Source organism: Megalobrama amblycephala, linkage group LG18, assembly GCF_018812025.1.
Source record: "Megalobrama amblycephala isolate DHTTF-2021 linkage group LG18, ASM1881202v1, whole genome shotgun sequence".
Classification (NCBI taxonomy): Eukaryota; Metazoa; Chordata; class Actinopteri; order Cypriniformes; family Xenocyprididae; genus Megalobrama; species Megalobrama amblycephala.
Genome location: NC_063061.1, coordinates 33,251,405 through 33,395,031, shown reverse-complemented (window position 1 = coordinate 33,395,031; position 143,627 = coordinate 33,251,405). Strand labels below are relative to the sequence as shown.

General features: G+C 37.3%; 12 protein-coding genes and 1 long non-coding RNA gene across 16 annotated transcripts in view; 6 read left to right on the top strand and 7 right to left on the bottom strand.

The window, feature by feature from the left end:
• Positions 1 to 11,551: 11,551 nt before the first annotated feature.
• LOC125252878 (urokinase plasminogen activator surface receptor-like) lies at positions 11,552 to 12,999 on the bottom strand. The gene is made up of 5 exons (XM_048166525.1): positions 12,929 to 12,999; positions 12,726 to 12,845; positions 12,329 to 12,460; positions 12,035 to 12,136; positions 11,552 to 11,905 (listed from the first exon to the last, which is right to left on the bottom strand). The coding sequence occupies exons 1-5, from the start codon at positions 12,975 to 12,977 to the stop codon at positions 11,706 to 11,708; spliced, it is 603 nt and encodes a 200-aa protein (XP_048022482.1). The 5' UTR covers positions 12,978 to 12,999; the 3' UTR covers positions 11,552 to 11,705.
• A 9,485-nt stretch (positions 13,000 to 22,484) lies between these two features.
• LOC125253068 (urokinase plasminogen activator surface receptor-like) lies at positions 22,485 to 24,016 on the bottom strand. The gene is made up of 5 exons (XM_048166819.1): positions 23,897 to 24,016; positions 23,694 to 23,804; positions 23,255 to 23,386; positions 22,992 to 23,102; positions 22,485 to 22,859 (listed from the first exon to the last, which is right to left on the bottom strand). The coding sequence occupies exons 1-5, from the start codon at positions 23,943 to 23,945 to the stop codon at positions 22,675 to 22,677; spliced, it is 588 nt and encodes a 195-aa protein (XP_048022776.1). The 5' UTR covers positions 23,946 to 24,016; the 3' UTR covers positions 22,485 to 22,674.
• A 27,077-nt stretch (positions 24,017 to 51,093) lies between these two features.
• On the bottom strand, positions 51,094 to 52,724 carry LOC125253400 (urokinase plasminogen activator surface receptor-like). The gene is made up of 5 exons (XM_048167351.1): positions 52,389 to 52,724; positions 52,190 to 52,309; positions 51,808 to 51,939; positions 51,499 to 51,606; positions 51,094 to 51,398 (listed from the first exon to the last, which is right to left on the bottom strand). Exons 1-5 carry the CDS (start codon positions 52,435 to 52,437, stop codon positions 51,199 to 51,201), a joined length of 609 nt encoding a protein of 202 aa, XP_048023308.1. The 5' UTR covers positions 52,438 to 52,724; the 3' UTR covers positions 51,094 to 51,198.
• A 16,612-nt stretch (positions 52,725 to 69,336) lies between these two features.
• LOC125253401 (urokinase plasminogen activator surface receptor-like) lies at positions 69,337 to 71,646 on the bottom strand. The gene is made up of 5 exons (XM_048167352.1): positions 71,511 to 71,646; positions 71,301 to 71,420; positions 70,913 to 71,044; positions 70,610 to 70,711; positions 69,337 to 69,652 (listed from the first exon to the last, which is right to left on the bottom strand). The coding sequence occupies exons 1-5, from the start codon at positions 71,557 to 71,559 to the stop codon at positions 69,462 to 69,464; spliced, it is 594 nt and encodes a 197-aa protein (XP_048023309.1). The 5' UTR covers positions 71,560 to 71,646; the 3' UTR covers positions 69,337 to 69,461.
• A 6,968-nt stretch (positions 71,647 to 78,614) lies between these two features.
• LOC125253314 (urokinase plasminogen activator surface receptor-like) lies at positions 78,615 to 80,493 on the top strand. Its single transcript, XM_048167238.1, has 5 exons — positions 78,615 to 78,756; positions 78,839 to 78,958; positions 79,265 to 79,396; positions 79,596 to 79,703; positions 79,839 to 80,493. The coding sequence occupies exons 1-5, from the start codon at positions 78,708 to 78,710 to the stop codon at positions 80,027 to 80,029; spliced, it is 600 nt and encodes a 199-aa protein (XP_048023195.1). The 5' UTR covers positions 78,615 to 78,707; the 3' UTR covers positions 80,030 to 80,493.
• A 6,973-nt stretch (positions 80,494 to 87,466) lies between these two features.
• LOC125252307 lies at positions 87,467 to 89,904 on the bottom strand. Its single transcript, XM_048165493.1, has 6 exons — positions 89,863 to 89,904; positions 89,622 to 89,758; positions 89,294 to 89,491; positions 88,973 to 89,199; positions 88,450 to 88,662; positions 87,467 to 88,341 (listed from the first exon to the last, which is right to left on the bottom strand). The coding sequence occupies exons 1-6, from the start codon at positions 89,902 to 89,904 to the stop codon at positions 88,013 to 88,015; spliced, it is 1,146 nt and encodes a 381-aa protein (XP_048021450.1). The 3' UTR covers positions 87,467 to 88,012.
• On the bottom strand, positions 89,206 to 92,461 carry LOC125252888. Of its 2 annotated transcripts, XM_048166537.1 has the most exons (7): positions 92,251 to 92,461; positions 91,115 to 91,585; positions 90,874 to 91,018; positions 90,450 to 90,757; positions 89,863 to 90,301; positions 89,622 to 89,758; positions 89,283 to 89,491 (listed from the first exon to the last, which is right to left on the bottom strand). In XM_048166537.1, exons 1-5 carry the CDS (start codon positions 92,268 to 92,270, stop codon positions 90,058 to 90,060), a joined length of 1,188 nt encoding a protein of 395 aa, XP_048022494.1. In that variant the 5' UTR covers positions 92,271 to 92,461; the 3' UTR covers positions 89,283 to 89,491; positions 89,622 to 89,758; positions 89,863 to 90,057. The 2 variants fall into 2 exon arrangements, with proteins under 2 accessions (XP_048022493.1, XP_048022494.1); XM_048166536.1 differs by having other exon boundaries at positions 89,206 to 89,491; positions 89,622 to 90,301.
• A 1,944-nt stretch (positions 92,462 to 94,405) lies between these two features.
• On the top strand, positions 94,406 to 98,553 carry LOC125252306. Its single transcript, XM_048165492.1, has 9 exons — positions 94,406 to 94,419; positions 95,097 to 95,412; positions 95,568 to 95,696; positions 96,242 to 96,346; positions 96,901 to 97,037; positions 97,221 to 97,280; positions 97,398 to 97,633; positions 97,741 to 97,956; positions 98,058 to 98,553. Exons 1-9 carry the CDS (start codon positions 94,406 to 94,408, stop codon positions 98,465 to 98,467), a joined length of 1,623 nt encoding a protein of 540 aa, XP_048021449.1. The 3' UTR covers positions 98,468 to 98,553.
• A 577-nt stretch (positions 98,554 to 99,130) lies between these two features.
• LOC125253609 lies at positions 99,131 to 101,057 on the top strand. Of its 2 annotated transcripts, none has more exons than XR_007181483.1 (4): positions 99,131 to 99,236; positions 99,944 to 100,082; positions 100,181 to 100,325; positions 100,766 to 101,057. It is a non-coding gene; the product is annotated as an uncharacterized LOC125253609 (long non-coding RNA). The 2 variants fall into 2 exon arrangements; XR_007181482.1 differs by lacking the exon at positions 99,131 to 99,236 and adding an exon at positions 99,321 to 99,638.
• Positions 101,058 to 106,811: 5,754 nt separating this feature from the next.
• LOC125253351 lies at positions 106,812 to 110,980 on the top strand. Of its 2 annotated transcripts, XM_048167289.1 has the most exons (6): positions 106,812 to 107,192; positions 107,291 to 107,391; positions 107,670 to 107,796; positions 108,643 to 108,779; positions 109,467 to 109,650; positions 110,530 to 110,980. In XM_048167289.1, the coding sequence occupies exons 1-6, from the start codon at positions 107,085 to 107,087 to the stop codon at positions 110,842 to 110,844; spliced, it is 972 nt and encodes a 323-aa protein (XP_048023246.1). In that variant the 5' UTR covers positions 106,812 to 107,084; the 3' UTR covers positions 110,845 to 110,980. The 2 variants fall into 2 exon arrangements, with proteins under 2 accessions (XP_048023246.1, XP_048023247.1); XM_048167290.1 differs by lacking the exons at positions 106,812 to 107,192; positions 107,291 to 107,391; positions 107,670 to 107,796; positions 108,643 to 108,779 and adding an exon at positions 108,786 to 109,190.
• Positions 110,981 to 111,126: 146 nt separating this feature from the next.
• LOC125252305 lies at positions 111,127 to 113,341 on the bottom strand. Its single transcript, XM_048165491.1, has 3 exons — positions 113,125 to 113,341; positions 112,705 to 112,995; positions 111,127 to 112,219 (listed from the first exon to the last, which is right to left on the bottom strand). Exons 1-3 carry the CDS (start codon positions 113,339 to 113,341, stop codon positions 111,189 to 111,191), a joined length of 1,539 nt encoding a protein of 512 aa, XP_048021448.1. The 3' UTR covers positions 111,127 to 111,188.
• Positions 113,342 to 133,885: 20,544 nt separating this feature from the next.
• LOC125253029 (urokinase plasminogen activator surface receptor-like) lies at positions 133,886 to 136,320 on the top strand. The gene is made up of 5 exons (XM_048166759.1): positions 133,886 to 134,590; positions 134,673 to 134,792; positions 135,099 to 135,230; positions 135,428 to 135,535; positions 135,672 to 136,320. The coding sequence occupies exons 1-5, from the start codon at positions 134,542 to 134,544 to the stop codon at positions 135,860 to 135,862; spliced, it is 600 nt and encodes a 199-aa protein (XP_048022716.1). The 5' UTR covers positions 133,886 to 134,541; the 3' UTR covers positions 135,863 to 136,320.
• A 5,353-nt stretch (positions 136,321 to 141,673) lies between these two features.
• The window catches only part of LOC125252304 (sterile alpha motif domain-containing protein 3-like), a 4,713-nt gene continuing 2,759 nt past the window's right edge, over positions 141,674 to 143,627 (top strand). The window contains exon 1 of the mRNA XM_048165490.1: positions 141,674 to 143,562. The gene's annotated coding sequence lies outside the window, so the exon portion shown is untranslated. The remainder of the gene's footprint in view (positions 143,563 to 143,627) is intronic.

Below are 143,627 nucleotides of genomic sequence, written 5' to 3'. Positions count from 1 at the left end.
TGATTAGATGGAGTGTTTAAGGGAAGCTTCCTCCTGCTCTTCTCTCCTCTGCTCTTCTACTTCCTGTTTCAGTGAGTCCAGATTCAAGACTTCAGATTCTACAGTGAAGATCAGCGAATATGAGACACATTCTGATGCATTACTATAGTTTACTGAATAAAGCTTTTGATGCTCTGCTCTTCTTTGTATCATGATTTGAGGAACTCAAAAATATGCATTTTAATAAACAAATATGAAACAAATATACTGCATCATCATTAGAAGCAGATTGTCTATATAGCCAAATAATTCTTCATACTAGAATCAAAACACAAACATTTCTTTCATACACAGAAAAACAGATACTTTAAGATGAGTAAGAGTATGTGAGATGTGTTTTCATTTGGAAACACGTGTATCTACAAATCATGAGAATGTGTTTTTGGGTTAACCAATCAAAGCTTTATAATATTTAGAAACAATATGATTATAATCCACAACTGCTCACATTTATATTTAAGACATCAAGCCTTTAAAAAGATATTTGCCTAGAGAGAATTACAAGATTAATCTATTTATTTTATTACTCAGTGACACTCACACACACATCTTACATAGACCACACATAACGGAAATATGTCTCCTGAGAAGTCACGCATGCTTGTGAGGTGTGACAAACATTGTTTAGACACTGTCTGAGAGAGCGACATCATCTCTAATGCCTCCTTGAGCCCAATCGAATCAAAATGACGAAATAATGATCTGAGTGAGATGTTTTTAGCTCAGTAAAATTAGTTGCAAGTTTGTGCCCGAGATCACCATAACAGTACTTGAGGATCTGATGATATTAATAAAAAAAATTCAGATATACTTTCTATTTTCAGGTCAAAATGAAGGTCACCACTCAAAACCATTCAATCTTGCAGAAAAACCAAACTCTGCCCTCAGTCATGACACACAAGCCCTCAAAAACACAAACTTCAACATAGTCGTACACACTAGTGAGTTCAGTTAAAAAAAAAACACTGATACAGAAAACTCATTTTGGCAATCAGGAATCATTTTATAGCTCAGTGTCTATTACAGTATACAACATCCCAGCCAGCAGAGCCATGTGGGGCCCAAATGGGTTTGACCTGGGCTATCTAACTGGGACCCAGCCAGTTTTGCACCCAGTTTCCATGTAGGCCCCACATGGATTTGCCCAGATGAAATGAACACTGCTTAGTGTGCACACTACAGGCTGTTTAATGTAACACTTAATCAGTGTTGGAGGTAATGAGATAATTAAGTGATTGAATAATGATTTTGTATTAGTGAAGAACACCTGCTGTTAACAAGCAGAATCACTGAAGGAAAGAGAAACACAAGAACTACTTCCAGCCACAGCCTTGGATGAAATCAACTGAAGATAAAATACATTACATCTCTCAAGATCTGATTAAACAACTCCACAAACAACATTAGCTTCACTTATTACTAACCAGACTGACTTTATTTCTGTCAGACATCTACAGAAGTTCGTATTAAGAATTAAGAAGAGGCTTAGATGTTGATTACTTATTTGAAAGTAATAGTTTGATTTGATGTTACCATTGTGGCGATCAGTGTGTGCTTTAGTCAGGCTCTTGACTTTTTAACATTACTTTTTCTCTTGACATTTGCGTCTGTTTGTTATGGTGAGAACAGCAAGAGAAAATATAATCAGATGTTGTAAGCTGATTGATGATAAGAATATAATCATCATATATTGGCTTAACTCATTGATATTATACGGGTAGTATGTTATTAAACTAGTATTAGTAGTATGTTGTTATGCAATGCATTCTGGGAGCCATGGATAAGTTTCGTATGATGCACTCAGAATGCATTGCACCATTGAAGCATGTCACCATTGTTGAGATTCATATGCTGATTCTTGATGTCCGTGTGTGAGTAAAACTCACAGGAGCCCAAAATATGTAAATGGTGTGTTATAAATCGTTTGATGTTCTGATTAAATTCTATTATTCTCTTGCTGTAGAATCATAACAATAAAACAGAATTAATAACATACTACCCGTATAATATCAATGAGTTAAGCCAATATATGATGATTATATTCTTATCACCAATCAGCTTACAGCATCTGATTATATTTTCTCTTGCTGTTCTCGCCATAACAAACAGACACAGCTGTCAAGAGAAAAACTAATGTTAAAAAGTCAAGAGCCTGACTAAAGCACACACTGATCGCCACAATGGTAACATCAAATCAAACTATTACTTTCAAATAAGTAATCAACATCTAAGCCTCTTCTTAATTCTTAATACGAACTTCTGTAGATGTCTGACAGAAATAAAGTCAGTCTGGTTAGTAATAAGTGAAGCTAATGTTGTTTGTGGAGTTGTTTAATCAGATCTTGAGAGATGTAATGTATTTTATCTTCAGTTGATTTCATCCAAGGCTGTGGCTGGAAGTAGTTCTTGTGTTTCTCTTTCCTTCAGTGATTCTGCTTGTTAACAGCAGGTGTTCTTCACTAATACAAAATCATTATTCAATCACTTAATTATCTCATTACCTCCAACACTGATTAAGTGTTACATTAAACAGCCTGTAGTGTGCACACTAAGCAGTGTTCATTTCATCTGGGCAAATCCATGTGGGGCCTACATGGAAACTGGGTGCAAAACTGGCTGGGTCCCAGTTAGATAGCCCAGGTCAAACCCATTTGGGCCCCACATGGCTCTGCTGGCTGGGATGAACAGAGATGTGCAAAATACAGTGAAATTCATCAATAAGCTTTAAGAAAAGTTTATATTACACTAGTGTAAAGAGATCTACAGTAGATGAAAAGCACTAGAAAATAAAAGTTAAATACCAAAGAACTGAACATGAACTTGGAATTGTAATATAATGTAGTTCACAAATGTGTACAAATGGAACCTTATTGTAAAGTGTCAAAGATTAAATGAATGAAAGATGCAAAAACAGGCTCCTTATGTGATATTGTATTTATTTTTGAGACAATGTAAAAAAAAAAAAAAAAATCTAATCTTTATGAGACTTTGCAACTTGGTTTTAATAAAATAATTAATATATGCAAAAACATTTGCATGATTGTTGTACGGAAAATGTTGTTCCATGTGAAACTGTGAAACTGTGTAAACAGCGGATGGAAATGGAACATAAAGTTACAGTATATTTTACTAAAAGAAGAAAAAGCCCAAAACCAAAGTGGGGACTTTTTTTATTCCAGAAGAACACTCAAGTCACTGTAGTCTACATCCTCACATACACAAATCAATCTACAAATACATGAAGAACTACAAATTCAGCATTAAATGTACAAATATATATACTTCTTTGTAACAATATGACCATAAATTGTTCACATTTACAATATTTAGCAAACACAGAAGAGAAAAGAAGCATCACGTTAGTTTTTCCTATTAAGTGACACCCACACAACCACAGACACTCATGCCACACATTTCACATGAACTACACAAACCCACACCACATTCACATTTGCACTGACGCATGCATGCACACGATCTTTGAAAGCTGACACTCAAACAGCAGAACCACACACCAAATCTGCAAAACCACACACTAATTCTCGGCCTTTGACTCATTTTTCAATTTCATAAAACACTTTTTTCAAAACAAAACACAATTCTCTATGTAACACACAAAAAATCTAACAGGAATTATCTTGATTTCCTTTTTCAAACACAACCAATCAAACCGCCACACTAATTCATCAGTGCCTCACACTAACTCCTCACATGCGCAAACACTTATTGCTTTACTTACAGTATTTCACAATTGCTAAAACACTAAACCCCATTCTCTGAACCCAATGCTCAGTGGCCTAAACCCATTTGTCGAATCAGTCACTTTGTAGGCAAAACCTTAAACAAGGTTAGGTAGTTAAGACACTGTTTGCAAATCTCATCCACTCTTTTTGCAAAACTCTAAACACATTCTTACTCACTAAAACACATTTTGCACTGTGTTGCAAAATGGAAAATACATGTGGCAAAAGTTAAACACAACTACAACACAGTTGTCATCCTTTAAACACAATGACTCAAAATTATTCACACTTATTTCTAATGATGTGATCAAATCAACTGTATAAAATATAGGTCAGTTCAGAGTGCACAGGTGACACAGGTGCTGAATGATGATACCAACAATAGATGGAAACAAACTGAAAAGTAGAGGAGGAAGAGTATGTGTAAGAGGATGATGAGGAGAAAGAGCAAGGGGTGTGGAGACAAGGCTGTCAAGGCTGGATCCGGCACAGGTTTTTCCCTTTGCCTGGCAAGAGACGACATTGCCTGTGATGTGGAAAATGTCCTCAACAATATTCAATAATATTCAACAATATTATTGATCTGACAGTACTAACATTATAGGATGAGAACTGAACTAAGCTAGCCTAGATGATGACATCACTGTTTTCTGCAGAACTGCTTTATAGAGGAAAATAATTACAGTAATTTACATAATAATTGATGGTCTTTACAATGTAAGTGAATCAACACTGAACTGACTTCAGCTGAACAATGAAACTATTTTCTTTTCGAGCTGTACAGCCAAAATGAACCCTCTTTGCATTACTGATCATCATGTACCTGTTATCACTGTAAAGCTGCTTTGACTATACTATACTATACTAGACTATACTAGACTATACTAGACTAGTTTAGACTAGTATCTGTGTAGTATAAATTGCAATTGAAATAAAGGTGACTTGACTTGATTTAGGCCGGAGCCAACATGAAGACGTGATGCTGAAGCAGAATGAATCTCTCACTGACTCTGACTTTGTTTTTTTTGTGTGTGTGTGTGTGTGTGTGTGTGTGTGTGTACTGTATCATGCTTTTCATTTAGAGTTTTCTTTAACCTTTTAGTCATTTGCATTTAGACTGCTGTATGTTTGCAGTATGTAAGTACTGTATATACAGACATTCAATACTATATAATATTGAATATAATACTGTACTTGCAGTACATACAGTATACTTTAAATTCACATTACTTGTGATTTCTATACATTTTATGTAATGGCAAAATGTGTTTACTGTGTTACAATATACTTTTTTTTCTGTAACCTCATGTTCTGGATGTTGTGTTTTCCATTTTTTAATGTAGTGTCTAATGAATGATCTGTATGTGTTTATATTTTGCTTAATGTGTGTATGATCTGAAAGCTTTGTTTGATTTTGCCATAAGAGTCAGAAGTTTTGTGAAATTAGTTTGAAGATTGGATTTGTGTTTAATGTTTTGAGAAAATGAGTGATGGTTTCAAGAAATGTGTTTTAGCAATTTTGAAATACTGTAATACCAACCAATCACCCAGCTAACAGAATTTTGTTATAAGAACGTTCTCTAAATATTCAGTGTTGGTTCTGGGAATGTTAAAAACGTCCAGTTATCTTGACGTTCCAGGAACATTTTTATAAGGTATAATGTTCCTCAAACGTTCTTTCAACTTAATTTTGATGTAAAATTCAACATTGTAGGAACATTGATCTGTAACATTCCAAGAACATGAAAATGTCCAGTTTCCTTAATGGAATGTTATTTAAAGGTTAGTATGATGTTCCTGAAACGTCCTTTCAATCATTCAAACACCTGCTGTGAACAAACACTGAAAGAAAGAGAAATAAAATCACAGACTAACTTTCTTCAGCCACAGCCTTAGATGAACTGAAGATAAAAGACATTCATTCTCTGAAGATCTGATTAAACAACTCCACAAACAGCATTACCAGCTTCACTTATTACTAACCAGACTGACTTTATTTCTGTCACACGTCTACAGAAGTTCTTATTGAGAATTAACAGATTTAGATGTTTCGTTTGAGGTCACCATCATGGAGGTTGGTGGTTGTTTTAGTTGAGCTCTTGACCCCTGAGTAATGCAAAGTAGGGATGGGCAATACTGCTTAAATTGTTTTTGATATAATACTGATACTTTCAAGGCCAATATCACCGATATTGATACCAATACGATATCTTTTAAATTATTGAATTACTATGAGTAAAATGGGTAATGATATCCTCTTAACATTATATTTGAAAGGTATTTTAACATTCAATATGCCTTAATTGCAATTTATTAGATTATATCTTTGTTTACACATGGTTAAAATGTTTACTTGTAGTGGTAACCATGAAAATCTACAAATACTGTAGGCCTAGCTAAGCTAGGGTCACTGTATAATGGCATTCATTTACATAAGGGACTGCCAGTGACTGGCTGTTGCACCCATTAAATGCAAACTTTGTTTTCTGAGAGTGTAGTTATAGAACAGCATATCAATATGAATGTTTAACGTTCAATTTAAATAAATGTAATTGCAAAAAATATGTAGGCTACTATTTTATTTTGTTTGTTGTGAAATAACTCAAACATAGCCTATTATGTTGTTCTGTCTTAGGTTAAGCATTGTTCTGGGCTGCGTTTCCCAAAAGCATCAATGTTTTTTTTTTACGATACTGAACGCATGCAGTCCGGGTTTGAATGTAGTGAACTTCAACATGTCTGTTCTAACAACAGACAAATGACTGCATTAAAGTAGTTTAAATAACTGCATTTTTTCTTTTTCTGTGATTGCTAGTTTAATAAATTGAAATATTGCATCAAACTCAACCAATGTGAAAAATATTATTGTTAGTTGACTTTGTGTTTAAAACATCATTTTGTGTCATTCATACTCTCACATACATCAACATTCGGCATATGAAACGCAACAATGGTGACATGCTTCATGCCAGCATACAAAACACATTCATGTTTCCCAGCATGCATTGCGACATGAATAATTTATGCAGCTATTTTTTTTTAATTCTCACCATTGTTGAGGTTTGTATGATGAGTGCTGATGTCTAAGTGTGCCATTTTTAACTTAAAGCAGTTCATTGTTAAATGTTATTTCTGTCACATTTAAGTGTGTTGTTTCTCTTTACATGACAGTTGATTAAACCACTTTAATGCAGTCATTTCTCTGTTATTAAAACAGATATGTTGAGCTGATTTATTACAGTTGTTCACAGATGTTAGGACACATTTCTCAATACTTAGGTCACTTTTGCAAAACTCTTCACACAGTGAGCACAACAGAAGTCTATGTGGACTAAACTGAGGATCAATTATCATTGCTTTGGTACAAAATGCATTCAATGACTACATCTCTCAAATTTCATGAATTATTTTCTCACTCAGACACAACTGCCAAAACTCTTTGTACGTACATGCCAATTTGCACATGCTTACATACTGTTTTCAAAACTGTTAAACTTATGTTCAAAACAATAACATAATACAAAACTGAATAAGACAGTAATTTGCTACATTCCTACAGTAATATTTTAATGAAATATATTTTAAATCTTAAAATTAAATGCTATAAAAACAATTGAATTGTATCTGTATCAGTGGATGGTGTGTATACAAATTCTTGTATTTTGGAATTACTCAGTGCAAAAAAAATAAAAATAAATAAACAACATAAAATATTGACAAATTCTGCATCATGTCTGATTCATTCCAGTAACATATATTGCAGTGAATTATAAACAGAGATGTGTCCTTGTTTTACACAAGAAAACACTGTATAATGCTACATGTTGTCAGTGTTTTTTAGGTCATTGTTTTGTGGGTGACAAAGTGTGTTTGTCGGCTGTCAACCTTTGCTAGTGTTCTGGAAGAATGAGTTGATTTGAGACCTGAATAAAGTGTTTTGGTAGTTATAATGCATTTTGAATGTGAAATGAAGTGCTTTGCCAGGCTGAAATTTGGTTGTGTGAAGAGTTTTGGAAAAGTGACCTAAGTATTGAGAAATGTGTCCTAGCGTCTGTAAAAAAACTGTAATACAAAGATGTTTTCTAAAAACACATACAATTGCTGATAAAGAAACAACTCTACAATACTCAGGGTCAAGAGCTCAACTAAAGCAACCACCAATCTCCATGATGGTGACCTCAAACAAAACATCTAATCTTCTGTTATTTCTCAGTAAGAACTTCAGTAAGAAAGTGAAGCTGGTAATGCTGTTTGTGGAGATGTTTAATCAGATCTTCAGAGATTTAATGTCTTTTTATCTTCAGTTCATCTAAGGCTACGTCCACACGAAGCCGGAGCTTACCCTAAACCGATTTTTTTTCCTCGTCTCAAAAAATATCTGCGTCCACACGAAACCACTGAAACGACTCAAAACGATGTAGTATACATGCCAGACCATTATGTGGCACTGTAATTCTACCGCAGAAATGCACTTAAAGCAGCGAAGAAGACTTGGAGCATGCGCATAAACCTTGCGCGCTGAATACAAACTTTAGCAAAGTTTAGAAATAACGCTTTATTTTGGTTCAGTAGCTTCTGCAGCACGAACGCAAGCATGTAGAGTCTGCTATTGCTGTTGTTGGTGCTGTATTGTGGTGTTAGCGCGTCTGACTAGGGTCGACACGTGGGATGATGACATCATCGTTTCAGAAAATTTACTGATTGTCCCGTCCACATGACAATGCCAAGGCAGTGTTTTCAAATTTTTCCACTCTGGAACCAGGTTTCACCTTTCGAAAACGCCGGATCCGTGTGGACGAAACGACGAAATTTGTGCGCCTATCCGCCTATAAGGCTGCGGCTAAAAAATTTGTGCGGTTTCACCTCTCTGTTTCAAAAATAAACTCCCGCAGTTTTCTAAAAGCGGCCGTTACGCGAGGCGAGTGCGGCTACAACAGGTTAATTTACTCATGCAAATAAACTTAAACAAGATGTCCCAGATTATTGCTCTCTCTATATCAGTATATATCTTCTACTAGTTCCAGCATGTGTGCAGTTGAGTTCTGTTGACAACTATGCATCGCTCAACATACGTCACTTACTCTGTAGCTCTGATTGGTTGTAGGTCTATCCAATTGAGGTCTTTCCTGGATCGGTTGAAATACGCCCCCATAATCAAAGCCCAATGGAGCAGTATCAGACTCATATTCTGACTAGAATTGAGTTATGACCACGTCAGGCTAGTGTATACATGGGTTTCATGTGACGTCACTGTATTCTATCGCCGCCATATTTGGGACCGGTCACAGCTGCGCGCCCTGTTTAAGTCTATGGTGACAGCAGCTACAACTACCAGAGGAAGGCCAACGAAACGCTTTCAGAAGGTTCACAACAAGTTTATAATATACTTGGATATGTGGTGCTGTTAGCCGTTTCAACAGTCGTCAGAACTACAAATTTATTTGATCCCAAAGTAGTTAGATCGGCAGAATTATTGGCTTCATTCAGAAGGGACCACACCACTGGCAGCCAAACAGCAATGCACAACATTAATAACTGCTGGGACTGTCATTTACGTAACATTATAACGAGGACACTATTGTAATAATGTTGTGAATTCTCTGTGTTGTTGTTTCAGCGTGTTGTTGTGGTAAGAGCGCGTCGACTGAGTTAAACATTGATTACATAACTTGTTCAAACTTCACTTGTGCATTCGCGTCATTTTGTACAGATAAAACTTATTAATTTTATTAAGTATAAATATCTGATTATTCTCATAAAGGATGTGTTTCGTTGAGGTAAATAACCCACAGAGCTGATGATCATCTATAGCTTCAGTGCGAGCGCTCAAAAAGACAAAACATTAATATGATTGGGACTGTCTTCTTCTTATACATGATATTATAATCGTATATACTTGTAAAATAACGTTGTGAATTATTTGGGCTTATTTGCTGTGTTTCGGAGTTTCAATGAGGTTACTTCAAGTTCATCTGTGCGTGATTTTGTGCAAATACTAGTTGTAATATTATTTTTATTTTGTATTAATATCTGGATTATTTTATATAGGATGTGTTCCGTTGATTAATTAAAAAGTTGAAAGTTAATTAACTTTCAGTTTATGGGTTTTTTATTCTCTTCAGCTTCAGCGTGCGCAGCTCAAACAGCAATGATTAAGTCATTAAAATGTTTAACGTTACTACACAGTATTATTAAAACTTTAATATTTCTTTTAGAAACGAATGCATTATTTTTAATAACTAGCTCTTATATTCTAGTATTATTTTCATCAACACATAGTTTGATTAATAATAAGGATCATGAACAATAACAGATTTTTTTGTTGTATACAATAACATCAATAACAGATTCATTTTGATAACAGTATTATTTGAGCTGCGCGCGCTGAATGAACACCCGTAAACTGAAGCGCTTTGCTAGAAGGTTAATTAACTCAACAGGACACATCCTATGGTAATTCATATATATTTATACAAGCTATACATAAAATTACAACTTATATTTGCACAAAATCATGCACGCATGTACTTGAACTAAGTAATGTAGTCAGCTGGTGTCGTGAATTTGTTCATCCTGTAACACGCCGAAACACAGCAACTAGAATTCATAATATTTTCAAATAAATCAAATAAATTTGAAGTTCTGACGACTGTTGAAACGGCTAACAGCACCACATATCCAAGATCTATTATAAACTTGTTGTGAACCTTCTGAGAGCGTTTTGTTGGCCTTCCTCTGGTAGTTGTAGCTGCTGTCACCATAGACTTAAACAGGGCGCGCAGCTGTGACCGGTCCCAAATATGGCGGCGGGCATAGCGGAAGTGACGTCTTTGAAACCCATGTATATATGCCGTCAAGAGTGTAACGAGAAGCTCAAGCCCACGTTAAGCCAATCAGAATCCCAAAAATAGCAACAAATCACTTTCTCTTGAAGTGATTCGACGTTGTTGCAAAATTGCTGACCTCCGAGCACTCATTCGTCTCTGCTCCTCGACATAATGGAGCAGCTGTATTTGCAAATGCAAACACACGAGAAGAGTTTGCACCAACATAAATGCGACTGCTACTCTGAACGCTTCCATGATCACATGTAAACATAGGTGTGAGCTCTGGCGCATACTGTGACATTGGCTCCCTAAACACCCGTTTGTCTCAGTTTACATGCAAACGTGCAAACGAAGATTTTCAAAATCTCCACTCTGGCCGGAGTTTTTAGAAAGACTCGTTTTCAGAGGCGAATTCTCCGTTTGCGTGTAAACGAAGAGCGCAAACGAGGGGAAATGTTTTTCAAAATAACCATGTACGTGTAAACGGGGCCTCTTTCTTTCAGTGTTTTTTTCACAGCAGGTGTTTAAATGATTGAAAGAACGTTTCAGGAACATCAAACTAACCTTTAAATAACATTCTACTAACATTAAGGAAACTGGACATTTTCATGTTCTTTGAATGTTACAGAATAACGTTCCTAAAATGTTGAATTTTAGATCAAAATTAAGTTGAAAGAATGTTTGAGGAACATTATACCTTATAAAAACGTTCCTGGAACGTCAAGAAAACTGGACATTTTTTTACATTCCCAGAACCAACACTGAATATTTAGAGAACGTTCTTATAACAAAATTCTGTTAGGTGGGTTACAGCACCTTTGCTTTTACAGGGATATATATCATTTATTTATATACAGTGTATATATATAAATTTTATTATTGCAGTATGGTTTTTAGACTTTTTTACAGCATGACAAGCTTTATTAAATATGACCCCAGGAACAAGGTGATGTAGTATTTTATTTCATAAAATGCTACATCAGAAGTTTACAGGGAAAAAAATCACATCAGAACACCAAAAATACAGTACAGAGAAAACACAAGCTCTATATTCAGTACAGTGTGTCTGAGTGTAGGATGTGAAGAGCTGCTGGATTCAGTGCAGCAGGAAGTAGGAGAGCAGAGAACAGCAGAGGAACAGGAAGCTCTGGGAGACACTCTGAGCACCGTTACACAGGTTCCCCTCACAACATGAGACGCTTTCAACATTATGAACATTATGAACTGATGCTGTGGCATCACAATAGGATTTAGATGCACAGCCTTTTACAGAAACTGACTGTCCTCCATAAGCCACTGATGGAAAGAAAGAAAACAAAGGTTGATTCAGTCTAAGCTGGACATTGGGATATGTGATCTGTGTGAAATGTTTAAACCTAAGAGAGTTTTAATGACTTTAATCTTCTTCCTTTTCCAGATTCTCACCTGTTGCTTTAACACAGTGGTCTTCAATCCCTGAACAGCTCAAAATGTTTGAGCAGCTCTTCCCATCACAAGAGAAACATTTCTTTCCATTTGGGACAGGCTCTACAGAGGGAAAACAAGTATACTTTTATTTTATTTTATAATACAACACATCTTTAGTGGCTACATTCAATCAGTTCATAACATACAGGATGCACCTTCGTTTTATTTCCTGATTGAATGTCATTTGGAAGTAAAATGAGTGTTGACTTTAAAGAAGATAGTTATTTGCACATGATCATTGAAGGACAATACCTGGAGCATCTTGGGTGTTACACTGGTCTGTGTTACAGCAGGAAGTAGTCACCTCTGTAATGCCGGTATTCATGGACACACTTTGACAGGCAGGAGCACAATCTTTAATCTCCACTTTAGTTTTAGTGTCACCTAAAAACATGAACGATACAGGAATGACTAATTAAACTGCACATTATTTGGATGGAAAATGTATTTATAAATATGAATTTATAAAATTTTCTCATTTCAACCATTTTTTTTAAATATAAAATCAATTAAATATCAGAAATATAGAATATTTTGTGTTTAAAATTGTAAATTTTGCCAGAAAAACAAGTTGTTCTGTTGCAGCACCAGTAAATAGCAGCATCTCCAGTCAGTAAAAAACAGTCAATTTCAATCATATTGGACTTACCAACTTGTGTCACACCTGTTGAAGTCACACAATGAGAAGATCCAATGGGACATGTTTTTAACTTCTGATCTGCACAAGAACCCGTCAGACTCATACACTCATAACAGGTGAAAGAGTGTCCTTTAGTAATAAAACAGAGAGAGATGCATCAGTGATCTGTTATTATTCTCAGTAACATTCACAAACATTATTTGTCTTTGTACCTGCAGTGAAAAGAATGAATAGAAGAAAAACTGAGATTTGCAGATCCATCTTTGATCAGGAGGAGAATGAAATAGTGCACGTTTCAGAGCTCATTTTATAGATTCTCAAAAGGGGAGGGTCTTTATGAGAAAGTTTAACAGTAGACATTTCTTGAAACAGAAACTTCAGCTTTCATAATTTACTTGCTAATGATAAATAATGACTATAAAGAATTAATACTGTACGTCATCTTAAACCAACCTTCTAAAAGTGACAGTTTACCCAAAAAATAATTTATTCACCCTCATGTCATTCAAAACCAGTATGAATTTCTTTCTTCTGTGGAACACAAAAGTAGATTTTCTGAAAAGTGAGTGTTTTTGTGTACAGGCTTGGATATATTTCTGAGGGCCAAATGTGTTTAAAAAGCTTATAAATCAACCAAAACATGTTTTTATTTAAGTCTAGTGCTCTGAACATGTTTCTAGAATGGGTAGGTTTAGGGGCATAGGCCTGGGTTAGGCAATAGAAAATATCATTAACATGATCTAAAACAATTAAAATATATTCTTGTGTTCTGCATAAGAAAGAAAATCTCACATACTTCAGTTTACACATAGATTTAGGTTATCTACGTTCAGCTGTATGCAAAGTTATTGTGTTACACCTACACAGTGTGGGATTGGGAAATGATACAAATTGTTTAAACAGAACCATAATATTTGTGTGAAAGCATGTGGTAAGATTGAGATTAAAAAATAAATTACAAGGCAGCTAGAGGGATCTTTATCACACTTAGTGATATGCAAACATGTGCAACATGCAAATATGCTATAGTGAAAAATCAATTAAAATGTTCACACTGTTAAAACTGCAGAAAGAAAATGGTTTGAGACCCCAGGTGAAAAAAAAGTACAGTAAAATACACTTTTTTTTAGTACACTTCCATAATGTACTTAAAGTGCTCTACTTTCGTGAACTTATTTTGTACTTAATGTACTAAAAGCTGTACTTTAGTACTTCTTCATATAATCTTAAGAACATCTAAGTGTACTCAACTGTGCTAAGTATATTAAAAAGTGTATGAAAGATAGGTTCAAGTATACAACAAGTGGTAACTAAATACATTTTTTAAATACAGAGATAGTATGTTAAAAGCACATTTTAGTTCAATTTCATGGTGTCTCAAAACAGCACAGTTGAGTACACTTAGATGAAAAAACACTAATGCATATGAATCGCGTGGTCTCTTCCAAGTGTTCTAAAGTGACACGATTGCTCTAGTCTATAATTTAACAGTTTAAATGTAGTCTTTTATTAGCATCCAAGGCACAGCATATCTGGTAAACAGCTTCTCTCAGGTGAGAGGCTGCAGCTCATTATCATAAGAACCAATCAGAGCTGTTCAACGACCTTGGAACCAATCAGGTTTCGTCACGTGTGTTACACGTGTTGATTAAATTTAAACACAAGTAAATATATAGCTAATTTTAAGCATCATTGGAAAATTGATTTATGGTGCATTTCAAATAATATGATGTTGAAATCCTTGTGGGAATTCCAGTAGTACTCTATTACAATTAACATATGTAATGGACAACAGCCTTTTTTTAAGTAGCATAACCGTTTACAGGTACAAATAAGTAAAACTGAACAACATATTAAACAACATTTTAAATATGCTTATGGCAATGCTTAATAATAGTTGATAAATGTTTATAATACATTAAGTTTGTACATTATAAATGATAAAATCTTTTTCAAAATATCTTTATTTTGAAAATATTAAAATTCTAAATATATAAATATTTAAAATAGGCTATATTGCAGTAGGCCTACACATGGTTATTAAACCCACTTAAAGCTGAATCCTTTTGCTATTTTCTTAAAGTACATATAAAAAATAATTTAAGTAAGAGTAACATAACTATGTTTTCTGTAAATACACTAACTTCAATAAAAATATACTTGTGTTTAGCATATTATTTAAAAATGTATCGAAGCATATATTTATTACCAATGTTAGTAAACTGTTTAGAAATGTATTAAAAATATGCTTGTTTTCAGAATATATGTTAAAACTGTAACTAAGCATATTTATTACCAAAGTACTTCTAATATACTGTTTAGAAATATATTAAAATGCAATTCAAAATATTTTTAATGCACTTTTAAATAAGTATGTTGGGAATACAAATGTAATATTAACAACTTGCATTTCAAGTATATTTTTTAATACATTTAATAATAGGCCTACGTCTTTTTCACCTGTTTACTTGTAATTAATTCATTTGTACTGTATTTTTCATGAAAATCCATTATATATAAATATATATACAGTATATATAAAAATAAAAAAATAAAAAGCATTCATAGCACATAAGTATTGCACTTATAAAACACTGTATATTTGGTTTACTTTATCTGACTACACTTAAAATCATTTGAAGTGTTAGTTCTAATTGGTGCATTTATATTAAGTGTACTTAAGTACCACAGTTAGGAAAATGCACTTATAGCTAGAACATTAGTAATATATTTGTAATTGTCATTTAAACTTAGAATTACTATGTAAAAGTCTACTAAGATTGAAATAAAGCACACTTTTAACAAATACATAATAAAACTCTCATGTATATTTTTGAGGTAGTATACTTTATTTCAATGCAGTAAAAATATATTTAAGTTGTATTAGTATTTAGTATCCTTTTCCAAGTGCAGTGAAGTACAACTAAAGTACAAATATACTTTAAAATAGTGTATTTATAGTGTATAACTTTGACACTTTTATTTAGCACCAAAATAAAGAATGTACTACAAATGTACTTGCTTGTATTTAAGTATTTTTTTAATGCACTCAAGTATACTTTTTTTTCACCTGGGACATACAGTATGTTGAGTAAATCAAATTAGTAGTTTTGTACAATAACAAAAAAAAAACAACAACAACAACAACAAAAATATGGGTCTCGAGAGCATTACTAATCTTTTGATATATCAAGATATTATTCTAAACAATATTTCAGTACAGACCTATTGATAATAACCACCTAAAGCAAACAGTGATTTTTTAATCATAAGCTCTTCATTATTTTATAAGATCTCCTGTATATGTATATCAGTGTAAATATCCTGTGTTTTCAGTGGTGTAAGAGCAGGAAATGTTTCTTTTCGTTTTTCTTTAATAAAATTTAGCTTTTTGTATGTGATAATCAACAACATAAATCTGTATTCAAAATTTTAGATCAAATGTTCTCAAGCATCATTTTGTCATTGCACATGATTTTGCATCACGACAAACAGATGCAAGGGAAGTGTTGTGGTGGTTGCTTTTTTATGCTTCATTTTTTTGCAAGGGAAAAAACCCCTTTGACCGCCGAATGTTTTCAGCCCTGTTGTGACATGAATGTTATTCAGTAGAACCAACTGAAAAAGTTTCCAAACTCAAGAGAACATTCAGTATTTAAAGGGGTGGTTCACTGGATTTTTTCTGTGAGTTAACATCGCTCAAAGTCGACACTCAGAGGCTGTTCTAAATCACACCCTATACCCTCATTCACTATTCCCTACATTAGTTCACTAATATAGTCCACTTGACAGAGTGAATGAAAAGAAGTGAGTGAATTCAGACACTGATGAACACCTGATCAGAACACCTGAGCAGAATTACTGAAGGACAGAGAAACAAGACCAGAAAAAAGAAGAGACGAGCAGAAACACAAGAACTGTCAAACCAGTTCACAAACCAGTTTGACATTATTTCTTTCATACATGTACAGAAGTTCTTGTTGAGAATTAACAGATATGGATGTTGACGTTTTATTGAAAATAAAAATGTATTGAAGTTTGCAGTCACCATCGTGGTGACCAGTGTCTGTTTTAGTTGGGCTCTCGACTCTTTAACATTAGTTTTCTCTGGACTGCTGTAACTGAGTGCTTATAAAACACATTTGTTATGGCAGGAAAAAGCCAACATGAAGTTGATCAGGTTTTTTGGTTGTGTGATGATGCTGTAATCGTCTTGGACTTGTTTAATTCACTGATTCTGTGTTTAGTCATTATTTAATAGGTATTTTATCTTTGATTATACTATGTCTGTGATTCAACAGCATAAGAACAGCAATATTTCAGGTATTTAGGAGAATATATAAGTCTTATAATGCATAAAATATTTTGAGCTCCTTCATAAAACTCCCAGCATGCACTGCAGAATGAATAAATTATGCAGCTTTATTGATACCATTGTTGAGATTGATGTGCTGATTTTTGATATCTGTGTGTGTCTAAATAATGCTGCAGCTGTTTTTTGTTCATGGTGTTTACAAATAAACTTGCTGTAGTTTCACAGTGGTGATAATGAAAAACATTAGTCTATTAATAATGTAACAATGGACAAAACACCGACACATAACTATCAACCCTCAAAAACTTTTTTCTCCACATTTGCGTCTGACATAACAAACGTGACTTGATTAAGCAATCAGAGACAAAAAAAACTGATGTATTAAAAAGTCGTGGGTAAAGAGCTCAATTAAAGCTCATTGATCTCCTCAATGGTAACATCAAACCAACAGTTTGTAGTTTCTGCTCCTATTTATTCTGTTCTTGTTCATCTTTTCAGTGGTTCTGCTTGTTAACAGCAGGTGTTCATCATTAATGCTCAATCATCACTTAAATATTAACTTAATTATCTCACTGCAACACAGCGTCAATGTTACTTTTACTCTGTAGTGTGGACACTAGAGGATGTTCCTGTGGAGTTGAAAGGGTTAAAGGTGTAAGATAAAAAGACACAAAATGTATTTTAACAGTAACAAACTGTAAGTTAAAAAGCAGTTATATACTGGCAACACTGTTGCCAGCAGTTTACTATAAAATCTAGTTTTGCGGGTCACCATTGTGCTGAAGAGTAGAGCCTGCAAGTTCAGGAGAAGATCCAGAGATTCTGGTGATATGCTGCATGTTGTTTTATTTAACAGATGGTGACTGTGTAGTTGTTGGTGCAATAAAAATCTTTTTTATTTAAAATGTTTTATTGAATTCTAAAGAAATAAGTTCATTGTAGTAATATGCACATATTATTAGCATATAATAAAAAATTAGTTTGTAAACTTAAATGGCACTCTGACAATTTGAGGCAGTTGGTTTCTGAAAATGAAATGAGGTAACACAAGTTTTAATTTATTGCATGGTATCTTTGCAGTAACATAATGTAGATTACAGTAAATAACTGTACAATCAACAGTGTTGCGTGTTCCCGTGGGTGGGGTTTATGTTAATTGCGTGGTTTATGTTCATACTTTTCAGTTGGCCAAGATTTCTAAAAATCCTTTCTTTGTATTGGTGTTAAGTAAATTCTAATTTTCTAAGATACTGAATTTGGGATTTTCTAGTTCAGTTATAATCATCATTCAGTTATAAACTGAAAACGGGAACTAAAAGGGAACTGTTACAGGTGTGACGGTTATGGCTTTATCTGAAAATGGTTTCCTCACTGCCTAATCAGGCAGTTAATCTGCAGGCAGTGTTTGTGCACAAAGGCACCTCACAAAACTGATTTCGAACAGACCTCTGAGGAAGCGTAACGGTTTAATGATCTACAGCAAAATAGAAGCATAACCTGATATTGCTGAGTTAGTATGTTCCTGGGTCAACATATTTGTTGATCCTGGAACAACATTCAAATCAACCAGATTTGAGGGACAAGTTTACAGATTATGTCAAGTTTAGGCTTAAAATCATGAATTGGTGCTGATGTTTGGGATAAACTTATGGGTAAGGGTTAGGTTTAGGGGTACGAATAGGGTCAAGACTAAATTTTCAGACTGGAATTTTGTTCCAGGATCAACAAAATATGTTGACCCAGGAATGCATCTAACTCAGCAAATTCAGGACGTGCAAAATAGAGAGAGCTTTGATGAAAACAAAGTGAATATATAATTACTACAATAGTAATATCTAGCTAGAAATGACATCAAAAGTGGAAAACATTGGTCAAAAATGTACGTTATACACAAACCGACCACCAACTGCAACTTTATTTTTACGCTCAGCTGTCACAGAATGAAAAGTACAGGATTTTCAGATATCAAAGGTAGCGAAGGATACATGTGTGCTTCCTTCAAAATTAGATCAGATGAAGGTATCTCAAGAAAGAGGGAGTGAAGCTAACATTGGATTCAGACGTGCCTTGATGCCTTCCTACCTTGTAATGCATCCTTTAAAGGCAGCATTTTTAAGTTTTCAGAAGTAGCCCCTGACAACTAATGACTGAACGGAACTATAGCAAACAGTGACAATGAAAACAAAGACTAGAAAAAAAATAGACAAGACAAAACAGAACATGATCATGACAGTATGTATTTATGGATTGGTTGTATTGCTTACAAATATATTATATAGCCTAGTAGTTGTGCTTTTTATGCATGCATTTGTAAGAGCTCTTCAAATAGTGTTTGTGGATCAGAGTTGTGTATATCAAGTTTTTTTCTGAATTGAACTTTTTGAACTACACTCTAAAAAATGCTGGGTTAAAAACAACCCAAGTTGGGTTGAAAATGGACAAACCCAGCGGTTGGGTTAAATGTTTGCCCAATCTGCTGGGTAGTTTTATTTAAACCAACTATTGTTTAAAAATTGCTATATGGCTAGCTTAAAATGAACCCAAAATAGTTGGGAAATTAAAAACCAGATGCAATTAGAGGCAACAATAATAGACAAAAGGTGAATGTTTATTAATAAGCTTTAATATTTTATTAATATAAATTTAATAGTTTAATAGTTTATTACAGTTTTTCTTGATTGTTTACACACATTTTCTGAAAGCATGCCTCATACTCTCAGAACTCTACACACAAATCAAAAAACACACACACAATGGGCAAAACCCCTCAATTCTCCTGCAAAATGAAACTTTACATTCAAAACAATGTTCTTTCTTCTCAAAATGGTATTTTGTTTTCAAATGACACACACAAACCATCATATGAATAGACATTTATAAGAACCAGTTGAACACTGATGTGCTCTATGTAAAACACTATGATGAATGGAAAACACTTCTCACATTATGAAATAAATGTTTTTCTCCAAAACACGTTGGCCACAATTATTGCCACCCTTTTATTCAAAACTTTTTGCACCCTCATTTTCCCAAGATAACAGCTCTGAGTCTTCTCCTATAATGCCTGATGAGTTTGGAGAACACCTGACAAGAGATCAGAGACCATTCCTTCATGCTGAATCTCTCCAGATCCTTCAGATTCCAGCTCCATGTTGGTGCTTCTTCTCTTCAGTTCACTTCCACTCATTTTCTTTAGGGTTCAGGTCAGAGGACTGAGATGGCCATGGCAGAAGCTTCATTTTGTGCTCAGTGACACATTTCTGTGTTGGTTTTGATGTTTGTTTTGTATCATTGTCCCGACGGATGATCCAACCACAGCCCATTATAAGATTTCTAGCAGAAGCGGTCAGGTTTTGATTTTTTATCTGTTGGTATTTGATAGAATCCATGATACGATATATCTGAACAATGTTGTCCAGGACCTCCAGCACAAAAATAGGCCCACAACATTAAAGATCCAGCAGTATATTTAAACGTGGGCATGGGGTACTTTTTATCCATGTGTGCACCAAACCCATCTGGTGGGTTTGCTGCCAAAAAGCTCTTTTTTTAGTTTCATCTGACCACAGAAGCCGGTCCTATTTGAAGTTCCAGTCTTGACTGACAACTGAATATGCTGGAGATTGTTTCTGGATGAGAGCAGGGGATTTTTCTTGAAACCCTCCTGAACAACTTGTGGGGATGTAGGTGCTGTTTGATCATTTTTTTAGGCTTTCTGAGACTCAAGACTCAACTAATCTCTGCAATTCTCCAGCTGTGATCCTTGGCCACTCAAAGTTTCCTCCTCACTTCACATTAGGACGATTTAGACACACGTCCTCTTCCAGGCAGATTGTAACATCTTTAGTTGATTGGAACTTCTTAATTATTGCCCTGATGGTGGAAATGTTTTTTTTTTTTTACAGTTTTTCTTGATTGTTTACACACATTTTTTTAAAGCATGCCTCATACTCTCAGAACTCTACACACAAATCAAACAACTCACACACAATGGGCAAAACCCCTCAATTCTCCTGCAAATGAAACTTTACAGTCAAAACAATGTTCTTTCTTCTCAAAATGGTATTTTGTTTTCAAATGACACACACAAACCATCATATGAATAGACATTTATAAGAACCAGTTGAACACTGATGTGCTCTATGTAAAACACTATGATGATTGGAAAACACTTCTCCATTCATCATAATGACTTTGGTCTTTATTTGGTTCAGAGTTACACTTACTACAGACAGTACATACATAAGTGTGTTGTAAAATATTTGTAGTATATATATATACATACATATATATATATATATATATATATATATATACAGTATACATACATACATATATATATATATATATATATACATACAGTATACATACATATACATACATATATATATATATATACAGTATACATACATATACATATATATATATATATATACAGTATACATATATATATATATATATATATATATGTATATGTATATGTATGTATGTATGTATATATAGTCAGAACACAGAAATACACAAAAACAATGTACAGTGCACATCCCAACCAACGCAAAGTTGCAAATACAGTACAAAACAACAGAAGAATTTACTGTATACAGTTACAGTAAAAAAAAAAAAAAACTATGCTGCTCTGCCTCTGTTTCCATTGTTGGCATCCATTGCTCCAAAACAGAAGAGCTCACCTGTTGCCCTTTTATGCTAAAGCTCTGTTTGCTAATTGTAAAAATGTGTGACAGGTGTTTGTCCATGTGATGAGTCAGTGTGCATATTTGAATGGCAGTGTGTTCCTTGTGAAAACAAGAGATTTTTCTGCCTGAAAATTGTGCCAAATGCAGAGAATTGTGTGTAGTGTTTTGAAAAAAGTGTGTTTTAGAACTGCAATGTGAGTGTAAAGCAGGAATTGTGCTTGTAGTTTAGCAGAATTGGTTCAGGGGGTTGGTGCATGAGTTACATGTTGTGGTCATTGTGTCTCAAGTACCAATATTTGTGTGTAAACAATTGAGAAAAACTGTAAATTGTATTCCTATCGAATTATTATGTACCAATAGGAAAATGACTGTAGTCTCTACACTCAAAGTGAACAATGTGCCACCTTCACCTCCATCTTTACATCTGTCAGAATAATTTTAATTTATGTTTTACCTTTGCAGTTTAAATAACCCATACATCTCACATGTCAAGGCAATCGCACCTGCTTTCTCTGCTGCCTAATTTTTTCTTTGCCTTCCTCTGGTGGAAAACATTAGTTTCACAGCCTTCGTCTCTAATTTTCTAGCCATTATAAATGCTTAAGAATTATACAGACACAAGCAGCAACAAAAATCAGACATTATAGTAGCCTACTTAAGTACTAATATTACATCTGTTCATTTCTCAAAATGTATGATTAAAGTGGGATTTTCCCAATAGTTTTACCAGCTCTGTAATCAGTGAAATCTCAGACTCAGTTTTTTTATAGAGGATTTATATCTGTGATAATTTCAGGTAAGGATAATACAAAGAAATACAAGCTCTATATTCAGTACAGCGTGTCTCATTGTAGAATCAGAAGAGCTGCTGGATTCGGTGCAGCAGGAAGTAGGAGAGCAGAGAACAGGAAGCTCTGGGTGACACTGTTAAACATCAAGCTCTGTCTCTCTAAGCACCGTTAAAGGTGTAGCTCTGGGTGACGCTCTGGATGTAGCTCTGAGTGAAGCTCTTATCACTGTTACACAGGTTCCCCTCACAACATGAAACGCCCTGAGCGTTAGCAGATGCTGCGGCATCACAGATGGATTTAGAGACACAGCCTTTTACAATCATTGACTGGCCTCCAAAAGTTCCTGATGAAAGGAAATAAAGCAAAGGTTTTGTCAGTCTGAGTTAGTTGAACTGTAAAGTTTAAAAATAAGACCCATTAATGATGGAGAGGCACAAATTATGACTTTAATCTTCTTCCTATTGCAGATTCTCACCTCTGTCTGTAATGCAGCGATCTTCAGTCCCTGAACATCTCATGATGTTTGAGCAGCTCTTCTCATCACAATAGTAACATGTCTTTCCATTGGGGATAGTAGCTCTGGGATCTACAGCAGGAAAGAAGTGTTCTTTTATTTTATTTCCTCTACAAATATAACTTTAACAATTCTTGATGAAAAAATCAAGTCCCACGCTACATTTTATTTCCTGATTAAATGGAAGTGTGTTCACTTTAAAGAAGATAAGTAAAGTACAATACCTGGAGCATCTTTGACATTACAAAAGTAAGAGCCACAGCAGGAAGTAGACGTCTTTACCACACCAAGGTTCATGGACCCGCTTTGACAAGCAACAGCACAACCTTTAACCTTCACTGTGGAACTAAAGAACCCTGAAAAAACATGAATGATACAGAAAAGAGCAGATCAGCTGCACAATATTTAGATTGAAAAGGTACTTACAAGTTGAAAGTAGAAAGAAGCAGTGAGAGTTATAAAAAAGTGTTTATTGCAAAAATTTTGCATTTTTTTACTGTTACAATTTGAGAGAAAACAAATTAATTTCAGATATCTATATAGAATATTCTGTGATTGCATTCGTACATTTTGCCAGGTAAATAAGTTGGTCTAGTAAGTTAAATTTCCATTATAGCAGCATCTCCATCTGTTCAAAATAACAATCCATCATATTGGACTTACCAGCTTGTGTCACCACAGTTGAACTCTCACACCTAGTAGCATTAATGGGACATTTCACGAGACTTTCTTTACAGTTCTCCGTCAGGCACTCGTAACAGTAGAGAGAGTGTCCTTTAGTAATAATAAAAAAGAGTCAGAGAGAAAGAGAGACAATCAATGATCTGTATGTTTACCAAGTAAAAATTATACAAAGCAATTTGTACCTGCAGTGAAAAGAATGAAGAGGAGAAAAACTGAGATTTGCAAGTCCATCTTTAATCAGGAGGAGAATGAAATAATGTGTCTGTTTCAGAGCTCATTTTATCAAAAGGGGAGGGTCTTCATGAGAAAATGACAGTAGATACTTTATAAAATAGGAATTTAAGCTTGCATTATTTTATCTGTCAGTTAATGACAAAGTGAAGTTTAATAAATATATAATTATTTCTATTTGTAAACATAGGTCTTCTTAAGCCAATCTGTTAATTATTAATCAGAAAGGATAGAAAATTAAGATTATTTTGGGTGAACTAGTCCTTTAAACACAAACTGTCAAAGTTCTTAACCAGTAATATCAAATTCATTTATGTTTTAGATCTGAACACATAACATTTTGGGTAATGAACATCATTGCTTTTCTGATCAACCAACTATAGACCAGCATCAAACTATAGTGCTAACCTCCAAAAAAAACAGGAAATTGATATAGGTCAAGGTTTCTTTATTTCAATAAGGTATAGAGGGCTTAACAAAAGAGATTTAACTGTATATTAATACTGTACTAACATTTGAACCAGACTTCAGTTTAAGATACATCTCATATATATGTAACTAACCTGAAATCAGACTGAAATGAGAGGTGAATAAGAACCCTAACCCTTGCTGTAGGCCTAAATTTGATATTAACTGTAGACCTATCATTTAAATCTGATTTTTTTTTTTTTATTATTATTATTATTATGATTGGAATGATGTTCCAGGGTGATGCAGGAACATGTTCTACTTGGTGAAATCAGGTTCACTGGGTGGTGAAGATGGGAAGTTACAGAGAAATGAGGTCAAGATTGGTTTCCATTCTCTTTTCACTTCAATATCCTGTGTTGTGGCAACTAGCTTAAAACACCTGTTTAAGGATGTGTTGTGGTGGATTTTGTCTGTATGTTTAAACCAGTGGTGTGTGTTTTTTTCTGAAATGAGGAGGAAAGTTTTTTAAATGGTTTATTTTTTTTATTAACACATGCTCAAATGCTCATGAAGAAGAGTGCTTGTGCGTTTGTTTGGCTAGGATTAATGTAAACAGCCCACTGCAAATACTCATGCAATTTGCTTCAAACTTTTTTAACTTTATGAATGATTATTTTATTGTTGGTTTAAGTGGTGTGTGTGAGGAATTGGAAGCACACAGAGTACGGCTGTTTCTAAAGCAAGCAGCGCCATCTGCTGTTAAAAACTAAGCTCAGAATCGAATCCAGAGAGAATCGTGATGTATTCGGAATTTTTCTCAGAATCATTTCTCGATTTATTGTCCTGTTAAACAATATAGTTTATTTGTGAACTGATGTTCAGCTGTTCTTTTTAATAGTCAACTTATTTTCATCAGTCATCAAGCTCGGTAAACAATGGTCACAGACACAAAGTACCTTTAAAAGTAGCGTAGGCAATTTTAATAAACACTTTTTGTTATACTGGTTGAAACTCACATCCTGATAGCTATCAATAACAGAAGTAGTCTAAATGTTAAAACATGTATACTGTATACCTACTATACAAACGAACAGCAGACACCTTTTACAGTTCCTCCTGAACTAAAACAATGAGCTTATGCTGCGTTCACACCCTGTCAAGATGGCAACCCGTGACGTTCAGAGCTTTTCAAGTCCTCAGACTCGGATTTATGTGTTTCTATGTCAAAACTATCAATGGCGAAATGATTCAGCAGCAGTCAGGTGGTACAAGCAAGAACTCTGTAAGTTATTTACGTTCATTATTATTATTATTATTATTATTATTATAAAGTTATGTGCTTTGAGATAAGTTAAATCCATCTCTCAAGACGCTTTGCAGACTCTGCTCTGGCTGTGTCCATTCATGTGTTTTGAAGGAGGTGTGGCTTTGGAGCGTGCTCTGAAGGGAGGGTGGGATCTTCTTTCAATGCTAGCTTGCTATTGCTAGCCTCTCCGAAATTGCCTATATCCTACCTTTAATTTCACCAAGCTGATTCCTCACTAAAAAAACCCCACAGTCATCATGTTTTTTTAGGCCATTTCAAGTTTGATTTTGACATTTCATAAAGCACGCTGATATCTAAGTTTCTGAGTTAATTCAATAATTCAATACGATTCGTGAATGCCCATGAAAATAAGAGGCAGGATTTAATCACACAAACCAATAATTTCTAATCAAATCTAATCATATACAGTCATAGTGCAATGGAGGCATTAACCACCAAAGCAAGCAGTGAATTTTCTGTTTATTTAATCATAAACTCTTAAAGGGTTAGTTCAACCAAAAATTAAAATTCTGTCATCATTTACTCACCCTCTTCTCACTCTTTGTCGTTCCAAATCTGTATGACTTTCGTTCATCTTCGGAACACAAATGAAAAAAATGTAAATAAAATCTGAGCATCTTATGTCTCTCCATTGACAACAATTCAACTACCAATTTGACGCTTGTAACGAATCATCACTCTGACAGGGATCCATTTGCATGCTTTATTACAATAATCGTAGTGGTACAGGCAGGGTCAGACAGGAGCAAACTGGTATATAAGGGATAGGCAGAATCGTGGTCAGACAGGCAGAAAGTCAGGGCTGGCAGATATCACTCACAGAATCAGGAACACAGGCACAGGTCAAAGGTAGGCAGCAACGGGTCGTAAGTAGATAAACAGGCAGAACAGCAACAAGTAATCAGACAGGAATAAACGCTCGGAATTGTTCATCTCGGCAAAACAAGACTTCGCGTCTGATGGGTGAGAATGGCAGTCTTTTATAATCCAGATAACGCGGTTCAGCTGCAGGTGCAATCAGTCCAAGGTACGGGCTTGTGGGAAATGTAGTGTGGGTGAGTGTGTGTGTGTGTCAGTATTCTGGTGAGGGTTCCCTCCGATGGCCAGAGGAGGGAATCACGGAGTTCGTCTCCGTGACAGAGCCCCCCCCCTGTGAGCGCCTCCTGGCGCGAGGATGCTGGCGACGCCGCGGTCTTCCTCGAGGACGAGGGGCTGGCTTATCCGGATGGTTAGTGTGGAACTCGGCCACCAGGTTGGGGTCTAGGATATCATCCGAATCGACCCAGGAGCGTTCTTCCGGACCAAACCCCTCCCAGTCAACCAGGTACTGGAGTATACGACCGCGGCGTCTGGAATCCATTAATTCACGGACCTGATAGATCCCTTCGCCATCGACCAAGACGGGTGGGGGGCCCTGGTCACTGGACCTCTCCTCCCCCTCCTCGCGGGGGCCATCGGCAGGTTTGAGCAGTGAGACATGGAAAGTGGGAGAAATACGATAGTGGTTAGGTAATGCTAAACGGAATGAGACTGGTGTTATCTGCTGTGTGATTTGAAATGGACCAACGTACCTTGGACTTAAGTTCTTGCAGGGGAGTCGTAGGCGCATGTCTCTGGTGGATAGCCATATCCACTGACCAGGGTGATAGGTGGGTCCGAGGCGTCGGCGGCGGTCAGCTTGTTCCTTCTGACGGCGAACAGCGTGTTGCGGGTGTGTGTGCGCCCTGTCCCAGATGGCTTCGCTACTGTTGAGCCAGTCATTGACAGCTGGTACGTTAGTGGGCTCACCAGACCAGGGAAACAGGGGTGGTTGAAAGCCCAAGACACATTGGAAAGGGGTTAGTCCGGTTGCAGGTTTGCGAAGAGAGTTCTGGGCGTAGTCAGCCCATAGGAGGTACCGGGACCAGTCGTCTTGATTGTTGCTGCAGTATGACCTGAGGAAGCGAGTGAGTTCCTGGTTCAGGCGTTCGGTCTGCCCGTTGGACTGTGGATGGTACCCGGATGAGAGACTGACATTGATGTTCAATGCTTGGCAGAAGGCGGTCCACAGGCGTGAGGTAAATTGTGAACCCCGATCAGACACAATGTCTTCAGGTAAACCGTAGATCCGAAACACCCACTGGCATAGGTGTTCGGCGGTCTGCATGGCGGTGGGAAGCTTGGGTAAAGGAATCAGTCGACAAGCCTTGGAGAAGCGATCCACTACTGTGAGTATGGTTGTATTGCCGTTAGAAACGGGAAGATCGGTTATAAAGTCGACTGCGATGTGGGACCATGGACGTTGGGGCACTGGTAGAGGATGCAGCAGACCGGCAGGAAGCTGATGAGAAGGCTTTTGACTGTTACAGACCGCAGGCTTTAACAAACTGTATAGTATCCTTCGAGAGGGAAGGCCACCAGAATCGATTTTGTATGACCTGGATAGTGGCTGCAATGCCTGGGTGACCGACTGCCGGGGATTTGTGAACCATCTCCAGTATCCGAGTGCGCAGTGCCAGCGGTACAAAGGTCCTCTCCGGAGGACATTCTTGAGGGACCTCGATCTCCGAGTTGGCCTGTTCCAGTTCGGTCATAATGTCCCACTGTACGGGTGCAATGATAAGAGAAGATGGTATTATAGTTTCTGGGTCTTTGTGCTCCTGCTCACCTTCAAACTGGCGTGATAGGGCATCCGCTTTGGTGTTTCTTGAACCGGGTCGATAGGTCACGGTAAAGTTGAAGCGTGAGAAGAAGAGGGACCATCGGGCCTGGCGGGGGTTCAGTCTCTTAGCGGTACGGAGGTATTCGAGGTTCTTATGGTCCGTTAGTATGATAAATGGATGCACGGCTCCCTCCAGCCAGTGACGCCACTCCTCAACAGCCGCTTTCATGGCCAGCAATTCCCGATCCCCGACGTCGTAATTTCGTTCGGCAGCATTCAGTTTTCTGGAATAAAAAGCACAGGGAAACATTTTAGGAGGGTTACCTTGAGATAGGATGAGATACCCTGAGATAGGATGGCGCCGAGACCAGTGTTGGAAGCGTCCACCTCGACAATAAATGGTAGAGATGGGTCGGGATGATGCAGTATGGGTGCAGAGGTGAAACGTTCCTTGAGTTGTTGAAAAGCATTAAGAGCCGCGGGAGTCCATCTGAGTTGGCACTGACCTTTTCTGACCATGCTGGTGAGTGGGTTGGCTATAGAACTGAAGTTGCGGATGAAGCGCCTGTAGAAATTGGAGAAACCCAGGAATCGTTGCATCTCTTTGACGGTCTGGGGCTGTGGCCACTTTAGGATGGTGTTAACCTTTCTCTCGTCCATGGCGACACCCTCGGGGCTAATGACATACCCCAGGAAAGAGACGGAGGACTTGTGGAACTCGCATTTCTCGGCCTTGGCATAGAGTTGGTACTGGATCAGGCGCTTGAGAACTTGTCTGACCTGTTGAACATGCTCCTCCATAGTGTCGGAGTATATCAGAATGTCATCTATGTAGACAATAACAAAGCGGTTAAGCATGTCTCTGAACACATCGTTTATGAATGACTGGAAGACGGACGGACTGTTGACAAGCCCGAAGGGCATAACGAGATACTCATAGTGTCCAGTGGCCGTTGAGAAGGCGGTTTTCCATTCGTCTCCTTCCCAGATGCGAATCAGGTTATAGGCACTCCGTAGATCGAGCTTGGTGAAGAGTTTGGCCGTTCGGAGCTGTTCCAAAGCTGCAGGAACCAAGGGCAAAGGGTAGCGAAACTTGACAGTTATATCATTGAGACCACGATAATCTATACAGGGGCGCAGACCTCCGTCTTTTTTACTCACGAAGAAGAAGCCCGCCGAAGCAGGTGATGTGGATGGGCGGATGAAGCCTTTCGCCAGTTCCTCCTCGATGTAACTTCTTCATAGATTCTGACTCAGGTTGGGAGAGCGGGAAGATGCGGCCCCTGGGTGGTGTCGTTCCCTGGGAGAAGATCGATGGCACAGTCATATGTGCGATGCGGTGGTAACTGCGCGGCACGTACCTTGCTGAATGCCAGTGATAGATCTTGTATATTCAGAGGGGATTCTGGAATTCGGGTACAGGTGAAGGAAGTCATCGGCTTGGATCGTTCTGAGAGGAAGGGAAGGTGACAGAAGACAGACATTTGACGAAACAGTTCTCATTCCATTGTAATATCTGACCCTTCTCGCCAAGCAGACGACGGGATTGTGTGTGCGTAGCCATGGTAATCCGAGTATAACTGACGAGGTTGAGGTGGGTAACACGTGAAATTGTATGAGCTCAGTGTGCAATATGCCTGTTTCGCATGGTTACTGGTTGGGTGATGGTGTTGACTCGTCCGGAGCCCAGGGGTCGCCCATCTATGGCTTCCACTGCGAGGGAAGAATAACATTCGATTAGAGGAATGCTGTATTGCTGTGCGAAAGATTGGGAGATGAAGTTCCCTGCAGCCCCTGAATCCAATAAATGCCATTGTATTCCATCCAAGTGTTCATGAATCAGGTGGGTTATGGGTACAGAAACAGTCATATCTGAGTTATAATAGGGATTGGATTCACTCACCAGGACGTTGACTTTCTGGCCGAGTTCGTACGGGACAGGATGTTGCGAACATGACCGGGACTGCCACAGTACAGGACATAAGACGATTAACCAGGTCGGACGATTTCTTCTCCTCCTCGGAGATGTGGTAGGCGTTGATTCTGCATGGGTTCTGGGGTTTCTGACTCCGTCGGCTGAATGGGGCGAACACTTCGTTTCTGGCCCAGACTTGCGAGTTCGAATAAGGTTGTCCACCATGGAATGGACGAGTTCAATATACTGGTCCAGGCTCTTCCCTTCATCCCGACAAGCCAAGCTCCGACTGTAATTCATGAGACAATCCACGTCTAAAACATACTTTAAGAGTGTCACTCACCCAATTGGTCTGGGCGGCGAGTGTGCGGAAATGCCAGAGCATACTCAGCCGCCGTCCTTCTGCCCTGCACCAGTTCCATGAGTCGGTCACCCGCACCCTTCCCATCGCTTGGGTGATCGAAGACAGTTTTAAATTGTTGCATGAAGTAATCAAATGTCGGAAAGGTGGATCCATTATCCCCCCATACAGCTGTTATCCACTCTAAAGCCCTTCCCGTAAACAGAGAACAAACAAAGGCAATCTTACTGGTCTCCGTGGGGTACGAGGCTGGTTGTTGGTTAATAAAGAGGGAGCACTGGAGGATAAAGCCCTTGCATTTGGCGGGATCACCATCAAACTTCTCTGGGAGCGATAGACGAGGGTTGCTAGGCGGCAGCGTTCCTGCCTGCGTGGTTAATGGCGGCCGCGGCAGGAGGGGAAGGTTGCCGCTGGTGCGGATACCTGCATTCCTTGTAAAGCCTTTGACCAGTTCCTCCTGTGATGGAAGTGAGGCGATTAAGCTGGTGCTGATGGGCGGCGAGCTGGCTGGCCTGAGCAGACATCGTTGCACATAGGTGGGAAAAAGCAGCTGGATCTTGTTCTGGCGAAGTCTTCTGTAACGAATCATCACTCTGACAGGGATCCATTTGCATGCTTTATTACAATAATCGTAGTGGTACAGGCAGGGTCAGACAGGAGCAAACTGGTATATAAGGGATAGGCAGAATCGTGGTCAGACAGGCAGAAAGTCAGGGCTGGCAGATATCACTCACAGAATCAGGAACACAGGCACAGGTCAAAGGTAGGCAGCAATGGGTCGTAAATGGATAAACAGGCAGGACAGCAACAAGTAATCAGACAGGAAATAACGCTCGGAATTGTTCACCTCGGCAAAACAAGACTTCGCGTCTGATGGGTGAGAATGGCAGTCTTTTATAATCCAGATAACGCGGTTCAGCTGCAGGTGCAATCAGTCCAAGGTACGGGCTTGTGGGAAATGTAGTGTGGGTGAGTGTGTGTGTGTGTCAGTATTCTGGTGAGGGTTCCCTCCGATGGCCAGAGGAGGGAATCACGGAGTTCGTCTCCGTGACAACGCTTCAGAAAGTTCATAAAGAGATTGTAAAATGAATCCATGTGAACTGAGCATTTTAGTCCAAAGACACACTGTCATTTTATATGATGAACAGACTTTTATTCGCATATAAATATTCAACTCGCACATGGTAAGCAGAATTTTCATTTTTGGTTGAACTAACCCTTTAAATGTTTTATAAGATCTTCTGCAATTCTCATGTAAATCTCCCTCTTCTGCCTGACATTAGTGTTTTTAAGAAAATGTTTTTTATATGTAATAATCAGCAACATAAATATGCATAGAAAAAAAAAAAAAGTATTACATGTTAGATCAAATGACCTTAACATCATTTGTCATTTCATGTGATTTTGCATAGTGAAAAACATATGTAAAGGAAGTGTTGCAGTGTTTTTTTTTTTTTTTTTTTTGGCTACTTGTTTTGCAAGAGAAAAAAAACCCTGAATTTTTTCAGCACTGTTGTGACCTGAATGTTAGTCAGTAGAACCAACTGAAAAACTCATCATCTAAACTGTTTATTGAATTCACTTTAGAAGAGAAAGTTCCCAAACTCAAGAGAACATTCAGTATTTAAACTGGCATTCTCAACTTTTGTTAAAGTAGGTTTGTGGGCACATGTGAGTGTGTGCATTGTGGGTCTGTGTAACACTTTGCAATTCTTTAGAAATCAACAAGTGGAAAAACAAACATGATCTTCCTTGTAAGTCTCTATCACAGTCTGCATGGTTGTAGCGTGATAGTCTGCTTGACTCAGAATGACGATAAACAACTTTAATAAACGCTGAGAGATATATTACAAACACATAACTTTAACCCCCTGTGGTAAAAATCAATGTTGTTTATGTCTATGTGGTGTTTTTGAAGACAAACTATGTGCAAATTCATCAGTCAACACCATTGGGTATCAAAAACGTGGTTTGAAATTTCTTACATCACAAACTTGTAACCAATCATGTCAACCTCTGAAGCAGAAGAAGCCATGTTATCCTGGTATATTTGTCTGTTTTTCTGAAAAATCAGGTACATTTAGCAATATAGAAGGTGAATTATGTATTTTATGATGTTATGATTATGCCTTTCTCCACTGACGTTTTAAGTTGTTCAAACCATTTGGATGCTGATCATTAGAAGGCAGCTGACTCTGAAATGGCGAACGTGAACATGGTTTGTGTAACATTATAGCAACACATTATCAGCTGTTTGATAACAGTCGAGCAAAAGGCTAATCATATTAATTACCGTTATGTGTCCGACGTTGTAGAGAGCGATAGATAAAACGCATTACCATTCTGATACGTCGACTTGTAGATGAGCCTGTATAATTCACTCTTCCTCGTCTTCTTCTGAATCAGTTTCTGGTTCAAACAGATATGGCTGATTTATACCAATATTTCCACTTGCTTTTATGTAGCGTTTACTACAGTAAGGTTGACCGAGTGGATCTCTGAGCTGGTGTGATTGAGTGGAGGCATAGGCTAATTTGCATATGTGCCCACGTATACTAAATAAAGCAAGAGTGTAGAGTCACATTCAAGCTATTTTAGAAATTATTTTCATAGGAAATTTTTTTAGTAATTTTGGTGATCAAAAATGAGTTTTAAAGGACAAAATGGGGGACTTTAACATGAGACAATGAACAGAATGGAGCTGAAGGCTTATATACACAGAAGAAGGTAATCAACTGAAAAGGAAACAGGTGTGATGCTAATTAATGACTATGGCTACATCCAAAAACGTAGGCTGCTGACTTGGGCTGTGTCCGAAAACTGGAAAATGCTGCCTTCAGAGGAAACATTTCAAGGTAGGAAGGCATCAAGGCACATCCAAATCCAATGTTAGCTTCACTTCCTGTTTCCTGAGATACCTTCCTCTGATTGATTTTTGAAGGCAGCATAGATGCATCCTTCACTGCCTTCACTGCCAGTTGAGCTAGAAAAATAAAGATGGCATCTGAAAGTTGTGCTTACTGGTCAGTTTGTGTGTAAATGTGCATTTGAGCAACATTTTCCACTTTTGATGTCATTTTCTTGTGCAAAATTACTACTGTACCCATTTAAATTTTTGTTTGGTTCTCACCAAAGCTTGCACTATATTGCGGTAGACTGCGATAGTCCCAGTTTTCCAAAAAGAACTTCAAATTTTGATTGGTCTGACCACAGAACAGTTTTCCACTTTGTCACAGTCCATTTTAAATGAGCCTTGGCCCAGAGAAAACGCCTGCACTTCTGGATCATGTTTAGGTATGGCTTCTTTTTTGACCTATAGAGTTTTAGCCGGCAACGGCGAATGGCACGGTGGATTGTGTTCACCGACAATGTTTTCTGGTGTTATTCCTGAGCCCATGTTGTGATTTCCATTACAGTAGCATTCCTGTATGTGATGCAGTGCCAGCTAAGGGCCCGAAGATCACGGGCATCCAGTATGGTTTTCCGGCCTTGACCCTTACGCACAGAGATTGTTCCAGATTCTCTGAATCTTTGGATGATATTATGCACTGTAGAAGATGATAACTTCAAACAGTTTTTTAACTACAGTTTTTCTCTGAGAAACTCCTTTCTGATATTGCTCCACTATTTTTCGCCACAGCATTGGGGGAATTAGTGATCCTCTGCCCATCTTGACTTCTGAGAGACACTGCCACTCTGAGAGGCTCTTTTTATACCCAATCATGTTGCCAGTTGACCTAATAAGTTGCAAATTAGTCCTCCGGCTGTTCCTTATATGTACATTTAACTTTTCCGGCTTCTTATTGCTACCTGTCCCAAATTTTTTGGAATGTGTAGCTCTCATGAAATCCAAAATGAGCCAGTATTTGGCATGACATTTCAAAATGTCTCACTTTCAACATTTGATATGTTATCTATATTCTATTGTGAATTAAATATAAGTTTATGAGATTTGTAAATTATTGCATTCCTTTTTTATTCACAATTTGTACAGTGTCCCAACTTTTTTGGAATCGGGTTTGTACAATAGTAACATCTAGCTAGAAATGATATCAAAAGTGGAAAACGTTGGTTATACACATACATTTACACACAAACTGACCAGCAGCTGCAACTTTCAGATACATCTTTATTTTTAGCTCATAGGATTGTGGGATATCAAAGGCAGCAATGGATTCTGCTTTTAAAAAATCAGATGAAGTTATCTCAGGAGACAGAACCCACATGGAAAGAACCTATATGTGGATATATGCGCATATATGAAACCTATATGCAGCGTATATGCACGTATATGCTGCATATATGCACATATATGATAATATATATGCTGCATATATGCGCATATATGCTGCATATATGCGTATATATACTGCATATATGCTGCATATATGCGTATATATGCCACATATAGGCAAAATTGAGGTGCATATATGTGCATATACAGGAAATATAGGTCTCCTGTATTGCTTCTTCATATCCACATATAAGCCCTATACATACAAGATATGTCTTCTATATAGCTAATGGCAGGATCTGGTCATTTTGTAGCTCATATCTCATTTTTGACTGTCATACATGATGCCTAGCTCATATTTTCTATTATCAAGGCAAAAACTAAGAATTAACGAAAAAAATTATGCAAGAACTTATGTATGTGCGAATGTAGCAGTTATGTATTTAGACAATTATTTTGTGATTCCACTTGCCATGACCATATTTGGGGTTTCCTGCCGCCATGCTGACTTGGGGTGTTGACGCACTTTGCTGCTTCCCAGTCTGCATGAGACATCACAGCGGTAGGTCGCACAAAGTTTTTGCGGTGATTCAATTAAGGCCATGTTTCATGTAACAGCTGAATTCACATGATATATTTGTATGATTGTAATCCAAAACCCCTCTGTGATGTACATTCAGATGTTTCGTTGATTATTTTTCTTTACTTAAGTTACTTTTAATATCTCTCTTTCTCAGCGTTGTGCGTTGCTGCTGCATGCTGTTTGTATGCTGCACAAGTCCTCATATATTGCCATTTGTGTTATACAGAATAAAGTGAGGACCTGATGGCAAGATTTTTCGCAGTCTGTCTTTGATTACGACACAACGCAGAAAACACACCGCTACACGAACACGTGAAATTGGTCCCACATGGAAAAAACCTATATAAACATATATGTTTCAATATAGGTTTGATATAGGTTTTTAATATATGTGACATATATAAAATTGGCCGTTTTCCTATATTATGTGTACATATATGTACATATATGTGTATATATATATGTGTACATATATGTGTACATATATGTGTGCATATATGTGTACATATATGTGTGCATATATGTGTACATATATGTGTGCATATATGTGTACATATATGTGTGCATATATGTACATATATGTACATATAATATAGGAAAACGGCCAATTTTATATATGTCACATATATGTAAAACCTATATCAAAACCTATATTGAAACATATATGTTTATATAGGTTTTTTCCATGTGGGAAAGTGAAGCTAACAATGGATTCGGACATGTCTTTGAATGCATCCTCCAAAGGCAGCATTTTTAAGTTTGCAGAAGCAGCCCCTGACAACTAATGACTGAGCTGGACTAAAGCAAACAGTGACAATGAAAACAAAGACTTAAAAAAGAACTAGACAAGACAAAACAGAACATGATCGTGACAGTGTGTATTTATGGATTGGTTGTATTGTTTAAGTTTACAGAAAGCATACAGTTGTGTATTTAATGCATGCACTTAGGAGCTCTTCATAGTGTTTTGCAGATCAGAGTTGTGTAGAGTTGAGAGGATGCATATTATTCTTGTGAAAAGAGGAGGCGAAGTCCCTTATGTGGTTTGGGTATTTTTTTTTCTTTAGAACATTAATTTTCCATTTGCAAATAGGTCACAGTTTCTGGGTCAGTGACATGGAACAAAATGCACTTTATAACATATTAAAACCAAGTCACATCAAAGTCTCATATGTGTTTTTTTTGACTCCACGTACCCCTCCAGTGGAGTCCTTATCTGTTCCACGCTGGACCCACACTCCTCCGCTGGGTCCAGAAGGCGGAGGAGGAGAAAAAAGCAGTACCGGTGGGTGGGGAGCTCCTGGGCGGGGTTTTGGGGTCGCCAGGGCCCACCAGGGCTCCAGACCCGCCATGGTAACCCAAGGCTCCTGATCCGCCATGGCAGCCCGAAGCTCCAGACCCGCCATGGCAGCCCACGGCCCCTGACCCACCATAGCACCACCATAGCAGACATGTTTTTACCTTTTGATCACAAGGACCTGTCATATCCGTACACTCATAACATCTCAGAGAGTGTCCTTTAGTAATGAAACAGAGACAGTGAGTGAGAACATCTAATGATCTGTATTAGTAATCAAAAACATCATAAACATTATTTGTCTTTGTACCTGCAGTGAAAAGAATGAAGAGAAGAAAAACTGAGATTTGCAGATCCATCTTTGATCAGGAGGTGAATGAAATACTGCACCTCTTTCATTGCTCATTTTATAGATTCTCAAAAGGGGAGGATCTTCATGAGAAAATGTAAGAAAATGAAACAGAAACTTAAGCTGATTTAATTTACTTGTCAGTTAATGATACATTATGGTTTAATATGGAAACTACAATATATACTAGGTTTACTTAAACCAACCTTCATATAGTGATAATTGACCCAAAAATGAAGATTATGTCATCATCATGTCATTCAAAACCTGATTGTCTTTCTTCTGCAGAAAAGTAGATGTTTTGATAAATGTGTGTGCATGTCCATAAAATGAAAGCCAGTGAGGTTCAATGTTGTTTGGACCCAAACATACTTTAAAATATATTCTTGTGTTTTGCAGAAGAAAAAAAAAAAAAATCACACATACTTCATATGGTGGTGAGTATGAATATAATATACTTAAATATACTTTATTGTTGATCTAATCTACAATAATTGTATTCTATTCTAATCTTTTTAATCTAATCAAAAATAATAGCAAAGATAACATCAAAATAAATAAACACATTAAGGAACTGAAAAGTGGGCTAACATAAACAAAGCATAGAAATTTTGAAGAGTATTATTATTATTTGCAAGGATCATATGCTGCAAAAATATTTTTTCTCTTCCTTAAATGTTATATTAGATCATTTGTGTGAAAGGATGTTGTCCTTTAAAATTGAGATTAAAAATAAAATACAAGGCAGCTAGAGAGACCTTTATCACACTTGTGCAATAGTGATATTCAAACATAGTAGTGACAAAACGATGAATTTTTTATTGAGTCCTACTGTTAGAACTGCTCTGAGGCAGTATGTTGATGAAATTAAATTCGTAGCTAAAAATATGGGTGTGGAGCACACTTAAATATTTAATATATCAACATATTACGAGAAATACTTAAGCCTCGTTTACACTGCACGCGTGTGCGTTGCATTACGGCTTCGGCAAGGTTTTGTTCCATCCTCTGCGCGGTGTCAACTCACACCAGAAGCATTTCAGAAGCGAAGCGGCTGGATTCCCAAAACCACAAGATTTGCCTGTCCAACGTTGTTTTCGTTGCTTTTTCATGTTTTTAATGGCTAAATTGTTATATTTTGTCCGGTTTAATTGTGTTTATTGCTTTGCCATACTTTATTTTACTGTAGCCTGCAGATGAAGTTAATACACTTAAAATTCCAGTTATGGACAACAAAAACAAAGAAATTTCAAGTTTTTCAACTTCGAATCTCTTGTTGTCAGTTTCTGACATCCTAGTGACGTGAAATATGAACGGGATTTTACACAGGGTGATTAATTTGACTTTATTTTGTATTTGAGCTGCGCGTCTTGGACGCGGCGTCCGTCAAAAATAGGCGAGGCGCCTATCTTTAGCGAAGCGGCGCGGCGAGCCGCTTCTGGGACGCTTCTCAAACGCACCGCGGCGCAGCTGGTGTAAACACGAGCATTGACTAGAGTGGCCGCGTATCAGCTCTGCCCGGTAGCCGCATCGCAGCCGTAACGCGCCGCACACGCGTGCAGTGTAAACGAGGCTTAACGCGCCGCACACGCGTGCAGTGTAAACGAGGCTTAAGGGTCATTCTACAGAAACGTCCACTTTTCTGTCCCTAGACTTTACAGAAATATTACACTTGAAAAACACTTTAGGATTAATTTTTTAAATATATTTTAATATGAAACAATATGTTATTTGAACAATTAAACCTTCTTGAGCCATCAGTGTGGCAATATTTGTTTTTTAATTAATTATAAATATTCCAAACACCACAAAAGTGCTCCTCCCCACAGTCATGTACAGAGGGAAAGTGCTTTATTTTGAGTTTAGAAACAGGTTTTTCTACCATTTCAATTACAATAATGTATGCATAACTATCAAATAATGTAAATGACATAAAAAAACAAATGCCAAATAAATATTATAAAATATTTAATAAATGTAGTGGTCCCCTGGTGTTGTCACTGGTGTTACCTTTAACAAAAATCTCTTATTTTGAAAGAAAAAAATCACACTGATGACATCACTTGACTTCACACCTTCTTCCTATTTCCTGAAGATCGATAAAGAAAGGCCAATAGAAGGTCCACTATCTCTTTTCAGTTATCAGAAATTTTAATTAGAAAATCATAATTTCATATGAAGCTTTTAGTTGAAGTCACTGGTGTGACCTACTTTATTGTTAAGGAATTTAAAAAAAAAAAACAAAAAAACTAGAATACAAATGAATTAAACTACTTAATTTAGTGAATATATCATGATTGACAACATGTGGATTGATACCTTGCAGCAGCCATTTTGTAAAATGGATTTTTCATGAAAAATGTCACTGGTGTTACTGTCACTGGTGTTACCCGTGATGTAAAAACTTGGGAAAATGAGATCCAGGCAGTAGATAAAGTTGATGAAAAATTATTTATTCATTACAACTAAATTTAGCCTCACACGCAAACTTCAATCGATAAAGGAAATATAAAACCAAAAGGTAAAATAACATTCTAAAATCTGAGTATTGTATCCAATAGGTGAAAATTAAATAACAAAAAGAAAGAACAATAATTAAGACATTTGCAGATGAGAGAGAGAAGCAGAAGCTAAAGAGAGAGCAAGGGAAGACAAAGACAAAAGCTAAATTGCTAAAACGACTCAGTCCATATTATATCATAAGCATACAGGGAAATTCCCAACCCACTCAAACTGATGTTTTTGTTAAAATAAAAGGTTAATTTCACCCATTACGTCGTCCACTAGTCCAGTGCCAAAAATAGTTGTTTTAACCCTTAGGGAATTTTGTAAATCTTACACTGTTAATGTCAGCAGACATATTTTGATCAGATTCAAATGAGCACTAATATTGAAAAACATCACATCTGCAGTACTTGGCAGGCGTCCAATGTCTAACCACAAAAGTGTCAGCGTGACCTGTCACATTGTAACACTTTAAATTATTCTTTTATATTTAAGAGTATGTGTACTCGTTATATTCAATTAATTGAATATAACGAGTACACAAACTCTTAAATATAAAAGAATAATGACCATAAGGATACAATATCAAGTAAATACTTGAAAACATAAGAATTAATATATATAAAATAGAAGTACATGAATATATGAAAGCAAAAGTAAAATTGATAAATCATAAGCCATAAATGATTAAAATAAATATTAATAAAATGCATGAATATGAATATTAAACATTTCGGATCCATCACCCGTTTATAGATGAACTTTATTTAAAGCTATTCATTCAGTTATTTTGCATAAAATAACACTAAGATTACATGATTCTAACTTTTCTATCTCATTGTTAATCCTCCTTTGGGCAGATATGGCTAAATTCAGTGCAGCGACTTTACAGACAGCGTATTTTACAGACATTTTTAAAATGTTGTTTATGATCTTTTACTGACTGCTTTAACTAAGTGTCAATGATAAGTCTTTGATTGTATACCAAATGTAAACATTTAGTCCAATCTACTTCATTCTTGTTGAAAAATTAAGGATCTTTGGTCCATATACATCACTGGTGATTCAGTTTGTCACTGGTGTTACTGTTTTTTGTCTGTCACATTAAATAAAATGTGTCATATGTGACATGATAATAATTTTACATCCATTGAATTCTGCTACACTCAAGAATTAAGATTTAAAGGATTGCATCATTACTAGTTTATAACTGTTTTTCCAATATTTTCATTGTTATAGCAAATACATGGTTGCGCAAATTGAATTATCATCATTCAATCACACTTTTAACTAACCTGATTAAAATAAAAAACACATAATCTCCTTATTTTTTACATTATCATTATTATTCTGTAACTCTGACTGCATGTACTTAAAAAATTGAGAAATAATATTTCATAAAAATGTTTAAAAATGCCAGAGAAATAAGGTAACACCAGTGACAAAAAATGGGGACATGCAGTCTTTAAATAAATGTACAAAAAATATAAAAAATCATTAAGCTGCCATTTATGTGTATTCATAAAGTCCAAGTGTAATATAATAATGTGGTCTAAGTTTAAATGTTAGAAAAAGAAATACATTTTAAGACATTTTGTCATACCAAAAGTGGACGTTTCTGTAGAATGACCCGTAAACGAGGCTTAAAGATAGGCGCCTCGCCTATTTTTGACGGACGCCGCGTCCAAGACGCGCAGCTCAAATACAAAATAAAGTCAAAATAATCACCCTGTGTAAACTCCCGCTCATATTTCACATCAGTAGGAGGCCAGAAACTGACAACAAGAGATTTGGAGTTGAAAAACTTGAAATTTCTTTGTTTTTGTTGTCCATAACTGGACTTTTAAGTGTATTAACTTCATCTGTATGGCTACAGCAAAATAAAGTATGGCAAAGCAATAAACACAATTAAACCAGACAAAATATTACAATTTAGCCATTAAAAACATGAAAAAAGCAGCGAAATCAACGTTGGACAGGCAAATCTAGTGGTTTTGGGAATCCAGCCGCTTCGGTGTGAGTTGACACCGCGCAGAGGATGGAACAAACCTTGCCGAAGCCGTAATGCAACGCACACGCGTGCAGTGTAAACGAGGCTTAAGGAACAGCTGGAGGACCAATTTGCAACTTATTAGATCAATTGGCAACATGATTGGGTATAAAAAGAGCCTCTCAGAGTGGCAGTGTCTCTCAGAAGTCAAGATGGGCAGAGGATCACCAATTCCCCCAATGCTGTGGCGAAAAATAGCGGAAAAATATCAGAAAGGAGTTTCTCAGAGAAAAATTGCAAAGAGTTTGAAGTTATCATCATCTACAGTGCATAATATCATCCAAAGATTCAGAGATGTCAAATGTAATCCACAAATGTATGAAGAGCTCCTACAAATGCAGCATTATATGCACAAATATATATGCTTCTTTGTAACAATATGACCATAAATTGTTCACATTTACAATATTTAGCAAACGCAGAAGAGAAAAAAGCATCATGTAAGTTTTTCTACTCAGTGACACTCACACAACCACAGACACTCATGACACACATTTCACATCACACACATTCACATTTCCACTGATACACAAACCCCTTATTCTCTACTGTTATTCTGGTAAATTGTAAGAACAGAACAAAATTGTTCTCTGAAATACAGACCAACTAACATGGACACATAGACACATATTATTTACTTAAGTGAAGTTCTTTTACATTTTTAAGGATGTGTGAGATGATGCATAAATGCCATGGGAGCTCATCTTAAATGAGAAAGTATTTTAGTCCAACGTTCCATTTGCAGTTTCTGGAAAATGTGAATATTTTAAAATTAACATATTATTAAAGCCAAGTTACAGAAAATTAACATCAAGTTTAGATTTTTTTTTTTTTTTTTTTTTTTTTTACATTGCTTTAAAAATAACCATTTCCTGTCCTATGAGACAGGAAAATGAAACAGGGAGGACTTTTTGGTGTTTATCCTGGGCACACCAGCTGGTGATCGTGTCATAAGGATATAGATTATGGTTGTAATATATTTTTTTTTACCAGGATTAATTCTGTAAGAGATAAATTTGCTGTTAGAGTTGAGTATCTTCGGTGAGGTAAAGTTGATTTTATGTTGGACATTCGTCAGACATTCGATCTTTTCTTCAGATTTAATTGATATATAATCGCATATAAAGACGTGAATGATGCTGTATCTCATTCAGATCACATTATAAATCCTAGTATCAAAAGTTAATTATAATATTAATAGGTGATGTTATTGTTTTAAGAATCAGAAGTGAAAAAGTCCTCACTATGATCCCCACTTGGGCGCTTCAAGTTAGGGAGTGTCTCAAAAGTGCAAAATGTACAACAAAGTTGGTAAAATATGTGCATTATTCCATTAAACATTAAAACACGATCCTGTTTCATGAGTAGTTGATGCAAGTAAATAGATTAAGTATAGATTAACACAATTTTTAACTTTTATATTATTTATATATCTGTTATAAATATGTAAGTAAAGCGAATGTCATAATGAAATAAATATATTTACCTTTGTGGTTGTTTTATCTAAAGAGCTGAAATCACATACAATGTATGTATATAAATACATGCAGCATATGATAAACAACTTAGATATGAAAAAAAAAATGTTTGTACATTTGTTGTACAATTGTTGTGACATTCTATATAACTTCCTGGTCATGTGACCCGATGATGTCACACCAGTTGTGATATGTTCACACACACCTGTCGCACATCATACACGCGTTGGATTCTGGAAATGTCAATTTGTCAATTTATTATGAATTTTTGAAATACACAAATCTATATAACTTCCTGGTCATGTGACCTGATGATGTCACACCAGTTGCAATATGTTCACACACACCAGTCGCACATCATACATGAGTTGGATTTTGGAAATGTCATTTTGTCAATTTTTTATGAATTTTTGAAATACACAAATCTATATAACTTCCTGGTCATGTGACCCGATGATGTCACACCAGTTGCGATATGTTCACACACACCTGTCGCACATCATACACATGTTGGATTCTGGAAATGTCAATTTGTCAATTTTTTATGAATTTTTGAAATACACAGATCTATATAACTTCCTGGTCATGTGACCTGATGATGTCACACCAGTTGCAATATGTTCACACACACCTGTCGCACATCATACACATGTTGGATTCTGGAAATGTCAATTTGTCAATTTTTTATGAATTTTTGAAATACACAGATCTATATAACTTCCTGGTCATGTGACCTGATGATGTCACACCAGTTGCAATATGTTCACACACACCTGTCGCACATCATACATGAGTTGGATTTTGGAAATGTCATTTTGTCAATTTTTTTATGAATTTTTGAAATACGCAAATCTATATAACTTCCTGGTCATGTGACCTGATGATGTCACACCAGTTGCAATATGTTCACACATACCTGTCGCACATCATACACGCGTTGGATTTTGGAAATGTCATTTTGTCAATTTTTTATGAATTTTTGAAATACGCAAATCTATATAACTTCCTGGTCATGTGACCCGATGATGTCACTCCAGTTGCGATATGTTCACACACACCTGTCGCACATCATACACATGTTGGATTCTGGAAATGTCAATTTGTCAATTTTTTATGAATTTTTGAAATACACAGATCTATATAACTTCCTGGTCATGTGACCTGATGATGTCACACCAGTTGCAATATGTTCACACACACCTGTCGCACATCATACATGAGTTGGATTTTGGAAATGTCATTTTGTCAATTTTTTATGAATTTTTGAAATACGCAAATCTATATAACTTCCTGGTCATGTGACCTGATGATGTCACACCAGTTGCAATATGTTCACACATACCTGTCGCACATCATACACGCGTTGGATTTTGGAAATGTCATTTTGTCAATTTTTTATGAATTTTTGAAATACGCAAATCTATATAACTTCCTGGTCATGTGACCCGATGATGTCACTCCAGTTGCGATATGTTCACACACACCTGTCGCACATTATACAATCATTGGATTCTGGAAATGTCAATTTGTCAATTTTTTATGAATTTTTGAAATACACAAATCTATATAACTTCCTGGTCATGTGACCTGAAAATTTGTCAAAACCACCCTAATATAGCCACACACATTTCTCACCAAATGTACATGCTCTTTTATTATTATTTTTACATTTGCATTTGTTAGTTTCACAAAAACATTTTATTTTTATTATCTGTATTAGGAATAATATGTGGCTAATATTAGATATAAATTGCGTTACCCTGTTTGAATATTGTTTACTGATTTTTAAAAGGCATTCAACACAACTGAAGGTGACTACATTTAAGAAACTTAATTTTGTTTACATTTGATGACTATTATCAAATGTATTGACAACTTTATATAATAGCATCAACAGTTAGCTCATGACACATCCCTTTATTTAAGAAAACATACAGAAGTTAAACAATCAACAGTTTGAATTCTTTTTCATCTGTTTCTGGTCATTATTTAAATATTAACAAATGTGAACTAATGGTGTTAGGATCTTGTAATGTCACCATTATGTAGTATTACAGTGAAATAAGTAGTTACATATCTATACATAAAACCAAATGTTATATTTCAAAAAGGCATCAGAGTTTTTACTAAAATGCAATTTTGATGTTAATAACATACCAATTACACTTGTAAACTTACATAAATAGGTTTTATTGTCATGTACAATAATAATTCCTTTGAATGGAAATGCATATTACTGTAATGCACAGTTTGGAATAATAAATAAATCAATGTTAGAAAAAAAAACGATTTTAATGACAATTGGTTTGGGAATTTTGGTTGAGGAATTGATTAAAGATGATAGTATCTTTAGTTTTATAGAATTTAACAATATTTAGACAAGATTTAATTGTATGCAATTCCCGGGGATCTTTTGAGGGTTATTGGATTACAGACATTTGATGTGCTACTTTATTTCAGGCTGAATAGGTTATAGATCTAATAATTGCTTATGCTCCATTGTCCAAACAAACTATATTATTGCTGTTCAAGAAAACAGTTAGATTGGAGTACATTATAGATGACAAATAAATATTCTATTACAAACAAAGTAGAGGAGTTTTCATATAAGATAATTAACATTGAGTAGGCCTCTACTCGAGTGTTATTAAAATATTTTACAATTGATATAGATAACTGTCTATTTATATGTTATTTAATAATTATTATGGCTTTTTTACTCTAGGCCTATAACCATACTCAAGTGGATCGAACAATATATATATATATATATATATATATATATAATATTTTTAAACCATTTAAAATTGACATTAACATATATTTGGAAACAATTTCTAAAAGTAAAACTTCAAAAGCAATGCAAACCATGCAACTGTTTAGGATAAACTTTTCTTTTAATGTTCAGTATGTTTTGGGGGGAAAATAATCCATTGCCACTATTGTTTTGATGTTTTCTAACAAAGAGAAGAAAAAGGTCTACAACTAAACAAATAACATAAATAAATATATAAATAAAATGACATTTCTAATCATATTCTGGTTTGGGTATTACAAATATTTAAATGTAGGCTTATATACATCAACCACGACAGCATCAAATCACTTGCAAATGTGAATGACTGTTAATTCAAAGTCTTTTGACATAAAAATACCATATCTCAGCAAAAACAACATACATTTTATGGTAAAATATGCCAAATTGTAAACTGTACAAATTAATGTAAGATAATCCAAACAATATTTTTCCAATTTAAACAAAGAGAAATATTTGCAATTGTGAATTTGGAAAAGCATTTCCATAAAAGTGAAATGTAATTGCAGAACCAAAATTTGCAACAAGCAGTGCTGAAAGAATAAGGACTTGTTATTACAAAATATATCTTGTTAATATAAATACAATCTTTAGAAGCAGAGAAGTTGCTTATAGATTGTTTAAAAATGTATTTGCAAAGCAACAGAAAACTGGTGAAAACATAAAACAGATGAAATTGGGAATTCCTGTGTGATAGCACTTTAGAGATCACATTTATGGAACATACCGTGTAATCTCAGTGAGCTTTTACTGTTTGCATAAAGTGTCTTAATGATATTAGAAAATAAATTAACAAAGAAGACAGTAAAACCTCAAGCTATGTTCCACTGTATCAAATGCCTTGTCAAAGCCTAAAAAGAAAATGAAAGTCATTGGTGAGAAATATGCATAAATACAGTAGTCAGCCTTTGAAGTGGATAAAAAAAAAAGTTAGGACAACTTTGATGAAATGTTTTGATCCACTTCAAATGTTGGCTACTGTATATTACAGGGGTTGTAACATCATCAGGTCACATAACAGAAATTGAAATAATGATGAATATATGAAAAAAAAAAATACAGTCATACATTGTAAGCAAGCAAACTGTGTAAGCTAAGTGTGTGTAGTAAAAAAAAGTGTGAACAAAGCCTATTTAAAGTTATGTGAAGTCATTGGGTCAGGAATGTAGATATACAGTACCGAAATATGTGTAATATATGTGTACGGTATATACACTACAACTATATATATATATATATATATATATTGTTGATGCCATATTAGTAAATATATAACAGGTGGTGTGACATCAACGGGTCACATGACCAGGAAGTTATATAGATTTGTGTAATTTATAAAAAATTGACAAAATGACATTTCCACAATCCAACTCATGTATGATGTGCGACAGGTGTGTGTGAACATATCGCAACTGGAGTGACATCATCGGGTCACATGACCAGGAAGTTATATAGATTTGTGTATTTCCAAAATTCATAAAAAATTGACAAAATGACATTTCCACAATCCAACGCGTGTATGATGTGCGACTGGTGTGTGTGAACATATCGCAACTGGTGTGACATCATCGGGTCACATGACCAGGAAGTTATATGGATTGTGTATTTCAAAAATTCATAAAAAATTGACAAAATGACATTTCCAAAATCCAACTCATGTATGATGTGCGACTGGTGTGTGTGAACATATTGCAACTGGTGTGACATCATCGGGTCACATGACCAGGAAGTTATATAGATTTGTGTATTTCAAAAATTCATAAAAAATTGACAAAATGACATTTCCAAAATCCAACTCATGTATGATGTGCGACTGGTGTGTGTGAACATATTGCAACTGGTGTGACATCATCAGGTCACATGACCAGGAAGTTATATAGATTTGTGTATTTCCAAAATTCACAAAATGACAATTCCAAAATCCAAGTAGTTTATGATGTGTTGCAAGTGTTAGTGAATATATTACACTTGCCTTGACAACACCTGTTTCTATCAGGTAAAATAAAATAGTGGAGTACAATGTAATAACAATGTACCAGTTCATAGCAAATAACCCATTCACAGCTTAAAATGATGTGTTCCACTAAAATAAGGTTTCCCACTTAATTCCGTTCTTTACATTTTATTAATATGCTTTACATGGTGTCGCATCTTGGAATGTGTGTGTGTACTTTTGAGACAGTCCCTTAATTTGCTTGGCGAATGTCTAACGAATGTCCAACATAAAACCAACTTTACCGCACCCGTACATTTCCCCTAGCACCTCATGAAATCACAAGAAAGTTGAAAGAAACAATTCCTGAGGTAAAAGGGCCTTTTTGATGAATAATCCACCTTTGTATTGGTCTTACAGACTAAAGAGTCCTTATTGACTGAGCAGAAAATCCCCAAAGATTCCCAGTCAGGACTCTTAAGAGTGGGTTGCAGACACCATCCACCATGCTGTAGCACCAAACCAACCTCACTTCTTCTACCTCTACGTTGCTGATATACTACAGCAATCAGGGCCACACTGCCCCTAGTGTCAGGTAGTGGATTTACATTTACCAGGGCACCTAATGTGACAGACTGTTACAACAGTTTCATTTTATTTTATAAAAATGGCCACTTGTTTGGCTAGATAAGACCCTTATTCCTCGTCTGGTATCGTTTAAAGCTCTTTGAAGCTGCACTGAAACTGTAATTTTGACCGTTTGGAGGCCATTGAAGTCAAGGAGAATAATCCTGGAATGTTTTCATCAAAAACCTTAATTTCTTTTCGACTGAAGTACAAAGGACATGGACATCTTAGATGACATGGGGATGAGTATTATCAGGAAATTTTCATTCAGAAGTGAACTAATCCTTTAAGGTTTTTTTGTTTGTTTTTTTGAACAAATAAATTGTAGGCAAAAAGTGTGTTGTAACGCAAGCGTTACTGAACATGTACTGAGTAAAATATCCTGAAAATTGATTAGTAATGCCTTACACTACTGCGTTACAGCAAAAAATAATACATTTCTGTAATGCATTACTTTTGTAACGTGTTACTCCCAACACTGCTAATGTTACACAAACCATGTTCCCGTTTGCCATCAGACAATCTGTATCCTTATAAACGCTTTGAACAACTCAGAACGTCAGTGGAAAAAGGCTTTTAGTTCATCATAACATCATAATATGCATCATACACCCTGAGACACCCATCATCAGTGGTACGCATGCAGTAAAAATAAACAATGTGCTATCAGAAAACATGGAGGGAAGTGCTTTTGAAAAACAACATTTATGAGGACTGGTTCACAGGGACACATTTACTTACTGGAAATGTGTGTTCATTTAAAGGTGCCCTAGAATCAAAAATTGAATTTACCTTGGCATAGTTGAATAACAAGAGTTCAGTACATGGAAAAGACATACATTGAGTTTCAAAAACCATTGCTTCCTCCTTCTTATGTAAATCTCATTTGTTTAAAAGACTCCCGGAAAACAAGCGAACACACGCGTTACGTAACAGTCGCGATCATTAATATGTACGACCCCAGTATTTGCATATACCAGCTCATGTTCAAGGCATTAGACAAGGGCAGCGTCTGGATCTGTGCACAGCTGAATCATCAGACTAGGAAACAAGCAAGGACAACAGCGAAAAATGGCAGATAGAGCAATAATAACTGACATGATCCATGATATCATGATATTTTTAGTGATATTTGTAAATTGTCTTTCTAAATGTTTTGTTAGCATTTTGCTAATGTACTGTTAAATGTGGTTAAAGTTACCATCGTTTCTTACTGTATTCACGGAGACAAGAGCCGTCGCTATTTTCATTTTTAAACACTTGCAGTCATTCTTTATAAATCTCTCCAACAGTGTGTAATGTTAGCTTTAGCCACGGAGCACTATCAAACTCATTCAGAATCAAATGTAAACATCCAAATAAATACTTTACTCACATGATCCGATGTATGCAAGCAGCATGCGTGACGAACACTTTGTAAAGATCCATTTCGAGGGTTATAGTAGCTGTGTGAACTTTGTTTTATGCGATATATATAGAGTCGAGAGCTTGTGTGCGGAGAGCGCGAGCAATTAAAGGGGCAGCAGGCTGAATCGGCTCATTTATAATGATGCCCCAAAATAGGCAGTTAAAAAAATTTATTAAAAAAAATCTATGGGGTATTTTGAGCTGAAACTTCACAGACACATTCAGGAGACACCTTAGACTTATATTACATCTTGTAAAAAAAAACGTTCTAGGGCACCTTTAAAAGCAATGTGTGGACTTTTTACACAATTTCTCCTATTTCCATTTAGCAAAAATATTTTTTTTATTAACGACTAAACCCACCCCACCCCTAAACCTAACCTTAGTGATACACTTCATGAGCAAAAGCGTTCTTTGGGATTGAACTAACGATCGCAAGATCACGATTGCATATTGCAATGATCTGCCAATTGAGCTATGCCCAACCGAAATATGACACAGATAAAAGGGAATAATGCATTAAAATGAAAGTGTCCTGTTGTCGATAATGGCACAACTTTAGCAAACGCTCCTATGGGTCGTATTTCATTAATTAAAATAAAGTGTCCTTTTGTAGTGGCGCCACTTTAGTAAACACTCCTATGGGTTGTATTTCATGGAATTGACAAATGACCTAAATGGTCATATTGGTTGAAGAACGTGTTGATTTTGGCTCCTTCTGTACTATTTTTATTATTGTTATTGTTGTTCTAAAAACTGAGATCTACCAGATTATCATTCATCAAGTGATTGTGCCATTTCTTTTCATCATTCTGCTTTTGGACTATCGTCTTCCTCAGTGAAAGCTACTAATTTTGAAATACCTTACATAAAAGGATGTACATCTATTGATCTTTTTAAATTGAAGCTTAAATCTTTTTTAAAATCTATCCAACTCTGTAAACATTGACATGGTTGCAGTTTAATTAACTCCTTAATAATTTGTTTTATGTATTTATTTTTGCCTCTGATACAGCATAATGTGTGTGTGTTTTTTGGAACTGTTTGTGATATTCTACCGGGGTATTTTGGATAAAAATTAGCCTTGGGCTAAATCCGGTACAATCCATGAAATGGAAACATGTTTACATTTTTTTTTATAATTTTTATTTTATGTAGAATGTTTATGTTTAAAATTATACATGGTCCTTTTTCAAATAAATAAAAATGTATTGAGAGATTTTTTTTATTAACTGAAAAGTAAGAATAGTTAAAAGAAAATACAAGGTTTATATTCTGTACAGTCAGTGTGTCTGAGTGTAGGATGAAGAGCTGCTGGATTCAGTGCAGCAGGAAGTAGGAGAGCAGAGAACAGCAGAGGAACAGGAAGCTCTGGGAGACACTCTGAGCACCGTTACACAGGCTCCCCTCACAACATGAGACACTCCCGAGGTTAAAATTATTAAATGCTGAAACAGCAGCATCACAGATGGATTTAGAAACGCAGCCTTTTAGAAGCACTGACAGGTCACCATAAATCGCTGATGAAAAGAAAGAAAACAAATCAAATGTTTAAAATTGTTGATGCATGGAGATACAAAAATTAACATCAATTTTCATCCTTTTCCATGTTTTTTTTACCTGTTGCTTTAACACAGCGGTCTTCAGTCCCTGAACAGCTCACTGTTGAGCAGCTCTGATCATCACAGGAGAAACATTTCTTTCCATTAGGGAAAATGCTGGGATGATCTACAGGAGGAAAAGTATTATTTTATTTTCTCTATTTTCTGTAAAATGTCTGATGAAACAACACCCCTTTATATGCTCCATTCAATCCATGACAGAAAGCCGCACCCTGTTTTATTTCCTGATTAAATTTCATTTGGAAGTAAAATGAGTGTTGATTTTAAAGAAGATAGTCAGTTGCACATGATCACTGAAGAACAATACCTGGAGTATCTTGGACGTTACACAGGTCCGTGTCACAGCAGGAATAAGTTGACTTTGAACTGCCTAAGTTCAGGGACCCATTTTGACAGGCAGGATAACAATCTTTAACCTTCACTTCACGACTAATGTTACCTAAAAACATGAATAATACAGGAAAGACCAATTAAACTGGAAAATTGTCAAAATGTAGCTTTTTTTCACTTCAAACTTTTTTTAAAATACAGAACATAATAATCTATAAGAGAAAACAAATTAAATATCAGAAATCTATGCAGAAGATGTTGTGATTGAAATTGTAAATTCTGCCAGAAAAACAAGTAAATTATAGCATCTCCATCAGTCAAATATAACAGTAAATTTCAATCCATCATATTGGACTTACCGATTGGTGTAATCATTGTTAAACTCATGCACTGAGAAGATCCACTGGGACATGTTTTTACTGTTTGTCCCGCACAAGAACCGTTCCGACCCATGCACTTATAACAGCTGAGAGAGTGTGCTTTAGTAATAAAGAGAGAGATGCATCAGTGATCTGTTATAATTCTCATTTACATTACAATCATTATTTGTCTTTGTACCTGCAGTGAAAACAATGAAGAGAAGAAAAACTGAGATTTGCAGATCCATCTTTGATCAGGAGGTGAATGAAACAACATCTGTTTCAGTGCTCATTTTTATATCTTATCAAAAGGGGAGGATCTTCACGAGAAAATGTGTGTGTGAGTATGTGCGCCATAAAATGGGTCTAGGGTGCACTCTTTTGCTGTCAAGATATTGTGAGCAATACTTTAGTACAGACATATTGAAAATAACCACCTAAGCATTAATTCATTATTAACCAACCCCAGGTGACAACATGCTGGAGAACTGGAGAGAAAGTGGCAGCACCAGCAGATTGTTTTGGTGAAGACCAGACGAGAGCACAATGACTCAGATAAATGATGCGAGTGTTTCCCAAACCTGTTCCTGGAGGCCGACTGTTGGTATGCTTCCAGGAACAGGGTGGGGAAACAAGCTTGAGAGAGCCAGACGAGTTTGGTGTGCGTCACTAGCCAAATATGGTTGCAAGTACCGTCGTTATCAGCACAGTTCAACGAGTCAGTGATTCACGAAACCATAGTTCTAATAAACATTCGCAAACAGCATCGCAAAGTAGTGTGGTTAAAAGGACAGCTCTCGAGGCCGTGGTTAGTTTCTTGTTTGCATGACATGTGGACTTAATAAATCCTTAACTTGACCAAAATAAGCAAGCTGACTTGCACTGTAATCTTTATATTTTACTTTGCATACACAAATGTCATTTAGCCACGACCTTCAGTTTGTCAAGAGATTTAAAGCACCGTTTTTGAAGTGTGTACATGTGTGAACGTGCTCCAGTAATGCCGCATTCCAGGCAACCTGTAACCCATGTTTTTCCAACCTTCTACCCGTGAAAGTGCACTGGAATGGCAGTCTAAAGTTTACACTACATGCTTCTGCGGCGCATTTCTCCAATGGGGTCTGGCTGCAGCCTGAGGGGGCGAGTGGAGCTCCACTCTCGAACAGGAAATACGTCACCTCCACTAGTTTAATTACTGTATTTGCATTATGGTAAGGGTAGGTTTAGGGTTGGGGTAGGTGTAGACGTTAGTAAAACAAGTATTTGCATTACTGTAAAGGGTAGGTTTAGGGTTGGGGTAGGTGTAGATGTTAGTAAAACACAAGTGGAGGTGACATATTTCCTGTTTGAGAGTGGAGCTCCACTCGTCCATGGTCTGCAGCCACACCCTTCTCCATTAAAGGGATAGTTCACCCAAAAATGATGTTTGATGTTTAACTGCTTACCCCCAGGGCATCCAAGATGTAGGTGACTTTTTTCCCAGTAGAACACAAATGATGATTTTGAACTCCAACCGTTGCGGTCTGTCAGTCATATAATGCATGTCAATGGGAATTCCATCTATAATAGTCAAAAAAACACAACAGACAAATCCAAATTAAACCCTGCGGCTCGTGACAACACATTAATGTTCTAAGGCACAAAACGATCGGTTTGTGCGAGAAACCGAACAGTATCAGAACAGAATAATTTTTTACCTCTAAAACACCATGTCCAACTGCTTTGCGCATCCAGTTAGTGAGGTCAAAAAACGCGTTCTGATGACGGAAGTGATGTCTTGATTACATCTCCATTAGTCAAATATAACAGTAAATTTAAATCAACCAACTTTTGTTATGCCTGTTGAACTCTCGCACTGACAATATCCACTGAGACATGTTTGTTCTGTTTGCCCCACATAAGAACCCGTCAGACTCATACACTCATAACAGCTGAGAGAGTGTCCTTTAGGAATAAAACAGAGACAGTGAGAGAGAACATCTAATGATCTGTATTAGTAATCAAAAAAACATCACAAACACTATTTGTCTTTGTACCTGCTGTGAAAAGAATGAAAAGAAGAAAAACAGATTTGCAGATCCATCTTTGATCAGGAGGAGAATAAAATACTGCAGCTGTTTCAGTGTTCATTTTATATCTTAAAGGTGCTACAGAGGATGTTTTGTTTTATTCATTTTTGCAATATTACTTGAAACTGTCTTTACTAACTGATAAAAGACTATTTATTAGGTGCACTGAAAGGAATAATATTAATATACATCATCTGTGCACGAGGTAGGGCCTTAAAAACATCAGCCAATCGTTTACGCGATCATCGCGTAAACGATTGGCCCTCTGGCTTGTCAGTCACTGCCATGATGTTCCTTGTGAGAGAGGAGCGCGCTCAGTAACTTTCCACAGGCGCCGCATGCAATGTTTTTGTCAGGAGTAACTGCAGATTACGAGTTACCTGCGGTGAGTCCGACATAATGAATCCACTAACACGACACAGCGAATGCCGGTGGTAAACAAACACTCGTGTTCCAATACTCGTACACGAGTTTTGGGAGGCATTCCCCCGAAATGAGCTGTGAAGGAGGGGTGTTGTTCTTACGCATGCACTCATTTGGTTTCTCAGTCGACGAAAAGATCCTCTGCATAAACATCATATAGTTCAATGAGTGGCAGACATCACTGCCGTTGTCAGAGCGCGATCAGACCTCACTAAGCGAATGCTGAACGCAGTTGGACATAGTGGTGTATTAGAGGTAAAAAATGATAAAAATACTGTTCGGTTTCTCGCACAAACCGATCGTTTCCTGTCTTAGGACATTAATGTGTCATCACGAGCTGCAGGGTTTAATTTGGATTTGTATAAGCAAGTTTTATTTACTCTTATAGTAGAAGTTCCCATTCACTCCTATTATTTGACTGACAGACGGCAACAGTTGCAGTTAAAAATCATCATTTGTGTTCTACTGAAGAAAAAAAGTCACCTACATCTTGGATTCGCTGGGGGTAAGCAGATAAACATCACATTTTCATTTTCAAATCCAGTCACGCAGCAGTTTCTTTTGCCACTCAGTCCAGCTGAGGGAGCACGTTTTCGGCGGGAAAGTGACGTCGATGCATACCCTCAATTTATGAATGGATCATTGGATCATTGAATCATTGACGATTTGTTCAAAGCTGCAGATTCGTTCACAAAACAGCTTGTGTGTTGCAGTTCTGCTGTGGCTTTCGTTGTAAAATAGAGCAAAAATTAGACTTGGGAAATTATATATTAGATTATGTTATATTATATTCAGGCAATATTCTTGCTGGTATAATATGATCAACATTAAAAACAGTAACTCGCAGAAGGGTATGTTTTTGTATCGAAGAGAGTTTTAAACTTAAATCGACATGCAGTCTATGTCTATATTTGTTCATTATGCTAGTAGTGCTAAATCCCCACTTTCACAAAGGTAACGTTATATTGTTGAGAACAGCACTAATGTAGCGGCTTGTGTGGGTGCAGTCAGTTTTGACCGTGAAAGATGAGGCAATTTGATTGAATGTCGTGTATATACAACATTTTACCTGCAAGAAGTACATGTTCAGTTTTCATGTTGTTTTAAGGTGGAGTAGAATAAAATGAACGGCACTTTTCACGTAATGTTACGTCAGTAAACGTAAAAACCACTGCTGTATTTCAGCCTGCACTTTGGTCCCAGATTTAGTCAGTAAACGAGCAGCGCAATATAGACACTTTAATTTAAGTAGAAAATCTCAAATGAAGAGCGCTGAACTCCAGCTTACTTGTCTGTGTTTTCAGATCATCCGCGCTTCTTCCTCAGTGTAGAGAGGGCTGCTGTGCCAGATGTTCTTTTAACAGAAAAGCTCTGTTATGAAAGCTTGTTAAAAAGTCTGCAATGTTTTGTCTCCTTTATTCGACAAAAACAAAAAGCGATTTCAAAAGAGTTATTTTGGTAAAGTGTTTAGTCTTTTAGCCACATTTCAGTCTCGTCTTTTTTCATCAACGATATTACACGTGTAGTTTTAGTCGTTAACATTATATGAAATCGTGTCATCTCTCATCATCTCATCTTAAAAAGGTCGTCAACAAACATTTTTCGTCATAGTTTTAACGAAATTAACACTGTTTATGAAAATATGGGTGTCCATTAGGGCCGGGCGATATATCGCATGCAATTGCCACGCGCATTTTGTCTGTAAAGCCGGTTCCCTGATTACCGCGAAATCGCCATCACCTGCTTTCAAATGGAGCGGCATTTAATAGACAGAACCGTAGATCACTGACAAGCCACGCAATATTGTGTTCATTATCGAAGGCGATTCATCTGCGATATGAACGCGATATTGCGTAACTTGTCAGTGATCTACGGTGCAGTCAAAGCCTGTATTCACCTGCACTCGCAGCGCCCTCTTCTGGCCTTCAGCTTTATCAGCTGTACTCTCGTTTACCTGTAGAGGGAGCACAAACATAAAGGGAACACTTTATTCCAATAGTCCACTTTCTACTAACTTTGCAACCACATGTCAAATAGCAGTCATTAGAGTATTAGTAAACTGTCTGCTAACACTATTTTGAACACTAGAGCACATTTCTCTCACTTTTTCAAAACTCTTCACACAGTTCTCCTAAACAACATTCAGCTTAGAACAGCAGCAAATTTCACATTCAAAATACACTAAAACATGTCTCAAACCAAGCCATTTGTCCTGTGTTTTTCAATATGGTATTACAGTACTGTAGAAATGTAGCAAATTGTTGTCTTCAGTTTTTTAAATTATGTTATTGTTTTGAACCTAAGTTTAACATTTTTGAAAATAATATGTAGTAGTTAAGGATGGCTCTTCATTGGTTCATGATTAGTTCATATCTTCACTAATCATGAGTTCATGTTGAAGTAAGTAGACTATTAATTCAGGTATTATTACATGATTATTTATACCTTTATTGTAAAGCCTTGCCCATTACAATCAGATATATAACAAATTGTGTTATTGCACTTGTAAATTTTGAGCAGAACACAAACAGCAATTATGCAGCTAGTTACATTTCTACTGTTGCCGCATCAACATTTAAATTAAAATGCTAAATTTGAATTCATCACACTGTCACCACTGTTGAACTCATGCAGTTGACGTCTCTAATGAGACACAGAACCTGTTCTTCTACACAAGAATCCATCAGACTTGAGCTTTTTTTTTTTTTTTTTTGTACACATTTGATGTACACATAGTGTGAACATCACAGCTCACATGATATGGTGGTGATGATAAGTTTTGACTATTTTCCATACTATGTATAACTAAAAAATATTTTAGTTGCTTGATCTTAATCAGAAGTAGAACTTTTATTTGTCCTTTTGAGTTCAGTACAGTGTGTCTGATTGTAGAATGAAGAGCTGCTGGAGTCAGTGCAGCAGGAAGTAGGAGAGCAGAGAACAGCAGAGGAACAGGAAGCTCTGGGAGACACTCTGAGCACCGTTACACAGGTTCCCATCACAACATGAGATGTTCTTAAAACCAGGAACCTGTGCTGTGAGATCACAGATGGATTTTGAGGCACAGCCCTTTACAACATTTGACTGGCCTCCAGAAGTCGCTGATGAAAAGAAACAAAACAAGGTTGATTCAGTCTGTGTCACAGACACGTCAGGTTCCACCTCACTGCCATACCCACGCACTCAATCACCAGCTTATTAATCATCACCACCTGCACATCATTAGCACGGCAATCACCACTGGCATTTAAACCCCACACTCACACACACTCACTGTCCGGTCTCGTTTGCACTACGCTTCAAACAGCCTTGTATGCTTACCTCAAGGACTCTGATCGCTATACTTACCTGTCTCCATCGTCTCCATCGTCTCCATTGTCTCCTTCGCTCCCTGTGTTCCAACCTGCCTGTGTGTGAGTGTTCCGTCATCTGTCTCCAGCGTCTCCATCCAGCTTCACCTGCAACACAACATAAGGACAGTATCACCTCTATTCATCTCCAAGTATCATCTATATTACCATTCACCACTCTGCTGATTGTTAATAAAACCACCTTAACTGCTTTTACCTCTGCCTCCGGTGTCTCTGTTGTAACAGAAGACCGGACCATAACAGCATAACATCAGCATGAGTCACAACAATCCATTTCAGGAGTTCGTGGACGCTTTGCGTCGAGCACTCACCCCGCAACCACCGTCATCATCGTTCACCACCGCTGCTGCTTCCGCACCCACCGCCGTCACTCCTTCACCTGTGGTTACCGCCAGTCCCATGGACAAACCGGCGCCCTACTCAGGATCGGCGGAGGATTGCAGCGGATTCCTCCTTCAATGTGAACTGGTCCTGGAGATGCAACCGCACCTCTACACCACCGACACGGCTAAAATTGCGTTCATAATTTCCCAACTGCAAGGTAAGGCCCTTCAATGGGCAGATTCGCTCTGGACTCAAAAAGGCTCAGTAGTAAAATCCTATTCAGCATTCGTCTCTCACTTCCGGGAAGTCTTCGGAAAACCCCTGGCGGATTCTTCAATTGGTGAGAAACTTTATAACCTTAAACAAGGAAATAAGAATGTTAACGATTATGCCTTGCAGTTCAGAACGCTAGCCGCTACCAGCGGATGGAATGAACAAGCCCTCATCACCACCTTTCGTCAGGGCTTAGAGCCAAACGTGCGGTTGCATCTCGCTGCATACGAGGACTCCATAGGACTTGAACGCTTCATCCAACTCGCCATCCGCATGGGTTCTCGTATGCAGTCGTGTCTCCTAGAGCACCAGGGCCAGACACTCTCCAACACCTTCCTCCGTCGGTCCGAACCCGTCCGCTCTCCAGAACCAGCTACTGAACCCATGCAAGTGGATAACTCTCGTCTGTCATCTGCAGAAAGACAAAGAAGGCTGACCCTGAATCTATGCCTATATTGTGGTTCCCCTGGGCATGTAATCTCCACATGCCCAACTCGTCCGCCTCGTCCCATGGTGAGTGCTATCATTCCTTCCATTCCAAAGATGAAACCACTCACAACTGTAGTAAACCTTACTGCTGCTAATACCTCTGTTCCAGTGGTTGCGCTCCTCGATTCAGGGTCAGCAGGAAACTTCATCTCCGGCTCCCTCTGTCGACACCTCAAGCTCAAGACCTCGCCTTCTCCGACTATCTACCAGGTCCATTCTATCACGGGCAAACCCCTAAGCCGTAAGATGATCCGTCGATGTGTGGGACCTCTACAACTTCAAGTGGGTATTCTACATATGGAGAACATTCATCTGCTGGTTCTGGAGGAGTCCACCGCTGACGTGGTTCTAGGGCGCCCGTGGCTTGAACAACACAGCCCCACCATCTCCTGGCGCACGGGCGAAGTCCTGAAGTGGGGCGACCACTGTTTCTCCAGCTGTTTTCCAGTTCTTCCTGTTCCAAGATCTCCTCGCTCCATGAATATCTCCATCAATGCTACCTCCATTGAAAGCCCTGTTGAGAAATGCTCCGTCAAGTCAAGTCAAGTCACCTTTATTTATATAGCGCAATGCAGATTGTGTCAAAGCAGCTTTACATTGATAATTGGTATATAATTTTTCCTTTTAAAGAATAGTGTCAATACAGGCAGATCAAAAGCACTGTTGAATATCAAATGTCAAGTCAAATTAGATTAAATTAGGGCTGCACGATTAAATCATATTTTAATCACGATAACGATATCTGCTTCTCTCGATTGATTTTAAATAATCGTCACGATATTGGCCTGCTCTATGAAAATGAACATCATTTGGAAATATTGGAAGTAATATTAGGAATTTCGCTGTTTTATCTTTTGAAGTTCCTAAAGGTTTTTACCAGTTTTCATAATGTCGATCAGCTAGAAATGATTTTTCTTTGCTTTACGAATTTGCCGGGCAATTTGAATCTGGTTTGTCTTACTGCAAACGAATTGTGTTGCTTTAAAATCTAATGTGAATACATATTAAAAAGCACTCACCAAAACCATGTTTTGTATTGATTTACCATCTAACGAAGTTATCATAGTTGGTTAAATTAAGTCTTTGTGCCACCTACAGGCCTTTTGGGTGAAGTGTAGGTTGGTAAAGAACTTGCAAAATAGCCATAATTACATTACTCTTTTGATAGAATAAACGTGATTAATAATCGTGATTATAATTTGAGCAAAAATAATCATGATTATCAGTTTGACCATTTTTCGTGCAGCCCTAAAACAAATGTCAAGAGTCCCCAACTAAGCAAGCCAAAGGCGACAGCGGCAAGGAACCCAAACTCCAACAGTTGACATGTACGTGGATGTACCTCCAGACTACGCCCCCTTCAGTGACGTCTTCTGCCCGCAACGTGCCTCCAAGCTACCTCCACACCGGCCATGGGACTGTGCCATCGATCTGTTACCGGGTGAGCCAGTGCCTAGGGGACGCGTTTACCCCCTTTCTGTACCGGAGGAGAAGGCCATGGAGGAATACATCAAAGAGGCCCTTAACCAAGGATACATCCGCCCGTCTACTTCCCCTGCTGCTTCCAGCTTTTTCTTTGTGGCGAAGAAGGACGGAGGCTTGCGGCCCTGCATTGATTACCGGTCTCTGAATAAAATCACAGTCAAGTTCCGCTATCCACTTCCCCTCGTCCCAGCGGCCCTGGAACATCTCCGTGGTGCCACTGTGTTCACTAAGCTGGACCTCCGCAGTGCGTACAACCTCATCCGGATACGCGAGGGGGACGAGTGGAAGACCGCCTTCGTCACGCCCACCGGCCATTATGAATACCTGGTCATGCCCTATGGACTGGTCAACGCCCCCTCCGTATTCCAGGATTTCATTCATGAGGTGGGCCGGGAATTCCTCCACAAGTTCGTACTGGTGTACATAGACGACATCCTCATTTACTCCCGGAGCCTGGCCGAACATCGCCACCACGTTGCGGAGGTCCTATAGCGCTTACGGCAATACCATCTGTTCCTCAAAGCAGAGAAGTGCTCATTCCATCAGCCCTCTGTCCACTTCCTTGGATACGTCATTGATCACAGTGGCATCCGGATGGACGAGGGGAAGGTCTCCGCCATTCAAACCTGGCCTACCCCAACCACAATCAAAGAACTCCAACGCTTCCTCGGATTCTCCAATTTCTACCGCCGTTTCATCAAGAATTACAGTACCATCGTCAGTCCACTCACCAATCTACTCCGTAAACAGCCCAAGTCTCTGTCCTGGTCCCAACCTGCCACCAACGCCTTTGAGACCCTCAAGAAAGCCTTCACCACCGCTCCCCTCCTCATCCACCCTAATCCAGACTTGCCATTCGTCGTAGAGGTGGACGCCTCCACCACCGGAGTGGGAGCGGTGCTTTCGCAGCAGCAGGGGACGCCAAGTAGACTCCATCCATGTGCCTTCTTCTCCCGCAAGCTCAACCTGGCGGAGGTCAACTACGACATCGGCGACCGAGAGGTCTTGGCAGTTAAGCTTGCTCTGGAAGAGTGGAGGCATTGGTTGGAGGGTGCTAACCATCCATTTCAAGTTCTCACCGATCACAAGAACCTTGAGTACCTGAAAGCTGCAAAAAGACTCAATCCTCGCCAGGCTCGATGGGCTATGTTCTTTTCACAGTTTAACTTTTCAATCTCCTATCGCCCCGGATCTAAGAATATTAAGGCTGATGCCTTATCCCGTCTCCATGCTCCAGATGAAAGAAATGAAACTCCTGAAACCATCTTACCCAAGTCAATCTTCGTGAGCCCCATCCAGTGGTCGGAAGAGACCATACCCTCCTCCAATGCCTCCTCTCATACTCCGCCGGGTTGCCCCCAGGGCTTGCAGTACATCACAAGGACACGACGCACTCCACTCCTGCACACCGTTCACACTTCACTTGGCACTGGTCACCCGGGGGTCAATGAGACCCTCTCGCTGCTCAAACAGCGCTTCTGGTGGCCCAACATGGCCAACGATGTCAGAAGGTACATGCAGGGCTGCAGGGAGTGTGCCATCTCCAAGAGCCCACGCCATCTTCCCACCGGCAAGCTTCTTCCTCTGCCCGTTCCTGAGAGACCCTGGTCACACCTGGGAGTGGATTTCGTCACTGATCTCCCTGAGTCTGACGGTCACACATGCATCCTGGTAGTTGTAGACCGCTTCTCCAAAGCCTGCCGTCTGATTCCCCTGGAAGGTCTACCTACCGCCATGACTACTGCAGAACTGATGTTTAACCATGTCTTTCGTCATTATGGAATCCCAGAAGACATAGTCTCTGACAGAGGACCCCAATTTATCTCCCGTGTCTGGAAGGCGTTCTTCTCCCTCCTGGGTGTGACCGTCAGTCTGTCATCCGGCTACCATCCTCAGTCGAACGGGCAGACGGAATGGAAGATCCAGGAGATTGGCCGCTTCCTGCGTACCTTCTGTCACGGCCACCAGGACTCCTGGAACCAGTACCTGGGTTGGGCCGAGTACGCACAAAACTCCCTCCGACAAGCCACTACTGGATTGACACCCTTCCAGTGCGTGCTCGGCTACCAACCCCCACTGTTCCCCTGGGACGGGGAACCTTCCAACGTTCCGGAAGTCGACTACTGGTTCCGGGAGAGCGAGAGGGTTTGGGACTCAGCCCACCATCAGCTGCAGAGAGCCCTGCGCAGACGCAGGATGACAGCCGACCTTCGGCGCTCCACCGCTCCAAACTACCAACCGGGGCAGAAGGTCTGGCTGTCAACCAGAGACATCAAGATGCGTCTGCCCTGCAAGAAGCTGAGTCCCCGCTTCATTGGCCCGTTCACCATCCTTCAACAGATCAACCCAGTCACGTATCGTCTTCAACTCCCTGCACAGTACAAAAGAATTCATCCCACCTTTCACGTCTCCTTACTGAAAACTCACCACCCTTCTGTTCTTCCCTCCACAGAACCTGACGTGGCAGCCGTCGAGCCCCCCCTTCCACTCATCCTAGACGATGGAACTGCCTACGTTGTCCGTGAAATCCTGGACTCCCAGCGCCGTGGTGGTCAGTTAGAATACCTGGTTGACTGGGAGGGTTATGGCCCCGAAGAACGCTCATGGGTCCCCAAGAATGATATCCTTGACCCTAACCTGCTAGAAACTTTCCACGCCAGCCACCCGGACAGACCTGCCCCACGCCCTAGAGGACGACCACCACGACGTCGGGGTCCTCGGCCCTCAGGAGCGGGCCGTGGGAGGGGGGGTACTGTCACAGACACGTCAGGTTCCACCTCACTGCCATACCCACGCACTCAATCACCAGCTTATTAATCATCACCACCTGCACATCATTAGCACGGCAATCACCACTGGCATTTAAACCCCACACTCACACACACTCACTGTCCGGTCTCGTTTGCACTACGCTTCAATGTATGGTTACCTCAAGGACTCTGATCGCTATACTTACCTGTCTCCATCGTCTCCATCGTCTCCTTCGCTCCCTGTGTTCCAACCTGCCTGTGTGTGTGTTCCGTCATCTGTCTCCAGCGTCTCCATCCAGCTTCACCTGCAACACAACATAAGGACAGTATCACCTCTATTCATCTCCAAGTATCATCTATATTACCATTCACCTACCTGCCACTCTGCTGATTGTTAATAAAACCACCTTAACTGCTTTTACCTCTGCCTCCGGTGTCTCTGTTGTAACAGTCTGGTATATGTGATCTTTGTCATATATTTAAACCTAAGAGAGTTTAAAAGATCATGACTTTAATCTTCTTCCTTTTTCAGATTCTCACCTGTTGCTTTAACGCAGCGGTCTTGTAACGCAGTTCCTGAACAGCTCAATGTGTTTGAGCAGCTCTTCCCATCACAGAAGTAACATTTCTTTCCATTTGGGACAGGCTCTACAGAAGGGAAACAAGTATTCTTTTATTTGATTTTATTTACAAAAGATCTAATGAAACACTCCTTTAGCTGCTCATCAGTTCATGACAGACAAGATGCACCTTCGTTTTATTTCCTGATTGGATGTCATTTGGAAGTAAAATGACAATACCTGGAGCATCTTGGAGGTTACACCCGTCTGTGTTACAGCAGGAAATAGTCGCCTTTACAATACCTAAGTTCACATGAACTACACACACCCACACCACATTCACATTTGCACTGATACACACACCCCTTTTTCTCTACTGTTATTCTGGTAAATTGTAACAACAGTTTTAAAAATTGTTCTCTGAAATACAGACCAACTAACATGGACACATAGTCAGGGCTGCTGCTGGGGTTTCTGGGCCAACTGGATAACATTTCTGGACATAGGAGGATTAAAGTTTTTTTTCCCCCTAAAAAACATAACAAAACAAAAAACACAAACAACAACCAAAAAACAAAAACCAACAACAACACATCCTTCAACACCTGTTTGTCACTGAAGAATTGTTCACATACCCCTTCAGAAAATAACTTCAAGTTAATATTATTTAGTATACTTAAGTAAAGTTCATTTATATTTTTAAGGATGTGTGAGGATGCATAAATGCCATGGGAGACTTTTAGTCCAACGTACTGTAACTGCTCCATTTGCAGTTTCTGGAAAATGTGAATATTTTAAAATTAACATATTATTAAAGCCAAGTTGCAGCAAATTTAGATTTTTTTTTTTTTTTTTTTTACATTGCTTTAAAGGGGTGATGAACTGAGAAATCAAATTTTCCTTGAGCTTTTGATATATAAGAGGTCATCATACTATAAGAATATCCTGTAAGTTTTAGAGCTGAAAACTTCCTTGTTAGTCCAATAAAAGCTTTAATTGACACCAGACCCAGAAAACGACAGGATTTACAAAGTGGGGATCTATGACGTCAAAGGGCAGCAAGCACCGCCTCTGCAGAAGAAGATCAACGCCTACTTCATCACTGCCTGTTTAGCCCCGCCCACCGATTCGCGCATAACATGCAAATAGTTAGCCTAAATAAAGAGAACCCAAGAGGAGACACTTTGATACTTTTTGGGTAACAACCACTAGATGGCGCTCCGGTAGCGCGACCGCCATTATGGGGTGAAAATACTAACTGGACCATAGAATCCTTCACATTTTCACAATTTCACTGCCAAATCAGAAGCGCAATAGAACAGTTTTTTTTTTTTTTTTAATTAAGTCATCAGTAAATTGTATGGCTCCTACAGTGTAAAAAAACCCCTAATTTTATGGAAAATAACTGATTTCTTTTTTGTACAGTCATTTTCTTTTATTTTAAATTATACTTAAAACTCTGCAAAATTACAAGCAATGTATGTAAATTAACAACTCGGCTGTTATTTTATGTGTTATGACATTAATGAAAAATTACAGTAATTCACATATTTTTTACTGAAACTTTACTGTATTTTTATACAGTATTTTTTTCTGTTTTCTTAAATTACAAACAAATGTATGTAAAATTACAAAAATAATCAGTAATTAAACAGTAACAAAACAGTTAAATGGTAAAACGGTCAAATGAATGGCAGCCAAAAAACCCTGTAGAATTAAAGAAAAATATACTATTTAAATAAACCGAAAAACTTTTACTGGTATTTCCTGAATTATTACGATCAAATACCTTCACTTTAAAAGCGTAAAAAAATGCTTTTTTGTGACTTTAGTAGCTTGTTTTGTGACGTGAGTTGATCTGAATTTTTTTGGTCACTGTATTGTTGAGATTCATACACTGATTCTTGATGTCTGTGTGAGTCTGCATGACCTTGACAGAACATTTTCTGTATTTTTTTTTTTATAGTATTACAGCACTGCAGAAGTTCTGCCATTTTAAATTACAACTGATATTAAACAATTTATTTAGAGACCAGACTCTGCTATCAGTGAGTCAGAACACTTTATGATGATTAAAAAGTGACCAACATCATCTGATCTGAGAACTTTTTTTTCTTTTTTGCTATAACAAACATACAGTTAAAGCAATCTGAGAAATACTAATGTTAAAGTGTTAAGGGTCAAGAGCTCAACTAAAGCAAGTACTGACCACCAGAACGGTGACTTCAAACTTTAGTATTTTATTCAATAAAACATCAACATCTAAACCGCTGTTAATTCTCAATAATAACTTCAAATAAAGTCTGGATTGTAATAAGTAAAGATGCTGAGATCTTGAGAGATCTGTTAGTGTTTCATGTTCTGTTGGGATTTAGAGGGTTTCTATCGTGTGTTTTGTGGGTCACCGTTGTGCTGGAGAGTAGAGCCTGTGCTTCAGTCCAGGATGAGCCAGAAAACATCAATATTATGTTGCATGTTGCTTTATTTCAGAGACAATAACATATAGTTTCAGTCATTCATTCATTCATGTCTGTTCATTCTGGTTAAACACAAGAAATGTGCCAACCACTAGGTCTGAATTGTAATATATTGTACGTTTTGATGGATCACGCTACAAACATAATGATCTTATAGGCTAATAACGTTTTTACAAAGGTTGTGAAAAAAAGTGGAAGATTTAAAAGTGTGTAAAGTAAACTGTAAAAAGGATTTGATGATCACTAGTGATAGTATTTTATTCTGTCATCATTCAAGTTGAATTTCAGCAGTTTTTATTAAAAAAAAAAAGAAGCTGATATTGCCATAGAAACGTAGGTCTAAATCGGAGTGATCTCTATGTAGCCTATATATCGTCCAGCCAACTTGTCTGTTTATTTAAAAACACCCAATTATGCAGAATAAGATGGTAAATATTTAATTTAGTTGTCAACACAATATAGGCCTACAACAATACAATTTATAGGGTAGGCTATGATTTAAAATATTGAAGTAGCAATAAATTGGCTTGATTTGATTGAAGAACTTGTGGATTTTTTAAAAGTTAGGGAAATACAAAGAAGGAGTGAAGCCCAGACCTGGTAAACAAATTAAATTTGTTTTAGTTTATCTATGTTTGGAGCCCCGCATATGACATGCAAGGAAAAAAAAAAAAAATCGTGCGCACGATTTACTAATTCGTTCCCTCGTTGTATAAATCATGCTTTATAAATCGAGGGAACGAAATAGTAAATCGTGCGCACGATTTATCCTATTTTTTCCTGCATGTCATGTCCAGGGCTCCATAATATGGGAGTAGAACACAAGAGAAAAAGTTAATGCTGCAGCACCTGCACTCGCAGCGCCCTCTTGTGGCCTTGAGTTGCTTTTACATATTTATCACCTTTACTCTCCTTTACCTGTAGAGGGAGGACAAATATTAAATAACACTTTATTCCAATAGTCCACTTTAGACATTCTACTAACTTTGCAACTGCATGTAATCTAGCAGTCTTTAGAGTATATTTGATGCTCCCCAAGACATTCTACTGACTATAAGTAACTTTGCAAGTACACATCACTATTCTACTAACCTAACAGTAGTTGCAAATTATTAACATGTAATGTAGTTTCAAATGAATGAGAGTCAGTTGACATGAAATTGCAAAGTTAGTCTACTTAAAGCTAGTGGAATTTCTAAAGTGGACTATTGTAATAAAGTGTAACCCTCACCCAGTTCCCCTAACCAACTTTCATCTTGGCACAGCAGCAAATGTCACACTCACAATACACTAAAACTAACAAAAACATGTCTCAAACCAAGTCATTCTTCCATAACAGAAACAAAGGCTGTGTATTTCAATTTGGTATTACTGTAGAAACATAGCAAATTGTTGTCTTCAGTTTTATTATTATTATTATTATTATTATGTTATTGTCTTGAACATAAGTTTAACAGATTTGAAAAAAAAATATATATAGTTAAGGATAGCTCTTCATTGGCTCATGATTAATTCATACAGTGCCATCCACAAATATTGGCAAACTTGGTAAATATGATAGAAGACGGCTGTGAAAATAAATCTACATTATTTATCCTTTTGATCTTTCATTTAAAAAAAAATTCAAAAAAATCTAACCATTCATTGAAGTAAAACCATTGAAAGTGGGGGAAATCACATTATTAAATAAATGTTTTTCTCCAACACATGTTGGCTACAATTATTGTCACCCCCAGAAACTATTATGAGTAAAATATCTCTGAAGTAACATCCCATTCATATTTACATTTTTTAGCATTCCAGTCAATTAAAGATGTTACAAATCTGCCTGGAAGAGATTGTGTGTCTATATCGTCCAAATGCACAGAAAGGAGGAAAGTTTGAGTGGACAAAGACTCTCTAAGGATCACAGCTGGAGAATTGCAGAGATTAGTTGAGTATCGAGTCTCAGAAAGCCTAAAAAAATTACCAAACAGCACCCACAAGTTGTTTGAGAGGGTTTCAAGAAAAATCATCCAAAAACAAACTCCAACATATTCAGCTGTCAGACAAGACTGGAAATTCAAAAGGGACCGGCTTCAATAGTCAGATGAAACAAAAAAAAAAAAAGCTTTTTGGCAGAAAACCCACACATATTACAAACCCACAATAATATTATAAAAGTTTGACATGTTGCCATGGCAACAGTATTTAAGATATCAAGAATCCTTTGACAGGTCTATATCTGCCTTGTCTTAATAGCATTCTGATGAAGACTGATCAAATTGGGTAAAAGTAAGAGTGGGATTTCAATGCATTTTGAAAGTGACACACTTCCTGCTGCCAGTTGGTGGCACTATGACTTTGACTCACAATAGCCATGTCCATGTGATTAGGCTCCTACAATTAACACACAGCTGAAGTTTCATCCAAATCAATTAATGTATGCAGAATTATAACAGACTTTCTGTTTCCTTGGGTTTAAACAACCCTAAATAGCGGACTTCCTGTTGGGTTGGCTTATGACTTTTGGCGTGTGAAATTTGTTTGGCCCCATGAGATCTGTAACTGTATGAAGTTTGGTTCTGTAGGTGAAAAGGGATGCGCTACAAAGCCCATCAAGTACAACCATATAAAAGGGTGTGCCACAGCTTGTGGCCCTGATGGCCAACGATTTCTACGAGTGTACAAAGTTTCAAGAGTTTTTGAGCATGTTCACGGATCCAAAAATGCCTAAAATGTTGGGGGGAAAATGTACCTAAGGAAAACAATGATAAAAGGAAAGAAAAGTGCAAAACAAGTAAGGGAACATACATAATAATACATTTTTCTTCTGAACATAAATTTTATTAATTCACTTTTGTAAAAAAATAAGATATGATTTGAACTTCTGAACTTCTTTACAGCATGAAAATCTTTATTAAATATGACCACAAGGACAATGTGATGTTTTTTAATATTTTGTATTTTTATTTCATAAATTGTCACATCAGAATTTCAGATCGTACAGAGAAAATACAAGCTCTATATTCAGTACAGTGTGTCTGATCGTAGGATGAAGAGCTGCTGGATTCAGTGCAGCAGGAAGTAGGAGAGCAGAGAACAGCAGAGGAACAGGAAGCTCTGGGAGACACTCTGAGCACCGTTACACAGGTTCCCCTCACAACATAAGAAGCTCGCAAAACCACTTACTGATGCTGTGGCATCACAAACTGATTTAGAGGCACAGCCTTTAACAACAGCTGACTGGCCACCATAAGCCACTGATGAAAAGAAAGAAAACAAAGGTTGATTCAGTTTAAGCTGGACATTGGTATGTGATGTGTATCAAATGTTTAAACCTAAGAGAGTTTAAAGGATCATACACGTGGCGCAATGCAAAACTAGGTGCAATGCACGCTTCACTCCTATTAGTTATGAATGGAAGAAAATGCAATGCACAGTATGGCAGAATAAGTCCTGCCTTCTAAGTAAAAGAGCCAATCGCTGATTGATAAAGTCATAGCATTACTGCAGCGATTGTTAGAAGCTCCAGTTCCCATAGAAACCAGAGACTCACGTTTAGGACTGCACATGCACATCGGCTTGACTATAGCCTGAATAAAATAAAATAAACTTTTTTAACGCTGTTTGTGCATAAGAAATAACATTTATGGCACAGTTCATGTCAGAGTTTGTTGTTGATTTGAATGTTATTTAATTGGGAGTTTGCCAAGCAGTTTTTGAGATTCCAGGATTCCCTCATTCAAATAGACTTGGTCTTGGATGCCCGAAATAGCTGCCCAGAGGCGTTGCAAATATGGCCGCAGCAGACTATCCTTGAAAGGGACTTTTGTAATAAGTGCCTTTATGCGGGTGCACAATGCTTATTCACAAACAAACATTTTTAAATATTAAAAATAAAAGGATTCCTCTCTGTAGTAGTATTTATTTTTTCCGCTTGCAAATTCTGCCATGTAAAAAGCGACTCAGCGATGGTGCAAGTGCAACTGGCTTTTAAAGGTAATGGGAGATGAGACTCTGATTGGTTTATTGCACGTTACACCCAAAACACACCCATGACTCATTAAGAGACTACAACCCTTTTGGACCATGCATGCGCCTGGTGTGCCGACCATTTTTTCCATCATTAAACTAGCACCATACGCTTCAGACCATAAGCTTAGATCGTTAAAATAGGGCCCAATGACTTTAATCTCCTTCCTTTTTCAGTTTCTCACCTGTTGCTTTAATGCAGTGGTCTTCAGTCCCTAAACAGCTCACTGTGTTTGAGCAGCTCTTCCCATCACAATAGTAACATTTCTTTCCATTCGGGACAGGCTCTACAGAGGGAAACAAGTATTCTTTTATTTTATTTTCTGTACAAAAGATATAATGAAACACTCCTTTAGCAGCTCCATTCAATCAGTTCATGACAGACAAGACACACCTTTTTATTTTCTGATTGAATGTCCTTTGGAAGTAAAATGAATGTTGACTTTACAGAAGACAGTTATCTGCACTTGATTATTGAAGTACAATACCTGGAGGATCTTGGGCGTTACACAAGTCTGAGCTACAGCAGGAAGTAGTCGTCTTTGAAATGCCAAAATTCATGGACACACTTTGACAGGCAGGAGCACAATTTTTAATTGTCCCTTTAGAAGTACTGCCACCTAAAGAATATAAACGATACAGGAAAGACCAGTTAAACTGGAAAACTGATTTATAAATATGTTCAAATGTAGTTTTTATTTCAAACATTTTTTTAAAACGTAAATCATAATCATTATAAAAAACAAATTAAATATCAGAAATCTATGTAGAATATTTTGTGATTAAAATGGTAAATTCTGCCATAAAAACAAGTAAATTATAACAGCATCTCCACCAGTCAAATATAACAATAAATTTAAATCATATTGGACTTACCATCTTGTTTCACAGCTGTTGTACTCATGCACTGAGAAAATCCACTAGGACATGTTTTTAACGTCTGATCTGCACAAGAACCCGTCAGACCCATACACTCATAACATCTTAGAGAGTGTCCTTTAGTAATGAAACAGAGACAGTGAGTGAGAACATCTAATGATCTGTATTAGTAATCAAAAACATCATAAACATTATTTGTCTTTGTACCTGCAGTGAAAACAACGAAGAGAAGAAAAACTGAGATTTGCAGATCCATCTTTGATCAGGAGGTGAATGAAATAATGCATCTGTTTCAGTGTCCATTTTATATCTTATCAAAAGGGGAGGGTCTTTATGAGAAAATGAAAGAAAATGAAACAGAAACTTAAGCTTAAATAATTTACTTGCCAGTTAATGATAAATTATGATTTAATATGGAAACTACAATATGTACTAGGTTTACTTAAACCAACCTTCATAAAGGGATAGTTGAACCAAAAATGAAGATTCTGTCATCATCATGTCATTCAAAACATGTATGACTTTCTTCCGCAGAACACAAAAGTAAGGATTTTGAAAAATGTGTGTATGCTTGTCCATAAAATGAAAGCCAGTGGGGTTTAATGTTGTTTGGACCCAAACATTCTTTAAAATATATTTTTGTGTTCTGCAGAAGAAAGAAAATCCACACATAATTCATACGTTAGTGAGTATGGAATGTTATTAAGAAACCAGGTCAAGACTAGTTCTGTGAGCTTTTCACTTAAATATACTTTATTGTTGCAACGTTAAAGAATTAAAATAAGTGCAGTTCTGTAGTATATGGTACAACTACACACTGTGAGTCATGATGAATCCTGTTTAAACGAGGCTTCGTTGCATCATAATGTTTTAAAACATTTTGAAATTTAAATGGTTCACCGCTGGGGGCGATCTCTGATCAGTTTCATACATTTGTAGACATTTACTATTAGACATGGAATAATAGCCTAGTAGGCTAATAGTCTGGCCTGTTTAGCTGAGCCATTCATGGAACAAACAAAACAAGCCCTGAAAATTGTCACGTAATGTCTAATCTAATCTTTGTGTGCATGTTTGGTTGCATTTACACTGTTCTGACCAGCAGGGGAAACCAGCGAGTGGCGTGTCGAACGCTTCGAAACGGTGAATCATTTTGCGAATCAATTGATTCAACTGATTCGAAGCTTTGAAAAGCTTCGTTTCTCGTATCACTATTTCAAAACAATTTTAACCATAACTTTCGTTTTCTCTGAACTCATGAATCACGAGCCTTTAGCCCTCTACCGCACAGCGTTGCCCTCAGGCAACGGAAAGTTTTCTTAAGCCCTATGTTGCGTACATTTTTCTTTAAATGATTACAACCAGTTAGAAAAGTCGAGAAACCAAACTAAGGTGTGGGAGGCACTATCAAGCACCCTTTAAAAGTGGGACGTCCTGTTCTGACACGTTCACAGGAGCACATGGTGTGAGGAGAAGGCAAGATTATTTGCATTAGTAGCCTAATCTTATTTAAAATGACATGAACTGTACATACAAAATATGTGTATATGAATACACATATAGAGAAGCCTTTTGTCAGGTTTTATGAAGTTTTTATTTATTTTATTTTGCATGTTCAGAAATTCAGTTTCTCTTTTTGTTGCCTCAGAGCAACGTTTTGCGATAAGGGGTAGGCTACTTTTCGAGGATATTGTGGACAATACCTTAAATTGGCCATAATGTATTATAAGAAGGGAAGATACAGGGTTCCTGGTATGCAGGAAAACCCAAAGTGATGTGCAAAAATTGTAACATAGGCTACACCACTATTTCACAGCAGAGAAGAACTGCTTTTTGAAGTTTTGTGCAGAGTGAAATCTTATTACATGAAGTACATTATATGGCATAGCACACTACATGATACAGACCTATGCATGTATCAAATTCAATATCTATCAAGTGTTTTTCCCTTTTTACTTATTATTTCTTGATTTTTTTTTTTTTTTTTTTTTTTTGATGACAATTTTCTAAAATATTTTGGGGTTGGGGGAGAGTGGGGGCAAACATTTTTTTTTAATCAATAAAATGTTTCCAAATGAACCAAAAAATGATGTGGAATATTTTTTTTCGTGTGCCATCAACATGTGTGCAGTAGAGGGTTAATGACCTTGAAAACATCAGAAGGAGTTTAATCATTTTCATTACAATTTCAAGCACATGACTAAAATTTGCATGAAGAGTAGGCTAATATGATTTGAATATGATTTTTTTTTTTTTTTTTGTCTGGCCCAAAATAAGAAAAATATAATATCCATGCCTTTTCCAAGCTGCTTAATGGTTTCTGGAGCCTGTTATGGTACAATATATTTATCTTTATTTATTTCTCTTTATTCATCTTATTGTAGGTTTTTAACATAAGAAAGCAAGGAGTAGCTACAAAAGCAAAAATAATAGCAAATAATAGATAACATCAAAATAAATAAACACATTAAAAAACTGAAAAGTGGGCTAACATAAAGCATAGAAATTTTAAAGGGTATTATTATTATTTGCGAGGATCATATGCAGCAAAACTATTTTTCTCTTCCTTAAATGTTATTAGATCATTTGTGTGAAAGGATGTTGTCCTTTAATACTGAGATTAAAAATAAAATACAAGGCAGCTAGAGGGACCTACGGAAGCCCTAAACGGCCATGAATTATTATTTTTTTTCTATCTTGTTTTCTTGTGATCACGACTTAAAGGTGCCCTAGAACTGAAAATTGAATTTACCTCGGCATAGTTAAATAATTAGAGTTCTGTACACTCAAAAAAATGATTCTAGCTGCTTGTTCAGTTTATTTAAATAAAATAAGCTGAACCAACACAAATCTTTAGTTTTTTACTTAATTGGCATTTGCACTCAATTGTATTATGTTAAATTAAATTAAATTTGCAAAATGTTAGGTTAACCTAAACCATTTGTGTTGGGACGACATGAATCATTTATGTTGCATTGATTGAAACTGGGCAGTGGATTTCTAGTTCCCAGCATGCTTTGCGTAGGGATAGATCGGGACAGTAAATGTTGAACTTAAGTGCTGTTTAATGTGTTTTTTAGTAAAGGGAAATACCTTTTAAAGTTTGATGTTCAGTTATATTTGACATTTAAAAGAGTTTGTTATGTCGATTTTTTTGAGGTTACCATTATGCTGAAGTGTAGACCTTGCGGTTAGGCTATGGGTGTCTACATGAAATAAATCTATGTTGTTTTCAACAAGCTTTAACTGTGCTAAAGCCAGTGATGAGAAGTTCTTTACCTGATCATTACTTGCATGCTATAAATGTTACTTAGCATATGAAAAAGTGTTATTTTAGTTTAGTTTTTTATAGAAATATAAATAAATTAGTTTGAGGGCCAGCACATAATTTACACAGTCTACATATGGTCATCAGCTTTATTCCTCTCAACGGTCATGAAACATGTATGTCTGTGTACAACAGCTATTCACAACCTAAGCACAAGCACACATCTTCACCACGATGGTAACAAAAAAAAAAAATATATATATATATATATATATATATATATATATATATATATATATATATATATATATATATACGCTACAAACTCTTTTAAATGTTCAAAATAACTAAACATTAAACACTTAAACACTAACAGGTCTTTCCATTTCCTTAAAAGTGCAGAAAACTTGAGCAACACTGCACAAGGTCTCAGTCTGAATTGCAATAGCACTGGTTGGATCAACAAGAATGAATTATGTTCAGGAAACATTCACAGAATATGTCAAATGAAACTGGTGTGATCTCATTCAATTAGGATGAATTTTACTCATCAGTACAATTAACCTAGCTTAAGTTCAAATAAATCAGTTCAACTGTGTGGAAATAGGTGTCATAATTGAATTAAGTTAGACCAACAAGTTATTTTTTTGAGTGTACAAGGAAATGATATACAGAGAGTCTCAAACACTATTGTTTCCTCCTTCTTTTATTTAAATTTGATTTGTGCAAAAGACCTCTGAAGAGCAGGCGAATGTCAACATAACACGACTGTGACGTAACAGTCGGGATCATTAATATGTACGCCCCCAACTTTTGCATATGCCAGCTCATGTTCAAAGCATTAGACAAGCCAGTATTAACATCTGGAGCTGCACAGCCGAATCAACAGATGTAAACATCACTGTGTTTAGAAAATGTAAACATCCAAATAAATACTATACTTACATGATCTGATATGCTGCATGACGAACACTTTGTAAAGATCCATTTTGAGGGTTATATTAGCTGTGTGAACTTTGTTTATGCAATGTATTATAGAGTCGCGAGCTTGGGGGTGGGGAACGCAAGCATTTAAAGGGGATGCGCACTGAATCAGCTCATATTTAATGATGCCCCAAAATAGGCAGTTAAAAAATTGAATAATAAAAAGTCTATGGGGTATTTTGAGCTGAAACTTCACAGACACATTCAGGGGACACCTTAGACTTATATTACATCTTGTGAAAAAGGGTTCTAGGGCACCTTTAAAGTACACATTAAATCAAAATTGAACTTATTTATTTTGTTAGCTCAAATTGTTAGTTTTGTGGTGAACAATTCATCCGTGCAAGTCAATCCACACAAAAAAATTGTTTGGCTTCGTAATATTTAATCAAAATCTGAAAATGCTCCTCCCCTCTGCAACGGTGCCCCTTCTCTNCACATTTAGCAGAACATCCGTCTGTTGTGGCCATACCATGAACACAATTCATGTCGTTTTCACACAAAATGCAGTCAATTAACACGTTTCTAAAATGCTTACATTTTCTTTTCATATAAGCTTACCTCATACCAAAATCATGGATCTTTCTCATCTTATTTGCAAATGCTTAAACACAGCAAGTCAGAAATGAAGACCTAATAATGTTCCAATCTTTAAATATAGGATAAAATCTCTACTTTTGCAACAACAGCAGTTCAACAGTATTGAAAAAAATAAATACTGAAACAATTGATAAGCATTTTTAATTAGCAGATCACTGAAATACTGAGAAATAGCAGATTCCAGTCTCAGTGGATAGTCATAGTCAGGTGTTCAATTTCTTTCCATCACACAGGAAAGAATTCAATTTCTACACACAGTAAAATAGGACTTTTTGAATTGGACTTGTTCAGTGTGGATGAAGAACAACACAGAAAAGCAAAAAAAAAAAAAAAAAAGTCTGGGTAAGGGAGAGGAATAGATGAAGGAGGAGAGGAGAAGTTGGATCAGGACAAGGGAGAAGAAGAGGATGAGAGGAGGAAGAATGTGTGCTGGACTGTGCATCTCTGTTTTTTTTTTTACCTATGAAAGCTTATTTCTGCCATGAATAGAAAATAAAAAAGGTAATTATGTCTTTTTATCTCACAATTCCTATAGTTTATATATCACAATTCTGAGGGAAAAAAGTCAGAATGACTATATGTTCATGTTGAATAGAAAACTAGTGCTATGTTTTAACGGAACGACTCTATTTTGAATCAGGTTTTCAGTGTTTTTTTATAGAATTAGTATGTGTTGAAAAAGGTTTGAAATGTAGAGTTTGTGTTTATTTAACAAAATATGGTTTTGGGCAGAAAATGAACTATTTGGCTAATTGTGTGATGCAGGTGTGTTGCTGTGTCAAGAGTTTAGAATAAGTACTTTAAGTATTGGTAAACGCTTGGTAAAACACTTGTAAAATCGAGTCGTTCTGTCAAAACATAGCACTAGTTTTCTATTTAACATGAACATATAGTCAATCAAAGCGCAATGACTGTCAAAATACTAACAGTTGATGGCATTATGAAAACTGCATTACTTGTCATGTTTCGGTTCTAACCGGAGAAAATATGAAATCCATTGTTTTTATAATTCAGTTTCCTTTTACTGCAGTAATAGTATAATGCATGTACTGTAAGCCATTCTACATTTTTGGTTGAGTGCTGAATGTGTGCATTCTTGGCAACAGAAGTGAGTCATTACTTTATAGAATGTACAGTAGAAAAAAAGAAGAAGAAAGTAACAGAACTGCTCAGGGCAGCTACTGGTCAGATGAGTCCCCTATGCAGAACTTCAGTTACCCCCTTGGTTGAAATCTCTTTCTGGGGTTGGGTGTGTGGTGTTGATGTTGCCCCCATAGAGGATGGGATGGTGTCCCCTTGGTAGTTAGTGCCCTATGCAGACTACATATTCTGCATATATGGAACAGTGGTAGTGGAATCGTTGTAGTAAAAGCTTTACATGAAGCTTTTACTGAAATGAAAACATGAAATTGCTGCCATTGATCAACAACAAATCCAACATACATGGCCTTTGGTTACTGTTGAAGCTTTTTTCCACCACAGAATAAAAAAAAGTATAAAAGGTAATTGTGACTTTTTATCTCACAATTCTATTTTTTATTTTTTTTATTTTGCAATTGTGAATATACATCTCACAATTCAGACTTTTCCCCCTCAGAATTGTGATATATAAACTATAGGAATTGAGTTTAAAAAGTCAGAATTGTGAGATAAAAAGACATAATTACCTTTTTTATTTTCTATTCATAGCAGAAATAAGCTTTCATAGGTTCCACGTGTAAGTGAAAAAAAAAACAGAGATGCACAGTCCAGCATTCTTCCTCCTCTCCCATACCTCTTCTTCTCCCTTGTCCTGATCCAACTTCTCCTTTCCTCCTTCATCTATTCTTCTCCCTTACCCAGATATTATTTTCTCTCTGCTCCTCTGTGTTGTTCTTCATCCACACTGAACAAATCCGATTCAAAGAGTCCTATTTTACTGTGTATGTCCATGTAATGGAAAGAAGTTCAACCCCTGACTATGCTTCCAACTGAGACTGGAATCTGCTATTTCTCAATATTTCAGTGATCTGCTAATTAAAAATGCTTATCAATTGTTTCAGTATTTGTTTTATATATTTTTTTTCAATACTTTTGAGCTGCTGTTGTTGCAGAATTAGAGGTTTTATCCTATATTTAAAGATTGGAACATTATTAGGTCTTCATTTCTGACTTGCTGTGTTTAAGCATTTGCAAATAAGATGAGAAAGATCCATGATTTTGGTATGAGGTAAGCTTATATGAAAAGAAAATTTAAGCATTTAAGAAATGTGTTAATTGATTGCATTTTGTGTGAAAACGACATGAATTGTGTTCATGGTATGGCCACAACAGACGGATGTTCTGCTAAATGTGTTTAGAGTTTTGAAAATGTGACTAAAGATTGGACAAATGTATGTTAGCAAATGAAAAAAACTGTAATTGGCATTAAACTAAGTAAATTATGTAAGCTTAAGTTTCTGTTTCAAGAAATGTCTGTTAAACTTTCATTTTCTCATGAAGATCCTCCCCTTTTGATAAGCTATAAAATGGGCACTGAAACAGACGTTATTTCATTCTCCTCCTGATCAAAGATGGATCTGCAAATCTCAGTTTTTCTTCTCTTCATTCTTTTCACTGCAGGTACAAAGACAAATAATGTTTGTGATGTTACTGAGAATGATAACAGATCACTGATGCATCTCTCTCTGTTTCATTACTACAGGACACTCTCTCAGCTGTTATGAGTGTATGAGTCTGACAGGTTCTTGTGCAGATCAGAAGTTAAAAACATGTCCTAGTGGATCTTCTCAGTGCTTGAGTTCAACATCTGTGGCACAAGCTGGTAAGTCCATTATGATTGAAATTTACTGTTATATTTGACTGATTGACTGATTGAAGATGCTGCTGTTATTTACTGGTGCTGCAACAGAACAGATACTTGTTTTTATGGTGGAATTTACAATTTCAATCACAGAATATTCTACATACATTTCTGATATTTAATCTGTTTTCTCTCTGATTATGATTTTGTATATAAAAAATGTTTGAAATGAGAAAAATGCAACATATTTGTCATATTTATAATTAAATTTTCCATCAAAATAATGTGCAGTTTAATGGGTCTTTCCTGTATCATTCATGTTTTTAGGTGGCACTAGTGCTAAAGTGAAGACTAAAGATTGTGCTCCTGCCTGTCAAAGTGGGTCCCTGAACTTAGGCACTGCAAAGACAACTACTTCCTGCTGTAACACAGACCAGTGTAACCTCCAAGATGCTCCAGGTATTGTCCTTCAATGATCATGTGCAAATAACTGTCTTCTTTAAAGTCAACACTCATTTTACTTCCAAATATGACATTCAATCAGGAAATAAAAGGCAGGGTGTGACTTTCTGTCATGAACAGATTGAATAGAGCAGCTAAAGGAGTGTTGTTTCATTAGATATTATATTTTATACAGAAAATTGTTTTCCTCCTGTAGATCCCTCTAATGTCCCGAATGGAAAGACATGTTACTCCTGTGATGTTCAGAGCTGCTCAAACAAATTGATCTGTACAGGGGATGAAGACCGCTGCATTACAGTAACAGGTGAGAATCTGAAAAAGAACAAAGATTAAAGTCATGATCTTTTAAACTCTCTTAGGTTTAAACATATGACACAGATCACATATACCAAAGTCCAACTTAGACTGAATCAACCTCTTTTTTCTTTCTTTTCATCAGCGACTTCTGGAGGTCAGTCAGTTTCTTTAAAAGGCTGTGCATCTAAATCTATTTGTGGCACCACAGCATCAGTTAGTGATTTTGGGAGCTTCTCATGTTGTGAGGGGAACCTGTGTAACGGTGCTCAGAGTGTCTCCCAGAGCTTCCTGTTCCTCTGCTGTTCTCTGCTCTCCTACTTCCTGCTGCACTGAATCCAGCAGCTCTTCATCCTACAATAATACATATATCAAATCATCTATCAGAGGACAATATTAGAATTATTTCTTTATTGATTCAATACATTTTTTGTAAAACAATAATTGAGTTCTCAATATCAGGATTTTCCTGTTCAGTTAAATATCACAAATGCAACAAGAGAAATAAACAGATATTATGATAACATTTTACAAATACTTTGTAAATGTTTATCATTTTACCTCATGCACATCATGCAATTAAAAGTTTTGTATATAACTCAGTTTTTGTTTGTGTTGATTATTATATCTGACAATAAATAGCAATTTGATAGTTTGAGCTCTATTAATAATTGTTATGGCTTTTCTTTAAGCCTTTGTCTTTGATAACAGGAGTGAGCAAGTTTTTCATGTGTACAGAATCCATAGAAGCAAACAATGTCTTTCTTTTGTTCCAATGAATAAACATTGCCTTAAATCCACTTCCTGTGTCTCTCATTCCTTGATGCTGATGACACCTAATAAAAAAGGTAAAGGTGACTTTTTAATTTCACAATTCTGATTTTTTTTTTTAAATCTCAGAATTAATAAAGTTGCAATTGTGATTTATAAAGTCAGAATTTCGAGATATAAACTCATAATTGCAAGAAAAAAAGTCAGAATTGTGAGTTTATATCTCGCAATTCTGACTTGTTTTCTCAGAAAAAAGACACAGTTGTCTTTTTACATTTTTTCTGTGGGAAACAATCATCCATAATATTCCACCTTCTTGCAAGCTACCCTGGTCAAAAACTGTGCTTCCAAATTACCAACAAGCACACTTGTTAGCCAGGTTTTCTAAAATATACTGAGTCACAGCGCACCTCAGTGGACAACAAAAACTTTACAATACAAATGGCTCCTACAATACTTTTTTTTTTACTTTTTATTATTGTAATGTACCAAGTGAGAGGATCCCCTGAACCCACATGTTAAACTCCCTGAAAGAGTTAAAAGAAACACTGAATATGTCTGTCGAAATATTGAAAAAAATTCACAATAATGAACTTGCTCATTTTGAGTCACTTTGACCCAGAAACACATTTTTGTTTTATTGAGTTACTGGAAAAGTCTCAGCTTTCTAATTTAGTTAAAATAATATTATAGAAGCTTGTTTTCACCACAACTGAGTAAAAACTATGGTTCTTTAAGAATTAAGAGAAACTTTCTTATAAATACTTAAAGTCAGTTTTTTCCCTCTGTTATGGCCCATGAGAGCGGACGATGGATGTTCAAAAGGACTGCATCGAGGGGAGAACCCAGAGAGAGACACCAGCGAGACCAGCCCAGCGAGAGAGACTCCATTGACGCCATCCACACTTATTTATGCCGGAAACTCGGTAACGTCATCGTGCTTCCACCAATCCAAAACTTCACCGCCACCTACGGGTCTTTAAAAATAAAAACTACACAGCCACGTAACACCCTCACCCTTAAGTGAATAAACTGTAGAAAAGAAATGATCTTACCTTCTCCTTTACTTAAGTAAAGTGTGCATACAATTTATTCAATCTAAACACGGGATAAGGCGTCAGCAATAAGATTATCCTTACCACGAATATGTCGAATTACCAACTCACGAGCCTGTAGTAAAAACTCCAGCGCATCAAACGTTGGTTATTATTCTTCATTCGATTTAGAAAGACTAAGGGATTATGGTCCGTGTAAACAATCAAAGGATATGAAACAGAACCAATATAAACATCGAAATGTTGAAGTGCAAGGATAAGCGCGAGCGCCTCCTTCTCAATGGTGGAGTAATTCTGTTGATGTCTATTAAATTTGCGCGAGAAATAGCAAACAGGATGCTCAACACCAAATTGATCTCGTTGAAGGAGAACCGCTCCCGCACCGGTATCACTTGCATCAACAGCAAGTAGAAACTGGGACGAAAAATCAGGAGCAGCGAGAACAGGAAAATTAGTCAGAAGCGCTTTGATTTTTTCGAAACTCGTTTGACACGTTTCAGTCCACTTAAATGGTACTTTGGGGCTAAGAAGATCCGTTAAAGGAGAAGACACAGCAGAAAAGTTTTTACAAAAACTCCTGTAATACCCAACCATGCCAATGAATCGGCGAAGTTCTCGGCGCGTCGTAGGCGCAGGAAAATTAATAATAGCCTCAACCTTAGACTCAACAGGACGAACTTCTCCGCCACCAACAATCTTTCCTAGATACGTTACCTTTGCTCAACCAAATTCGCACTTGGCTAAGTTAACCGTGAGGTTAGCAAGAGACAGACGACGGAACAAGAAATCAAGTTGTTCTAAATGTTCTGACCAAGACGCGCTGTAAACAACCAAATCATCCAAATACACTTCAACATTATGCATGCCATCAATGACACGATTTACTATCCGTTGGAAAGTTGCCGGTGCGTTTCGTAAACCGAAAGCCATTACGGTGTAATGTAGGAAATGGTCTGGTGTTACGAATGCACTGATCTCTTTCGCACGATCTGACAAAGGCACCTGCCAGTAACCTTTAAGCAGGTCGATTTTAGTAACGAAAGCAGCATTTCCAACGCGATCCACGCAATCTTCCATACGAGGCAATGGATAACTATCTGGTTTTGTTACAGAATTCACGCATCTAAAATCAGTACAAAAAAAACGTTCCGTCCGACTTTTTAACCAACAAACAAGGCGAGCTCCAAGGACTGAAGCTTGGCTCTGTGATGTTATTATCAAGCATGAAGGTCACCTCTTTTTGTAGCTGAATTCGTTTCTCAGGACTTACCCGGTACGCGTGCTGTTTAATAGGCAAAGAATTGCCAACATCAATATCATGTTCGATCAACGTAGTACGAGAGGGAACATCAGAAAACAGATTACCGTACGTCCGAATAATGTTACTCACATCAGCGCCTTCGGTAACATTCAAATAGGAAAGAAATGAGTCAAGGTTTTGCATTATTTCAGAATTTTTCAACCTTCCTGCCACCAATTCTGAAGAAGGAAAATTAACCCCATCCTCCTCAAGTATGGATAAAGCGAGAGCGTTATCAGGAACGGCACAAGGCGATGGACAGGTCAGAGATTCAGCACCGGACAGCTCCTGCTCTTTAACCCCCGGGGAATCTGCGGATGAAACAATTAACACAGCCGACTTTTGTCCAGACGAATCTGGCTGCCTCTCACAGTACGGCTTGAGCATGTTAACATGACACAGACGAGTTTTTTTCTTTCTGTCAGATGTCATAATCACATAGTCGAGCTTACTCACCTTTTCCTTCACCTGGTAAGGACCATAGTAACGAGCCTGTAAGGCTGATCCAGGTACTGGCAAAAGCACTAATACCTTGTCACCAGGAGAGAAACTACGAAGTTTAGCACCACGATCAAAACGTTTTTTCATTCGTTGTTGTGACATCTCCAAATTCTGTTTAGCCAGCTCACATGCACGGTGCAATTTAAAACGAAACTCTGAAACAAAGTCAAGGATATTCTTTGGACTCGAAACATTAGACCAATGATCTTTGATCAGTTTTAGTGGGCCGCGGACAGTATGTCCGAACACTAACTCGGCCGGACTAAAACCCAACGACTCCTGCACTACCTCCCTCACTGCAAACATAGCCATAGGCACTCCATCGTCCCAGTCTTTTTGGAACTCCAAACAAAATGCACGTAGCATAGATTTCAAGGTCTGGTGGAACCTTTCGAGTGCCCCCTGACTTTCTGGATGGTAACAACTAGAAGTGCAGTGTTGAATATGCAACTGATCCAGAGCTTGTTTAAACACATGAGACATAAAATTCGTACCTTGATCTGACTGAATGGTACGCGGAAGGCCAAACAACGAGAAGAATTTGATAAGTGACTTCACAATCACTGGTGCTGTAATTTTTCGCAGAGGAATTGCCTCTGGAAAACGCGTTGATGTACACATGATCGTTAAAAGGTACTGATTACCAGACTTCGTACGAGGTAAGGGACCGACACAGTCAATTAAAACACGCTCAAATGGTTCACCAATGGCTGGAATTGGATACAACGGAGCAGGTGAAATTTTCTGATTCGGTTTTCCAATCATTTGGCACACATGACAGCTTCGGCAATAGCTTGCTACATCGCTTTTTAAGCCAGGCCAGAAAAAACAACGGAGTACACGATCGTATGTTTTATTTACTCCCAAATGACCGGCAAACGGACAATCATGTGCGAGTTTCAGAATTTCAGAACGATATGAGGAAGGAACTACTACCTGCTTAACGATTTGCAGCAGAACATTTCAGAACTTTTTGCTCATTTAAATATGTTGCGACACGGTCAGGCAGGCAGTTTTTAAATTCTTCTAATAAAATCAGTTCATGGAGCTCTTCAAAAGATTGCACTTTCATAGAAGCACACCACCGATCAAACATAGATTCCTTCTCTCTAATAAATTCAACGTAAGACTCATCAGTTTTTCGATGGTTACGGAATTTTTGGCGATACGCCTCAGGAACCAGTTCATAAACTCTAAGAACGGCTGTTTTCACTTGATCATAATCAAGAGACTCTTCCACTGACAACAAAGAATATGCCTCCTGGGCTTTACCCACAAAAACACACTGCAGCAACATAGGCCAAAATGTTTTCGGCCACTTAAGATTAGTAGCAACACGTTCGAAAAGCGCAAAAAATTTGTCTACCTCCTGCTCTCGAAAAGGAGGGACAATGCGAATGTTACGACTCACGTCAAACTCAGAGTTATCTGTTACACCTCTTTCACGAGCTTTCAACTCCATTTCTTTGAGGCGACACGCTTGTTCCATTTCAAGCTTTTTCAACTCAAGTTCATGTCTCTCACGCTCTCTTCGTCTCTCTCTCTCACGTTCCCATTCCTCCCTTTCTCTTAACAAACCTCTTTCGTGCTCTTTAGCTTGCAACTCCAGCTTTTTAACTTGCAGCGCAAGATCCTCTGAACTACCCTCAACTAATTCGGGATAGTCTACCAGCCTTTCCTCATCACCAAAGACGCCTTGTTTATATAACGAATCAACAAGCAAAATCTGCAGTTCACGTTTAGATGCAGTATTGCGAAAACTTACCTTATAATAAGCAGCAATTTTCATAAGATCAGTTCTATTAATTTGAAACAGCTCCGCTTGCGTCGGATTCGCAATAAAATCCGTTAATTCAAACATGGTTAGATTTTAATCGTCGAAAGGTTGAAGAGAAAAATAAAACATGCACTACACGAGCCGAAATTCACACCAAGCAACTGTGACTCAACGAAGTTACAAAGTAACAAATCCGAGACGCGTGAACAGATCAAAAGATCAAACGAAGCCACGCAAAAATCGAGATCATTCGGATCATTCAGATCATCCAGATCCTATTAATCCAGATCCCGGACGAGCCCCCAAATATGTTACGGCCCATGAGAGCGGACGATGGATGTTCAAAAGGACCGCATCGAGGGGAGAACCCAGAGAGAGACACCAGCGAGACCAGCCCAGCGAGAGAGACTTCATTGACGCCATCCACGCTTATTTATGCCGGAAACTCGGTAACGTCATCGTGCTTCCACCAATCCAGAACTTCACCGCCACCTACGGGTCTTTAAAAATAAAAACTACACAGCCACGTAACACCCTCGATGGGAAAAAAGTAAACTCAGCATAAAATCAGCCTTGCTTACTGTGTCCTCTTCTATAATACTGCATGATACCTTTGACAAGAAATACTACAAGAAAACACAGGGTTGCCAACTCTCACGCATCTGGCGTGACACTCACGCTTTCAGCATCAATCTCACGCTCTCATGCACACACAAGAAATGTCACGCCAAAATCCATTTTTCTCCCCTCTCAATCCGTTAATTTCCTGTTGATGACTAGACCACCGCGTATTAATGACAGGAGAGGAGTTTAAGGCCCACAGCTGTTACATCTCCCTACAACGTTCTCACTGCAGTATTCTCTGATCGTTGATTGGCTGAAAACCTTGCACCTGATACGTCAGTTGCGTGTGAGAAGTTCAGAGAGAGTTCGGAGCATAGGTTCGGAGTCGGAGTCGGCACGTGTGAAAGTTTGGAAGACAATCAAGGTAAGCAAATAATAGAATAATGAGCCTTGTCACTACAGACATAGCCTTGCCTAACCAGTCTGTGTGCCGAGACTACCCACACAGCAAAAGGTATCGCGGCAGAGGTGGAAAGTCCAGGGCTCAGAGAGTAAAAGTCCTGCCATATTTTTTTTCCACCCACTGAAGCATTAATGAGATAAATAAGTGATTAATTGAGTGATGATTGACCATTATTGAAGACACCTGATGATAACAAGCAGAATCACCAAAGGAGAAAATCATAATTTTTAAGACACCATCACAGAGGTCATGGTTTGCTTTAGTTGAGCTCTTGACCCTTGACTTTCTAATGTTAGAATTTATTTAGGCAGTTTTAACTGCATTAAAACCAACCAGACAAGCAAAGTTAAAAGATGACCAGGTGGTGTTGGTTATGTTTTCACATATTCATTATTTGATCTGAATACTGAACTCATTTAGAGCCCAATCTCTGAGTTAGATTTACATTATTGATTATAGCAGCACTGTGATTATGCTGCAGAAGATCCAGCTTTTTTTCAAAATAATTCAAAAGTTTCATCAAAAGTTGTTCTTAGAAAGAAAAATGCTCTCATTTAGACACACAGACATCAAGAATCAGCCTGTGAATCTCAACAGTGGTGAGAATAATAAAGCATGTTGCAATGCATTCTGGGTGCCACCAATCAAAATTCATCCATGGCTCCCATCATGCATTGCTGCATGAATAAATTATGAGCTTAATTGTCTTAGTAATTTTCTTTATTCTCACTATTTAAATTTTGCTGTTTTTATGTGACTTTTTAGTAGCTTGTTTTCTAATGTTCAGAGTTGATCTGTTGATCAGAATATGTTGCTTGTCACCGTTGTTGAGATTCACAGGCTGATTCTTGATGTCTGTGTGTGACTAAAAGAAGGTTTTTTTTTTTTTAATATCAGAACAACTTTTAAGAAATCCTTCATATTTTATTGATAAAGCTGATCTTCTGCTGTAGAATCACAGTGCTGCTGTAATCAATAATGTAAATCTAACTTGGGCTCTAAATGAGTTCAGAGATTCAGATCAAATAATGATTATGTGAAAACATAACCAACACCACCTGATCATCTTTTCTGTTTGCTTGACTAGCTGTTACAACAGCCCAAACAAAATCTAATATTAAAAAGTGAAGGATCAAGAGCCCAACTAAAGCAAGCCATGACCTCTGTGATGGTGTCTAAAAAAATTGTGATTTTCTCCTTTGGTGATTCTGCTTGTTATCATCAGGTGTCTTCAATAATGGTCAATCATCACTCAATTAAACACTTATTTATCTCATTAACTTTAACAGCGCTTCAGCGGCTGGAAAAAAAATATGGCAGGACTTTTACTTTCTGACCCCTGGACTTTCCACCTCTGCCACGAACGGACCCGTATCGGAGTCCACTTGCGCGCAGTGACGGATCTGTAACGGAGGCAGATCGCGGACCCCGCCTTGGCTCCGCGCTGCATCCGCTCCGCATCCGCGATTAAAACCTTACCTCCGCGGCGGGTCCGTTTGGGACCCGCAAATTGATACAACCGTAACAGGAAAGGCGCGTGCGCGTCCACGGATCCGACGTGGGTCCACTCAAGATCCGCTGATTGACAGTAGAATTTATAACACCGCCCGGATGCGGACCTGATCCTCTGGGCGGCGTCAAAACGAATGTGACAGTCACGCGGGTTTGGCGACTTGAATGCGGATCCGCCTAGGAGTCCCCTGCTGTGTGGGTAAGTTACAGACTTCAACTATAGTTGCAAATGTTGTCTGACATGCGTTATGATGTGGGCTGGCTAAATTGCTCAATACAAATATGTAGGGTCCGAAATTAACACCCGCCAAGCGCCAAATGCGGGTAGATTTTCCGTTTGGCTGTCTTCTTTATGCTGTGGTCGAAGCGGATCTTCTCATCTTTGGAAATGTCCTTTGTGGCCTGAAAGAGCAGGACGTCCCTGTCTCCTTCTTGAAGCTTCACTACGCAGTGGCGTGGCTGCACGTTGAAGTTCTTCTTGGAGTGCGTAATCAAATCTCCCTTTGGTTTCCAGAGACGGGTGGCACTCACAGGGGAAGGTCTCCGCGTCGATGCAGACTTCCTCACTGCCATGTTTAAAGAAAAACAGGTGGCCCAGCTCATCCTGCATCTCTGCCATCTCCCTGCCCTCAGCACCTGTGATCACCTTTCCGTGGAAATCACACAGGATGGAGCCCTTCCTGAAGGCCTTGGTTGCAACAACTCCTGTGGCGAAAAACAACGTTTTTAACATTTGTAACAGGAATTATGTTACTACATTTTGTCATTAATATGCTGTTCATGATGATATTATATTCATATATCAATTTATACCTTTCTGCCCCCCAAAATCCTTCACAGCCAGACCCGACCATTTCTGACTGGTCACCCCCCTGATGATGGCTGGGTCACTCTGTGCCTGTGCTCTGCTGAGCGGCCTCCACTTTGCAATGACGTCCTCTGGACGGGGATGATTGGCCGTCCACCCCTCTGCCTCTATGACTTTAGCCACCTTCGCTGCAGTCGGGGCATATCTTGAGCATTTTGCTGTCAAAGAGAGAACATTTAAATTAAAATTCAGGTTCACCCTTATGAAACAAAAATATTTTGCAGTATATTGGAAAATAACATGTAATATATTAGGCAATATATTCTTATACATGGGATTTAATATTTATATTTTCCAATGTATTGCAATATATGCATAGACCATATATGTATATAAAATGATACATGTAAAAATATAGTGGCTTTTTGGTTTTGATTGCAATATTTTTTTTTTATATCTATTAGCCAATGATTTTATATGCAGTATATAAAGCATATAAAGACAAACTAAGAAAGTATATACACTTACACAAAAGATGTTGCTCCCGCTTGCTGTACTGCAGAGCTCTCCACTTGTCGTAGAAGACTCTGTCGGTGGGGAACCCAGCTTTTGCTCTCTGGGTTTTGTTGGGTGGCTGGCCAGTGATTCCTACAGGGAAGGCCTGTAGGAAAACGTCAAAGTCACCGCTCACTTTTTCTTCCACTCGCCTTCTCTTCTCTGCCTGGGTGCCCTCTTCAGAGTCGTCAGAAGAGTAGCTGCAACATTGAAAAGGTTTCACGGTTACACACTGACAAACTGACGGATGAGCGTTGAGAAACATAATTATAACCGTTTCAGATAATTACATACCGACTCATGGAGCTGAGCAGGTTTGAGGTTGCCACCACAGAGTCCAGGGTCTTCATTCGATAGTGCTGATTTGCCACTGCCGTCGAATGGGCCATGTAGTGTGCGACAGACGCCTTCTGCTCCTCTGTGAAGTTTGCAGCCGCATCTGTCTCCACGGTCCTGCGTACCTGCTGGCTCTTGATGTTGGGCAGTTTGTAGCTGCAATGGGGCAGAAATATCAGATGAAACTCCAAAACTTGAATTATATCATTTTCTAGAGGCTGATTCATTTAATAAATGCACAAATCAACAGATATTTTTGGACTTATGGACTGCTGTTAATACTTACTGTGCGTGCAGACGACTGAGGTCATTGGTTGCACTCCTGATCTTCGTGCCCGATGTTGAGACAAACAACCTGTTTCCGTGATCTACATCCGGCTGGATGCAGTCAGGGCGGATCCAGGTGTAGTATGCGTCCAGCATCTGCAGAGACAAACAAAAAAAAAATCTGTTAATATCTGTTGGTTCATTGCTGGTGTTACTGTATTTTATGGTAAGGCAATTTAGTCTGTGCAAAGTGTACTTACTGCTGCCTCCTCCATTGTTAGGGCAAACACGGCGATCTGCATTGCCGCAGTCTTGTGTTCGCTGACAGCCACACACACCTTTCCCCCAGAATTTTTCCTGTTATCCCACTCTGCCGTCTGAAAAAAAAAAAAAAAAAACTCAGAGTGAATAACTGACATAAACGTCCTCTTTGCAGACTACCCAATATAATCTGTTTAGGCTGATGCCCCCACAAAAACTAAACCACTTACAGTTAATCCCTCCACCGCTCCTGGTCTCTGGAAGTGACCGAGGATCAGGATTGCTTCACAGTAGTAGTGGAAAATGGTCTTTTCCTCTGAAGCCACATGGTCACCTTCCAGCATCCTCCCATAAACGGACAGCATGTCTTTCTTGGCCTTCCGGAGGACTGCCTGGCACTCCTGAAGGCTCTTCTCACCCTCAATGAACCGTTCATACCTAGAATGACATACAAGACAACAATGCGGCGGAGAATTACACACATGTCTGTAGCACATAACCCCAGATGTACAGCCAGCACAGAAGTACTATCAACATGGAGGAAGTCATGAAAGAAAACAAAATGGAAGGCAGATTAGCAACTGACCTGATTTTACAAGTGACCTTGCTGTTCGACTTGGAAACTGGCTTTCTGAGGGAAGTGAGGAGGTCGATGTAGGCCTGACACTTCCTGTAGAAGTCAGGATCTGCTGCAACCAAGTTGAGGTGGGTCTTCAGATACTGAACAAACCGGATCATGTTCTTTATGTAGTTCAGTATGGTGGCGGGGCCCATGTCAGCGCGCCGGAGTTGGGTGAGGAAGTCCTTGGTCTCAGTGGACTTTAGCAGGAAGTCTAAGGTGACTTTATCCCCACTTGGCTGGATGTATCTCAGCATCCTGGAGACGTTGTCTATCTGTGATAAGGAAAAAGATAAGTGTGAGATGATGCAGTGAGAAGAAAAGCCACACACAGACACCCGAGAGCAATACGGAACAGACTAAAAAGAAACAGAAATGGGATGCATCTTACCACTTGCTGGCAGTTTGGGACCTGCAGGGTGTTAATCAAGTAGCCCTTGAAGTCTTGTAACATGGCCTCTTCTGCAGGGAATTTTTGATAGAGCCCCATGCTCATCATTTTGACCCGGACACCTGCGCTCGGCTGCGCTTGATCTCTGAAAGAAAAATACAGACAGAAGAAAATTAGCTCAAAGCAACCTTACAGTTTGTTCACAGTTTTTGCACTGATGTGTGTGAGGTTTAAAACGTACCTTTGCCATGTTTTGTCACTTGGATCGGTGGTGCTGCCTTCAGAGCTGCTTTCCTCCGAAACCAAGACACCACCAGCCGCTTGAGAGCTGACACCAGCCGCTTCAGAGCTGCCACCGGCTGCTGCAGAAAGGCCACTGGCTGTGGGAAGGTCAGCTGTGCTGCTGGACGGTTCTTCGGGTTCCAGGTCTGCCTGGTTAGGAGCGTTGGCCACGAAAAACTTTCTTTGGCGCAGCTCTTCCAGAAGAGCCAGCCTAGATGGTCTGTGGGGGTAACGTTTAACCATCTCCTTGTAGTCCCAGTTTCTGGCTTCCCGTGTCCACGCCTTGGTGGACTCCTTGGCCCTGTTCGCCTCCTCCAGACGTTCTTCGGGCGTGCTGTGTTTCATGCAGACCCTACTCAGGTGCGTCGTCAGCATGTCCTGTGGTTTTTCACACAGCAGGCAGTGAACAATGCGACGGTCAGATTTCTGCCTGTGAGACAAAGCAGACACACCAAAGATTACAAATGTGAAAATGAATGAAGACAGAGCATTCTTAACACAGAGGCCTGATGTGACCCTTAACCAGCAAAACTTATCATATAAAGCTACTGTAATACTACCAGAACCAGTTTTTCAGCCTTCTTACCACAGAGGCTATTGTGTGTGCTAAAGTGGCTGACCAATTCACACCTAACCCTTGACCTATTTTAGTTTTAGGAGTGAGAAACAAGTCTTACTAAAAAAAAAGAAAAGTTGACTTAACTTAATTATAAGGCAACTTGATGCACAGCTTTTTTGAGTTTACTCAAGTATAGAGTTTATTTAACTGATGTTAGAGTTGAGTAAACTAAAAAAAAAAAAAAAAAAAAGCTGTGCAGGAAGTTGCCTTATAATTGTAGGTTAAGTCAACTTTTCTTTTTTTACAGTGTAGAAAAACAAAGAGGGAAACCTATCCTTTAGTTTTTTTCACAATTTGATCAAGATTAGTTTTATCATGTTTTTATCCGTACTATGTCAACTGGCATATAACAATAACAAACAAATAGGCAAATAACAGCATATAACAAGAACGTGGCAATAACCTGGAAAAAAGTTTGGATCAGACACAACACAAATAGGAAAAAAATCAAGTAGAGAAAATAAATTTGAACTTACATGTTGGATTCTGATGCCATTTTCAAGTTTCAACTTAAAAGTTCAAGATGTCCTTGCAAAAGTCAAAAGGTGGTATCCGTAGTCTGATTTGAAATCAAAGTAAATGTGTGATTCACAACCTGCAGTATGTATAGACCCCCAGTTGTGTGATGTCATCGTCAAGCAGACCAATCAGGTTGATTGCTATTGTTTATCAGGTGGGAGGACCCAGCATCTGGAAAATAATCACACTTGTAAATATTGAGAGATATATAAAAAACAAAAAAAAAACAAAAAAAAAACAATACTAAGAATATATTTATTAAATGTATAAAATATTTTTGGAATGCTCCCCTGGGGAGAATTTTCTGCTGGTCTGACCCCAAAAATGACCTTTATACTTGCGGTGACCTTTGATTAATCTTGTTAATAAAATAGTATAAAGTCAAATTATTAACACTTTCCCCAGCAGCATTAATAAATTGAATATATAGTTAATGTTTTTATACTTGTATTGATTTTCATTTCACCTAATAAAAGAAAAAAAGAAGAATAAATAAATAAAATAAAACATTTTATTTTGTATATTGACACGTTGTCATAAAGATGGATTAAGTGCTACATATATAAAGGAACCAGTATATATTTAGCTAGGCCTATGATTCAGTAGAAAATCTGCCCTCTTCAGTGAGGCCAGGTTAACAATGAATCCCCTGGGCAGAATTGTATCCTGGTTGCACCAAAACATGTAGAAATGGGGCAGTGCTTTAAAACATAAATACCATAAATTATAGAGTAGAATTTTACAGAAATAAAATAACTTTATACCTCCTAATAAAAAGGGGGGGGGGAGAAGTTAAACCTGTGTGTCTTATAACAAACTAGGAGAAACTTTGACAAATGAGATGTCCTGAAGTTTTTTTATTTTATTTATTTATGGTTTAACTTTTTTTTTTCTTTTTCTTTTTTTTTCTTGATGGTCATTCCAGGTCAACTTTTGAAACTTTTAAGTAGGTATTCAAACTAGATAATTATACCATACTCCAAAATTCTCATATGAAGTGCTGCTTACAGGCTGACTTTCACACCTTTCCAGGCTGGTGGGGGTGAGTCGCTGTGTTTAAAATGGGCCCATTTTCATCCTGTTTTTAGCCCATTCACCTTACACCATCCAGGTTGATTGCTGTTGTTTATCAGGTGGGAGGACCCAGCATCTGGAAAATAATCACACTTGTAAATATTGAGAGATATATAAAAAACAAAAACAAAAAAAAAAAAAAAAAAACAATACTAAGAATATATTTATTAAATGTATAAAATATTTTTGGAATGCTCCCCTGGGGAGAATTTTCTCCTGGTCTGACCCCAAAAATGAACTTTATACTTGAGGTAACCTAATAAAAGAAAAAAAAAAAGAATAAATAAATAAAAGAAAAAATTTAGGACATCTTATTTTGTATATTGACATGTTGTCATAAAGATGGATTAAGTGCTACATATAAAAAGGAACCAATATATGTTTAGCTAGGCCTATGATTCAGTAGAAAATCTGCCCTCTTCAGTGAGGCCAGGTTAACAATGAATCCCCTGGGCAGAATTTTATCCTGGTCTCACCAAAACATGTAGAAATGGGGCAGTGCTTTAAAACATAAATACCATAAATTATAGAGTAGAATTTTACAGAAATAAAATAACTTTATACCTCCTAATAAAAAAAGGGGGGGGAGAAGTTAAACCTGTGTGTCTTATAACAAACTAGGAGAAACTTTGACAAATGAGATGTCCTGAAGTTTTTTATTTTATTTATTTATGGTTTAACTTTTTTTTTCTTTTTTTTCTTGATGGTCATTCCAGGTCAACTTTTGAAACTTTTAAGTAGGTATTCAAACTAGATAATTATACCATACTCCAAAATTCACATATGAAGTGCTGCTTACAGGCTGACTTTCACACCTTTCCAGGCTGGTGGGGGTGAGTCGCTGTGTTTAAAATGGGCCCATTTTCATCCTGTTTTTAGCCCATTCACCTTACACCAATCAGGTCAAGGTTTAAAATCTGCAAAGCAGTCAACAAAAGGTTAGCCTCAGAGGCACCAGTTACTCAGTTCAAGACAAAGGGTGAAGCCAACACTGAAGATTCCTCCTGCTTGTTAAACCAGCTTTTTCATTTGTGAAGAATGCCTCCCAAGCGGTAAGTTCATTTAATCATTTAATATACCTGACACAAACTGTAAACATTTGATTTTATTCTACGAATGTAATATGAATTTTGTATGTATGTGTCAAAACACCACAGCATGTTCACTGCAAAAAATGCTGATCTTACTTAGAATTTTTGTCTTGTTTCCAGTCTAAATATCTAAAAAAAGTTTTGCTTGTTTTTCTTTAAAACAAGCAAAATAATGTGCCAGTGGGGTAAGTAAAATTATCTTATCTCAAACCAAAAATAAGATATATAATCTTGTTTTCAGTTTGGATTAAGATTTTACTTACCCCACTGGCAGATTATTTTGCTTGTTTTAAAGAAAAACTCACCTAATTTTGACTTATTTTTCCTAAAAACAAGAAAATAATTTATACTTGTCAAGAAAATGCTTATTGATCTAAGAATGTTATGCTAAGGATATTTAGACTGGAAAAAAGACAAAAATTCTAAGTAAGAACAGCATTTTTTGCAGTGTGGAAACTTTGCATACATGTTCATGATAATAAGTGAGAAAAAGGGTCCCACTTTATATTAAGTGGCATGTATGCTTAATAGCATCAAGTATAATGTTTGGACTACACTTGTTAAGTGGGACCAAAGTCACCAAATATCAAGAATATTTTTCACAAGTCAACTCTCTATATTCTTTTGCTTTCACTCAGTGACAAGGATCGTCGCATCATTTCCTGTCTGCAGTGTTTTAGGCCACAGGAGATGCTACCTAACCACTTGTTACGGGTCTGCATGAAGAACCAGACTTCTGAGGAGAGGAATGCAGAGGTGGAGAGAGCCAAAAAGTCCATGAAGGCCTGGACCCTCCGAGGCAGAACCTGGGACTACAACGAGATGGTCAAGCGGTACCCCGATGAGGCTTGCAGACAGGCTCTTCTGGAAGACCTTCGTGAAAGGCATTTTTTAATCCTGAACGACCCCAAGGACGCACATGCTGAATCCAGTCACAGACCACCAGGCGCTGCAGTGGAAACGCACAACAAAAAGTGAGTTGTTATTCACTAGTATTACTTTTCATTTAATGCAGAGTAAATTTAATATTGGAATGCTGCCAGACACGCATACAGAAACATCTCTAACTCGCATCCTTATTTGTTTTTTGTTTCATCTAATCATTCTAGGCCTGCTCAGCCGACTCTCCACGACTGCCAGAGAGTCCTCAGAGTGTCAGAAGGCAGGACATGCTGATCATCCACAGGAAGCTCCTGGATCAGCAGCATGTGGAAGAGGACCAGATGGACGCTGTTCCGGTACTTCTGCGAAGCCATCCTGGTCCTGAGATACTTCCAGCGACCAGAAGCAGTGAGGGCATTTAAAGTACGTACTTTTACACTGCAAAAAATGCTGTTCTTAGAATTGTTGTCTTGTTTCCAGTACAAATATCTAAACATTCTTAGATCAAGAAGCATTTTCTTGTCAAGTAAAAAACATTCTCTTGCTTTTAGGAAAAATAACTCAAAATTAAGTGAGTTTTTTCCTTAAAACAAGCAAAATAATCTGTCCAGTGGGGTAAGTAAAATAGTCTTTATCCAAACTGAAAACTAAGATTATATAGTTTATTTTTGGTTTGATATAAGATTATTTTGCTTAACCCCACTGGCAGATTATTTTGCTTGTTTTTAAGGAAAAACTCTGACTTATTTTTTCTGAAAACAACAATTTTTACTTGTCAAGAAAATGCCTCTTTAATTAAGAACTTTAAGATATTTTGACTAGAAACAAGACAAAAACTCTACAGTGTTTCCTCAGTGTGTATAAAGTCAGTCACTCACTGTGTTCTTTATTTGTTTTCCAGGCTTCAGACTGGATCAACAAGACTAATGTTGATGGACGAATTGACATGGAGCTGCAGTCCACAAAGCAGAGTGCAAAATTTTCCCTCACAGAGGAAGACTCCGCTGTAAGTTCTCTAACAGGATTTCTGCCCAGCATTTTCACACATTTACACACATTTAAAGCTTACCCAATAAATTATACTAATAAACTATACTAATTAATTCATTTGAAGACTAATACAGAAAATGTGCATTGTCCCTTTTAAAACAATGAATAGGGAGTAGAGTATAGAATAGAATAGAAACAAAGAAAGTCTTTTACTAGATAATCCACAGGAGAGACCAGGAACAGACACCAACACGTACTTGAACAATACCAAACCACACATGACTAGAAACACAGGGTTTATATACAAGGGCTAACAAGCAGGTTGATTAGAAACAGCTGGGTGTGATGATTATGTGATGAGTTGCTATGGTGACAAACTGGTGGCGGGACATATAAATACAACAAGTCCAACAATGAGTGCAAAATGGAGTGCACATGTAGCAAGAATATGCAGTTAAGTGGTATGCAATATATACTTTACAATAAGCTTTCTTTAGAATCTTATCAGGGTCAGAGGTCAGATGTCTTAAAGTTTTTGGTATGCATTAACTTCATATCTGATCTCCACAGATGCTGGATGCATACTTCCAGAAGATTCGTCCAGGATGTCTGCAGGACAGTCAGGACGACCAGGGCAGATTTTTCCTGTCCAAACAAGGGCTGCCAGTTGGCAACGTCACAAGTGACCTCAGGCGTCTGCATGAACAGTGAGTTTTAGCAGAATCATATATAATAGTGTATGCATTTATACGCACTGTACCGAGAAATATAAAATAATTAAGATGATAGTCTGGCTTATGTACTACATAAAGTTCAAATAATATTATTCTCTGTAAGAAAAATAAACTGAAAGAATTGAGGATTAATCTGAGATTTGTTCTTCATTGTAGGTATGATTTACCAAGCTTTTCAAGCCAGCAAACCAGAAGAGCCCAAATTACTATGGCATGGTATGTGTCATCATCCAAAACGCACAACATCCATATAGTTTCTGTCTTGTTCAAACTCTGACAGAAAGCTAGACAGACCTTGTAAGTAGCTGACATGAAATCTTCTCAAACTTTCAGCTCTTCTTCTGATGAGCTGGCCGATGAGAGGGGGGTGCGGAAGCAGAAGAGAGGAAGAGGCCCAGCTGACCAGGATGACCGGGACTTTGGAGCTTTTCTCCTGAAGTTTCCAGCGGAGGCGAGTAGCACCCCGCCCACAAAGAAGAAGCGGACCGCTGCGGGGTTTCCACCTGACAGAATGTTTTATGACAGGTGGAGGTCTGTGCAGTTGGCCAAGCGGGAGGAGCTCCTCTTGTGTAAGTTGGTGTGCTTTATTATAAAAAAAATGTATACACATTTCTATAATCAAAGTAACAATTCACATTATGGACAAGAATTTTAATTTAACATTTGTCTTTGACAGCCCAGTGTTCAAGACGGCCCCCCTCTGTCAGCAAGGTGTCACTGCTGATCCAAAAAGAGGGTTGGACCGGCAACTGTCCTCGCCCCGAGGATGTAGTGGCAAAGTGGAGGCCCGTCACTAGGGTGCAGGTGGAGTCAGATCCATGGATCATCACCGCTATCCAGAACCAAAAGTGGACAGGCCTGGCCCTCAAGGACTTTGGCACAAAAGGACATGGTATGTAGACATAATACATAAAAATACATACCCTTTTTGTCTTGTAAGCAGATATTTGTACTCCTGGAGTGAATACTAATTGCACCTTCTTTTGACCACAGGAGTTGTTGCCACCAAACCCTTTGCCATGGGCTCCATCGTTTGTGATTACCATGGCAAGGTAATCACAGGAGCAGAGGGCCGGAAGTTGGTCGAGTCCATCAAGGGTGACATGGCCTACCTCGTCTTTTTCCACGCTGCTGGTCGGGACCTCTGTGTGGATGCTGAGACTTTCCCCTGTGAGTGTCACCCTACAGAAAACACCATGGGCCGGAGGATCAATCATTCCTCCAAGAGAGCAAACCTGAGGCCAGTCCACTGCGTGATGAACTTCCCTGAAGGACAGAGGGATGTCATCCTGTTCCAGGCAAAAAGAGACATTAATTTATGTGAGGAGCTGCTATTTGATTACGGCGTCAAACGCAAATCTTTTCGAGGAGAAGCAACAAACCTCGACTGGCTGGATGAGTGAACACATCAGGCCATTCATTCACCAGTTCAAGTCCAAGGCCAAGACTGATGGACCATACGGACCACAAACATATTTGCACTCTTAAAAAATATATAATGCATGTTGTTTGCACATTTTTTTACACCGTTTTCAATTGTATTATGTACATAACAGACAATAAAGATTCTATTCTATGCACAAAAACAGCTAATCATTTCTTTGAAGCTTCTTGGTCTGAGACAATGGTACACACATTTAAAGATTACCCTTTCTATGTAATATTTCTAATCTAGATTAGAATTTCTAGATTTGAAGACTAATAAATTATACTAATTATATTAATTATTTTGAAGACTAATAAAGAAAATGTGCATTGCCCCTTTTAAAATAAATAATAATAAAAAAAGAATAGGTAGTTAGAAAATAAAATAGTTCTAAAATAAACTATGTAAAATTTGTTGAGACCAGGATAACAATGCATTCCCTGGCGAGATATATAGTTAACATTTTTATACTTGTATGTATTTTCAGCTCACCCCCTATAATAAATACATTTTATTTATAAATTATATTTTAAATAAAATAAAAATAAAAAACTTTAGTTCATTTTGTATATTGACATAAAGATGCTCCTTTGTTATAAGACACACAGTTAACACAGTCACACATTTTCAAGAGTTGACCTGCAAATTACCCCTGCCCCCACCAGCCACCTCTAAATGGTGTGCACTCTAAAGTCAGCCTGTACTGAGGATCAAAGTTTATCAACACTATCATTCAGAATTTTGTGGTGAGTCATTGTTTTTATTTCATTTTTGGAATAAATGAATACTACTAAGCAAGTTGTGTGCCAACCGCCAAGAAAAACTCCAGAAAGAAGAACCATGCACGTCCAGGTGTGCGGCGTTCTAGGTGATATTTCTGTTGGATTAGAAATAATACATAGAGAAGCAACACTCTCGCGTTCTGAAGCGCGGCCGCCATTTTTAATCGGACCCGATGGTTTTCGGCAAATATCTCCGCGAAAACAGCACCAAAAACCATGACCAAGGTACCGTTCTTTTCAGCAAGACGAGACGTTTACAAAGAGCTAAGCAAACGACGGATACGTCGTGTTTCCGCCGAGATATTTCGCCGAGCCAGAAGCCTGCTTTCAGCGCCTAACCCACGGGAGGGTTTGTTTAGGGAGAAGGTGAGTGCCTTTTTTTTTCATTTGTAACGAACATTAATAACTGAAAACATCTAGGTGATACAGATGCTGATGATGATAATAACAGTGAAGACGACACATGATGACAGGGGTAGCCAATGCCAAAAGCTCTTTAATTTGACAGTCCTAGTCAGTGTTTTTGTGTGTGTGTGTGTGTGTATCCATCCTGCCTGCACAATTTAGTAAAAGTTCATATTGGAGGGATTAGTTTGTAAAACATTTTTGTGGTTGTTTTTTGAAAAGTATGTATTACACTAACCATATTTTTTTATATATTTTTCATTTAGAATCTTTAACAGCAGGAATTACACCCTCTGGCCTCACTGCAGGAAGCCGCCGAGCTCTCTTCCTGGGCATCTGAGAACGTGTCTGCATGTGTGGAAGAAGATTCAGCCCATTTTTGGAGGCTGATGATCCAATTGTCAGGTGTGTGCCTCACTGCTTTGTCATTTCCAGTTGCCGTACAATACTCAAAATTCCATCAAGTGTGTGTGTATTCACTTTTTCTTTTCTTCTGTTGTTAGTGGAAAAGATTAGGATGGGCTTGGTGGTGAGAAACATACCTTCACTCCTTCCTGCAGCATCTTCTGTTCCTCAGAGCTCCTCGAGATGCTGAGAGCAAGCCACATTTTGAGCCAGAAACGGAGCCAGCATCTGGAAAGTGCTCTGGTGAGTCCTATTAGAGATAAAGTGTCACATCATCCTTCACAGAAAGCATATGCAGAAATTGGACATGATTTTGAGATAAGAAAAAAAAGATACCTTAAATTTTTCTCTCTCTCTCTCTCTCTCTCTCTCTCTCTCTCTCTCTCTCTCTCTCTCTCACACACACACACACACACACACACACACACACACACACACACACACACATAAACATACAGAGAAAAACAAATCAATACATTTTGAAGAAAAAAATAGGTTACAAGGGTAGGATTGGTTGAGGTTTATTTGCATTTAAGTTTAGTTAATTTACTGTCATTAATAGGTTCTAAGTACATGTAACATGTGTGTATTTAGGTTTGACAGTACGTTCATCTATTTTAACGAGTTTACACATATTTTCACACGTATGCATTAGTAAATAACTCCTTTTCAATATTTTCCAGGATGCAGAGTGGGTGAGAAGGACTGAGCTGGGTGACAGTTTTTTTTTCACGTCACACAAGACACTGTGAACATCACGCTGGACGACGAGACAAAATTATTGCAGAGTTTTTCCTACCTGAATGATCTCAGGCCTGATTGTTGTGAAGCTTACCAGCATTGTTTTACATTTAATAACTCTTTGGTGTTTTTTCATAGTGCTTGGAGCTGTACTATTCTAAGTGCCTATACAGATCCGTGTACCATGTATTTCCTACATAAATAAATAAATAAATAAATAAATATATAAAAAAAACCTTTAGGACATCGGTGGCAGAGATCAGTGTCAAAATGTTTTCTAACTGTTTAAAGACACACAAACTTTATTAACTTGAATGTATATTTAACATTGTTATACTGGTATTCAATTTTTCCACCGCCTTTGTTCACTTTGAGAAACAAGTTTAATGAAAATTAAAATTTAAATATTAAAAGAATCCTTTGTTTAACCATGTATTTGCTATTTCTGCTTTAGTTTTGTATAATTCTCCATGTTTTGTAATATAACCTTTGATTAATCTTGTTAATAAAATGCAATTTCTCTTAACCAAATAATATCATTTTTTCTTTTATTAGTAGCCTACCATTGCAATTATCCTCTGCTTTATCATTTCACAGATTACTTGATTTATACGCAAGAATCAGGATCACTTCATCTGTTATACATCTGTAAAGTAAAAAAGATGTATTTTGAGCCTTGACCTCTAACCAACTTAATCTCTCTTTCACACTTACACACACCCACACACACACACACACACACACACACACACACACAGAGAAACAATGGAAATGCTAATTAAAAACATCCCCCCACTCCCTCCATGGTCTTTTAGGATTCTAGCTCAACATCGCCATACGGTGGACAGGTATATGTTTGCAGGCTCTGGTTGTTTATCCACACACCAAATACTAACCTGAACACATATAAACCTACAAAATAACTTAAAAAGAAAAGCAATGGAATCTTTTCATACTCATTTTCTTAATTTTCACCACATTGATCCTATCTAAAGTCTAAAATCATATTGTAATGAGAGGTGTTTTACACAGTTTATTTTAAAGTTAATCTAAAGACCTATCTGAAGACTAATAAAGGCAAATGTGCATTTGTCCCTTTTAAAAAATAAAATAAAATAAAGAATAAAAGGAATGGGCAGTTAGGTGATACCCTGTTTGCCTTGGTATCAACCAGTTGTAAAGTATAAATAGCATACCACCTTACTGCCCATTTATTTTATTCCTTATTTTTTTATATAAGGGACATTTTCCCTTATTAGTCTTCAGATTAGTCTTTAGAATAACATTTTCCGTTTTGTCCGGGTTTGATTAATAGTTTTATCCAGGTTCCAACCAAAAAAAATACGGTTGAAAAGACACCGCAGCATATGCGCTGCACGTGCAGTGGTCGGACTAGTGCATGCCATTTTGTATCACAGCGGTGCACACGTTCGCAGACTAACGTGTTGACAAGGAAGATGAGAGAGAGCTCACCCTTTAATACGAAAACATTACCCTAAAAGGGAGGCCCGCTGCACATATGCTGCACCTGGTTGAGGCCATGGGATGAAATATGAAAAATATGTCCTCAATTTACATTTATTAGAGACTAACGGAATATTGAATAATGTGAAAATAAGCACAACGTTCAATCCTCTGGAAAATAAGAGCAGTGGGCGCAGCAGCATTTGTGACAGGTTTGTGCAGCATATGTGCTGCACAAAACTGCAAAAATGACAAAAATGACAAAAATCAATAAAAGTGCATAAAATGAGAGACTAAAAGGTTGAGAAACATAGGCCAGTGAGAGTTTTGTTGAAATAAACAAAGAAAAACAGCCCATATGGCCATGCAACATATAAGCTGCATGTTGCAGCAGGAGAGCTGCCCCTCTGCAGCGCATGTGCTGTTTCCAACCCCCGGGTAAAGGCTGAAAATATGAAATTTTCAGCGCACACGAGAGAGAGAGAGAGAGAGAGAGAGAGAGAGAGAGAGAGAGAGAGAGCCCGGCCGCGCGCGCGCGCACTCAATATTCAGAGCGGCCAAAGCGTCAAGCTCCCCGTACTTTTTGACAAGCGTCTTTGACAAAGCGGCCAGAGCTTCTTTGCAGCTCAAGTCGGCGGCGGTGTGTACGTACAGTTAACGCTCTATTTGTTGAGGGCGCTGAGGAAAAAGGATATGTGAAGCTCCTGCCACTGGAAGAAGCGGTCGCCGCCCATTTGTGGCCGCGCACCCATCAAAGCCGCGCAGAACGTCTTCAGCACTCCCGGATCGTGCACACTCCGCCGCTGGCCAGGCTGCTTCTGCTTTACACACCGTGGCCGTTATTTTCTCGAGAAAAGGAGTTTTCTCATAGCGTTTGCAACGCAATACTCGTTCCCTTATCTCTCAGGGAACCGAGGTTACGTAAGTAACCGAGTACGTTCTGCCTTCCCTTCCACACGAGTCAGGTAACAAAACTGACAAAAAATAAAATAAATTATTTCACCCCAATGATAGTAATATTTCATACATTTCTCTCATTTTGATCAATATATAGATTTTTTTTTATTATACATTTCAAATTTTGCTCTGGACAATTTTTCATGTTTGTATTCAACATAATAGGCCTACCTTATTATCTCAATTAAATGTACTGAAATGAAATGAATGTATATGTGTTGTGGTTTTCTGGGCAAGTGGAGTAACTATTATGTGTCCCTTTTGTTTTGATATTTCTTATTGTTCTGATGTTGTTGTTTTACATGTTATTTAATCACCTATATTTTGTTCACCTTTATCTTTATTTTTTTATAGTGCAATCAATAAATTAATTGTACATTTTGAAAAAGCGTTTCCATTATATTCAGTTTTTTTGTGCATAAATCAGGGTTTATACTAAATACTGACATTGATTTTTAAAATTAGGGTTACCAAACATTTTCTCCGCGCACACGTGCAAACTGAAATTTTTACAGGGTCTCACTCCAGCCAAAGTCCCAAAGTTGGCAACCCTGAAAACATCAGAGTGAGTGTGAGAGTTATCACCATAATTAAACAAAAAGTAATAAAATGCAAATAATCATTTCAAAGAATTGCATCAAACAATCGGTGTGGGACTAGCTTAAAGGATTAGTTCACTTAAGAATGAACATTTCTTGATAATTTACTCACCCCCATGTCATCCACGATGTTCATGTCTTTCTTTCTTCAGTCAAAAAGAAATGAAAGGATTAGTTCACCCAAAAATGAAAATTCTGTCTTTAAATACTCACCCTCATGTCGTTCCACACCCTTAAGACCTTTGTTCATCTTTGGAACACAAATTAATGTATTTTTGTGCAATTTAACCAAACCTTTCAAGGTCCAGACAGGTAGGTTACTAAAGATTTAAAATAGTCCACGTGACTGCAGTGGTTCAACTTTAATTTTATGAAGCGGCGAGAACACTTTTTGTGAGCAAAAACAAAAATAATGATTTTATTCAACAATATCTTCTCTTCTGTGTCATTCTCATATGTTGTTTACGTTCAGTGCTTCCAGGTTCTAGTCAAAACCCCGACACTGTTCACATGATCAGCACGACGCATGAGTATGATGCTGACGCAGGAGCTGGCCAAAAATAAGTAATTAATGACAGGATTTTCATTTTTGGGTGAACAAACCCTTTCATTTCAAACCCTTTAATTGAATTTACTGAAGGTTATATCAGGAAAAGTAACTTAAGTTTATTAAAGTCATTTACAATATGTATACATTCATTAATCTTATGTCTAACATGACGAAAATGTCTTTGTTAATGTCTCGATTACAAGCGAGATGATAAATATTATGAAGTACAGTGTCTCTCAGCATACCTTCCGATGTTCATCCGTGTTTTCGTGCCGTGGGAGAGATGATTGGTTCACTCATGCTGGCTGAATGATTCAGTCAACAGGCTTTCATTCCATTGTATCTTCTCACAAAGTAAACAGGTGACAGCTAAAAGATCAAAAATTTAATTAATGATAAATTAATGTTAACTCCAGACTTGCTTTTTTCTTTTTGGAACTATTGCAAAATGTAAAATTTTAATACATTTTAAAACTACATTTACCATTATTTACCACCAGATGGCAGCAGATCATCAGACTGTATTGGAAAGCCAACAGTTTAATTCAATATACCCACATCTGTCAGCTACTCACCCACACTGCTGCAACACATGTAGTCTACACAATTTATACTTGAATAGACACAGTCAAATGTTGCTGCTGACCCCAGGGAAAGTTAAAATGTGATAGAAATCATTCTTTAACATCATTTTCAAATGTATTTGTTTTACTTGTGCACATACAGGGTCTTCCCTAAGTTAAATCGTCTGGGGGGAAACATTTTCTAGTAAAAACCAGGTTTTGGTAAATTAATACGAACTACAAAATATTTTTAAATCAAAATCAACACACTGAAGTTTAATAACTTCTGTGAACTTCTGTAAAAGCTTACTGAATTGTGTGTAAGTGAATGTTGCATTATATTCTTATATTCTTGCAAGTTATGTGGCAAACAGTGAAAAAAAGGGTTAGCCTACATCGCAATATTGGAAATCTTTCCGAGCCAATGGATATCACACAAGCAATGTACAAACTTTGTGCAAGAGTTATGCCGGAGAAAAAGTCTTAACCTCGGTCAATATTCACTACAGAAAGTGAAAGTAAAAAATTACGGAGCTGTAGGCATCGGACGCGGCGGCATTAATGGAGCATATTCTCTCAGAGACGAATTTCAACATAACATGTTGATAACGGTATATAACTGTCTTAAAGGGTTAGTTCACCCAAAAATGAGAATAATGTCATTTATTACTCACCCTCATGTCGTTCTACACCATTAAGATCTTCGTTCATTCGGAACACAAATGAAGATATTGTTGATGAAATCCGATGGTTCAGTGAAGCCTCTATTGAGAACAAAGCCATTGAAACTCTCAAGGTCCATATGTAGGCCTACTAAATACATATTTGAAACAGTTGAGTGAGTTGTGAGTTCAGTGGATCTTAATATTATAAAGCGACAAGAATACTTTTTGTGCGCGAAAAAACCCCCCTAAAATAATGACTTTTCAACAATAGCCTACAGTGATGGCCGATTTCAAAACACTGCTTCAGAGCTTTACAAATCAAATCAGTGATTCGGAGTGTCAAAGTCATGTGATTTCAGCAGTGATCAAACGTTTAAGTGACTTTGATTTGTGAGCAAACACAGACACAATCAAGCGCAGATAAAATGAGTTTAATAAAGGAAACTATAAGTATATACAGCTACTAAGAAAAGCATGTATACAGAATAAAGAAAAGTAAAGAAAGAGAGAGAATAACAACCTAATGAAAGCCATCAGAGAATCAAAATCACCTTCTTGAAAAGAGGTCAAACTTAGGCTATGTTCACACTGTCAGTCCAAATCTGAAAACTTTTTGTCTATCTGATTGGAATCTGATCTAAAATGATTACAGGTCAGAAGTCAGATTGGATACACATATACACACATACATACATACAGTGTATATCAATATCGATATATATCCAAGTAATGCATGTGTCTTCTTTCAAACACAGTGTTAATCTGAAGTTAAACCTGCCTCCTGGTAGGTTTAATTTAAGCCTCAATGTAGTCCTGGAGTAGCTCTAGTCTTCCTCCAGGAAATCATCTTATTAAACTCTGGACTAGACTAAGTCTAGGACTATTTTAAACCATGACAGAGAAAGCAGATTTCTGTTAATCTGGTTTAAAGGGCCATTTTATTCTAGGACTAGGCTTAATCTCTGTCCGGGAAACCGCCCCAATGTCTTTTATCTTCAGTTGATTTCATCTAAAGCCGAGTTCAGACTGCACGATTTTCAAAGTAGTTGGGTCACTATTCTTTTCACACTGCATGACTATCTTGGCCAGCATTCAGTCGCTGCTGTGTTCAAACTGCACGATGGATCGGCGACAGAAGGTTTCACACTGCATGACTTTACAATTGCAGGGTTTCAGTCACGTGATTATGATGACGCGCGAGGGCGGGAAGAAGGCAGATGGAGGGTAGGAAGTAAACATGGAGAATACGTCTATAGAGGAAACCGTTGCAGAAAGTCAGTATTGTATGGATTTAGATCCAGTTTCAAGACATAGATACAAGGAGTTAATTAACAGATATGTTGGACGTGACCCATACCTCATGAAGATGAGTGAGTTTTCAGTAGAAAGATTTACCGACAGTTGAGGCTGTTGACATCACCAACTATCTGGTCCTTCAGACATCGTACTACACCAGACAGCAAATGAAGGCCTATAAAAGTCTGGAGGCATACAACTTTTTTGTCAACGGATGGGTCCACAACCTCGGTGTCAAACGGCTCCACGATGATCATCGTTTGATCTTCGCCGGAGTGAGTGTTTGTTCTTATATTTTTTTGTGCTAAGAGGCTAGCAGTAACGCAACACATCTTAACGACGACGTTAGTCTGACAGTCGTCTATGTTCCAAGGTAAACCACTCTCAGAGGTCAAGCGAAACACCTCTGAAGACCTGGATTATTGCGAAGGAGGCTGGAGAAGTCATTGCAGCTCATTGCAATTGCATGGCAGGGTAAGTAATTTATGTTGGCTAGGGTGTTTACAACGAGATCACACACACACACACACACACACACACTTACTGCTATAGCATACTGTGTACTTCAGAACCAGCGGAGAGAGAGCTTTAAGGAATAAACATGTTGATTAATGTAAAGTGCTACTCCATCCATATTAGTATAAGTAGGCTATATTGCACATCATCAAAATGTGCTGATATATATGGCACTTTGCCACTTGTGCAGATTGCATTTGAGGTTTAAAAAATGTCATATTGTGTTCTGTTCACAGACTATCAGAATCGTGTTCTCATGTAGGGGCAGTTCTTTTTTCCATTGAAGTTGGGGTAAAGATGCGAGATTCAGCTTCCTGCACAACAGAGCAGTGCAAGTGGCTCATGCCATCACATGTAAAAAAGGTAAGGTGACACCTTCACAGCAAACCTAATGTGGGACAGAATGTTATTTTGGGACACTGTTTAACAGTAGGCTAAATTATGATGTTAATAAATTAAAAGGATAGTTCACCCAAAAATGAAAATTCTGTCATCACTCACTCTCATGTTGTTGCAAACCCACATAAATTTCTTTGTTCTGATGAACACAAAGGAAGACATTTTGAGAAATGTTTGTAACCAAACCGTTTGTGGACCCCATTTACTTACATAGTATTCCTTTATCCTGCTATGGAAGTAAATGGGGTCCACGAACGGTTTAATTACAAACATTTCTCTAAACATCTTCCTTAGTGTTCATCAGAACAAAGAAATTTATGTGGGTTTGTAACAACATGAGAGTGAGTAAATGATGACAGAATTTTCATTTTTGGGTGAACTATCCTTTTTTGATGTTTATATTGTGCCCCTTTGGTTATGTCTTTACTCTGGTTAATTCATCAGGACACAACATACAGTAGACAAGTAGATTGCTTGCCTTCGTCTACATTTCCTCCTCTATGAGGGGATGTTCATTATATTTCATCTTACCTAATGTCGGTGATTATTAAAGTATTTCTATTCTATATTCTGCCTAAATCTGTGTAGCTTGTGACATTGTGGTCAGTCACAATTTCCCTGTTGGGCAAAGAGGAGTTAAGACAACAAAGACCCACATAAATACAGTTTGGCATCTCAATCCTGTGATGATAGCCTTACCTGTTTTCCTCACAGCCATCGGATAAACGGCAGATTTAAACTGCATATAGATATGTTATGGACCCCAGAAATGTGGAGTTAATGATCTTCTTTGTGTTAACTTATTTTCAGATTCCTGCTGCTCCAGTAGCTCTGATTGACTTCTCCTCAGCAAAAGCAAAAAAAATAAAGCTTGACCGTTCCATTGATGGCAGGACAACTGACAACAAGGTTGGGAAATCACTTCCATGCCCAAGAGTGAAGAGAGGGTCAGAAACATATGCTAGGTTTTTTGAGACATTAAGCAAAAACTGTCCAAGGAGTGCAGCACTGATGGCTAGGGAGCCTTACCACAAAGAATTCATCCCCAAATCTTGCATGCTTCCTAAAACTGTTCTTGAATACAGAACACCAGAGACTCTGCAGCTTCCCCCCAAAGAGCTTGGAGAGCTATGCCAGGATTTCCAGCTAGAAGAGCTCACCCTGTCTCAAGTTCAGGCTGTAGAGAGGGCAACTCGAAGTCAGAGTGCAAGCAGGGTTTGGTTTAGGCAAAGAGCAGGACGTGTAACGGCCTCAAAGCTGAAACAAGTTCTTAAGACCAACCCCCAGCAGCCATCCAAGAGCTTGATCAAGGGCATATGCTACCCAGAAGCATATAGGTTCACCACAGCCGCTACAAGGTATTTAGGGTTTGAATTAGGGAAAGGCAAAGGTAAGATTTGGGGTATGAGGCATGAACAAATGGGATATGAACAAATGTTTACTGTTTTCATAGTTGATTCATGGTATGGACAGCCCTGAAAGATAAACATTAGTTATAGGGTTATAAGGGTTATGCAGGATTAGAACTAAGTATAGGGGTTAGGTTAATGGCATTTAAATCACTGAACTTGCTCTACATGTGCAATACAAAGTAATAATTTCCGTTTCATGTGTTGCATGTGTACTGTGTACAGTTATGGATGCAAACATGAAGCACAAGCCAGAGGAGCATATGAGAAGCTGATGGTTCGGGAGCATGCAGGCTTCTCCTGTATGGACAGTGGTCTCTGGCTGAACCCCAAGTGGCCATACATGGGGTCCTCCCCTGATGGGATTGTCGCTTGTGACTGTCACGGAACTGGCATCTGCGAGATTAAGGTAACATTACAGTCTCTGTTGTAGTAAATTCCCTATATCTCTAGTACGAGTCAAGTCTCAAGTCCTAAACTGAGCAAAAAGGCAGAAATTATCTTTGTTAAAGGAAAACGAATCTTAACTTAGACAAATGAATACATACCTGTCTTTTTTCAATGTGTGCACTTCATCTTTGCCCAGTGCGTTGTGAATGTGTTAGCATTAAGCCTAGCCCCATTCATTTCTTAGGATCCAAACAGGGATGAATTTAGAAGCCACTAAACACTTCCATGTTTTACTTATTAAAAGACGGTTACATGAGTAGTTACACGAGTAAGTATGGTGGCACAAAATAAAACGTGGCGATTTTCTAAGCGGATAAAAAAATAACTATATCATATGGCGGAAGAGCACTTAGTTTGCAGCACTTCGACCTCAGCGCTCAGTAACATCACTCCTGACTTCAGAAGTTTGAGTGGGGGAGGGTGGGTTTTTAGGAGATGATGTTACTGCGTGCTGAGGTTGAAGTGCTGCAAACTAAGTGCTCTTCCGCCATACAATATAGTTCTCATTTTTTATCCACTTAAAAAATCGCCACGTTTTATTTTGTGCCACCATACTTACTCGTGTAACTACTCATGTAACCGTCTTTTAATAAGGAAAACATGGAAGTGTTTAGTGGCTTCTAAATTCATCCCTGCTTGGATCCTAAGGAATTAATTGGGTTAGGCTAAATGCTAACACATTCATGATGCACTGTGCAAAGATGAAGTGCACACATTGAAAAAAGATAGGTATGTATTAATTTCTCTAAATTGAGGTTAAGAACATAGTAAAATATTGAAAAACGATGGTGTTTTCCTTTAATCTATTGTTCATATGTCCTTCTCACTGTTATTTTAGTGCCCACACTCTCACCAGGATGAAGCCAATCTGCGCATGTGTGCAGGGGAAAAGAGTTTCTGCCTCATCAATGATGGAGATAATGTTAAACTGGACCGAAGTCATGACTACTACTACCAAGTTCAGGCACAGCTTCACATTGTAGGTGCTGAGTACTGTGACTTTGTTGTGTGGAACTGTAATGACATTTTTGTGGAAAGGATTTTGCCTGATTTTGAACTTTGGGATGATGTGATTCCTAAAGTTGAGTGCTTTTTTAGAAACTGTTTACTTCCAGAAATACTGGGACAGCAAGTTACAAACTTACATGTGTAAAATATGATGAAACGTTATGTACTTAGTTCCAGGCACTCTTGAAAGTGGGCTGTGTGATACATTGCCGTTATATCAATACTGTTGTATGAGACATGACATTTTGAATATTGTTATGATTAAATGCTATTGAGAATACAGAATAATACATGGTGGTTTATTTACAAGATTAGATTTTTCAACAATTGTTATAATAACTACAAGAACATGGTGTGCAATAATAAATTGGAATCTATTTCATTACATATAATACATATCGCCAGTACAATTGGATTATTGGATAAAAATATTACATTTAAAACATATTAACAAAATGATGTCCCTCTCTCTTCTCCTTCCCTTTCTCCTTACTCTAATGGGACAACAGACTCACAAAGATTAGACAAGACACAGCAAATAACCCCAATCTTGTCAATCATTGCTAGTGCCTCACCTGGTTTTGTTGCCATGTGCTCTATGGGCATAGCCCTGCTTTGCAGAATCTGATATTTTCTTCTGACTAAACCGATGACTCTCTCAACATGAATACGCAAATTCGCTATTTTTCTAGTTTCTGCCACCTCATACGCTGACAGCTGTTTTCTCCCCTTGGTAAATGCAGGTATCTGTAGTGAAGCACAGTAAAATCCCACACTATCACCAATATTGAACCCACGGTCTGCTAGAACAGTATCTCCAGGTAACAGGTTTTTTAGGAGGCCACTCTCTATTGTGATCTGTTTATCGCTGACTCTCCCTCCCCAGGCACAAGATATGTAAGTGACATAGCCTTGGGGTGCAACACCAAGCAGAAATTTTACAGTATGGTGATGCTTGTAATTTGACCACGTTTGAGCTTGGGCTAGTAAATTAGAGGGCTTCTCAATAAAAACTTCAAAACAATCAACTATCACAGCAACTTTACATCCAAATGCCTGTCTGAATGCCATTGGCATTGTAGCTTGAAGTACATGCCGCTCTGGCCACTCAATTTGAAATTCTAACCTGTCATGAAGTATGTCAATTACTTTATGCCAAACTCTAGAAGCAGTGGGCAGAGAGATCTTGAACCTAAAAGCTAAATCTTTCAGTGGGAGATTTAGTCTCAGCTTCATCAAAACTAAGATGAACTGTTGAAATTTAGACAGCACAGACATAGGACCACATGTGATGTAGGGTTCACACAGCTCAAAAATCTGCATTAAAACCAAGAAGTTGGGAAGCCCTGTGTAGAACTTTGTCTTGTCTTCATTTTTTTCAAAGGACTCCTGGTTGAACTGTGCGTCCAGTGCTTTGGTCCGAAGATCTCCCAGCTCTGTTGTGTTCTGTCTCAGAACATCCTCCATCTTCTCAATGTCATCCATCGTTAGTTCAGTCTGGCATCCGGCATCTACATAGTCTGCAATATAGCAGTCGGGAGCATAATTAGTGAAACTCACAGGTGAAACATAACAGGTGAAACTCAAAATTAGAGTATTGTGCAAAAGTTAATTTATTTCAATAATTCAACTTAAAAGGCAAAACATTTTTCACAATATTCTAATTTTGAATTTGGGGTTTCATAAGCTGTAAGCCATAATCATTTCAATTTATAACAGATATCGGCATGAAATATCTCACTTTGCATGACTATATAATATATTAGTTTCACCTTTTAAGTTGAATTACTGAAATAAATGAACTTTTGCACAATATCCTAATTTCTCGAGTTTCACCTGAAATTCATGAATATGAATTATGTGCGTTTATGTGAAGTTATCTTTTTGACAACCTTTTTACAAACATGCAAGTTCTCTGGTCCAATTACACAGGGTGATTTTCTGACAATCACATTTGTAACATTTAATAATAATGCTAGTTACACATCTTAGCACAATAATTTACCTTGATCATTTAATGTCCCATTCCCACTGATGTCCTTTGACTGTGAGTTGTCAGCTGACTGATTCGGTTCGGAGCTCTCGGCTGTCTGCGTTAGATCCGGGCTCTCAGCTGTCTGTTGGAGATTCAACATAGCCTCTGCACATTCCGACCGTCTTTGTTTGTCTTCCTTGAGCTTCATCCTCTGCTCTCGTTGCAGAGATGCCTCTGATTTGGGCTTAGTTTTTTGGTAACCGAGGTTGACTGTCGGAGCCCAGTCTACCGACTCAACGTCAACCGAAGCGCTAGGGCAGCCTAAACAGTCACAATGAAGTCCATATTAGACTACCGGTAACTTAATAATCATTACTAAGTAAATTTGCATTTAACGACAACCTATAGATATATAAACACAGCCACAAAAAAGTTAGCTAGCTAACATACCTCCGACAAAGTGGTCACTGCAGACACGGGCATTAGCAGACTCTGCTCCTCCCGACCGCAGACGTACGTTTAAAATCCACTTTTTACGTCGTTGTTCTGTGAGCTTTCTACATTTCTCACCTTTATGAACGACAATCTTTGGAACTCTGAAAAAACCCTTTCCTTTTTCACGGTTAGAACGATTGGAGCAGCCGTAAACTGCACAAAACATTGGCATTTTTACAGACGGCAGATCCTTGCTAATTCACTTCCTGCCCTCCATCTGAATTTCGCGCGTTTGTGAAGCAGCAATGTGACGTCACGTGAAACCAACCTATTGGAAGAATCGCCAACAACTCTGTCTGGCACGCAAACTACGTTTCACAACCAAACACGCGAGATGTGACAAGGAAACAACGCGATATCACGTGTGCAGAACAGGTGTTACAATATATTCGGTTCCTGAAATATTCTGTTCCACTGGGTGGCGCTTACATGAATATTCATGATATCCTCCTTTTGTGGGCGTGTCCTTGAGACAACGCGCAAGCGAATGGAACTGAAAATATTAGTAGACGCTTCTCAAATCGCATCGGTTTAATGGATTATTTCAAAAAGGTAATAAAATATTCCTTTGGAATATACCTTTGGAACTTAGTTTTGATGACAGTCTTCATGCCAGCAGCTACTTAAATAATGTTATTTTTGTTCAAAATATTATAATTATGATAGGAAATTATAGTTTAGTTTCATTATATTTAAAGTTTGACAAGGCAGGATATTACAATACAAAACCCTGAAATGTGTCAAATATAACACATAGGCTACTCAAACAACCTTATGTGGGCCAACCTGATTTAAAACAATTTAAAAAGCAGTCAAATAAAATCATTCTGATAATAATAATAATATCATTTTTTTCTGTGAGGTAATACAGCAAAAATAAACAGTATAAATAAACAATTGGGTAGCTCTGGCAGTGTGTGATCTAGACATAATGAAGGCTGTTCCCGAGTGCCAAGGCCCTGTTTTAATATTTACCTCAGTACCTCACATTTAGCATTTCTTCTTTTCACACATTGTTTTGAATGTCTTTTCAATTTGTGTTACATCAATTAGTCACCATGAAAGAGGTCAGCGTTTGCTTTAGTTGGGCTCTTGACTCTTTACCTTTTGTTATTAATTTTTATCTAACTGCTCCAACTTTGTGTTTGTGAAACACATTTGTTATGGTCAGAGAAAATAGCATCTGGTCACAATATAATTTGATGGTGATATAATCATCATGTGATGGCCTGATGTTGTTTAGAGTCTAAATCTCTGACTGTGTGCTTGATGTGTAGCTTTAGTATTAATGATTGTAGTCCTGTGATTTTACAGCTTGAGATCCAACAGCAGTATTATTTCTTTTTTAAGAATAATACATTATGAACTGAAGCTTCAATGTTTAAACACACACAGACATCAAGAGTCAGCATCTGATTCTCAAGAACGGTGACGATAAATAAATACAAAATACTGACAAACAGTTCAACTCTGAACATCACAAAACAAGCTACTGTCACAACAAAACAACAGAAAAATAAAGCAAACATGAACAATCTACAAAAATTACAGGACAATTCAGCTGCATAATTTATTCATGCAGCAATGCATGATGGGAGCCATGGATGAGTTTTGATTGGTGGCTCCCATCATGCACTGCAACATGAAGCACTTTGTTTGATTGTCACCATTGTTGAGGGTCATATGCTGATTCTTGATGTCTGTGTGTGTTTCAAAAAAACCCTTTCAGATTATAAAAGCTCTGCTGGATCTCAAACAGTAACAGAGATTTACTATAAAGAAATAATATAACATCTATATCACCAGTTAATACTGAATGTCACCAATGAATCTGGCCATTTCACAACGAGAAAACACAATCATTATGACTGTGCTTCCCAAAGCATTGTAAACCTAAATTGATCAACTTTGGCTCACAGCGCTTTTGGGAAACACAGCACAGATCATAGTTTCTCTGGCCATAACAAATGTACTTTACAAACACAAAGTTGGAGCAGCCAGAGATTAATGTTAATAAATAGAGTCAAGAGCCCCACTAAAGGAAATGCTTTTCACCATCATGGTGACTTCAAACTAAACTTTCATTAAAACATTAACATCTAAACATCTGTTAATTCTCAATAAGAACTTTTGTTGATGTATGACAGAAATCAAATCAAACTGGTTAATAATAAGTGTAATAATGTTTAATGGCTGGAAGTCAGTTGTAGTTGTTGTGTTTCTCTCTTTTTCTCTTGTTGTTTCTTCAGTGATTCTGCTTATTAACATCAGGTGTCTCCACTAATTGTCAATCATCACTCAATCATCAATCAATTATCTCATTAACTTTAACACTGCTTCAGTGTTACTTTTTAACACCCGGCAAGATGGACTCATATGTACACTTTGGGGTGTTAATTTAACACTGGGGATTTTGCTGTGTGGTAAAGGGAGACAGAATGACAGCTGATTGTCCTTCCAGTGCCAAACCACATGTAACCATAAGTCCCCCCAGACATGTTTGAGAATGTGAAATGCCTTGGTGGAAGATTGGAGTAACATCTCACAGCAGGAGCTGCAAATCTGGTGTTGAGGATGAGATGCTCTAAAGCAGCTGGTGCCATTTCAGACTTTCAAATACTCTGTTCATCAAATGTCTGTGAAATTTGTTCAGTTTGTCTCAGTTGTTGAATCTTTTTGTTTGTACAAATACTTTAAGAAATTTGCTGGGGAAAAAAAAATTGCTGAAAGTGAAAAACTCAAATTTTTCGAAAAATTTTGTTGTTGCTTTGCAACAAAAATATGTGACAAATAACATCAAGTGTGCATTTACTTGTTTGACTTTGTCATGATATCCAGTAAAATATGAGAAAACGGGAAATATTTGTAGTTTAGAGTTGATAAGGGTAGCCTTACTGTGGTGATAAACACTGAAAATATCCCAAATTTCCAAATAATCAAGAAATTAAGGATGACACAGTATATTCACACCAGGCTATAGCTTATATACTTTTTATTAGGTCACAGATACATAGAGGTTTATTTCAAGTTGTCAACACTATGCAGTAGCTAGTCACAGAATGACAACGAAGGAAGCAAACTATCAAACTATTCAAAAACTTTTTAAAGCCTCACGAATAAAAACGCTAAACAGAAAACACATCGGTGTACAAGGTTATTCGCTCATGTTTGCTCTGCTGTATCCTTCTGTTTATCTGAATGCCTGTACTCAATCAGGCAAAATAGCTCAGACGATCATATTACACAAACTGCATTGCTTTGAACATGTGAACTGTTGATTAACACTGAATAGACCAATTTGGTGTTTGCAAACAGCGATGACGTTTTTTATGGGCGGAGCCTACCTGGTTGCAGAAAATGACAGTTGAGCAGTGGCAGTCTATGGAAGCCACGAAATAAAAGAATAAAAAAAGTTAATTTCGAGTTTATATCTCACAATTCTGACTTTTATTTCTCACAAACCTGAGTTTATATCTCATATTTCTTACAAAGAAAAACAGAATTGTGAGATATACTCGTTATTCGGTCTTTTCTGAATTGCAATTTATCCCGCAATTTTGACTTTTTCCCCTCAGAATTGTGAAATAAACTCACAATTGCGAGTTATAACGTCCGAACTGGGAGTAATAAACACACAAATGCAGGAAAAAAGTCGAATTGTGAAATAAAAATTTGATAGACTATGTTTAAAAGTTATCTATGTAAAATGTTATAGGTTTAAATATTATTTCATGCTGTAACTGCTATGTATGTATGTCCTCTGAACTGCATATGTGAATATTATGTAGACTTACTGTGTGCATCAAATTCCAACTTTAATAGTAGACTAATCCTTGCAGGTGTCATCAGTCCCCCACATGGAAAGAACCTATATGTGGATATATGCGCATATATGAAACCTATATGCAGTGTATATGTACATATATGCTGCATATATGCACATATATGCTAATATATATGCTGCATATATGCGCATATATACTGCATATATGCTATATATATGCTGCATATATGCGTATATATACTGCATATATGCTATATATATGCTGCATATATGCGTATATATACTGCATATATGCTATATATATGCTGCATATATGCGTATATATACTGCATATATGCTATATATATGCTGCATATATGCGTATATATACTGCATATATGTGTATATATGCCACATATAGGCAAAATTGAGGTGCATATATGTGCATATACAGGAAATATAGGTCTCCTGTATTGCTTCTTCATATCCATATATATGCCCTATACATACAAGATATGTCTTGTATATAGCTAATGGCAGGATCTGGTCATTTTGTAGCTCATATCTCATTTTTTACTGTCATACATGATGCCTAGCTCATATTTTCTATTATCAAGGCAAAAACTTAGAATTAACGAAAAAAATTATGCAAGAACTTATGTATGTGCGAACATGTGAAATTGGTCCCACATGGAAAAAACCTATATAAACATATATGTTTCAATATAGGTTTTGATATAGGTTTTGATATAGGTTTTACATATATGTGACATATATAAAATTGGCCGTTTTCCTATATTATATGTACATATATGTACATATGTGTACATATATGTGTACATATATGTGTGCATATATGTACATATATGTACATATAATATAGGAAAACGGCCAATTTTATATATGTCACATATATTAAAAACCTATATTGAAACATATATGTTTATATAGGTTTTTTCCATGTGGGACCAATTTCACGTGTTCGTGTAGCGGTGTGTTTTCTGCGTTGTGTCGTAATCAAAGACAGACTGCGAAAAATCTTGCCATCAGGTCCTCACTTTATTCTGTATAACACAAATGGCAATATATGAGGACTTGTGCAGCATACAAACAGCATGCGGCAGCAACGCACAACGCTGAGAAAGAGAGATATTAAAAGTAACTTAAGTAAAGAAAAATAATCAACGAAACATCTGAATGTACATCACAGAGCGGTTTTGGATTACAATCATACAAATATATCATGTGAATTCAGCTGTTACATGAAACATGGCCTTAATTGAATCACCGCAAAAACTTTGTGCGACCTACCGCTGTGATGTCTCATGCAGACTGGGAAGCAGCAAAGTGCGTCAACACCCCAAGTCAGCATGGCGGCAGGAAACCCCAAATATGGTCATGGCAAGTGGAATCACAAAATAATTGTCTAAATACATAACTGCTACATTCGCACATACATAAGTTCTTGCATAATTTTTTTCGTTAATTCTTAGTTTTTGCCTTGATAATAGAAAATATGAGCTAGGCATCATGTATGACAGTCAAAAATGAGATATGAGCTACAAAATGACCAGATCCTGCCATTAGCTATATAGAAGACATATCTTGTATGTATAGGGCATATATATGGATATGAAGAAGCAATACAGGAGACCTATATTTCCTATGGACATATATGCACCTCAATTTTGCCTATATGTGGCATATATACACATATATGCAGTATATATACGCATATATGCAGCATATATATAGCATATATGCAGTATATATGCGCATATATGCAGCATATATATAGCATATATGCAGTATATATGCGCATATATGCAGCATATATATTATCATATATGTGCATATATGCAGCATATATGTACATATACACTGCATATAGGTTTCATATATGCGCATATATCCACATATAGGTTCTTTCCATGTGGGTATTTACCGACTTCATCACCTATATAGAAGACATATCTTGTATGTATAGGGCATATATATGGATATGAAGAAGCAATACAGGAGACCTATATTTCCTGTATATGCACATATATGCACCTCAATTTTGCCTATATGTGGCATATATACACATATGCAGTATATATACGCATATATGCAGCATATATATTATCATATATGTGCATATATGCAGCATATATGTACATATACACTGCATATAGGTTTCATATATGCGCATATATCCACATATAGGTTCTTTCCATGTGGGTATTTACCGACTTCATCAGGCAAAATTCGACAAAAAGAACACAAAGAATGTCCTTCTCAGCTCCCATAGTTGCATCTCTTGCGTCATCAGAACGGGGTGTTCAACGCACCACCGTTTCCGTTTAAAAAACGTTTTGCAACGTTTTGTCGGGGCTGAACGCAGCCCAGTTCTCTGTTCTCGTAGTGGATCAGAACCTACGAGATCAAAGGCAGATATCGCGGGATTCACACTCGTGCGCTGTGTTGCTGATAAACTGGATGTAATTTAAGTTCTGTTGCTTTTATATGAAAATAACATAATGAACAATACACCCATAGTACTTGTTAATTCCATTCGAAAGATGTGTATCAATCATTTTTACTTTAATTATAGACATGTTTATATATATATTTTTTATAAATGACAACAATCACATAACCCATAGAGAAATCACTGTGTCAGAGAGTTTGGGAATATTCACACATTATTTTTACACATAAAAACATGATTTTAAAAACATTTTAAATCAGATCAATACATCACGGTTGTTTAAACCAATAAGCTTTAAGCTGTCTCGTCAGCAAGTCGTTTCCTATCGTGCTTTTGGTCAGCGCAGTCGGTGGAGAGCAACTGCGCTCCACTGCAGAATCCGACACGTCCGCCTCGCCCTCGCGAGAGGTTTTTGACACACGTCGGCATGACATCAGAGAAAGGCGGCCCACCCTCGGACACATTTCTAACCGGCATGCATCTCGCGGTGATCACCGGTGATCGGTTCTGCGCAGATTTTGCTCATCTCAAACAAGCTTATTATTAAAAACGGTAGCCCGCAAGAAGCTTGCAATACGAATTGCCTGTGCGCTGATTTGCAGCGAAAACAAGAAAAAGAAAAGAAGAATATGGAGGAGGAAATGGTTGGGGAGACTGTGGATTGTGTGTTCTGCAACGAGAGTTGGAGGTAAATACTACATAACTTTTCAATGTGCTGCTGTTGCGGATGGTCAAGCAAATGTTTGTGTTTTGTTTCCGTTTGATAGAATTGTTAATATAGGTCAGTTCAGAGTGCACAGGTGAAACAGGTGCTGAATGATGATACCAACAATAGATGGAAACAATCTGAAAAGTAGAGGAGGAAGAGACCGATATAAAGTTGGTTTGACGTTGGACGTTTGACATTCGTCAGAGATTCAGCTTCGAAAATACTTCAATAGATCAATAACGATTCAGTATAAGAACAAAAAACAAGTTGTGTTCGAATTGTTTGAGAAAGTAGAAGAGGACACACAATGTAGTTTATGTGTTTAATCTGCTTTGCTGTATTAGAAACCTATTCATTTTGTAATGTAAAATAGCAGATAGGGACCGTCTACAAAGTACAAAACGAAGAGGAAATACGCTCAATTTTTCCATCCATCTGCTTTACTCTTGAAAAAAGGCGAACAAACGGTGTACACAAAACTTTGAAACATACACACACTCAGTCTCACCTGGTAAAAACACTGTAAATGTTACATATTGGAAAGAATAAAAGTAGTGGTAATAGTAATGTTATTACAGTTTTTTACGATTGCTTAAGCACAATTTTGAAAACAGGGCCCGGTTTGTCAAAACACTACACACAATTAACACAACCCTACACCAAAGTAGCACAACACTTCAGATCATTTGCAAAATGAAACACTTCATTCAAAACTTTACATTAATTTAACAAAACCCAACTTTGACACCGTAAGGAACACACATGGTTCATACATTCTGATTCTGTTTGATTCATTTACACACTGCTGTGCTCAATCTTCAACACTTGTAACTTTTATACTTTTCTAATTATATAGTCTGGGTTTGATTTTTTCAGAGATATTGTTAGAGTAAAGTACATGAATATATACAGTATATATATATATATATATATATATATATATATATATAAACACAAGATCAGTACTGCACATTGATGAAAATATTTATTTCTCACCACATTGTAAAACCATTCAATACATCAATGCCTTTCCAAAGGTTATATTTTGCACTGAAAATTAGAACATATTCTAAATATAATATATTACACAAACAAAAATATTTGTGGAGACAAAACACCAAAGCATCATCTCTTGGCCTAGCTGGATCTGGCCATAGCGCTTCATCCACATCTCAGGCGATGTCCTTTCACGCAAGACAGTGAGGGAATCTTCTTGAAAGGTGAATCCATCCTTGCACAGATCCTGCATCAGTTCGGTCAGGCCTTCTCCATGGCTTGAATGAGGCACATCCTGACACAGGGCTGGAGATTGTAAACCTTCCATGCCAAAAAAACAACAAACAAACAAACAAACAAAAAACTCTTCAATGGGTTTAAGGAAGGGACCGTATGGTGGGATGTATTGGAGTGAAAATTGTGGATGCTAATGAAACCAGTTTTTTGACCAGGGCAGATAGGTGGAAATTTACATTGTCCCATATGACAATGTATCTCATCTGCTCTGCATCCATTTGGTCTTCTGCTGTGACGATTTTGTGCAGTCTGTCTAAAATGTGAATATGTGGGCCGTGTTGTAAGAGCCTAAGTTGGCATGCAGGTGGAGGACCTCATTCTGTGTGATTGCAACATACATTGGGATGTTACCACCGCGTTGGCCCGGGACATTCAAAATGATTCAAAATTATGTTTCTCCCTCTCCCTCTTACTGCAACATTGCCTTTCATTTTGTTGAAGACTCATAAACTCACATTTTGCCTTTTCATAGTACTATAGCACCTGATTGTTGAGTTTACAGTTAAGCACCCAAGTGTCTTCACACCTGACGGCTGTGTTTGATCAGTTGGTTTATAGGTGTGGTATTTTGGAAAGCAGTGTCTTGAAATGGCAAAGAAGTGACATTATGTTAGATTTCTGTGTCTAATGTAGAGAAGTGTGTTTAGTGTTGTGCAAAACAATGTGTGTAGTGTTTTGCAAAAAGTGTGAGGCTGAGAATGTGCTTATAGTTGTGCAGATCTAGCTTTGTGTTTTGCTCCTTGAGTGTAAGGTTTTGCTAATTGTGGGAAAAGTTTAATTTTAGTGTGTAAGCAATCGTAAAAAACTGTAAGAAAAAAAAAAAGAAGTTTTACATTTTGAGGAAAAACCATAATATTCAATCCCAAATTCAAAATAGTGTAATCTATTACTGCTTTCAGTTGGTTTTACTGTTATAAGTGATGCAAAAACAATGCTATTGAGATTCAGATGTGATAATAAATTTGTATAAAATACATATAGACTAATTTTCCAAATATAGATGTTGTGTGTTGTTGCTGGCTCCTAGAAGAACATTTTAAGATTGGTTTCATTCACAGAACTGTAGCACAAGGCAAGCTATTGATATTCAAAGAAAGACATAAGCTCAATGAAAATAAATAAAGTGTTCTAACTCAACTTTAAATGCTGTGTGTCGGTACTGGTTCCTAGAAGAACATTTTAAGGTTGGTTTCATCCAGGAAACAATAGCATAACGTGTTATTGAAGCAGCAATTGTGAAAAATTTCGCAAAGCCTCTTAAAGACTGAGCGGTATTACTGCCCCCTAGAGGAACATGATGCAGTTGCTCTGAGTGAGTTTGACATTCAAAATGTAAATAAATTCATTTAAATTCATAGTGTTCAATCTCAACTTCACAGGGTGTGTCCTGTTACTTGGACCCATAACAACATTTCCATTCATATATTTATGTCATTTGTAATTCAGGATAAATGGTATTGAATTAAATTCGAGCCTGTTAATAAATTAATTTAAAATACAGTTTTCCATCTAAATTCCAAAGGGTGTGTGTTGTTGCTGGCTCAAAATAAATAAATAAAATAAAATAAAAAAAAAGAAGAAAAAGAAATGGTTTTAGTCACAGAATTATAGCAGAAAACTTGTTCGTTTGTTTGTTTAAAAAACAATGTTATTATCCAATTAAATAATCGCACATGGTTCCCCACATGCGATGTTCACACACAAACACACATAACTCTGATTGGCACACAGCAAATAAATAATGTGTTTACATCTTATGTGGTTACATCTAAAATTAATTTATTGTACTGAAATAAAAGTGTTATTTAACATTTAGAAAGCATTAAGTTACACCAACAAAACTAAACCTACGCTTGGGATGAGGTAAACAGCTCTTTCACCAATTGCAGTATGGGTGACCACCTGGTTATTGCTCTGTCACAGGGCATAGATGTGAGTTGTAAGAGATATATTTTTACTACTGTTATACCATGTAAATATTGATTTAAATTATTTGTAAAGCATGCTTGCTTTGTTGGATCATAATGTGTTTTAAATCGCTAATAAGCTTTGTTAATTTTAGTTAAAATGAATTAAACAGGCTTGAAATTAATTCAATAGTATTTATCCTGAATTACAAATGACATAAATTTATGAATAGAAATGTTCTTCTTGGTCCAGGTAACAGGACACACCCAGTGAAGTTGAGATTGAACACTGTATGAATTTAAATTAATTTATTTACATTTTGAATGTCAAACTCACTCAGAGCAACTGCATCATATTCCTCTAGGGGGCAGTAATACCGCTCAGTCTTTAGGAGGCTTTGTGAGATTTTTCGCAATTGTTACGTTTCAATAACACGTTATGCTATTGTTTCCTGGATGAAACCAACCTTAAAATGTTCTTCTAGGAACCAGTACCGACACACAGCATTTAAAGTTGAGTTAGAATACAAGTTGAGTTGAGATGAGCTTATGTCTTTCTTTGACCCACATGGAAAAAACCTATATAAACATATATGTTTCAATATAGGTTTGATATAGGTTTTACATATATGTGACATATATAAAATTGGCCGTTTTCCTATATTATATGTACATATATGTACATATATGCACACATATATGTACACATAATATAGGAAAACGACCAATTTTATATATGTCACATATATTAAAAACCTATATCAAACCTATATTGAAATATATATGTTTATATAGGTTTTTTCCATGTGGGACCAATTTCACGTGTTCGTGTAGCGGTGTGTTTTCTGCGTTGTGTCGTAATCAAAGACAGACTGCGAAAAATCTTGCCATCAGGTCCTCACTTTATTCTGTATAACACAAATGGCAATATATGAGGACTTGTGCAGCATACAAACAGCATGCGGCAGCAACGCACAACGCTGAGAAAGAGAGATATTAAAAGTAACTTAAGTAAAGAAAAATAATCAACGAAACATCTGAATGTACATCACAGAGGGGTTTTGGATTACAATCATACAAATATATCATGTGAATTCAGCTGTTACATGAAACATGGCCTTAATTGAATCACCGCAAAAACTTTGTGCGACCTACCGCTGTGATGTCTCATGCAGACTGGGAAGCAGCAAAGTGCGTCAACACCCCAAGTCAGCATGGCGGCAGGAAACCCCAAATATGGTCATGGCAAGTGGAATCACAAAATAATTGTCTAAATACATAACTGCTACATTCGCACATACATAAGTTCTTGCATAATTTTTTTCGTTAATTCTTAGTTTTTGCCTTGATAATAGAAAATATGAGCTAGGCATCATGTATGACAGTCAAAATGAGATATGAGCTACAAAATGACCAGATCCTGCCATTAGCTATATAGAAGACATATCTTGTATGTATAGGGCATATATATGGATATGAAGAAGCAATACAGGAGACCTATATTTCCTGTATATGCACATATATGCACCTCAATTTTGCCTATATGTGGCATATATACACATATATGCAGTATATATACGCATATATGCAGCATATATATAGCATATATGCAGTATATATGCGCATATATGCAGCATATATATTATCATATATGTGCATATATGCAGCATATATGTACATATACACTGCATATAGGTTTCATATATGCGCATATATCCACATATAGGTTCTTTCCATGTGGGGAATATCAATAGCTTGCCTTGTGCTACAGTTCTGTGAATGAAACCAATCTTAAAATGTTCTTCTAGGAGCCAGCAACAACACACACCCTTTGAAGCTGAGATAGAAAACTGTATGTATTTTACAGTTTTTTACGATTGCTTACACACTAAAATTAAACTTTTCCCACAATTAGCAAAACCTTACACTCAAGGAGCAAAACACAAAGCTAGATCTGCACAACTATAAGCACATTCTCAGCCTCACACTTTTTGCAAAACACTACACACATTGTTTTGCACAACACTAAACACTCTTCTCTACATTAGACACAGAAATCTAACATAATGTCACTTCTTTGCCATTTCAAGACACTGCTTTCCAAAATACCACACCTATAAACCAACTGATCAAACACAGCCGTCAGGTGTGAAGACACTTGGGTGCTTAACTGTAAACTCAACAATCAGGTGCTATAGTACTATGAAAAGGCAAAATGTGAGTTTATGAGTCTTCAACAAAATGAAAGGCAATGTTGCAGTAAGAGGGAGAGGGAGAAACATAATTTTGAATCATTTTGAATGTCCCGGGCCAACGCGGTGGTAACATCCCAATGTATGTTGCAATCACGCAGAATGTGGTCCTCCACCTGCATGCCAACTTAGGCTCTTACAACACGGCCCACATATTCACATTTTAGACAGACTGCAAAAAATCGTCACAGCAGAAGACCAAATGGATGCAGAGCAGATGAGATACATTGTCATATGGGACAATGTAAATTTCACCTATCTGCCCCTGGTCAAAAAACTGGTTTCTAGCATCCACAATTTTCACTCCAATACATCCCACCATACGGTCCCTTCCTTAAACCCATTGAGGAGTTTTTTGTTTGTTTGTTTGTTTTTTTTGGCATGGAAGGTTTACAATCTCCAGCCCTGTGTCAGGATGTGCCTCATTCAAGCCAAGGAGAAGGCCTGACCGAACTGATGCAGGATCTGTGCAAGGATGGATTCACCTTTCAAGAAGATTCTTCCCTCACTGTCTTGCGTGAAAGGACATCGCCTGAGATGTGGATGAAGCGCTATGGCCAGATCCAGCTAGGCCAAGAGATGATGCTTTGGTGTTTTGTCTCCACAAATATTTTTGTTCATGTAATATATTATATTTAGAATATGTTGTAATTTTCAGTGCAAAATATAACCTTTGGAAAGGCATTGATGTATTGAATGGTTTTACAATGTGGTGAGAAATAAATATTTTCATAAATGTGCAGTACTGATCTTGTGTTTATATATATATATATATATATATATATATATATATATATATTCATGTGCTTTACTCTAACAATATCTCTGAAAAAATCAAACCCAGGCTATATAATTATAAAAGTATAAAAGTTACAAGAGTTTAAGATTGAGCACAGCAGTGTGTAAATGAATCAAACAGAATCAGAATGTATGAACCATGTGTGTTCCTTACGGTGTCAAAGTTGGGTTTTGTTAAATTAATGTAAAGTTTTGAATGAAGTGTTTCATTTTGCAAATGATCTGAAGTGTTGTGCTACTTTGGTGTAGGGTTGTGTTAATTGTGTGTAGTGTTTTGGCAAACCGGGCCCTGTTTTCAAAATTGTGCTTAAGCAATCGTAAAAAACTGTAAGTGAATTTATTATCAGATTTGAATTTAATTCAATAGCATTTACCCTGATTTACAAATGAGAGGAAAAACCTGCATGGAAATGTTCTTTTAGGTCCAGGTAACAGGACACACCCTGTGAAGTTGACATTGAACACTGTATGAATTTAAATGAATTTATTTACATTTTGAATGTCAATCTCACTCAGAGCAACTGCATCATGTTCCTCTAGGGGGCAGTAATACCGCTCAGTCTTTAGGAGGCTTTGTGAGATTTTTCGCAGTTGTTGCGTTTCAATAGCATGCCTTCAGCATCACTTTTGACAGTAAAACCAGCATCAAATTATTCTTCTAGGAACCAGAGACAAGACACGCCCTTTTAAGTTGAAACAGAGCATTGTATTTATTTTTAATTCATTTATGTATTATCTTTATTTTCAATAACATGTTTTCTGCTGCAGTTCCGTGGATGAAATCAAAACCAAAATGTTCTTTAAGGTCCAGGTAACAGGACACACCCTGTGAAGTTGAGATTGAACACTGTATGAATTTAAATGAATTTATTTACATTTTGAATGTCAAACTCACTCAGAACAATTTTTCAATGCCATTGGGCTTGCTTGGCTGGAGCTAAATTCTTATATTATAGCTTAGTTCTTATATTCTTATTCTTATACTATAGCTTAGTAAAGTTGCATAATAGCTTTTTCAAATTTTCTTTCATAATTGATACACAACATTACATCAATCTTGATATTGAACTGAACTGAATTAATTTGAGCTTAAGCAAAGTTATGTCCAAAAGATTTCTTTTCAACGTCTTTGTCACAAAAGTTGTACATTGAAAAGATGTCCACTGAGGAGCCAGAATGAAAGATTTTATGACGTTTTTTTTTTTTGGGGGGGGGGCATCTTCTGAACGTCCAATATAGACGTTCGTTGAACCACTGTACAAGGATTTAAAAAAAGAAAAAAGAGCCATGGATCCATCCATAGACAGTAAAACACATGTTCACACCCAGAAGTGGGTAATCCAGGGGTCAGAAAGTAAAAGTCCTGCCATATTTTTATTCCACCACTGAAGCATTAATGAGATAAATAAGTGTTTAATTGAGTGATGATTGACCATTATTGAAGACACCTGATGATAACAAGCAGAATCACCAAAGGAGAAAATCACAATTTTTAAGTTACCATCATCGAGGTCAGGGTTTGTTTTAGTTGAGCTCTTGACCCTTGACTTTTTAATATTAAATTTTGTTTGGGCAGTTTTAACTGCATTAAAACCAACCAGACAAGCAAAGTTAAAAGATGATCAGATGGTGTTGGTTATGTTTTCAGATGATCATTATTTGATCTGAATCACTGAACTCATCTAGAGCCCAATCTCTGAGTTAGATTTACATTATTGATTACAGCAGCACTATGATTCTACAGAAGAAGATCAGCTTTATCAATAAAATATGAAGGATTTCTTAAAAGTTGTTCTGATCAAAAGAAAAAAGTCATTCTTTTAGGCACACATAGACATCAAGAATCAGCGTGTGAATCTCAAGGACGGTGACAAGCAACATATTCTGATCAACAGATCAACTGAACATCAGAAAACAAGCTACTAAAAAGTCACATAAAAACAGAAAAAAAATAAAATAGTGAGAATAAAGAAAATTACTAAGACAATTCAGCTTATAATTTATTCATGCAGCAATGCATGATGGGAGCCGTGGATGAATTTTGATTGGTGGCTCCCAGAATGCATTGCAACATTCTTTTTCACAGTCACTACTGTTGAGATTCACAGGCTGATTCTTGTGTCTAAGTGAGGGCCATTTTTGCTTTAGAACAACTTTTGATAAAACCTTTGGATTGTTGTGAAAAACTGGATCTTGTGCTGTAGAATCACAGTGTTGCTGTAATCAATAATGTAAATCTAACTCAGAGATTGGGCTCTAAATGAGTTCAATGATTCAGATCAAATAATGATTATGTTAAAACATCACCAACACCACCTGATCATCTTTTAACTTTGCTTGTTTGGTTGGTTTTAATGCAGCTAAAACTATCCAAACAAAATCTTATATTAAAATATCAAGGGTCAAGAGCTCAACTAAAGCAAACCCTGACCTCGATGATGGTAACTTAAAAATTGTGATTTTCTCCTTTGGTGATTCTGCTTGTTATCATCAGGTGTCTTCAATAATGCTCAATCATCACTCAATTAATCACTTCATTATCTCATTAATGCTTCAGTGGGTGGAATAAAAATATGGCAGGACTTTTACTTTCTGACCCCTGGACTTTCCACCTCTGTCATTAACTGTTTCAAAAACATTGTTTCAGTGTGTCTTTTAACATTGTGTAGATTGGACTCATATAAACACAGATCAGTGTTCACTGAGGATTTTACTGTGAATGTTGTACATTTCAGCATCTATCCAAACAGAGTTTTGTACCTGTAAATGTTTTTAATTTTATTTTATTTTACACATAAACATGAAAAATAGTATGATATATATGTATGTATGTTTGTATGTATGTCTATGCATAAGGGCAGCACAAATGGGTCAGTGGGAAACACTGTCTCTGGTTCCAATCCCAGCTGAGCTAGAAAGTCTTTGTTCAGATCTGGTTTCTCTCAAATTTATATTTTCAAATCCGTTAAAGGATTATTAGGCTGCATAAATTAGGTCAGCCGTAACCGGGAACACTTCACCAGAATGGCATCTACGCTAATATTAGTCTCTCTGTCTATCCCGAGGCTTACCGTAGTCAGCCGGATCCGGCTGTTCCTCAAAAGACCGTCCATACCGGCGTGATGAATACGATCCTCAACTGGATGGAACTGAAATAAATACTTTGAATGTTGCGATCCTATCGGACTTATGATAGCTACCTGAATCGCAAAAAAGCACTGTTCGCCAGAGGAGAACTGGCCCCCCGACTAAACCTGGTTTTTCCCAAGGTTTTTTCCTCCATTTTAACACCTGATGTCACCTGTTGGAGTTTGGATTCCTTGCCGCTGTCGCCTTTGGCTTGATTAGTTGGGGACACTTGACCTTTGATAATCAACAGTGCTTCTGATCTGCCTGCTTTGACACTATTCTTTAAGAGCTGCTGTGCAGCCAAAATTATGTACCAGTTATCACTGTAGAGCTGCTTTGATACAATCTGCATTGTAAAAAGGGATATAAATAAAGGTGACTTGACTTGATAATCTAAAGATGTGTGAATTACAGATGGTAAGTTGTCTAAAGGTGTGAACATGTGTTTTACTGTCTGTGGATGGATCCATCATTTATTCTGGCTCCTCAGTGGACATCTTTTCAATGTACGACTTTTGTGAAAAGACATCTTCTGGACATAACTTTGCTTAGTGGGAATTATGAAAAGATTGTATTGGTAGCACTATAACATAACCAAACATATTTTGTGTACTCACAGCAAAATGCCCAGTGTTAAATGAACACCCAAAGTGTACATATGAGTCCATCTTACCGGGAGTTAAAAAGTAACACTGAAGCAGTGTTAAAGTTAATGAGATAATTGATTGATGATTGAGTGATGATTGACAATTAGTGGTGACACCTGATGATAATAAGTAGAATCACTGAAGGAAAGAGAGAGAAAAAAGGTGTAAATTAATGTTTTATGGAATGTTTAATTTCAAGTCACCATGAAAGAGGTCAGCGTTTGCTTTAGTTGGGCTCTTGACTCTTTACCTTTTATTATTAATTTTCTCTGGCTGCTCCAACTTTGTGTTTGTGAAGCACATTTGTTATAGTCAGAGAAAAAAGGATCTGGTCACAATATAATTTTATGAATGTCAGATTATGCCTGTTGTCATTTAGAGTCTAAATCTCTGACTGTGTACTTGATGAGTAGCTTTAGTGTTAATGATTGTAGTCCTGTGATTTTACAGCTTTAGATCCAACAGCAGGAAGACCCTTTTTTTTTTTCTTTTTTTTTTAAGAATAATACATTATGTACTGAAGCTTCAGTGTTTAAACACACAGACATCAAGAATCAGCATCTGATTCTCAACAACGGTGACGATAAATAAATACAAAATACTGAGAAACAGATCAACTCTGAACATCACAAAACAAGCTACTGTCACAACAAAACAACAGAAAAATAAAGCAAACATGAACAATCTACGAAAATTACAGGACAATTCAGCTGCATAATTTATTCATGCAGCAATGCATGATGGGAGCCATGGATGAGTTTTGATTGGTGGCTCCCATCATGCACTGCAACATGAAGCACTTTGTTTGATTGTCACCATTGTTGAGGGTCATATGCTGATTCTTCATGTCTGTGTGTGTTTAAAAAAAAACCCTTTCAGATTATAAAAGCTCTGCTGGATCTCAAGCAGTAACAGATTTACTATAAAGACATAATATTTATATCACCAGCTAATACTGGATGTCACCAATGAATCTGAACATTTCACAATGAGAAAACACAACCATTATGACTGTGCTTCCCAAAGCATTGTGAACCAAAATTGATCAACTTTGGCTCACAGCATTTCTGGGAAACACAGCTCAGATCATAGATTCTCTGGCCATAACAAATGTGCTTTACAAACACAAAGTTGGAGCAGCCAGAGATAAATTAATGTTAATAAATAGAGTCAAGAGCCCAACTAAAGGAAATGCTTTTCACCATCATGGTGACTTCAAACTAAACTTTCATTAAAACATTAACATCTAAACATCTGTTAATTCTCAGTAAGAACTTTTGTTGATGTATGACAGAAATCAAATCAAACTGGTTAATAATAAGTGTAATAATGTTTAATGGCTGGAAGTCAGTTGTAGATGTTGTGTCTCTCTCTTTTTCTCTTGTTGTTTCTTCAGTGATTCTACTTATTATCATCAGGTGTCTCCACTAATTGTCAATCATCACTCAATCATCACTCAATTATCTCATTAACTTTAACACTGCTTCAGTGTTACTTTTTAACACCCGGTAAGATGGAGTCATATGTACACTTTGGGTGTTCATTTAACACTGGGCATTTTATGTGCCAGAGAAACAAGCGCACCGCCATCTTTATAAAATTGTCTTTGAACTTCCATTTTGCGGTAGCTCTGTACATTTCAATGGCATCGCTGTCAAAGAATATTTACTTTACAAGAATATTTAATGTAACGAGCGAGCGCAGCGCTGAAAAGGGGCGGAGCTACATAAGGTCTTTGAAATTGTTTATTCTGTGAGTGAGCGTTCTGTGTGTGTTCACTAAATTGCTTTTACGTGAAAAAAAGAATTTTTTTTCCTTCCACATGTACTTTGTAGACGGTCCCTATCTGGCCTAAGCGCTATAGAGAGCGTCACTGCTAGAGATAAAATATGTTGCTTACACATTGAAGAGGATTAAAACTCATAAACTGCGATGTGTGCTTAGTTCTATGTTATAATACTTTTCAAATAAGGCACTTTTTTTACATTTATAATTATTCACAAAGAATCTATTGAAAATTTTCGTGACCGAATATCTATCGAATATCCAACATCCAATGTCAAACCAACTTTATATCGTTGAGGAAGAGTATGTGTAAGAGGATGATGAGGAGAAAGAGCAAGGGGTGTGGAGACAAGGCTGTCAAGGCTGGATCCGGCAACTTGGGTAAAGTTGGTTTTATATTCACACATTCGGACTTCTGTTAAATTCAGACTTTCCAATAAATGTGCAATAAATTAATGTTTGCGAATTTTAAGCAGCAACATGATACTTGGGTAAAGTTGGTTTTATATTCGCACATTCGGACATCCGTATTCAATAGCCTTGTTAATCACACTACATTGGACATTCAGTGGACATTCACAAGTAAATATGCCATTAAAACAATACTTGCCTATTTTGATCGACTGTGAAAAATGTTGTAAGTTGACAATCGTTGGTTGTCAATATCATGTCGCTGCTTAAAATTCACAAACATTAATTTATTGCACATTTATTGGAAAGTCTGAATTTAACAGAAGTCCGAATGTGTGAATATAAAACCAACTTTACCCAAGTCAACATGATATTGACAACCAACCATTGTCAACTTACAACATTTTTCACAGTCGATCAAAATAGGCAAGTATCGTTTTAATGGCATATTTACTTGTGAATGTTCACTGAATGTCCAATGTAGTGTGATTAACAAGGCTATTGAATACGGATGTCCGAATGTGCGAATATAAAACCAACTTTACCCAAGTGATCCGGCACAGGTTTTTCCCTTTGCCTGGCAAGAGACGACATTGCCTGTGATGTGGAAAATGTCCTCAACAATATTCAATAATATTCAACAATACTATTGATCTGACAGTACTAACATTATAGGATGAGAACTGAACTAAGCTAGCCTAGATGATGACATCACTGTTTTCTGCAGAACTGCTTTATAGAGGAAAATAATTACAGTAATTTACATAATAATTGGTCTTTACAATGTAAGTGAATCAACACTGAACTGACTTCAGCTGAACAATGACACTATTTTCTTTTAGAGCTGTACAGCCAAAATGAACCCTCTTTGCATTACTGATCATCATGTACCTGTTATCACTGTAAAGCTGCTTTGACTATACTATACTATACTATACTAGACTATACTAGAATAGAATAGACTAGTATCTGTGTAGTATAAATTGCAATTGAAATAAAGGTGACTTGACTTGATTTAGGCCGGAGCCAACATGAAGACGTGATGCTGAAGCAGAATGAATCTCTCACTGACTCTGAACTTTGTTTTTTTGTTGTTGTTTTTTTGTGTACTGTATCATGCTTTTCATTTAGAGTTTTCTTTGACCTTTTAGTCATTTGCATTTAGACTGCTGTATGTTTGCAGTATGTAAGTACTGTATATACAGACATTCAATACTATATAATATTGAATATAATACTGTACTTGCAGTAAATACAGTATACTTTAAAAATTTCTATACATTTTATGTAATGGCAAAATGTGTTTACTGTGTTACAATATACTTTTTTTTCCCCTGTAACCTCATGTTCTGGATGTTGTGTTTTCCATTTTTTAATGTAGTGTCTAATGAATGATCTGTAGTGTTTATATATTGTTTAATGTGTTTATGATTTGAAAGCTTTGTTTGATTTTGCCATAAGAGTCAGAGGTTTTGTGAAATTAGTTTGAAGATTGGATTTGTGTTTAATGTTTTGAGAAAATGAGTGATGGTTTCATGAAATGTGTTTTAGCAATTGTGAAGAGATCACTGAATGTCTCTCTCTGTTTTTAAGGAAATTCTCTCAGGTGTTACTCGTAACAAGATTTTTGTTTTTCAGAATGTCTCAAGACTTATCATCCACGATTTCTGAGAAATTGAAACTTATTGGCTCTGTATAAATAGGATGATCAAGTTTCCTGTGTAGGTGTTGGCCATATACAACTAACTGTATATGCTTCCTGTATATGCTTCCTGGTTTCTCAGTAACTACCCATCCTCCTCACTGAATCCTAATCCCTAAAGCCTTTCTAATTAAATTGAATTTTCTTTCTTCTGCAGAACACAAGCAGATATTTACTTTCTTCTGTTGAACACTTCTGTTTTCCAGACATACTGGTTTTGAATGACATGAGGGTAAATAAAAGATGATATAATTTTCATTTTTGTGTGAACTATCACTTTATGAATGTTGGTTAAACCTATACATTTATTGCAATTCCTTATTAAACCTTCCTTGATCTTTCATTGGCATTAAATTAAGTATATCATGTAAGCTTAAGTTTCTGTTTCAAGAAATGGGTATATTTCTGTTACACTTTCATTTTCTCATGAAGACCCTCCCCTTTTGATAAGCTATAAAATGGGCACTGAAACAGACGTTATTTCATTCTCCTCCTGATCAAAGATGGATCTGCAAATCTCAGTTTTTCTTCTCTTCATTCTTTTCACTGCAGGTACAAAGACAAATAATGATTGTGATGTTACTGAGAATGATAAAAGATCACTGATGCATCTCTCTCTGTTTTATTACTAAAGGACACTCTCTCAGCTGTTATGAGTGTATGGGTCTGACAGGTTCTTGTGCAGATCAGAAGTTAAAAACATGTCCTAGTGGATCTTCTCAGTGCATGAGTTCAACAGCTGTGGCACAAGCTGGTAAGTCCATTATGATTGAAATTTACTGTTATATTTGACTGATTGACTGATTGAAGATGCTGCCGTTATTTACTGGTGCTGCAACAGAACAGCTACTCGTTTTTATGGTGGAATTTACAATTTCAAACACAGAATATTCTACATACATTTCTGATATTTAATCTGTTTTCTCTCGGATTATGATTTTGTATATAAAAAATGTTTGAAATGAGAAAAATGCAACATATTTGTCATATTTATAATTAAATTTTCCATCAAAATAATGTGCAGTTTAATTGGTCTTTCCTGTATCATTCATGTTTTTAGGTGGCACTAGTGCTAAAGTGAAGATTAAAGATTGTGCTCCTGCCTGTCAAAGTGGGTCCCTGAACTTAGGCACTGCAAAGACGACTATTTCCTGCTGTAACACAGACCAGTGTAACCTCCAAGATGCTCCAGGTATTGTCCTTCAATGATCATGTGCAAATAACTATCTTCTTTAAAGTCAACACTCATTTTACTTCCAAATGACATTCAATCAGGAAATAAAAGGCAGGGTGTGACTTTCTGTCATGAACAGATTGAATAGAGCAGCTAAAGGAGTGTTGTTTCATTAGATATTATATTTTATACAGAAAATTGTTTTCCTCCTGTAGATCCCTCTAATGTCCCCAATGGAAAGACATGTTTCTCCTGTGATGGACAGAGCTGCTCAACCATTTTGAACTGTTTAGGGACTGAAGACCGCTGCATTACAGCAACAGGTGAGAATCTGAAAAAAGAACAAAGATTAAAGTCATGATCTTTTAAACTCTCTTAGGTTTAATCATTTGACACAGATCACATATACCAATGCCCAGCTTAGACTGAATCAACCTTTTTTTTCTTTCTTTTCATCAGCGACTTCTGGAGGCCAGTCAGTTTCTGTAAAAGGCTGTGCATCTAAATCTATTTGTGGCACCACAGCATCAGTTAGTGATTTTGGGAGCTTCTCATGTTGTGAGGGGAACCTGTGTAACGGTGCTCAGAGTGTCTCCCAGAGCTTCCTGTTCCTCTGCTGTTCTCTGCTCTCCTACTTCCTGCTGCACTGAATCCAGCAGCTCTTCATCCTACAATAATACATATATCAAATCATCTATCAGAGGAAAATATTAGAATTATTTCTTTATTGATTCAATACATTTTTTGTAAAACAATAATTGTGTTCTCAATATCAGGATTTTCCTGTTCAGTTAAATATCACAAATGCAACAAGAGAAATAAACAGATATTATGATAACATTTTACAAATACTATGTTTATCATTTTACCTCATGCACATCATGCAATTAAAAGTTTTGTATGTAACTCAGTTTTTGTTTGTGTTGATTATTATATCTGACAATAAATAGCAATTTGATAGTTTGAGCTCTATTAATAATTGTTATGGCTTTTCTTTAAGCATTTGTCTTTGATAACAGGAGTGAGCAAGTTTTTCATGTGTACAGATTCCATAGAAGCAAACAATGTCTTTCTTTTGTTCCAATGAATAAACATTGCCTTAAATCCACTTCATGTGTCTCTCATTCCTTGATGTTGATGACACCTAATAAAAAATAAAAAAGGTAAAGGTGACTTTTTAATTTCACAATTTTTTTTTTTAATCTCAGAATTGCATGTAATAAAGTTGCAATTGTTATTTATAAAGTCAGAATTTCGAGATATAAACTCATAATTGCAAGAAAAAAAGGCAGAATTGTGAGTTTATATCTCGCAATTCTGACTTTGTCTTTTTAAAATTTTTGTTCTGTGGGAAACAATCATCCATAATATTCCACCTTCTTGCAAGCTACCCTGGTCAAAAACTGTGCTTCCAAATTACCAACAAGCACACTTGTTACCAGGTGTTCTGATTATATTGAGTCACAGCGCACCTCAGTGGACAACAAAAAATTTACAATACTACAAATGGCTCCTACAATACTTTTTTTTTTTTTTTAACTTTTTTTTATTGTAATGTACCAAGTGAGAGGATGCCCTGAACTCACGTTAAACTCCCTGAAAGAGCTAAAAGAAACCCTGAATATGTCTGTCGAAATATTGAAAAAATTTCACAATAATGAACTTGCTCATTTTGAGTCATTTTGACCCAGAAACACATTTTTGTTTTATTGAGTTACTGGAAAAGTCTCAGCTTTCTAATTTAGTTAAAATCATATTATGGAAGCTTCTTTTCACCACAACTGAGTAAAAACTATGGTTCTTTAAGAATTAAAAGAAACTTTCTTATAAATACTTAAAGTCAGTTTTTTCCCTCGACGGGAAAAAAGTAAACTCAGCATAAAATCAGCCTTGCTTACTGTGTCCTCTTCTATAATACTGCATGATACCGTCGACAAGAAATACCACAAGAAAACATCAGAGTTATCCCCAAAATTAAACAAAAAGTAATAAAATGCAAAAAATCATTTCAAAGAATTGGATCATCAAACACTCGGTGTGGGACTAGCTTAAAGGATTAGTTCACTTAAGAATTAAAATTCCTGATAATTTATTCACCCCCATGTCATCCAGTCGAAAAGAAATGAAAGGGTTAGTTCACCCAAAAATGAAAATTCTGTCTTTAATTACTCACCCTCATGTCGTTCCACACCCTTAAGACCTTCATTCATCTTTGGAACACAAATTAGGATATTTTTGTGCAATTTAACCAAAACTTTCAAGGTCCAGACAGGTAAAGATTTAAAATAGTCCACGTGACTGCAGTGGTTCAACTTTAATTTTATGAAGCGGCGAGAACACTTTTTGTGATCAAAAACAAAAATAATGATTTTATTCAATATCTTCTCTTCTGTGTCATTCTCATACGTTATTTACGTTCAGTGCTTCCAGGTTAGTCAACGCCCCAACGCTGTTCACGTGATCAGCACGACGCATGAGTATGATGCTGACGCAGGAGCTGGCCAAAAATAAGTAATTAATGACAGGATTTTCATTTTTGGGTGAACAAACCCTTTCATTTCAAACCCTTTAATTGAATTTACTGAAGGTTATATCAGGAAAAGTAAGTTTATTAAAGTCATTTACAATATGTATACATTCATTAATCTTATGTCTAACATGACGAAAATGTCTTTGTTAATGTCTCGATTACAAGTGAGATGATAAATATTATGAAGTACAGTGTCTTTCAGCATACCTTCCGATGTTCATCCGTGTTTTCGTGCCGTGGGAGAGATGATCGGTTCACTCACGCTGGCTGAATGATTCAGTCAACAGGCTTTCATTCCATTGCATCTTCTCACAAAGTAAACAGGTGACAGCTAAAAGATCAAAAATTTAATTAATGATAAATTAATGTTAACTCCAGACTTGCTTTTTTCTTTTTGGAACTGTTGCAAAATGTTGTAAAATTTGAATACATTTTAAAACTACATTTACCATTATTTACCACCAGATGGCAGCAGATCATCAGACTGTATTGGAAAGCCAACAGTTTAATAAAATATACCCACATCTGTCAGCTACTCACCCACACTGCTGCAACACGTGTAGTCTACACAATTTATACTTGAATAGACAAAGTCAAATGTTGCTACTGACCCCAGGGGAAGTTAAAATGTGATAGAAATCATTCTTTAACATCATTTTCAAATGTATTTGTTTTACTTGTGCACATACAGGGTCTTCCCTAAGTTAAATCGTCTGGGGGGAAACATTTTCTAGTAAAAACCAGGTTTTGGTAAATTAATACGAACTACAAAATATTTTTAAATCAAAATCAACACACTGAAGTTTAATAACTTCTGTGAACTTCTGTAAAAGCTTACTGAACTGTGTGTAAGTGAATGTTGCATTATATTCTTATATTCGTGCAAGTTATGTGGCAAACAGTGAAAAAAGGGGTTAGCCTACATCGCAATATTGGAAATCTTTCCGTTTTAAACCAAGAAGGCGAGCCAATGGATATCACACAAGCAATGTACAAACTTTGAGTTATGCCGGAGAAAAAGTCTTAACCTCGGTCAATATTCACTACAGAAAGTGAAAGTAAAAAGTTACGGAGCTGAAAGCATCGGACACTGTATTAACGGAGCATATTCTCTCAGAGACGAATTTCAACATAACATGTTGATAACGGTATATAACTGTCTTAAAGGGTTAGTTCACCCAAAAATGAGAATAATGTCATTTATTACTCACCCTCATGTCGTTCTATACCCGTAAGATCTTCGTTCATCTTCGGAACACAAATTAAGATATTGTTGATGAAATCCGATGGTTCAGTGAAGCCTCTATTGAGAACAAAGCCATTGAAACTCTCAAGGTCCATATGTAGGCCTACTAAATACATATTTGAAACAGCTGATGTGAGTTCAGTGGTTCTATCTTAATATTATAAAGCGACAAGAATACTTTTTGTGCGCGAAAAACCCCCCTAAAATAATGACTTTTCAACAATAGCCTATAGTGATGGCCGATTTCAAAACACTGCTTCAGAGCTTTACAAATCAAATCAGTGATTCGGAGCGTCAAAGTCATGTGATTTCAGCAGTTATCAAACGTCTAAGTGACTTTGATTTGTGAGCAAACACAGACACAATCAAGCGCAGATAAAATGAGTTTAATAAAGGAAACTATAAGTATATACAGCTACTACACTGTAAAAAATGATTCTGGGTTTTAGTCAGGTGGACAAATAAAATCATGTCATGTCAACTTGCAGTGTCTCACTACACAAAAGGATGAGTTATACCAACCTCAACTTGAAGGGAAATTTAAAACTTTAAATAACGTGTTCATATAACAACAAAACATAAGTTCTGTCAATGTCCTTTCAAATGCGCATGTGCCAGAATCTTAACGTCATGATGACGTACTATTTTACCGAATCTGAGACAGACGCGCCATCCGCCATTTTCTGCACGAGACGTTGCTGAACATGCAAGAAAAGATGAAGAAGGAGCCCGCTTTTGAACGAGTACAGATGGAGTTTATGGACTGCAAATATTGAAATGAGTAAGTATACACTGATTTCTGCTTTATTTAATGTTAATTTAGGTTCGTTTCGTTAGCGCTCACCGTCCGCGTTTTGATTTAAGGCAATCACATTTTGTGAACTAAGACAATTTTATATACCGAGCTGTCGAGACATGAACAGAACGAGAAGTTGTCTATGACTATTGTAGGCTAAGTTAATATTGACAAATAGATAAATCAGTGTACATATAAGTGACATTTTAGTGTGTTCTTAATCGGATCTCAATATCGTTAGCTTTTATCATAAATTGTGTCCCATTTCAGAGGCTGCGCCCTCCGGAGGTCGCATTTAGGGCTGCATTCGTCATCTAGTCATTTAAGAAAAATAACCGTAATAAAATTGACTGTTGTTCCTCGTGAAGTATAAAATACTTAATTTTTTTTATTTCTTTTAAATCTAACGTTAAATGAGACCGACTGGACGACGTATGCAGCCTTCAAATGCGACCTCAGGATGACGCAGCCACTGAATTGGGACACGGATATAGAAACACCGAATGACCAGTAATATCTGAAGCAGCGCCGCCAGTCCATATTTGTGTTTAGTATGAGAAATATGCATTTTTATTATACATGCTTGCAACAACATTTACTTCTACTTTGTTGTTATATTATAAAAGTGCTGTTTCTTAAATGCTCAGTTGTTATTCTTTCAAATTACCTAACGTTACAGTCTAAATGTTTTTGAGCACGTGCAAACGGTCTTCTGTATAGCTAACTTGTGTGCTGATCTTGTATTAATGCAATGTCAAAACAGAAACTTTTTTTAGTTTAATAATCACATGATTAAACTGTTATATCTTTTGTGTTAGAGAGAATCATGAAATTCAGTATTACGTTATTTATAGAGAAAAATTTCACCTAATAAAAGCTAAATTTACAGCATTGCTCAATTTTAAATTGCCAGCAACATCATCACTATAATGTTAAATGTATCACTCAGCCATAAAAATAAAGTGTTGATATTTTTTTGCTCATTGTATTTGGGATGTAGATGTTCAGTGAATATTTCTGTGTGTAAAATGTGTATGTGTACTTGGCTGGAATTTTTTTTTTTTATTTGCAGGATCAGTACAGTGCAAGCACAGTGGAAGCACAACTCTATATCGATGAGGTGGTGTTGCAAGATTTGTAGATTTTCCTCGCCCAACCAGCGTACCCTAATCACACACTATAAGCTGAAACACTGCCATCAGGCAAGTCACTGTCCACTCCCATGCATCTATAAAGATTGTGTATGCACATTTAGGAGTGAACTGTCTCTGAAGAAGCATTTAACTCGCGACCATAGTCAGTGTGTTCAAGCTTCCTCAAAATTTCTTAAAGCAACCTCAAATGTGAGCTGTGACCTGTGTAATTATTCAGAGGCTTGCAGTGTTTCACAGTATTTTGCACATCTTAAAACACACATTAAAAAGAAAGAGTCAGTGAGGTGCCCCTTTCAAGACTGTAGTTTCCAGACCAGTGTGTACAGCACTTTCCATGCTCATAAAAGTAAGAAACATCACCACAGCACTTTGAAAGATTTTCGAACAGACTTGTATCAAACTTGCATTCCTGATGATTCAAACCCTGACAGTACAGACTCTCAAATCCATTCATTCAGCCTAGATTGCTCAACAGTAGATAGTGACATAGATGTCCAAGACCTACAGGATTTGGTTAAACACAAAGTAGCATCACTGTTACTTCGCATGCAAACAACTCTACATGTCTCAAAAGCCACCACACAGGAAATTGTAAATGAGCTTTGCAGTGTTTATTCAATTGTGCAAGAGTTCACTCCAAGAATAATTGAAAGTGTATTGGTTAAGCACAATTGTGTATTAACCAATGAAGTGACTGCTGCCTTAGCTGAGATAGTCGAAAAAACAAATCCTAACTTCCCTTTCAAAGAGTGGCCCGTTTGCAACCGAATACAAAAGAACCACTTATTACAAGGACAACTTCAAAGTAATTGAGCCAGTTGAATATTTTTTAGAATCGTCCTCTCAAAAAAAGTTTGTTTATATTCCAATTTTGAAAGTTTTGACCGAGTTGTTGAACCGTGATGACATTTTGGATAAAGTCCTGCAGGAAACTGCTGACCAGTCCGGTCAGATTAAGACATACAGAGATGGACTGTACTGCAAAGGCAATCCTTTGCTCTCCTCAGAGAGTTTAAGCATTGCACTTGGGATGTATATAGATGACTATGAGGTATGTAACCCACTGGGAACATCAAAAAAAAAGCATAAGGTCTGTGCAGTGTATTGGGTGATATCAAACTTGCCAGCACAGTATAGGTCTTCAGTACAGTCAATTTTTCTGGCTTGTCTGTGTAATAGCAATGATGTAAAGAATTATGGCTATGATGCCATTTTTCAACCACTGATTAGGGACATTCAAGTCCTTGAAGAGGACGGATTGTATGTTCAAAAATTGGGAACAAGTGTCAAGGGTTCTGTGTTGTATGTGTCAGCGGACAACTTGGGGGCCCACTCACTAGCTGGCTTTCAAGAAAGTTTCAATGTTGATAAATTCTGCAGATTTTGCCTAGCTAGTCGCAAGGATATTGACTTGCATGAAGTCAGAGAGGGGGTGTTTCCACTCAGGACGATTGAAACTCACAAACAGACCCTTGAGGAATTGAAGACGAATTCACTGGTTTCTCTGGATGGAGTAAAGAGAGACTGTGTTCTTGATAAACTTAATTATTTCCAGACAGTGCAAGGGTTTCCTCCAGATTTTATGCATGACCTGTTTGAAGGTATAGTACCAACAGAGTTAAGTCTTTGCATAAAGTCCCTTATTTCCAAAAGGTACTTCACATTAGATGACCTTAATGACATCATCAAGTCTTTTCCTTTCAAGTTTACTGATAAAACTAACAAACCACAACAAATTTCAAAGACATTTGTGTCAAAACATTCAATTGGTGGAAACTGCCATGAAAACTGGACTCTGTTAAGGCTACTGCCATTGATGATGGGTCACAGAGTACCAGAAGGAGACAAAATTTGGCAAATCATACTAGATCTGAAAGATATTGTTGAGCTCCTAGCTACTGGACAATTCACTGATGAGACACTGTGCTACTTGGAGTCCAAAATCTCAGAGCACAGGTGCTTGCTGAAAGAGTGTTTTCCAGATTTCCACATTCTCCCGAAGCATCATTTTTTAGAACATTATCCTGAAATGATTAGTCGATTTGGGCCTCTGACTGATTTTTGGACTATTCGCTTTGAGGCGAAACACAACTTCTTTAAGAGAGTTGTACATGATGGTAAAAACTTCAAGAATGTCTTGCTCACTCAGGCCAAAAAGCACCAGCTTGCTTTGGCTTACTACCTTGATTTGCCAAGTGTTTTCAAACCTGATCTAGAAGTAGGACATGTTGCTGTCGTTTCACCTGACACACTTGAACGTTCAGTGAGGCAGGCCATTGAGCATAAATATGGAAACACAAACACTGTATTTCTTTCAACCCATGCATGCATTAATGGTACCAAGTACTCGGAGGGAATGTTTTTGTCTGTAGGGCACACCAGTGGACTGCCTGACTTTGGCGAGATTGTTAAAATGATAATTGTTAACAACAAAGTGTCATTCATCCTCAAACCTTTCAAAGCCTGGTACATAGAGCATTTGCGAAGTTATGAGCTGACGAGTAATTGCACTTCTGAACTGCAGGTTGTGGAACCCCAGGAGCTTAATGGATACCATCCACTTTATCCATATGTAAGAGCTGGAAAGCTATACATCACACCAAAAACCTTCTTGCTTCACTAAGGTACGTTTGTTGAAATGCACATGATTTTCTAGGTGTTCACATTTAAGGGTTAGTTCACCCAAAAA

Bases quoted from the DNA above. Each gene is read 5' to 3' on its own strand.
- LOC125253029 (XM_048166759.1), top strand. From the start codon at position 134,542: ATGGATCTGCAAATCTCAGTTTTTCTTCTCTTCATTCTTTTCACTGCA. The intron at 134,591-134,672 runs GTACAAAGACAA...TTATTACTAAAG, and splicing joins CTTCATTCTTTTCACTGCAG to GACACTCTCTCAGCTGTTAT. The intron at 134,793-135,098 runs GTAAGTCCATTA...TCATGTTTTTAG, and splicing joins AACAGCTGTGGCACAAGCTG to GTGGCACTAGTGCTAAAGTG.
- LOC125252306 (XM_048165492.1), top strand. The intron at 96,347-96,900 runs GTAAGTTCTCTA...TGATCTCCACAG, and splicing joins TCACAGAGGAAGACTCCGCT to ATGCTGGATGCATACTTCCA. The intron at 97,957-98,057 runs GTATGTAGACAT...TTTTGACCACAG, and splicing joins CTTTGGCACAAAAGGACATG to GAGTTGTTGCCACCAAACCC.
- LOC125252878 (XM_048166525.1), bottom strand. From the start codon at position 12,977: ATGGATCTGCAAATCTCAGTTTTTCTTCTATTCATTCTTTTCACTGCA. The intron at 12,461-12,725 runs GTAAGTCCAATA...TCATGTTTTTAG, and splicing joins AACAGGTGTGACACAAGTTG to GTGACACTAAAACTAAAGTG. The intron at 12,137-12,328 runs GTATTGTCCTTC...TTCCCTCTGTAG, and splicing joins TAACACCCAAGATGCTCCAG to AGCCTGTCCCAAATGGAAAG.
- LOC125253401 (XM_048167352.1), bottom strand. From the start codon at position 71,559: ATGGATCTGCAAATCTCAGTTTTTCTTCTCTTCGTTGTTTTCACTGCA. The intron at 70,712-70,912 runs GTATTGTACTTC...TTCCCTCTGTAG, and splicing joins TAACGCCCAAGATCCTCCAG to AGCCTGTCCCGAATGGAAAG. The intron at 69,653-70,609 runs GTGAGAAACTGA...TCTTTTCATCAG, and splicing joins CCACTGCATTAAAGCAACAG to TGGCTTATGGTGGCCAGTCA.
- LOC125253351 (XM_048167289.1), top strand. From the start codon at position 107,085: ATGAAGGCCTATAAAAGTCTGGAGGCATACAACTTTTTTGTCAACGGA. The intron at 107,193-107,290 runs GTGAGTGTTTGT...CTATGTTCCAAG, and splicing joins ATCGTTTGATCTTCGCCGGA to GTAAACCACTCTCAGAGGTC. The intron at 107,797-108,642 runs GTAAGGTGACAC...ACTTATTTTCAG, and splicing joins TGCCATCACATGTAAAAAAG to ATTCCTGCTGCTCCAGTAGC.
- LOC125253068 (XM_048166819.1), bottom strand. From the start codon at position 23,945: ATGGACTTGCAAATCTCAGTTTTTCTCCTCTTCATTCTTTTCACTGCA. The intron at 23,387-23,693 runs GTAAGTCCAATA...ATGTTTTTTCAG, and splicing joins AACTGTGGTGACACAAGCTG to GGTTCTTTAGTTCCACAGTG. The intron at 22,860-22,991 runs GTGAGAATCTGC...TCCTTTCATCAG, and splicing joins TCGCTGCATTACAGACAGAG to GAACTTTTGGAGGCCAGTCA.
- LOC125253400 (XM_048167351.1), bottom strand. From the start codon at position 52,437: ATGGATCTGCAAATCTCAGTTTTTCTTCTCTTCATTGTTTTCACTGCA. The intron at 51,607-51,807 runs GTATTGTTCTTC...TTCCTCCTGTAG, and splicing joins TAACGTCCAAGATACTCCAG to ATCATCCCAGCATTTTCCCT. The intron at 51,399-51,498 runs GTAAAAAAAACA...TCTTTTCATCAG, and splicing joins CCGCTGTGTTAAAGCAACAG to CGATTTATGGTGACCTGTCA.
- LOC125252305 (XM_048165491.1), bottom strand. From the start codon at position 113,341: ATGCCAATGTTTTGTGCAGTTTACGGCTGCTCCAATCGTTCTAACCGT. The intron at 112,996-113,124 runs GTATGTTAGCTA...GTGACTGTTTAG, and splicing joins CAGTGACCACTTTGTCGGAG to GCTGCCCTAGCGCTTCGGTT. The intron at 112,220-112,704 runs GTAAATTATTGT...GCTATATTGCAG, and splicing joins TGGGACATTAAATGATCAAG to ACTATGTAGATGCCGGATGC.
- LOC125252888 (XM_048166536.1), bottom strand. From the start codon at position 92,270: ATGGCATCAGAATCCAACAT. The intron at 91,019-91,114 runs GTACGTTTTAAA...TTTTTCTTTCAG, and splicing joins AGTGACAAAACATGGCAAAG to AGATCAAGCGCAGCCGAGCG. The intron at 90,302-90,449 runs GTCAGTTGCTAA...ATGTCATTCTAG, and splicing joins AAGGTCACTTGTAAAATCAG to GTATGAACGGTTCATTGAGG.
- LOC125253314 (XM_048167238.1), top strand. From the start codon at position 78,708: ATGGATCTGCAAATCTCAGTTTTTCTTCTCTTCATTCTTTTCACTGCA. The intron at 78,757-78,838 runs GTACAAAGACAA...TCATTACTACAG, and splicing joins CTTCATTCTTTTCACTGCAG to GACACTCTCTCAGCTGTTAT. The intron at 79,397-79,595 runs GTATTGTCCTTC...TTCCTCCTGTAG, and splicing joins TAACCTCCAAGATGCTCCAG to ATCCCTCTAATGTCCCGAAT.
- LOC125252307 (XM_048165493.1), bottom strand. From the start codon at position 89,904: ATGCAGATCGCCGTGTTTGCCCTAACAATGGAGGAGGCAGCA. The intron at 89,492-89,621 runs GTAAGTATTAAC...GCCCCATTGCAG, and splicing joins CTCAGTCGTCTGCACGCACA to CTACAAACTGCCCAACATCA. The intron at 88,342-88,449 runs GTATAAATTGAT...TTTTCGCCACAG, and splicing joins GGATTTTGGGGGGCAGAAAG to GAGTTGTTGCAACCAAGGCC.